At 34.4% G+C, this 144,179-nt stretch overlaps 6 protein-coding genes across 13 annotated transcripts in view; all 6 read right to left on the bottom strand.

Annotated features, from left to right (window-relative positions):
- rfx4 (regulatory factor X, 4) overlaps positions 1-20,906 on the bottom strand; it is a 24,664-nt gene extending 3,758 nt beyond the window's left edge. Inside the window, exons 1-17 of one of the 2 annotated variants that reach the window (XM_073850682.1) lie at positions 20,624-20,906; positions 17,114-17,200; positions 16,361-16,421; positions 15,002-15,125; positions 14,118-14,179; positions 11,968-12,181; positions 11,372-11,449; positions 11,120-11,283; positions 9,692-9,792; positions 9,545-9,603; positions 8,934-9,078; positions 8,311-8,405; positions 6,596-6,713; positions 5,808-5,927; positions 4,168-4,329; positions 3,827-3,953; positions 3,595-3,733 (exon numbers count right to left, since the gene is read on the bottom strand). In XM_073850682.1, coding sequence (XP_073706783.1) covers positions 3,595-3,733; positions 3,827-3,953; positions 4,168-4,329; positions 5,808-5,927; positions 6,596-6,713; positions 8,311-8,405; positions 8,934-9,078; positions 9,545-9,603; positions 9,692-9,792; positions 11,120-11,283; positions 11,372-11,449; positions 11,968-12,181; positions 14,118-14,179; positions 15,002-15,125; positions 16,361-16,421; positions 17,114-17,200; positions 20,624-20,666 — 1,899 coding nt within the window. In that variant the 5' untranslated portion in view covers positions 20,667-20,906. Of the gene's footprint in view, positions 1-3,594; positions 3,734-3,826; positions 3,993-4,167; positions 4,330-5,807; positions 5,928-6,595; positions 6,714-8,310; positions 8,406-8,933; positions 9,079-9,544; positions 9,604-9,691; positions 9,793-11,119; positions 11,284-11,371; positions 11,450-11,967; positions 12,182-14,117; positions 14,180-15,001; positions 15,126-16,360; positions 16,422-17,113; positions 17,201-20,623 lie in introns of both variants that reach the window. The other variant, XM_073850681.1, reaches the window with a different exon arrangement.
- Positions 20,907-27,863: 6,957 nt separating this feature from the next.
- On the bottom strand, positions 27,864-57,683 carry polr3b (polymerase (RNA) III (DNA directed) polypeptide B). The gene is made up of 28 exons (XM_073850276.1): positions 57,516-57,683; positions 57,368-57,400; positions 56,806-56,862; positions 56,629-56,693; positions 55,410-55,485; positions 55,201-55,301; positions 55,010-55,101; positions 54,762-54,879; positions 54,542-54,650; positions 52,356-52,478; positions 49,446-49,562; positions 49,166-49,300; positions 46,755-46,916; positions 45,519-45,719; positions 44,004-44,166; positions 42,328-42,481; positions 42,117-42,191; positions 41,897-41,995; positions 40,267-40,394; positions 38,027-38,236; positions 37,710-37,868; positions 37,506-37,623; positions 34,873-35,015; positions 31,874-31,977; positions 30,515-30,681; positions 29,561-29,674; positions 28,433-28,606; positions 27,864-28,320 (listed from the first exon to the last, which is right to left on the bottom strand). Exons 1-28 carry the CDS (start codon positions 57,579-57,581, stop codon positions 28,191-28,193), a joined length of 3,393 nt encoding a protein of 1,130 aa, XP_073706377.1. The 5' UTR covers positions 57,582-57,683; the 3' UTR covers positions 27,864-28,190.
- Positions 57,684-59,182: 1,499 nt separating this feature from the next.
- endouc (endonuclease, polyU-specific C) lies at positions 59,183-64,634 on the bottom strand. The gene is made up of 8 exons (XM_073850632.1): positions 64,480-64,634; positions 64,043-64,102; positions 63,566-63,665; positions 63,375-63,486; positions 61,443-61,564; positions 60,707-60,819; positions 60,455-60,605; positions 59,183-59,700 (listed from the first exon to the last, which is right to left on the bottom strand). Exons 1-8 carry the CDS (start codon positions 64,488-64,490, stop codon positions 59,440-59,442), a joined length of 930 nt encoding a protein of 309 aa, XP_073706733.1. The 5' UTR covers positions 64,491-64,634; the 3' UTR covers positions 59,183-59,439.
- A 1,715-nt stretch (positions 64,635-66,349) lies between these two features.
- On the bottom strand, positions 66,350-109,412 carry ppfibp1b (PPFIA binding protein 1b). Of its 7 annotated transcripts, none has more exons than XM_073850354.1 (29): positions 109,294-109,412; positions 96,571-96,654; positions 94,389-94,594; positions 93,660-93,746; positions 92,152-92,265; positions 91,853-91,984; positions 84,735-84,827; positions 84,487-84,579; positions 83,519-83,636; positions 81,886-81,930; positions 81,168-81,229; positions 80,989-81,073; positions 80,030-80,169; positions 77,782-77,882; positions 77,286-77,345; positions 77,041-77,101; positions 76,358-76,390; positions 75,151-75,322; positions 73,867-74,008; positions 71,935-72,066; positions 71,591-71,741; positions 71,354-71,465; positions 71,164-71,252; positions 70,416-70,538; positions 70,203-70,328; positions 69,938-70,126; positions 69,675-69,842; positions 67,518-67,583; positions 66,350-67,426 (listed from the first exon to the last, which is right to left on the bottom strand). In XM_073850354.1, exons 2-29 carry the CDS (start codon positions 96,632-96,634, stop codon positions 67,340-67,342), a joined length of 3,051 nt encoding a protein of 1,016 aa, XP_073706455.1. In that variant the 5' UTR covers positions 96,635-96,654; positions 109,294-109,412; the 3' UTR covers positions 66,350-67,339. The 7 variants fall into 7 exon arrangements, with proteins under 7 accessions (XP_073706455.1, XP_073706456.1, XP_073706458.1 ...); XM_073850355.1 differs by having other exon boundaries at positions 76,358-76,387; XM_073850357.1 differs by lacking the exon at positions 77,286-77,345.
- A 2,956-nt stretch (positions 109,413-112,368) lies between these two features.
- LOC141346180 (guanylyl cyclase inhibitory protein) lies at positions 112,369-117,246 on the bottom strand. Its single transcript, XM_073851091.1, has 5 exons — positions 117,125-117,246; positions 115,618-115,750; positions 113,674-113,823; positions 113,416-113,521; positions 112,369-113,272 (listed from the first exon to the last, which is right to left on the bottom strand). Exons 1-5 carry the CDS (start codon positions 117,199-117,201, stop codon positions 113,148-113,150), a joined length of 591 nt encoding a protein of 196 aa, XP_073707192.1. The 5' UTR covers positions 117,202-117,246; the 3' UTR covers positions 112,369-113,147.
- Positions 117,247-127,176: 9,930 nt separating this feature from the next.
- The window catches only part of bmal2 (basic helix-loop-helix ARNT like 2), a 34,395-nt gene continuing 17,392 nt past the window's right edge, over positions 127,177-144,179 (bottom strand). Inside the window, exons 3-17 of the mRNA XM_073850189.1 lie at positions 144,143-144,179; positions 144,009-144,050; positions 141,408-141,565; positions 141,162-141,241; positions 140,891-140,983; positions 138,797-138,914; positions 136,754-136,900; positions 135,687-135,927; positions 131,661-131,767; positions 131,089-131,239; positions 130,874-130,941; positions 128,289-128,406; positions 127,769-127,859; positions 127,570-127,669; positions 127,177-127,328 (exon numbers count right to left, since the gene is read on the bottom strand). The exon at positions 144,143-144,179 is cut by the window's right edge and continues 17 nt beyond it. Coding sequence (XP_073706290.1) covers positions 127,177-127,328; positions 127,570-127,669; positions 127,769-127,859; positions 128,289-128,406; positions 130,874-130,941; positions 131,089-131,239; positions 131,661-131,767; positions 135,687-135,927; positions 136,754-136,900; positions 138,797-138,914; positions 140,891-140,983; positions 141,162-141,241; positions 141,408-141,565; positions 144,009-144,050; positions 144,143-144,179 — 1,703 coding nt within the window. The remainder of the gene's footprint in view (positions 127,329-127,569; positions 127,670-127,768; positions 127,860-128,288; positions 128,407-130,873; positions 130,942-131,088; positions 131,240-131,660; positions 131,768-135,686; positions 135,928-136,753; positions 136,901-138,796; positions 138,915-140,890; positions 140,984-141,161; positions 141,242-141,407; positions 141,566-144,008; positions 144,051-144,142) is intronic.

Genomic DNA, 144,179 nt, shown 5'->3' with positions numbered 1-144,179 from the left:
GCAACCTGTTCTTTCCTAACTGATCAGACTAATGGTTTTCCTGTACCTGATAATCGAATAGCCATAAACATGTCATTTTTTTCTAGCGACCACAACTTTAAAACTTAAGTTCTTTTGAACTACATACTACATTGTGGTAATCCCATGAGTGTGCATTGAAGACACAGAAGAGAAGAAATTGTTGAATAAAGTTGTTTTTGTTTTGGTCAAAAGTTCACATCCCTCTTTCAGAGTCTGCAAAATGTGAATTATTTTACCAAATTAAGAGGGATCATACAAAATGCATGTTATTTTTATTTAGTACTGACCTGAATAATAATATTTCACATAAAAGATGTTTACATATAGTCCACAAGAGAAAATAATAGTTGAATTCATAAAAATGACCCCGTTAAATTTAGTACTGCCCTTCAGAAGGTCCAGAAGATACTTACATGTTTCCCAGAAGACAAAATAAGTTAAATTTACCCTGATCTGAAAAAAACACAGCTATGGATCACTCAGGTAACAACACAATATTAAGAATCAAGTGTATGTAAACTTTTGAACAGGGTCATTTTTAACTATTATTTCTTATGTGGACTCTATGTAAACATACTTTATGTGAAATATCTTTTTCAGGTCAATACTAAAACAATAGCATGCATTCTGTACAGTGTTGTTTTCGTCAACGATGACGATGGCGAAATCATTTCGTTGACGCAACTTTTTTTCATGACGATAACGAGACGATGACGAGATAAAAATGGCTCGTTGATGACTAAAACATGACGAGACGTGTGTGAGTTTTCGTTGACGAGACGAGAATAGACGAAAATGTTAGTGGGTGGTCCATCAGACGTTTAAAATGCACGACATTTCTGCTTATTGTGCATGCCGATTAAAACCTAAAAAGTATCTGCCGCTATGGCAAGCCGTTTTAGCATTAAATACTCTTTGCCATACTAGTAGGCTATGGCAAGTCGTTTTAGCATTCTATCCTTGTTTGGTTACGCCCACCACCTGGTGTGCAGTGCACAACGTGCTCAACATGTCACATTGTTGTCACTCAGACAGACAGACGATTAACCATGATGGCGGCAGTTTGCACATTATTTCAAATATATGTCTTTTATGTCTAAAACCATTCCTTCATTATTGTAATTATTGGTGAAAATTAGTCGATCCGGAAGCTCACATTGTGTTGAACTATAGATCTGCTATTTTCACAACTTATAAGTGACACTACCCAACAGCAAAATACTTACTGACCTTTTTTTGACTAAAACTAGACTAAAACCTTTATGACTTTTCGTCGACTAAAATTGGACTAAAACTATCACATATAGAAGTGACTAAAATTTGACTAAAACTAATAAGCATTTTAGTCCAAAAGACTAAGACTAAATCTAAGATGGTTGTCAAAAACAACACTGATTCTTTATGATCCCTCTTATTTTGGTCAAATAATTAACATTTTGCATATTCTGAAACTTTTGAACTCAACTGTCTTCTTGTAGCTTTATAACATTACGCTGGAACCACTGATGTCACATGGACTATTTTAACGATTTTCTTACTACCTTTCCAGGTCTTAAACATGTCTATGCAGGGTCTGAAAGCTCTCAGATTTCAACAAACATATGGGTTCCAAAGATAAACAAAGGCATTACGGGTTTAAAAACAACACAAGAGTCAGTAATTAATGACAGAATTTTCATTTTTGGGTGAACTATCCTTTTAACACGGCTTTTACAGACCAGCATTCAACAATTTTTTTTTAAATCTGCATGGAAAATGTTGCTTTGGCTGATCCATGCTAAAGTAATGGCAGCATTTTGAGATTTACCAAGGGCTTTTACAATAAACTTTAACCCCAGGGTTATCTAGAGGTTTAACAAAGACAATTAACTGAGCTTTTTCAACTTTTGTTCTCATTCAGAAGTGAATACACTTTAAATACATATGCTAAATGACCTGTATTTCTGATCAGGAGTTCAGCCTATTGGCCTAGTTGTGTGTGCTGAGGTAAGCAAGCATTCTCTATCCATAAACCTCTGTGGATAACAGTTACTAGGACATTTCAGATGCTAATGACTGTAATACATCAAGCCACCATTCACATTCACACAAGTATTCTTCTCTCAGTTACAAACCCTGTAAAAGAGACAAGGATGGAATACACTTCCAGTCTAAATATTGGGGAATACACACCCATGTCCATCTGTTATTAGGTTTACTTTCTTAATGCATATAGAATCTTATTTCTGCCACACAGGACAAAAATCATGCTTTGATAAATCAAAACTATGACATAAAAACAGTCAAAATAATTAGATACTTAGATAAGTCAAAATCAAAATATAAACTTGACAAATGTGACAGTACTATAATAATTATGATAATTTAAAATAATGAAAATAATTAGTCATAATGTTGACTTCACATAATGGCTTAATTTCTCATTATTTTGACTTCATATCACATAATTGTGCCTTAGTATGTCAGTTGCATGTATGACAGTCAATTGACAAAAAGTCAATTATTTTGACTTAATCTCATAATTATGGCAGTTTCTGACTTGTCATAATTATGATTTCTCATAAATGTGACACCTTTTTCAGACCAAGTGTTGTGAAATTGAAGGTGTTGTCTGAGAAAAGTTTGAAACTACACTACCAGTCAAAAGGCTTTAAATAGCACGATTTTTAAAAGTTTTTTACGTTTTTTTTAAAGAAGTCTCTTCTGCTCACCAAGCCTGCATTTATTTGATCCAAACTGAAGTACAGCATTATTTAAAAAAATATTTTAACTATTTAAAATAATTGCATTCTATTAGGATATATTTTAAAATGTTAATTATTCCTCTGATTTCAAAGCTCAATTTTAGCATCATTACTCCAGTCACATGGTCCTTCAGAAATCATTCTAATATTCTGATTTGCTGCTCAAAAGACATTTTTTATTATTATTATTATGTTGAAAACAGCTGTAGAACTTTTTCAGGTTTCTTGAAGAACAGCATGTATCTGAAATAGAAATCTTTTGTAACATTATAAATGTCTTTATCATCACTTTTGATCAATTTAAAGCACCCTTGCTAAATAAAAGTATTCATTTCTATAATTTATTTAAATATTATACTGACTCCAAGATTTTGAATGGTATAGTGTATAATGTTACAAAGATCTTTGGATCTTTCTATTCATGAAAGAATCCTGAAAAAAGTACTGTTTTAAATATTGATAGTATTAATAATAAAAAATGTTTCTTGAACAGCAAATCAGCATATTAAAGTGATTAGCATATTGAACAGAATGATTTCTGAAGAATCATGTGACACTGAAGACTGGAGTAATGATGCTGATCACAGGAATAAATTACATTTGAAAATATATTCAAATTAGAAAACAGTTATTTTAAATAGTAAAAATATTTCAAAATTTTACAGTTTTTGCTGTACTTTGGATCCAATAAATGCAGACTTGGAGAGCAGAAGAGACTTCTTTAAAAAACATTAAAAATCGTACTGTTCAAAACCTTTTGACTGGTAGTGTTTTATTAATAGTATCATATTATAATTAAAATAATACTGTTTGATGGGAGGATCCTAACCTGTGCGGAGGTCCGGTGGTATGAGGAATAGTGCAGAGGGGTGGGCAGCCCTGGTTCGTGGGTTAAACTGGAGTACTGACTCTGGATAGCATGATGATGCTGGTTTGCGTAGCTGCTGTAATTATAGCTGCCAGTATACCTAGACAAAAAACATTAAAACGTTTCAAAATCCACATTGTAATGCCATATTTAGCACATCATGTAATGTCTTATTATTTATTTGGGGGCTCACCCATGCTCGTCCCGATGTGGGTAAACTGGCATCCTGTGGGTGGATGAGGAGCCGTGTAAAGGGGGTCCGCCTCTCATGCAGGAAAGCTGGGATCCGGGCTCGGGTGGGCTGCCACCTGAGGTTGTCACTGTGTATGTAAGGGACCAGGTATATGACTGAACAGCTCCTGGCACATACACAGACATACATATACAAAGAAACGTGTTTGGCTTGTTAATTAAATGATCTTACTGTGAGATGTATTTTTAATGGGTGCATGGAATGGAGCCGTGCTAAAAGTGATACTGTGATGTGATATTTAAGTTTAAGAATAAGTTTAGAGTCAGTTTTACAGCATTTACCTGTGGTAGCTGATACGCTGGTGTACTCCGGAGACTGGGCAGAATTGGGGGAACCTACTGCTGGTACACCCACTGAGTGAACAGACTTGGCAGGAGAGTAAGGTCCAGGTGACGTAGATGTGGGGGTGGAGCCCATGAGCATCAGCTCTTCCCCAGAATCTGCTATAGTAGTACAAAACAAAGGTCAAAGTTAAGACATTTTTGAGATTATTTGCTGCAATCACCACATGTTTTGCATGCTGGAGTGCTGGTGTAAGATTTCCCAGAAAATTAGACATTCCTGGTCAACCAGCATAGCCAGAAAGACAATGCTGAACAACCACATTAGCAAAAACATGCAATTTAGTCACATGGCCAAAAATGCTAAAATTCTGAAAATTTGTAATGTAAAAAAAAAAAAATAAGACCACAAAACAAGTCATAAGGGTCAGTTGTTTAAAATTGCAATTTATACATCATCTGAAAGCTGAATAAAAAAGCTTTCCATTGATGAATGGTTTAGGATAGGATGATATTTATCCAATATTTTCAACTATTTAAGAAATCTGGAATTTAGGGTGCAAGAAAAAAAAAATCAAAATATTGAGAAAACTGCCTTTACAGTTGTCCAAATAAAGTTCTTATCAATGCATATTACTAATCAAAAATTAAGTTTTGATACATTTATGGTAGGAAATTGACAAAATATCTACATGGAACATGATCTTTATTTAATATCCTAACTTTTGTTATAACTCGATCATTTTGACGCAGGACTATTGCTACAAAGATAATTGTGCTACTTAAGACTGGTTTTGTTGTCCAGGGTCACATATAAATAGTGGTTGTCACTCCATATCTTTCATTAATTTGTCTTAAGACTATTTCACACTGCACCGACAGACACAGACCAATGCTGACAGCTGGCTGAGTACAGTACGTCACTTCTCAGATGTTTTAAGACCCAACAAACGCTGATTCAACAAGTTCAATTGGCAAAAACAAGCACAAATTTATCAGACAAAACCTGTCTGTTGTTGTTTGTCTGCATCTGTTGGTGTGGTGTTAAACTGATCTTCAGAAAGATAAGTGTTGGGAAGTTGTTTTCTTCTGAACAGTTAAACTGGCCACTGTTCTTCAGAAAAATCCTTCAGGTCCAAATTCTTTGGTTTTTCAGCATTTTTTTGTATTTGAACACTTTCCAACAATGACTGTCTGATTATGAGATCCATCTTTTCACACGGAGAACAACTAAGAGACTCTTACAGAAGGTTCGAATGCTCACTGATGCTTCAGAATGAAAACACAATGCATTAAGAGCCGGGGGGTTAAAACTTTTGAATTTAAAGATCAGGGTAAAATTAACTTGTATTGTCTTCTGGGAAACATGTAAGTATCTTCTGTAGCTTCTGAAGGGCCGTACTAAATGAAAAAAATATGATGTTTAGGCAAAATAAGAAAAATGTACACATCTTTATTCTGTTCAAAAGTTTTCACCCCTGTCTCTTAAAGCATCAGTGAGCATTTAAACCTTCTGAAACAGTTATATATTAGGACAAACAAGGGCCTCATATTAATGACAAATTAGCTTTCTGTGTTCGTCTCTAGATTGATGGCATGAGTGATCATTTTCTCTATTTCTTGTATCAAACGGATCTCACCTGGTGTTCCCTCTCCTTTCATAGCCCTCATCAGTTCATTGGCTCTCTCTTGGCAGTGCAGAGACTCAAGTAGGTATAGTACGTAGTCATCAAACATCAGGTGGATCAGATGGAATGAGCCTATAATACAAAAAAATCCCATTTATACCATGAAAAGTTAATGTATTCTACTAATTCAAGTCTCCTGTCATCAAATGCAATTCAATGCGAATCTAATTGATTTAACACTGAAGCACATTTAAATGGTAAAAGCTTAAATCCAAGTCAGAACCAAACTTGCGGTCCAGCCATAAACACTACAGAGTTACTGAAGCATATGATGCTTTGAGTCCATGTTCTGAATGAGATGCGGGAAAGAATTCATAAGGAGCATGGCACAATCCTCGCATTGTGTTAGCAACTCCAGCCACTATGTGCATAATAAACATTGCGGCTATTCAGCGGACTGGGCGCAATACTGCCCGGTCATAAAATGGGAAGAAGGGGGAAAGACTTGGTGGGGGTTAGCCTTTGTTAATTAGCTGTTTTGTACAGAGAGCTGCATTATCAAAACACTGCAACCAGCTGTGCCTTTGATATTCACAGACAGAGCTGACGAGGAGGGGGCCTTTACCTCTTTTATGGCCCTTCTTTCAGTTACTTTGCCATGGACAGCTAGGTGGTGTAAGCCAAGAGTTAGCAAAGCTGCCATCTTAGTTAAAGTTGAAACTTCAGAAACTTTGTTAACTTGACAAACCAAATCAGTTATAAGACGATTCATGTACATTTTCATTGACAGTCTGACTCACCGAAGCTGGGTGCACTGTGTAGCGTCATATCCCGGATGACTCTGGTCCCGAAGCACGACCACATGAGCAGGAACTGCTGAGCTACCCTCTTAAGGCATCCGGGTCTCTTCCCTGCCACCTAAATAGAGTATTACCATGAGAAAAGCCTGGGGGAGAGCACAGGGGCCTTAACCTTTGGGTCCACACTGGGGTCTAACCCCCAAGAACGAAAAACATGTCAACAAGTCAACTATTTGATTTGCCCCTAAGGAAACACCCTCCCATTGAACTATTGTCTGGTAGGTAGTCAAAGTTCCCATGGAAACCAGATTTACAAGCCCATATCTGGACTATAATGGGCACGAAAAGGGGCCATGAAGACATTATTAAGTTGGGGAATTGCATCACGAAAGGTCTTAAGTATGTTGTGACGGCATTTAGAGTCACGTGGGTTGGACACCTGCAGTTTGGTTTGGATTGGAAAACATATAAACATTGCTTGATAAGGGCTGTGAAAATTCCTGATTTTCCAGTTTAAGTATATTTATAATGAATAAATAAATAACATTTGGTAACACTTTACAATATGGCTCATTAATTAACATTAGTTAACTACTTTAGTTAACATGAACTAAGAATGAGCAAAACTTCTACTGCATTTAATGTTTCAACATTTACTAACGCATTGATAAAATTAAAAATTGTGCTTGTTAACATTAGTTAATGCACTGTGAATTAACAAACTAACAAAGAATGACTCTATTTTCATTAACTAGCGTTAACGAAGATTAATAAATACTGTTATAAATGTATTGTTCATAGTTCATATCTAATACATGAACTAACACTAATGGAACCTTATAAAGTGTTACCAATATTTTAATAATAAAATGTGTAAAATATAGAAAATATAGAAATAATAATAATAATTTAGCAATATAATTCATACATTTATTTAGCAAAACAATTAATTCTATTAATTAATATATTAAAGAAATGAAAATGCTTTTATTCAGCAAAGGCTCAATCAAAAATGTCAGTAAAGACATATATTTTGTTCTGTTTTTATTAATCAAAGAATTAAAAAAAAATAGTTTTCACAAAAAATATAAAATTGCACAACTTTTTGCAACATAGTGACATGATAATGAAGAATCTTGTGACACTGAAGACTGGAGTAATGATGCTGAAAATTCAGCTTTGCCTTCGTAGAAATATTACATTTTAAAATGTATTAAAATAGAAATAAATTACTTTCAATTGTAATAATATTTCCATAATGTTACTGTTTTTACTATTTTATTTTTTCAAATAAACACAGTCTCATCTACATAATGAAATATCTAGTTATCATTCTGCAAATTAAGTGTAAATTAAGCAAAATATCTTATCCTGGACCACAAAATCAATCAAAAGAGTAAATTTTTTTGTTAGGATAGAACAATATTTGGCGGAATCTAAAATCCGGAATCTAAGGGTGCAAAAAAAAAAAAAAAAATCTAAATATTGAGATGCATATTACTAATCAAAAATTGAGTTTTGATATATTTACGGTAGGTAATTTACAAAATATCTTCATGGAACATGATCTTTACTTAATATCCTAATGATTTTTGCCATAAAAGAAAATTTAGACCCATACAATGTATTTTTGGCTATTGCTACAAATATACCTGTGCTACTAACTGGTTTTGTGGTCCAGGGTCACATATGAATTTTATTATCTGTACACTTACCCTCATGACACATCTCTCCACCATAGAGTCCAACCATTCGATGTAGGCTTCAATGGGTGACTGATCCTCCAACAGTCTGTCAAATTCTTGATACACTTTGAAAAACAACAGAAAACAGATAGACAGAAATATTAACAATATATCTGAATAGGTAAAAGAAATCAAAAGCATCCAAAATTAATAAAGTTCATGTTTAAAGAATTCATTTCACAAAAACGTTGCTTATACATAACTGCAAAAATACTTCTGGCACAGAATATGGATCTCTGTATGAAATGCAGAGAGAGAGGAGCCCAGAATCCTCTTTTGAGGATGACATGACAGAATCTTTGAACTTTGACCTGATCAGTCATGTGAGGAGTTAACGCTGAAATGAATTTGAAATGCTCCTCGGGGTGTCAAACTGTGAGGGTTAACCTCTCAGTGTCTGTGGTTAAAGCTTGACTCTCATGGTCGTGGGAATGATTCAGCGCTGGTTGACAGCTACTGTGTGAAATCCCGAACATAAACCAGCAGGGCTTTTAACACTGCGCTGCATGTGATTCTGCTGCAATAACACTAGTGAGGCATTCTAAATAATACCGGCTAGGTCTTAATCTATAACTTTCACATTTAAATCTTACAATGAATGATAAGTCTCCTCTGGTCCTCTCTGGAGTCTTCCATTGTATAAAGAGTCTGTTTAGTGATGCTGTTAAGGTCTACGTTTCTCCAGTCCTCGAGCATTTGAAAGGTAATGTCTGCACTGTGGATCACGGTCCGTGAGGCCTGCAAGAGAAAGGGTATAATTTAAATTTGTGACCCTGGTCTAAAAAAACAGACATAAGTAGAACGGGTATATTTGTGGCAATAGCCAACAATACATTGTATGGGTCAAAATTATTGATTTTTTTTTATGCCAAAAATCATTAGGATATTAGGTAAAGATCATGTTCCATGAAGATACTTTGTAAATTTACTACCGCAAATATATCAAAACTTAATTTTTGATTAGTAATATGCATTGCCAAGGACTTCATTTGGACAACTTTAAGGCGGTTTTCTCAATATTTAGATTTTTTTTGCACTCTCAGATTCCAGATTAGCAAATACTTGTTTCTCGGCCCATTGACCCAAAATTGACCCATATGAATGGTTTTGTGGTCCAGGGTCACATTTAACCCTCATATACATTTGTGTAAACATGATGCAAACATAATGAAGAATAGTAGACGAAGAGAAAATTGCTGTATACCTGACAGAGATGGTTTAATGATGTTTGTCGTTTCAGTATCTGGGAAAATCTTCTTGACACTGAGAAAAAAACATATGTGTTCAGCATTAGAATACCAGCAAAATTTTGTTTTGTGTTTTTAAGAGTACTGAATATATTGACACATACATTCAAATTTTATGTTGCGCAAGTTCTCAGGCAGGTCATGTAAGGCCACCTTCAGCCACTCGTCCAGCTGTTTGGCAAACTTCCTGATCACCTGAGTGAGGCTGCATTATGCAAAAGACATAAACAAGTATATAGTGTAATATAAGTACATTACACAGTACAAAGGATGATCTGACGCACTGAAATATTTGCTCTTTTGTCTGGGGCAATACAAACAGGAGTCATGCGTCACTGACAGGAAAACTTCTGCTAAGTTAATTACACTGACGCAAACGTTGATATGCAGATAATTCTAGCAATGGTCCCTTTTGCAATAGTGTTTAAGATATATATTTAGCCTGAAGAGAAAAGTCTGTTTGACCAAAGTTGGTTCGTTGGTGTTTTAACGCAATGCCAGCTTCCTTGTCTATTTTCATAGTGAATAACAAGTTAAAATACTTTAATTGGACTGTAAGTCCAATTAAAAAGACTATTTGCAGACTAATGGCATGAGGTAACTGATCTGATCCTGGCTATTCCTGAAAATAAAGATGCTGCTTTTTACCAAGAGTAGGGTTAATTTCATGCAAAATACAACATTATAAAGTGTATAAATCACTTGTTTTTTTTAAAGAAACAGTAAAGTTACAGCAGGAGTCCGAGTTTGGTGGGGGGTAACTGAGAATGAATGGGGAAAAGTCAAGTGAGAAGAGGCAATGCCTCCATTGCAATAGGATTGGATATGACTGGTTATGTTCGGCTGTGATTGGTTCACACGATAAAATCTGCCTCTTGTGCGTGTTCCGCTTTTGCAAATCAGTCTGAATAACCAATATAATGGCATTAATGGGAAGACTACTTTCTACCCACTTCATATACAGTCAAACCAAAATTTATTCAGATACCTTTAACATTTCTCACATTATCACAGTTTATTCACTATAGTTTAGAAAACTGTAATAAAATATGACAAGAACTAGAGTTAAACTGTGTCAGAACAAATTCATCTTCATAATATCAGATCACTTTGATAGAAAGGTATGTAACAAAACAAAGTGTCAAAGTGTCAAATCAAATTTTTGGTCCCAAATTTCAGTTTTACTGGTAGTCCACTGTATGAAATATTTTTATAATATGTCACAGTTTACTTTATTTTGCTATCCTCACTTAAATAAATGAACTATAGTGACCTGCTCCCACTAGTAAAGTATCAAAAATCTTAAAAATTATATCTGGTGTCTGAACAATTTTTGGTTTGACTGTAGCTACAGTTCTCAATCCACCCAATTTCAATGAATAGCCCGAAATAAAACCCTTTTATTCTTTTTCTCATTAAATATCCCAATAAAATGGGTTGCATTTACTTCTGAAGATACTGCAGGACTTTTGTAAACTGAAAGTGTATAAATTATGTTAAAAAAAATCAAAATAGGTGGGAATGGGACTCACCTATCAGGCAGAGCCTGTAGGACGGTGGGCATTAGGACTCCGGAGATGGCCTTGTACAATATGGAGTCACACACACCGACTATGTTCACCACTGTTGAAGAGCCCAGGACAGGGAGCATGTGGGGTGGCATGCCCTGCCAAAAGTGCAACAGGAAGCTCTGGACCTAAACATAAATTAACATTACGATAACATTACGGAATTGCCTCATCACAATTAATGCCACCAGATGAAAAAGCTTGATAAACGCAGACCTCATCAAAGTTGGCTCGTATGACCGTATCCAGTATCCTCTGGCAGTGAGTTCTGTACATCATGATAAAGGTTGAGACCTTGTAGAAGAAGGAAAAAAAAACTCATTTAAATGACTTTTCCCACATTCACTTAGTGGTAATGATGTCATACCAGATTCATTCCTGACTCATGGTCATGCATTAATAAGACACCAAAAGACTCAAACACTAAAGAAAGAGGATACAAATACCAAACAACAAAAAGGCTGCTTTCATGAACAATGCCTATTTACAAGGCCTCGCCAAAACCAGTGTATAAAAAGAGGCTTTAAAGATCAGAAACTCACAAACCATTTAAAATTACAGGCGCCTTTTAAAAGCGAGACAGCTAGTGCCCATCCTTTGTCCAATGCGAGATCTTATTATCTACTCGAAAGATTAAGAGTTCGCTAGGAACCAACACGTAAATCCTCCAGGTCCTCATCTAAATCCAGGCCCAGGGAAGGTCCGTCTGACACATGAAAGCAGGATCTAGCAGGGGCGGGTAGTGGGCGGGAGGAGGCAGAGGGGGGTTGGTGTTGGAGGTTAGCAGTTAGAGGTTTTAGTGATCTGTTTACCTTCTCCTCTGGCAGACTGGCGGGCAGATTTAAGTCTTTGACATTTGGAAAGTCTGGCAGGAGAGTGCCCAGCTTGGAGCGCGGTGAATACGCCACTGTCTGTTTGGTGACCTCTTTCTTGCCCGTCTCGTTCACCCACGCAGCGCCCTTTTTAGAGTACATCACATCGTAGTACTGAGAGCTCTCTTTCACAGCGATGCCATAGTAGTGATACCTAAGAGGGACGAGGGAGCGGCAGGTTGAAAGCTATACATAGGTTGTAGTTTGTTTGCTAACTAAAGCAGTTTTCTAAAGCAGTCATCATTAGAAGGTGTTCGTAATCTCTGCACTGGTACTTTTTATACACATGAACAACTTTTTTCATATGTGACCCTGGACCACAAGTAAGTAGTCTTAAGTAGCATGGGTATATTGGTAGCAATAGCCAAAAATACAGTGTATGGGTCAAAATTATCGATTTTTCAATTATGCCAAAAATCATTACGATATTAAGTAAAGTTCATGTTCCATGAAGATATTTTGTTAATTTTTCTATATCAAAACTTAATTTTTGATTTTTGATTTTGATGCATTGCTAAGAACTTCATATGGACAACTTTAAAGATGATTTTCTCAATATTTAGGATTTTTTGCACCCTCAGATTCCAGTTTTTCAAATAGTTGTATCTCGGCCAGATAGATAATGGGGGGAAAAAAAAGAATAATTGTGCAAATTGTTTACCTATATTTAAATTTTTTTTTTTTTTTTTTTTGAAGTAATATCCACTCTTCTTGTGGGCAGTGTTAAGGAAGTTACTTTTAAAAGTAATGGATTACAATATTGCATTACTCCCTAAAAAAGTAACTAATTGCATTACCTAGTTACTCTTTATGCAAAGTAATGCAAGCTGGGCTTAAAAATAAATAAATAACACTCTTATTTCTGCAAAATGTGCCAAGTATTTCAAAGTCAAAGTCAAATTGAATCATAAAAGGTCAGCAATGAGATTAAATACATAATATATTATTAATTAATAATTATTTAACATATTTAATTATCGCAGGTTTGTGGAAAAAGAATTTCATAGTTTTTATTCATTTCTAGGAATACCGAATCTGTTTTAGAGCAAGTGAGATGAGTAAATTTAGTCTTGAACTGCAGTAACCATCGTGTTTACAAAGCACACACAATTTTTCTCAACACAGAAACAAGAAGTCTCAAATAAATAATTGGAAAAGTAAATAGCGTTACTTATTTGAAAAAGTAACTTGGATATTTTGCTGTGAATTTAAAAGTAGTGAGTTACTTTACTAGTTACTTGACAAACGTAATCTGATTATGTAACTCGAGTTACTTGTAATCAGTGTTGGGAAAAGTTACTTTTAAAAGTAACGCATTACAATTTTTATAGCAAGTAACGTGTTTTGTTATTTTTGCTTTACTTTTTTAAATCTGGGCAGGGCTTGCTTCTTTCTTTTTCATTTTAAAAAGTTATATTATTGGCAAATGTAAAAGCCCTTTCACACCAAAAGCCTGAAGGAAAAGTAAAGTCGTGCTTGTAGAGTAGAACACAGAAGAAAGTTTAACACTTTTCAGAAATACAAAAAAGAATGTTAGTTTATCTTAAGTAATTTTTGCTTATTAGTATGGTTGAATTGGATCATCAAAGGTCAACAGCAAAGATACTGGCTACTGAAATGGGATTAAATACATGAAGGATATTTGTATTATTTAACATTCAATTATTGCAGGTTTGCGTCATATTCTGAGTTGCATTTCACAGTTTTTATTCATTTTAAGGAATACTGAAACTTTTTTTGTGGGTGGGATTAATTAATACATGTTCACATTTATTCTAGAACTAAAGTAACATCTTACAGTTTCTTTTAACATGGGGACAGGAGTGCTTTCAATCAATGAATTGGACAAAAAATAACCGGGGTGTTACTTATTTGAAAAAGTAACTCAGATATTTTATTGTAAATTTAAAAGTAATGTGTTACTTGTACTAGTTACTTGAAAAATGTAATCTGATTACGTAACTTGAGTTCCTTGTAATGCGTTACCCCAACATTACTAGCGACCTACTTGACAAAACATACTGTATTTAAAGTGACGTGACAAATATTAACAGTTACAAATGTTCTTGAACACCTAACAAGGGACTTACTTTGACTGGCCTCTTGTTCCTAGTCTCCGTGTTGTTAACTGAGGAAACTGTTGTCTTATTATCTGTCAGGTAAAAAGAAAAAAAAAACATAAATTGAGCATATCTGGGCACATCTTTTGTGACGTCAGTGTGTTATCTGTTACAACTATGACAAAAAAATCTTCTCAATCATCTTGTTAGATTCATACACGTCCAATGACATTTCTTTTCTCGCCAATTCTCTCTGTGCTTTTTGTCCATGAGCTCCTTGGTCCAGCTCCCGGTGCAGAAAACTTTGCAAACAGTGAAGCTCTCTATTGTGTGGGATGAAAAAAGAGGCCAAGCTGTGAAGTTTCTGTCAGGCTTGGCTTGATAAATGAGCAGACAGGGAGGCAGGTCCAGCTCTCTCTCTCTTTTTTGTCCTGAATCAATGAAGCCTTCCTAAAGGACACCCCACGCTGCTCCAGCCACTGATCTAACATTCCGCAACATCTCACCCTTCCAAATTTCCTTTAATTACACATTAATCCAGGCCCCCTCTCTTTTTCAATATCCTCCGACAGGACCCGGGGGAGCGGGATAAGGGTGTCGGGGGCCGGCTATATGAGTAGGTGGGTTGAGGGGTTGTGGGAACAAGGGTGAACATGTTCATTGTTTATATTGTCCAGCTATGAGTTTGCAGAAGAGGTGTAAGAAAAGACCACTGGCTGTGGCTCTTCATAATACCCAGTATTATGTCATGCTTTTTTTTTTTGGAACAGATGTTTTCCTTCCTCTTTCACGTGAACATGCATGTTTACAGGATCTTTGACGAGCGAAAACTCCATGATTACCTCATCAAAACGACTATTGCAAAAGACGGGATATTTGACTTCATCACTGAAGAGTTGAATACAAGTTATTACCTTCCCGAAGCTTGCAGCGTTGACTGGCTGAGAGTCAAGTTTCTCGCAGAAGTCCAAATAATGCATGTACAGTGCACTGCGAGGAATACAAACACCCTCTGCGATCTCATAGTTCTCCTCCAACCTGATAAAAACACAGTTCAGTCAGTGCACATGGAAAGCTAATGTCTAGAAAACACTTGTTAAGTCATAAGTCAGTATTAAACAGTGCAACAGTACTGGAATGATCTTCAAGTGCTGACCATCATGAAATTTTAGTTTATTTTAGAGATATACTTTTAAGTTGTGCTTTCAAAATCATATGCATATCCACTTACTGTTTATGTTTTGGCATATTTATTGTATATTCTTGTGTACAAATTAGTCCTTTTTTTATAAAATAAATTTTAAACAATGTGAATAGCTTCTAAGGCCAATTATAAGTTTAGTTTAAATAATTTTGATAAAAATTTTCAGGGCTTGAAAAAAATCATATAGTTTTAATATAGTTGTTTGCCGGAATACTAGATATAAAAGCAAGATTTTGTATCATTCACTGATATTTTAAGAAGATATTTGTAACCCTGGACCACAAAACCAGTCTTAAGTAGCACGGGTATATTTGTAGCAATAGCTAAAAATACATTGTATGGGTCAAACTGATCAATTTTTCTTTTATGCCAAAAATCATTAGGATATTAAATAAAGACAACTATGTTCCATTAAGATATTTTGTAAATTTACTACTGTAAATATATCAAAACTTCATTTTTGATTAGTAATATGCATTGCTAAAAACTTAATTTGGTGATTTTCTCAATGTTTAGATTTTTTTGCACCCTTAGAATCCAGATTTTCAAATAGTTGTTTCTTGATCAAATATTGTCCTATCCTAACAAACCATACATCAATGGAAAGCTTATTTATTCTGCATTTCAAAACATTCTGACTGGTTTTGTGGTCTAGTGTCACATTTCTCTGTGAGGTTGTAAGTCTGTTTTCCTTTCTTATACTTAAATTGTGACCAGTTACAAGCTACATGACAGCAAACACATATTTAGGAAATTCAACAGCTGTTTTATGATGTAGAATTATCCTAGACAAAAAAGTAATGTGTTAATGTGACATTTTACAAAACTGATCCCTGAAATCGTATGCAGATGGTTATATTGTACAAACACACATTAGAATTCACAAATGGAAGCTTTTTTTGTTTTGTTTTTGGATGTCAGTTAAAACATCAAAGCTAATTATAAATATTATACTATCATTACACTATTGTTTAAAACCTTTCAAGATTTCAACAGAATTGTGTCAGGTGATGGTAAGGAAAAAAAAAAAAGATTTCTAAGGGACATTTCTGGTGTCGATTAAACTCACCATTGTAATGTGGCAGGTGTCGAATGTGGCTTAGATGCTCGGTTGTTTTCCTTCTCCTCGTCTTTTGTAAAAAGAAAAAACACAACAGTCAGATCAGTAATTTCCCTTAAATATAAACAACATATAGAGTGAAACTAAACATTAGTCAAACACCAAATTAAAGTTTTATATTTTATAGTGGGTGCAGAACACTAGTTAATTTACGTACGTGAGAATAGCAAAATAAATTAAACTGGATTACCAGTAAAACTGATAAAAATTTAGGACTAAAATTATTTTTGACCTGACCATGTTTTGCTTACTTGTTTTTACTTTAATTGCTAAAGCTTCCTTTTTACACCACAGACTGAACAAATTAAGCACTGCTTGGTAATTGGTCAACAAAGTACTGATAGTTGTGTAAATATTGTATACTAACAGTTGTCTGAATTTTAGGTTGATTGTAAGCCACTATATACATTTCTATCAAAGTTATCTGTCATTATCAACATGAATTTATTCTGACAGGGTTTAACTCTGAGTTCTTTATTACATTTTTAAACTTGTAGTGAATAAACTGTGATAATGTAAGAAATGTTGAATTTGGGTTTGACTGTAAATAAGCTTATATAGAGATTATTATAAAGGTGTCTTCTCACTTTTTAAAGACATGTTCTGTCATAACACTCACTAGATTCCCTTTCAAATAAAAGTTCATGTTTCATGCAGTTTATAATTGAGTTTAATTTATTCATAAATATTCGTTAGACTTACTTTCGTCGTTGGACATATTTCCAATAGAAGAGTGGCTGGAGAAGCGCTTGCTCTCGCTTTCGTTCAGACATCTTTCAATCCAGCTCTCTGCAAAAGCAAAAAAAAAAAAAAAAAAAAAAAAAAAAAAAAAAAAAAATTATATATATATGGATATATATTTACATTACGCTTTTTCATCGTAGGCATATCTGTCTGTCTCCACAATAAAATGAATGTTTTTCCCCTGTTGACAACCACAATCGTTTCATTTAGCTATCCATTTACTATTTTCTGTGCCATTCTATTTGTATTTATTTAAACATTGGCTAAATTTCAGCATCGTATGATTTATCTTATTCATCCCCATCAGCAGAAGCAACAGGTGCATCACCGCGCTGCGGTTTCTAAACTTTGCTATTCTTTTTTTTTTTTTTTCCCCTTTAGACAGCTTCACAAATGTGTTGAAATGTAATTGTGGATTTGTAAATTCCACATAATTATTCTTGTTCACACGAACTGTCAGTTTGTGGTCGAGTGCAATAAACATCCGTAAATGTGGCTGTGTGTTATTGCAGCCCCTTGTCTATAGAGTTGAGAGGCATAATAATGACGGTGCAATTCAATTACAATCGATTGTGCGGATCTTTGGGCAGCTGGGATTCTATTTGAAATGTTTTCAGCAGAACTGCAGGAATCCCGCATTGTTCCCGAGGCGAATTACAAGCGCGCGCACGCTCAATTGATTCCGCGCGCTCCTTCATGGCGGTGTCGTCATAATAGAACCTTTTTAGCGCCATTCTCGTTTCTGCTATGTAAGTAAGCCGGCTGGTGTCCCTACATCACAAAACAGATACACTTATAATATAATTCGATTCGAACTTATGTCAATCAATTTTTTTTCCCCGCACGGACCATGGCGACGGTCACTATAGCATCGGTTGCCAGGGCTGTGCAAGTAGACTGGGAAACGAACAGCCTGTGCTGATGCATCAGATGGCGGCTGAAAGTTATGAGACTCAAAACTTTTGTTGGATAAGGTATATGAGAGCCATCACAGAACTAGCTACTCATACGGCAGGTGTGAGGTGAGAAACAGTTTCGATTTAATTCAAATATACTCTTGGGAGGGATTTGATGAAATTATTAAGAATGAAATCTACATTTCTCAAGGGATTGCAGGTCATAGTTTGGAAGATAAAACTACAGGCCAAACTTTAAGGCAGCATCATAATCAAATCCTTATCAGTTTCAAAAGGAAACAATCAAGCAGAATTTGTATATATATATATATATATATATATATATATATAGGCTATATATATATAGGCTATATATATATATATATATATATATATATATATATATATATATATATATATATATATATATATATATATATAAAAATCCTCACAGTAGCCTATTAAAAAAAATTATGTCTCACAACTGGGTTAACCATCAAAGAAACAGAACATAACTGGCCAGTTATTAATATTATTTTTCTTAAAGTTCTTAACATTTAATTATTTTACAAAGTAGAAAAATATTTTTTCTTATAGTAAACCTGAAGTGAGATGGAGAAAAAGATAAACAACTTAATATTTTTAAAAAGGTAGCCTAATTTTAAAAAGCTCAATATCAGTAATAACACCGAATAATAACAGGCTGTCTGAACTATTTATTTGACTTTTTCAAATAGTCATAATACTTTTTTTTGGAACACCAACAATTTGTTATTTTTTATTTTACATTATTTATTTTTTTATTTAGTCAAATAAAATGTTTGCTGACTTTTTTTTTTTTTAAGTAAAACTATTATTTTTATTATGCAGCTGGTATTTTGAATTTTGAGTATTTTTTCTCATAAACTAATTTATCTCCGTCAGCATTGGCTTAGTCAATTGAGATCAGATTTTCAGTCTGTAATTGAATTATTTGCTCTGTGAACAGTTTAAGTAGTGCTCTAAATAATTGGATTAAATCCAATCTAAAGGCGAGACTGATCTGAGATCATTTATAACCATGCACTGAATATCTTAGAGAAAAAAGCTTTATCCAAATATGGCAAATATTCAACAATTTACTTCTTTTTTTTATTTAAAACAATTGTATTGAACACACTGAACTACGAGTAACTGCTTTCTGAAACCACATGGAACGTGTTTTAAAAACAAAATTAGTAAATATTTTTTTTAAATAAACCACTACAGCAAGACATCTACTTTTTAAATATTATGAATATACTGAATTTCAGACCCAAATAGCATCAAATATGTCAAATATTAAATAATTACATTTTTTTTTTACAAAACACATTGAACTATGAGAAACTGTGCCACATGGAACATACTTTTTAAAAATACAATTATTATTTTTTTGTCTTTTTTTTTGGATAAACCACTACAGCAAGACATCTGCTATTTAAATATCATCACCATGCAGTAAATATCAGAGTGAAAAGCATCATCCAAATATGGCAAATATTCAATAATTTACTTCAATTTTTTTTATGAAACACATTGAACTAAGAGTGACTGTGTTTTCTGAAGCCACATAGAATTTGTGTTTTAAAAATAAAATTAGTAAATCATTTATTTATTTTATGATAAAACACTACAGCAAGACATCTGCTATTTAAATATTATAACCATGCATTTAATATCAGAGTGAAAAAGCACCATCCAAATATGGCAAATATTCAATAACTTACTTGTGTTTTTTTTTTTTTTTTTTTACAAAAAAATTATATTGAACACATTGAATTATGAGAAACTATGCTTTTTTTAAACAAAATTAGCAAATACTTTTTTGTTTTTTGATAAAACACTACAGCAAGACATCTGCTATTTAAATATAATAACAATGCATTGAATATCAGAGTGAAAAAGCACCATCCAAATATGGCAAATATTCAATAATTTACTTCTATTTTTTTTTAAAACAATTGCATTGAATGTATTTAACTATGAGTAACTGTGCTTTTTAAAGCCACATGGAATTCATGTTTTAAAAACAAAATTAGTAAATCTTTTTTTTTTGAAAACATTACAGCAAGACATCTGTTGATGATATTCTGTCCAAATTATAATGTTGTCTTCAGCGTTTACAGCTTCAGAAGAAGCAATTTTATATTTACCAATAGTACCGAGTGCAGTTCCACTCAAGTCAAAACTTGGCTTGAGCAGGTGCATCATTTTCTTAAAACTTTTAAACTGGACGACAAACTCAAAACGGATGACCTCGTGGGTTTAGTCTAAATTTAAGGTCACATTGCTACTCCGTAAAAGCACCGTCCACTTTACGTAATCCCAAAACTGTGTAAAACAATAATCTCGGCAAAAGAACACCCATCCTGAGCCATTGAAAACGAGGCCAAAAAGCATGCCAACTTATCTCTTGGTGAACTAGATTCAAGGTTAAATAACTTTTTCTGATGCCAATCTCAGGTCACACAATCCCATGGCCCATTTGGCGTTCCAAAAAAGCCCAGATCCCCAAGCGTCCCGATGTCAAGGCGGTGCAGCAGGAACCAACCTGTGGAATCCATGTCAGGCTCTTCCAGCAGCCCACAATGCATCCTCTTCCCATGCACGTTCCAGGGGCTCCTCTGAGAAAATGGCTCCGTGCAGGACTCCCCCTCCTCAGCTCCCTCCGTTTCTCCGAGAGAACTGCCCGGCGCTGAGATGCATAAGATGTGAGGTCCGTGGAGAGGGTGGCGGTGGTGATGGAGGTGGGGGTGTGGGTTGTAGGAGCGGGTGGGGTGGAGGTGGAGGGGGGTCACAGACTCCAGAGATCCAGCGGGGGAAAAGCCAGAGCCGTCAAAATGTTTGCTGATGTTTCATGGGAAAGGGGCTGATTTTATAGGAGCCCTGATGGGGGACATGTCATTGATAGGCTCGGCAGGCTGATGAATGGCTTCGAGTCAGATGGGGATGTGGCAAGGCTCACTGGAAGTCTTTTGTGGGGCTGTTTTGAATAAGAAAAGCTCCCTTCCCAGAAAAAAAAGAGGCTTAGATCTACGCAATCCCAGCACTGTGGCCTCCCCATCTCCCATTATAGCATTTAATACGTTTTCGTACCCTCTCCTCACACGCACATACACACTCTGCCCCCACTGCCTTCGTTTGAAACTTCTCCATCCAAGGGCCATTTTTTGGCCTGTTCCAGAACTTTTTCGGACCGCTAACAGAAAACGGAAGCGTTAAAGTTGCGTTCATTCAAAATAAATGCTTAAAATGTTCAACATTTTGGATGCTTTTGACACCAAACTTCCATTAAGGCCGTTGGCAAAACTGGAAAGAGAAAGTTTGGTGGACCCCCTCCCCTTTTCGCTCTCTCCTTGAAGAAACCTTATTTTAGTGTGCTGGGAGGAGAGCGCGGCCACAAAAGGGGGAAGTAAAAGTGTAGAGCCTGAGGCAGGGAGGGCTCTGATGGAGTGCCTACAAACTGCAGAAGGGAAAGCTGTGATTAGAATATGAATGGAACCACGGGGGAAAGAGAGAGTGAGTAGGAGAAAGGGGGATTATGGTGGAACTGCTCCCCACTTGCTGGATGGCAGAGGAACACTCGCTCCTACACCTACCGACTGCGCAGGCGTGAGGATGCCACGACGGGCTCCTCGCTGCGAGGCGGCAGGACTTCAGCTGGAGATATTAGTCATTTGAGGTTTAGATGGGACAAACTGCTGTACGGTGGCCCCCCAAAATGTGTTTGAACACTTAATTTATGATTAAGGTCATTGTGTTAGACACAAAATATCACTCAAACTGCCAAATGTTTTAAAGAAAGAACATTTGAGCAATAAATTGCTAAGTGATAAAAGTGATTTATATGTTTTCAAATGTTAGTGTAAAATGCACACGATAATTAAAATGATTAATTGCTTTGCTAAGACACCTGTGTGAACTTGAGAATTGACAACTTAAATTGCTATAGAGTGTTTTCATGACGCGTTATCAATCGGCCATATTGGTGGCACCAAACATAAACTTAACCAAACGAAATTTTGCTGATTATTGCTGCTGAAAATGGTTAATTATTGTCATGTTTAGGGGGTCTTTACTATTCGGTCGGGAAAAAAACATTTGGAGTAATAGACTGCCAAAAGTTATAACAAATCAAGGAGAAGAGTGCAAAAAACTGTCTGAGGAACAGTCATTTGTGGTTGGACAACTGGTGGGTTGTGACAATAAAATGGGTCACAGGTTTGCTCGGATGGGTTATGAATGAGAGGATGAAAAAATAATACAAAGCATATAGCCATGCATAACTGGGATATCTTAAAAAGGGATTTTAACATGTGATGAGGAAACATAATCCATAAGTTTTAGAACCTAGACAATTTCTAGAAAGGCCAGTTTTCTGAGGAACATACAAAATGATTGACAGCTAAATATTAATTGATAATTAATAAACTTGCATATTTAGCTGATTATTGCTGCTGAAAATGGTCAATTATTGTAATGTTTTGGGCTGTACTAATCAGTCGGACCAGGAAAAACATTTGGAGTAGCCTACTATAGACTGCCAAAGGTTATAACAAATCAAGAAGAATCGTGCAAAAAAATCTTGACAACATTCGTGTTTGTTCTTATCATTTTCAAAATATTGCGCCCTTCCAGCTTACCAAGTCCTTCTCTATATGATTTAGCAGCTTCCAGACGTTTTTCCGTGGTATAGATAGAATAGAATAGAACGTCACGAGTGACTTTTTTTACGGACGCAGTGGTACACGGCACGATTTTAAAACCTGCCGATTTCCGAGGCAATCACATTCTTAGAGGAAGGCTGTGTATAACATACTGTGTATAGGCAACTGTTAAATACAACTGCTCTCTGTCTATCTCATTACTGCATATAAAAAATATGAGCCGTGACACTTTGCTACACATGCAGGAACCGTCTGATCACCCTTGCATTTGTACACTCGTTGCAAACTTGACAAAATTTCACCTTTACAGCAGTGCTAACCAGCATTAAAGACATTGGAACTGCAATGCTACACCACTGAACAGCACTGTAATGTATGTTTTAACGTAGTATTACGCACGTCGAGGGGGCTAGTTGGCCACCAGTGATGCGCGGGTCAATGTAAAAACAACCCGAACCCGACCAACGTTTTCAACTAACCCGCCCGCAACTTGGACCGCAAAAAAAAAAAAATATTAATAAAAAAAAATAATAATAATAATAAAAAAAAAGAAGAAGAAGAAAATATTGTACCCGACCCGCTTCCTGACCCGCATATTTAATATTTGCGACTGACAGCAGCGATTATATGCGGCTATGCGGTGGAGATGCGTTCAGTCAAACTTCATTCGGCATTAATTAGGTAATTTTGTCAAAAGAAATGTTCTTGATTACAAGAAAAATACAGATTGTTCTTGTTGTGATTTATTTTGTCTTTCCTTTATACAGATTTAAATAGTTTCGTTTTCGAAGTACTCAAATGATGTCAGTGATTCTCCGATGTTAAATATGATCAAGAATTATTTTATTTCGATCTACAGTGTAATAAAAGTTAAGAAAAAGATTAGCCTATAGCCCTAAATATATAGACTACAAGCTAATTCTTTTTTTCTTAACTTTTAACTTCTTCTAAAAATTATCAAGAATATTAAATCAACTTAATAGGCTAGGTTAATGAATTTTCCTGTACAAACATAACGAATGCACTTCAAAACGAAGTTTTCATATATAAATTCAGGAATCACGAATATGACTAAATAATATTATTTTATATATATTAATTGTATAGCTATAATAGTTGTATCAAATGAATAAGGAAATTATAGTGCCTTGAATTTATTAAGTAATGTTTAATTTCGTTCATTTCGCTCTCTGGAAATGTAAGGAAAAAATACAGTTTTTACTTGGAATTGTTTTTAATCCCTGGTTTTAAACAAGCATATACAAGAGATAATTTATATATTATTGCTTGAATAAACGTTTAAAAATAGTGCTAGAAATTTTATAATTAAGAAAATTAAACAGACCTGATCACACCGAACGCATCTTTTAGTTCTAAAAACGCGAGGCGCACAGCACTGCCTTGTTTGGTGACTTTTAATAAAAGAGCAGTGTGCTGTGGTTTTTTTATGTTGCTAAGCAACGACCAAAACTGCTGTCCTGTCAGTCAAATCAAAGGATTATAGCGCGAGCCCTCTAAAATCTTTGTTTTTTTCTGTTAAGTAAACTGTCATTTTAGCAGAAACCCACGATAGACACCAAAGGTTTCTCCTCCTTTTCTGCAGTCTCCGGACTTTTTAAACAACGGTAAACTTTCGTCACCACAACAGAAGGCCCGCCTCTCCATTCATTCGATTGGACAATGGAAAAGAACGCGAATGACGTTGGGCGTTTTTCCGCTCAGAGTTGATTTTTTTTCAACTTCAGGCGCTCAGAGCGCTGCTGCAAAAACGCGAGGCGCAGCAGGCGGCGAAAACGCGAGGCGCCCGGGGCGCATAAGCAGCGCGGAGAACGCTCACTGCCAACAGAAAACCATTCAAAAGAGGCGCCTCCAACTGCAAAAACGCGTTCGGTGTGATCGCGGCCCTAGGCATTTGAAAAGACAGTGAAATGTGTCTAAAAATTCCAAAAAGAAAGAGAAGCATTGGACATAATCAAAATATTCGAGACATTTATTAGGAATACCATTTTCTTAACAATTAAGATGCTGCATGTGTTTATCCAGTCTAATCGAAGTGTGCGTCTCTCTTCCGACTTTCCCAACAAAAATCCCACCCCCTCTCAGAAAATACATAAAACTGACATTACTGAGCTATATGCGTTTAAATGTAGCCTATTAAAATGGTACAATGGCATTGCTCAGTTCAACGTGTTGTGAAATCGGGCATTTTGTCCCGTGTCAGCATTTATTCAACAGTTAATAACGCTCAACATTCAAAAGGTAAATATCATTCAGCAAATAAAGTGTAGGTCTATGTATTTCATAGAAAATTGTGTCTAGTACTATATAAATGACAAAGGTTTAATTGGCATCTTTATTTCAAACGACCCGACCGACCGCGACCCGAATATCATTAAAAATATTTTTGGATGACGTAACCGCTCATTTTGGATCAACCCGCGCATCACTGTTGGCCACCACTATAGCTAGCAATAGCTGTAGCAAACAATAGGTGATCGATCACCTATCTATACATCATATAGCGCTCGCTGTTCTTGCCAAAGTTCAGCGAGTTTATCCTCTTTCTTGATAGTCCAAGTCGCCGTGGCGCTGTCATGTTCATCTTGTTCTGTGGCTTTCTTTTCTTTAGCTTCTGATTGGTCATTTCCAGTTTGGTCAATAAATCGGCTCGTTCAACAGCACACGTCACGTTTTCAATCCGACAGCTCCCGAAGTTTTTTGACATGTTTAAAAATGATCGTGAGGTTGGGAAGTGCTGGTAAGGCACTCTGCTCGTCTCGTAATTTCTCACACACCATACCAGCCCCGACCATATGAGAAGAGACGATTTCCTCCGATAACCAAAAAATAGCATGCGAGCTCGTACGACCTCAAAAATCGCACCGTGTACACCCGCCTTAAGTGCAAATCGTCTATACATTGCAGAAACTGACAGTACGCCCACAAAAAAGACAAAGCAGGTTACTTTAGGTATGAAATAAAACCTCAGCTTTCAAATTTAATCATTTTTGTAAGAAATTCAAACTCTGCCTCTTTACTAGTTATAGCGTAAAAAATTAACATAAATTAACATCAGAAGGTATCGATTCAACTGCGGAATGATGTCAATACACACTGTTTTACAAAGTTCAAGTCCACCGACATTATTCTACTCCCCGTCTGGTCTGTTTGACGGACAAAATGGTGGATTAAGGGTTGTGATTGATCAGATCGCCTGTCAATCAAACTCCCTGCAAAGGTCCACACACAGCTGCTAAACCATGGCTCAGTATTCCAGTTTGCTGTCTAGACGCACACTATCTTTCGAAGGTTAAGAAATAAGCACTTTTATTCAGCAAGAATGCATTAAAGACATTAAGAGTAAGTACATTAAGACATTTCTGTTTCAAATAAATGCTGTTCTTTCGAACTTTCTATTAATCTAAGTATCAAGAAAAAAATGTCAGTTTCCACAAAATACGAAGCAGCACAAGTATTTTCAACTTTGTTAATAACAAATATTTCTTGAGCAGCACATCAGCATATTAGAATGATTTCCGAATGATAATCTGACACTGAAGAATTAAGCAATGCTTAAAATTCAGCTTAAAATAAAATAAAATTAATTTTAAAATATATTAAGTTATATACTTGTGATATTATTATAGACTTATTTTAAAATATTAAAAGATTTCTCCACTTTAACAATACAAATTTCCTGATAATTTACTCATCCTTCTATTCAAGATATTCATATATCTTTCTTTCTTCAGTCTCACAGAAAGTAATTTTTTTTGAGGAAAACATTCCAGGATTTTTCTCTATAGTGGACATAAATGGTGCTCAACAGATTGAAGGTTAAAAATGCAGTTTCAATGCAGCTTTAAAGGGCTCTACATGATCCCAACTAGCAAAACGAATGGCCATTTCCCTAAAAAAAAAAATCATTTTTATTCCTTTTAACCACAAATGCTCATCTTGTTCTTCTCTGCAATGCGCATGGGTACTCTGTGCACTCCGGTTTAAGACAGTTAGGGTATGTCAAATTAAAGGTTAAAAGGAATATATAAATTGTGTTTTTTTTAATAACCAATTGTTTCACTAGATAAGACCCTTATTCCTCGGCTGGGATCGTGTAGAGCCCTTTGAAGCTGCACTGAAACTGCATTTTTAACCTTCAATCCATTGAAGTCCACTATATGGAGAAAAATCCTGTAATGTATTCCTCAAAAAACGTAATTTCTTTGCAACTGAAGAAAGAAAGACATGAACATCTTGGATGACATGGGGGTGAGTAAATTATCAGGAAATTTTTAATTTGGAAGTGGAGTAATCCTTTAAAAATCATAATCCCGAATGGTTGAATGGTAGTGAACATCTCATAATAAAAACAGGTAAACAATAAATAAATAAATAAATAAACCAGAACTAACACTACAAACCATCAAAGAAACAGAACAAAACAACAAATTGAAAGCATCATCCAAAGGCCAATATCCCTGCATTCATTTGAAACTGTATGGATTAACCAGCACCTTTAACAAGCTGGGAAGTGGATGGCGAGAGAGAGCCAAACATCAATGAAAATTTCCTTAATTACAGTTTTAAAGATGGAGACTGAGAAGGAAAGGAGAGAGGGAGGAGGAGGAAGGGAATCTTTGCGTCCTCTCCTCAGAAGACTTCCTTTTTCTGTTCGTCTACTCTCAGTCTCATTAGCCCCTCATTAGCTAGTACAGGTGCAGCCGGCCAAAAGAGACACCCCCAGACCCTTATACCCCCCCCCAACCAGCGAGCGAGCCACACTGTCAGTGCCCATTCTACCGATGTGAGATGCATTCTTCCAATCAAAGCCTTCCACGGCTGCTTGGTGGGTGGGAGCAATCTCTGAATAGTGGATGATTTAGTGTAAAAAAAAAAAAAAGCAGCAAAGTGGGAAGGTGGTCAATGTAACAACAAGCTCTTTTCTGCTGTCAGCGTTGTCACATTAACACTTCATCAGGATTGCTCAAGACTTCCACCCCCAATACTTTCTGATCATTGCTCTCAAGAAAAAAAAAAAAGAAAAAGAAAGAAATGTCATGGGATGCAACAAAAACAAAACAAACACATGATTCAATATATACATTTCCAATTTATTACTTTATTGTAAAGCAAACCTATTCTGATGGCAAACTGCAACAAATAAATCTCCATATTTCAGACAGCAAACATTCAAACTGTAAACTCAAGGAAATGCCAATTTTCAGTTCAAAATTAGAAAAAAAAACCTACATTCAAGCAGGCACTTCTTTTATATATATATATATATATATATATATATAAAAAAATTATCTTAGTGATAAGACATGCTGCTCAACAAAAATGAAATGAACATGTTTCAAGTGAGGCTTTAACATTGTTTTTATAGTTCATAATAATACTGTATCGCTCCTCTCTGTGTAAAGCTTTGGCGAGTTGCTGTAATCACTCGCTTCAATCATTGTATCGAGCCAGTTTGAGGCGAGGGATGATGTTCATGGATTGCAGTTCTTGGAAGAGCAATTTGCAAGCATATGGAATTCGTAGAGATGACACATGGCATGAAGACTTGCAGTAATGACACCTGGAATAAAATTGAAAACAGGAAATTCTTTCTAATAAATCACTTAGATGCATTTATGACTATATTATTGCTACATAAATAACATTAGACTTTAGTAATGGATTATACTGACCATCCTGAATATCCCAGCAAGCCACACTGGCCACACACGTCTACCTCAAAAGCATCACTGGAGATCATCAGCCGCTCAAGCAAGAGCATGCTGGCTCCGTAGCCAATGAGACAGTCACGTTCCATCTCTCCCAGACGGAGACCACCATCTCTGGAACGACCCTCTGTAGGCTGCCTGCATCACCATAAAATAAAAATTACATTTTGAATTTAATTACAATCAGATTAAAAGCCAGAATAATACACAATTTATTACCTCGATGAATAAATATTACAAATCAAATTTCAGACAACGTGTACTACCAGTCAAAAGTTTTTGAACAGTAGGATTTAGTCTCTTCTACTCACCATAACTGCATTTATTTAAGCCTTAAGTATAGCAAAAACAGTACAATTTTGTAATATTTTTACTATTTAAAACCACTGTTTTTAAAATTTAAAAATGTACTTTATTCCTGTGATCAAAGCTAAATTTTCAGCATCATTACTCCAATACACTGATTTGCTGTTTAAGAAACATTTTTTTTTAAATTATTAATATTTAAAAGAGTTGAGTAAAAAAAAATTCAAGATTCTTTAATGAATAGAAAGATCAGCATTTATCTGAAATAAAAGCTTTTGTAACAATATACACCATTCAAAAGCTTGGAGTCAGTATACATTTTTTTGGAGGAAAGAAATGATTAGCAAGTATGCTTTAAATTGATAAAAAGTGATGATAAAGACATAATGTTACAAAAGATTCATATATCAGATAAATGCTGTTCTTCTGAACTTTTTATTCATCAAAGAAACCTGAAAAAAAATCTACTAAGCTGTTTTTAACATCATAATACAATTTTTGGGCAGCAAATCAGAATATTAGAATGTTTTGTAAAGAATCATGTGACTGGATTAATGATGATAAAAATTCAGCTTTGAAATCACAGCAATAAATTACATTTTAAAATATATTCAAATAGAAAACAGTTATTTTAAATAGTAAACATATTTCAAAATTGTACTGGTTTTACTGTACTTTGGGTCAAATAAATCAAGGCTTGGTGAGCAGAAGAGACTTCTTTCAAAACCATTACAAATCTTACTGTTCAAAAACTTTTGACTGGTAGCCTAAGTTCGCATTTCTTACCTAGTGAGTACCGCTCTCGGACCACGTGCTCTGGCATGCATTTTATCCAGCACCATGTGCTTCAGTTTCTGATAATAAACTGGACCGAAGTAGATGTAGGCTTCCAGAGGTTCCCTAAGAGCAAATTAATTAATTACAGTAATGTCCAATAGAGAAAACACTCTAGTGGTTCTTTAGATTTTTGCAATATACAGATATAAAACATAACTGATTATTTTAAAATTATTCATATTGAAATTAAATTAAGCATGGTAATGGCTTTACAATAAGGTTCCTTTAATAAACATGAGTTAATGCATTAACCAACATTAAAGGAATAGTTCACCAAAAAATAAAAATTCTGTCATTAATTACTCACCCTCATGTCGTTCCAAACCTGTAAGACTTTTGTTCATCTTCTGAACACAAATTAAGATATTTTTGATGAAATTCGACCTTTTCTGACCTTTCATAGACAGCAATGCAACTGACACGTTCAAGGCCCAGAAAGGTAGTAAGGACATCGATAAAATAGTCCATGTGACATCAGTGGTTCAACAGTAATGTTATGAAGCAATAAAAATACTTTTTGTGTGCAAAGAAAAGAAAAATAACTACTTCAACAATTTCTTCTCTTCTGTGTCAGTCTCCATAGATGGACCATTTTAACAATGTCCTTACTACCTTTCTAAACCTTGAACATGGTAGTTGTGTTGCTGTCTATCGAGGGTCAGAAAGCTCTCGGATTTCATCAAAAACATCTTAACTTGAGTTCAGATGAACGAAGGTCTTACAGGTTTGGAACGACATGAGAGTGAGTAATTAAAGACAAAATTTAAATTTTTGGGTCAAATATCCCTTTATTGTAAAGAGAAACCTGAAGCACTCATTAATAACCGAACTGTGAGGCAAACTTGTATTGGTGAAATATAAATATGTAATTGAACAAGAGTGCTGCCAAAGAACCGTTTTTACCCTGTAATCCCTGAAGTGACATAATCTTTGCCCTGGTAATTGTATCCATAGCGGATAAGATCCTCACACACGTCCTTCACTTTACTGCCTCCGAAGGCAGTGCCATAGTGAAAACGTCCATCCAGCACCCCTGCTTTACCAGCCAGCAGCTCAATCAGCTTTCCAACCTGAAATAAAACAAAGCAGAGCTTATTTAATGCATTTGACTGCTTGTTTTCCAAGATAGATGTCAATTGCTCCTTGAAGGCAACTAATAACTTTTCCCCCCGCAGCAGTGTAGATGCCCCAGTTTTTCCTTCCTGACACTGCAGCTGCTGAATGTGAGTGTGACATCATGTCGAGGTCGCGCACCGCTGTACGACAGTAGCCTTTACTGAGGTCATTCACAGAAAGAGCCGGAAGATCTTTGACCCCGCTCTGTCACTGAGAGGAATCTTTTCCTCAGTTCAAACAATTTCCTATATGACGGCCTGCTGTGTGCACCCAAACACAGAGTTCAAAATTAGAAAGCGTGGGGGCGTTAATGTCTCTAAAAACTGATATATGGAGATTTGCATAAACTGCACTGTATATGTGACCCTAAACCACAAAACCTGGCTGAATAAATAAGCTTTCCATTGATGCATGTTTTTAAGCCGAGATACAACTATTTAAAAAATCTGGAATCTGAGGGTGCAAAAAAATCTAAATATTAAGAAAATCACCTTTAAAGTTGTCCAAATGAAGTTCTTAGCAATGCATATTACTAATCAAAAATTAAGTTTTAATATATTTACGGTAGGAAAATAACTTCATGGAACATGATTTTTACTATACTAATGATTTTTGGCATTAAAGAAAAATCAATAATTTTGACCCATACAATGTATTGTAATGTATATGCTACTTATGACAAGATTACAACTTGTTTAGGGTCAGTTTCTTTTTATTACAAGAAATGAATACTTCTATTTAGCAAGGATGCATTAAATTGATCAAAAGTGATAGCAAAGACATTTATAATGCTATAAATAATTTTCATTTCCAATACATGGTGTTCTTTTGAACTTTCCATTCATCCTTAAACTGTTTTCAAAATTGATAATAATAAATGATAATAAGCAGCAAATCAGCATATTATGATATAGATTTCAGCATATTAGAATGATTTCTGAAGGATCATGTGACACTGAAGACTGGAGTAATGATGCTGAAAATTCAGCTTTGCCATCACAGGAATAAAATGCATTTTAAATGATATTAAAATAGAAAACAGTTCTTTTAAATGGTAATATATACAACCCCAAAAGTGTGATCTTTGGAACAAGAAAATTCATTCAAATATAAACATCATAATTTCAATGATGGGAAAGGACGTACAGTCATTCTGGAGGGATAACCATGAGGGTTCATGATGATGTCAGGACAGATTCCCGAGTCACAGAAGGGCATGTCCTCTTGAGGAACGATCAGTCCACACACACCTGTTACAGAGACAATGTAATGCATGTAATTACTAAACCTAGAATCACAGACATCCCTAGATTCAAATGGTCTGCAAGACATGTTAACTCCATCCTGTCAGAGCTGACCTTTCCCATAAAGCTTAATTGATTTTTGAGTGATTTTAGTCACAAACGCTTGATGAGAAAGTGTGAGGTTTGTGTAACTTTCATCTAGCCCAAAGGCCTACAAAGCAGATGTATTCAGGTCTGCTGAAGTGGAACCATTGGAAATTCAGACTGCAGGACAGAGTGAAAGTGGTCCAAAGCAGTCAGTGAGAGTGTAAATGTTTGCAGAGGAGCTCCTCACTCTTCCTGCAGCCAGAGCAAACACATTATTGGGCCATTTGCAAGTGATAAAAGAGAGAAGAACAGGGGCAGGAAGTGAGGAGAGGTGCTTAGCTGGACAGTGAGAAGGGGATTATACACCCATAGTTTCCCCTTTACCATAGAGCGGACAAAGAAAAGTTCAACTGAGGAGAGCGATAAATTCATATGCAAAAGAAAAATGGGCTCTTGAGAAGAATTTGCGTAGTTATTATCAATGTTTGAAACAGTTGTGCTGCTTAATATTTTTTTGAAACCTGTGATTTTTTTTCAGGATTTTATGATGAATAAAAAGTTAAAAAGAACAGAAAATCTTTTTTACCAATACAAGTCTTTACTATTACTTTTTATTAATTTAACACATCCTTGCTGAATAAAAGTATTCATTATCTTTCAAACAAAGAAATAAAAAAATACTGACCCCAAACTTTTGAAAAATAGTGTATATTGTTACAAAAGATTTCAATTTTAAATGTGGTTCTTTTTAATGTTTTATTCATCAAAGAGTCCTGAAAAAAAGTATTACAGGTTAATAAAAATATTAGGCAGCACAACTGTTTCCAACATTGATAATTAATTAGCATTTTAGAATTATATCTGAAGGATTATGTGACCCTAAAGGATGCTGAAAATTCAGCTTTTGCATTACAGAAATAAATTCTATTTTAAAGTATATTAAAATAGAAAAACACCATTTTAAATTGCAATAATATTTACAATATTATTTGCAAAAATGTACAATATTAATTGCAATAATACTTCACAATATTACTGTATTACAATATTTTCCCCTGTATTTGTAATAAAATAAATGCAGCCTTAATGAGCATAAAATACTTCTACAAAAACAAAAAATCTATACTTAAAATCTATATAAATCTATAGTTATATGTAATTTAATTACATACATATATACATACATGTATATATATAATAAAAAAAATAACCAGGTCAATGTCTTTACTGTAACTTTTAATAAATAAAATGCCTCTTTGCTGATTTAATCTTACAAACTTTTCAACAGTAGTGTATGTTTAACATTTTTTGCATATTTTTATAATTTAAAACTGAGCAAGTAGTCATTTTAAGTTCAGAAATAATGGTTAGTCCAATAAATCTAGGCAATAAATCAATTACCAACACAGTTGTTAGTAGCAGCCCTAGTAGGTAAAAGGATTTCCTGCTCCAAGAAGAGAGTAAGCGAGCAAGACCAAGAGCGCAACAGAAGCAGAGAGGTAAGTGAGAGCGGTTCCCATAGCACACATCCTCTGTGTTGTTTGTTTTGTGTGAGAGTGAATGATAAAAGAGGCATGAAATCAGCAAAGAAAAGCAGGACAGCAGTAAGAGTCCATGGCCCTCCATCACCGACTATACAGCCCCACTGTGGCGGCTCGCACAATGGACCCTGCCAAGACAGCTGTGTGAGTATCAGAGTGAGAGTGTGTGTGTCCGTATATGTGTGTGTGCGTGCTTCGGTGTGTGTTTGGGTCACCGGTAAATAATTAACTTATCGTTCTCCGGTGACCGGATCTTATGAGGGTGGTAGAGGCTGGTCAGAATGGGGGTGCAGGACGAGGGAGGGGTTTAAAATGAGTAAGACAAAACTCCCGTGAAACTTGCTGAAAGCCAATGGCTCCAAACCACGGTGGGACGTCTTTAATGGGCTTTCTTTTGACCCAAAAGGTAGCCAAATCTCTTTCTTTGAAGTACAGCGTTCTCTCAAACTAAGTTTTTGAACAAAAAGCACCTGTTTAGTGCGACCACAGGCGACGCATTAATTAAACACCGCGAAGAAATATAAAAACGTAAATTAATTCCCGCTGAATGTTATTGTGTGGTTGGCAGCGCAGTCACGCACCTCTGGAAAACACAGCTCAACTTCTCTGAGTGGGTCCGTTCAATAAAAGCCCGCCTCTAAACGCACAAAAGACATTCAAGAGAACGGCACTATCCTTCACAACAACAATTAGCTGCCCTGTGTTATCCTGGTCCGCCGACACTTGCCTGCTCCTTTAAATACCAAAAGCTCCTTTAAAAAGAGCAGTAAATAGCATCTCGGGCGGTTTGCGGCTAACCCCTCCCTGACCCCTCCTCACTGTCACGTCCCGTGATGAGTGCCAGTGGACGACCTCCGCTAATGAAATGAGTGAATTATGCATGGCGCCAGTTAACACTCTGATTAAAACATCATACTGACCAGCTCTCTCAGCGGAGGTGCTCAGAAACAATGGGGGCTGTAAACACTTTCCCAGGACTGCGCTGCTGTAATAAATTTGCATAGTCTGGCATGGGACAAAAAGCTAATTAATTGAAAAACGGGCAGCGGAGAAAACGTTGAAGAGAATGGGAGGGCCAGCTGAGACGATATAACTTGGGCGTTGAAAATAAAATGGACATCAAGTTTAGTAACACCTCTCCCCACTTGTTAATCAGACAAGTTTATTGTCTTCATTTTGGCACGGTGCTGGAATTTTGTTTTGTATGTTGGTATCTACTGAAGCTGAGGAAAAGATGCGGGACTGGAAAAGGACAGGAAGGATGTTACTGTACCTTTCTGTCCATGTCGACTGCTGAACTTGTCTCCGATCTCTGGTCTACGGGTTTGCCTGAGCAGGATCTTGACCAAGAAAGCATCCTCAGCATTGGAGGAGATCATCACCTTCTCAATGTAGGAGTCTGTCGATCCTTTGTACCTATACAATGTACAAAGTGGGCATTTGGGTTGCTATTGGGCAAATAAAACAACCTCTTTATAACTACAGAATGAAGAAAGCAAGCATTTTTGTCCCTACTGAACAAAAAACTGTTACTTTGTACCTACAAAATGAAAGTACACATTTTGGTTGCTATTGGGCAAATAAAACCACTCTGTACCTACAAAATGAAAAAAAAGTAAGCATTGTGGTTGCTATTGGGCAAATAAAACAACATCTTTGTACCTACAAAATGAAGAAAGTGGGCATTTTGGTTGCTATTGGGCAAAAACAACAACTTTGTACCTACAGAATGAAGAAGGTAGGCATTTTGGTCTCTATTGGACAAAAAAAACTACTTTGTACCTACACAACAAAAGTATGCATTTTGCTTGCTACTGGGCAAATAAAACAACATATTTGTAGCTACAGAATTTAAAAAAAAGTAGGCATTTTGGTTGCTATTGGAAAATAAAACATGTTTGTAGCTACAGAATAAAAGAGTAGGCATTTTGGTTGCTATTGGGCAAATAAACAACATCTTTGTAGCTACAGAATGAAAAAAAGTAGGCATTTTGGTTGCTATTGGGCAAATAAAACAACATCTTTGTAGCTACAGAATGAAAAAAAGTAGGCATTTTGTTTGCTAGTGGGCAAATAAAACAACATCGTTGTACCTACAAAATGAAGAAAGTGGGCAATTTGGTATTGGGCAAATAAAACAACATGTTTGTAGCTACAGAATGAAAAAAGTAGGCATTTTGGTTGCTATTGGGCAAATAAAACAACATATTTGTAGCTACAGAATGAAAAAAGTAGGCATTTTGGTTGGTATTGGGCAAATAAAACAACATATTTGTAGCTACAGAATTTAAAAAAAGTATGCATTTTGGTTGCTATTGGAAAATAAAACATGTTTGTAGCTACAGAATAAAAAAAGTAGGCATTTTGGTTGCTATTGGGCAAATAAAACAACATCTTTGTAGCTACAGAATGAAAAAAGTAGGCATTTTGGTTGCTATTGGGCAAATAAAACAACATCTTTGTAGCTACAGAATGAAAAAAGTAGGCATTTTGGTTGCTACTGGGCAAATAAAACAACATCGTTGTACCTACAAAATGAAGAAAGTGGGCAATTTGGTATTGGGCAAATAAAACAACATCTTTGTAGCTACAGAATGAAAAAAGTAGGCATTTTGGTTGCTATTGGGAAAATAAAACAACATCTTTGTAGCTACAAAATGAAGAAAATGGGCAATTTGGTATTGGGCAAATAAAACAACATCTTTGTAGCTACAGAATGAAAAAAGTAGGCATTTTGGTTGCTATTGGGCAAATAAAACAACATATTTGTAGCTACAGAATGAAAAAAGTAGGCATTTTGGTTGCTATTGGGCAAATAAAACAACATCTTTGTAGCTACAGAATGAAAAAAGTAGGCATTTTGGTTGCTATTGGGCAAATAAAACAACATCTTTGTAGCTACAGAATGAAAAAAGTAGGCATTTTGGTTGCTACTGGGCAAATAAAACAACATCGTTGTACCTACAAAATGAAGAAAGTGGGCAATTTGGTATTGGGCAAATAAAACAACATCTTTGTAGCTACAGAATGAAAAAAGTAGGCATTTTGGTTGCTATTGGGAAAATAAAACAACATCTTTGTAGCTACAAAATGAAGAAAATGGGCAATTTGGTATTGGGCAAATAAAACAACATCTTTGTAGCTACAGAATGAAAAAAGTAGGCATTTTGGTTGCTATTGGGCAAATAAAACAACATATTTGTAGCTACAGAATGAAAAAAGTAGGCATTTTGGTTGCTATTGGGCAAATAAAACAACATCTTTGTAGCTACAGAATGAAAAAAGTAGGCATTTTGGTTGCTATTGGGCAAATAAAACAACATCTTTGTAGCTACAGAATGAAAAAAGTAGGCATTTTGGTTGCTATTGGGCAAATAAAGCAATGTCTTTGTACCTATAGAATGAAGAAAGTAGGCATTTTGGTTGCTATTGGGCAGACAGCAGACAGTATGCAATGTGGTTGCTATTGGGCAAAACAAAAAACAACACACGTACAGAATGAAGGAAGTAGGCATTTGTGGTTGCTACTGGGCATAAAACATTTTTTTTTTTTGCACCTACAAAACTAAGAAATTAGGCATTTTGGTTCTATTGGGCGAATAAAACAACTTTGTACCTACAGAATGAAAAAAGTAGGCACTGTGGTTGCTATTGGGCAAAACAACTTTGCACCTACAGAATGAAGAAAGTAGGTGTTTGTGGTTTCTTTTGTGCAAAACAAAAAACAACATTGTACCTACAGAATGAGGAAAGTAGGTTTTTGTGGTTGCTTTTGCGCAAAGCAACCCAAAAAAAAAAGTTGTACATACAGAATTAAGAGAGCTGGCGCTGTGGTTTCTGTTGGACAAAACAAAAAGCAACTTTGTACCTATAGAAATTCATTTAATCAGACAAATGGTTTCTTACGTGACTGGCACATCTCTGTATTGTGGTTGGCCTGACTGGGCACTGCCCTCCAGTGGTGTTTGGGTGACGGTTGGCATTGACTTATTCACCAGCACCTGCTTGTTCTCAACCTTCTCACCTGCATGAGATGTGACATATAAAACATCAATACATATCCTTAGGTCAATATAGTCAAGATTATTTAGCTGAAATATGGAGTCTTACCAGGCGAGCAGATGCCGTCAGCATCCAGGATACTGTGTCTCCAAATCGGCTTGCGTGTTTCTGCATCCAGCATTGGACCCATCACCTTGTCGAAGGTCTGGTTAGTGTATCGCCTCAAAGTACACTTAGCGTTCTTGTACACCAGACATCTACCAAAGCCTAATGCAAGACAAAAGAACAGCAGAAGACGTGAAGTGAACACAACGGAAATTTACATTATTTTTGCAGCTTTCATTCTTAATTAAATTTGCAAAATGAACATAGTCACTTCAGAATTGAGCAAGTTAAGCATTTCGCATTAGTTGTTTAGCTCTTACCTCTGTCAAGAGACGCCTTGTTGAGCACCAGGGCATCTTCAATATCATACCCGCTGTAACTCATTACAGCCACAGTGGCGTTCTGGCCTGCGGGCAGCTTCTCAAAGTCAATTAGCTCGATGGTCTTCGTCTTCACCATAGGCCTCTGTGGGTACGCCAGCAGGTACATCAGGGTGTCTATTCGGTTTCTCTGGTTATAGCCAATAGTACCTGATCAGAATCAATGATGAAATGAGGCAACAGTCAAAAGGTTTGCACAAGATACAGAAGAGGAAAAATACATTTTTATATAATAGAATTTATTTTGGGCTTTTGCCACTTTTTATTGGTTAATATATGTCTTTATATATAGTTCAAGTCAAAAGTTCTTAATTCTTAATACTGTGTTGTTACCTGAATGATCCACAGCTTTTTTTTGTCCCTTGTTTGTCCTGAAGAGTTAAACTGCCCGCTGTTTATCAGAAAAGTCCTTCAAGTCCCATAGATTCTTTGGGTTTTTAGCATTTTTGAGTATTTGAAACCATTTTAACAATGACTGTAGGATTTTGAGATCCATCTTTTCACACTGAGAACAACTGAGGGACCACTATTACAGAAGGTTCAAATGCTCACTGATGCACCAGAAGGAAAAACAATGCATCAAGAGCCAGGGGTGTAAACTTTTGAACGGAATGAGGATGTGTACATTTTTCTTATTTTGCTATCCTTCGGAAGCTACAGAGGATACTTACATGTTACAAAGTTAAATTTACCCTGATCTTTACATTTCAAAAGTTTTCACCCTCGCTTCTTAATGCATCTTTTTACCTTCTGGAGCATCAGTGAGTGTTTGAACCTTCTGTAATAGTTGCATATGAGTCCTTCAGTTGTCCTCAGTGTGAAAAGATGGATCTCAAAATCATACAGTCATTGTTGGAAAGGGTTCAAATACATAATGCTGAAAAACCAAAGAATTTGTGGGACCTTGAAGGACTTTTCTGAAGAACAGCCTGCAGTTTAACTGTTCAGGACAAACAAGGGACTCATGAACAACTATCATTAAATAAAAAAACAGCTGTGGATCATTCAGGTAACAATACAGTTTTAAGAATCAAGCGCATGAAAACTTTTGAACGAGTCATTTTTATAAATTCAGTTATTATTTCTTGTGGACTACATGTCTTTAATGTGAAACATCTTCAGGTCAGAACAAAATAAAAAAATAACATGCATTATGATCCCTCTTATTTTGGGTTAAAATAGTTAACATTTTTCAAATTCTGCAAGGTGTATGCAAACTTTTGACTTCAACTGTATTATGTATTATGAAGTGTTTAAAGGGAGACATAGTTGACCCAAAAATGAAAATTCTGTTATTAATTGCTCACCCTCATGCTGTTCCAAATCCATAAGATATTATTTTAATATATATTACAAAACTATCTTAATGTGTGTTCAGAAAATGAACAAGGGTCTTACAGTTTTTGGAATGACAAGAGGGTGAGTAATTAATGACAGATTTGGGTTTGTTGCAACTCAATTAAATGCTTTTCAGACAATATGAAACAGTTAATGCGCATCTGATCACGTTCAACCGACTATCTGAGGGGTGTTTATGTGACGGCTGGTGTCGGCAGTGTTAAAATCTCTGGGGTGAAGGTTTAGCATGGCAGAGATGGAGCGGGGGGGTAAGGTTAAAGTATAATAGCCGCCGTCCCTTGAGGCCTTGACATTTGTCAGATGCTATTACTCTACAATCAGGGTACAAGCACACAGTGTGTGATAATAGGGCTGGGGCCACACAACTGGATTTGCACATGTATGGGGCTGTCCGTCCAGAAAAAAGAAGACAAGGCCTAGGATATTGGGCCAAATATAGTCGCAGTCTCAGTGGTTTTGTAATGGGGGTGGTGGCCAGGAGAGGTTTAAGTAGTTTTGGTAACCAGGGCAGCGGAGTGTGTGTGCTCTCTTTCCCCTCTTGCGCAGCTGAGCACACTAACCCTGCTCCGCTCACTGAGCTCAGGACACAATGAATGCCTAATGACACTCAGAGACACTGGCAGGGAAAGGCCTCCATGCACACACACTTACAAAAGCAGGACTACGCAAGCAGGCGATGTTTGATGTCCACATACATACAGAATGTGGTGTGTGTGTCAAAGGTTTTGAATGCCGGTGTGAAAGTGAGTGTGTCTGTGAGTGAATAGGAGTGTGTGTGTTTGGAAGTGGATGTTTGGAGATGGAGACTGTAGTAGTCTTACCCATCGCCTGCTTGCCCATAGCACACTGGTAGGTGTTTCTGGGGGACTGGTTATGATGAGGGTAAGGAATCAAACCAGCGCAGACCCCCAGCAGCGTGAACGGTTCAATCTCCAAATGGGTCGTGTCCCTGAATAAAACACAGATAGCTCAGCCTTTATATACAGAACAACTTTATGATTTTTATATATAATCTATATTTGGATCTATATGGATGCCATTTATATTTATAATGGCTTTAACAGTATTTGGACTGTTTGAATGTATAAAGGTCTAAATTTAATGTTAGAAAGGCACCAATATTATTTATTGCAAATACTGATAATAAACCAATAATTACTATAATATAATACAATATAATACAACATAATATAACATAATATAATATAATATAATATAATATAATATAATATAATATAATATAATATAATATAATAGTTTCCTAAAAAAAAAAATTTTTGGCCAACACTAAAAATAAGCAAATTATTATTGTCATGTTTTGCTGATGATAAAATTACTTAATTATTTCTAAAAAATAAATTAAAATTTAAAAATAAAATAACTTAAAAGGAAACAAATAAATTTAGGCATCATAGCTGTATGACATAAAATTTATAAAACACATTTGTTTTGGAATGTGCTAATTCACATTTAATCATTATTAATCAAATTATTATATATTTTCCTAAAAAATAAATACAAATTTTCTGGCTCATACTAAAATAATTACTGTGATGTTATTGCTAATGATACAATTATTTAATATATATATATAAAAAAAAAAACATTAAATAATTTAAATAATTTTAAATCAAACAAGTTATTTTAGGCATCAGAGCTTTATAACATAAATATGAAAACACATTTGTTTTGGAATTTGCTAATTTGTATTAGTCAGCATTATTAATTTAATTATGTTTTTTTTTTCTCCTAAAAACATAAATATAACATTTCTGGCCAATACAAAAAAAAAAAAGCAAATAATGATTGTCATGTTATTGCTGATGATGAAATTACTTAATATATTTCTAAAAAATAAATTAAAAATCATAAAATAAATAAAATCATTTAAATTAAAGAGAATTTAGGCATCATAGCTTTATAACATAAAATATAAAAAACACATTTGTTTTGGGATTTGCAAATTTATATTAAACAGCATTAGTGATTAAATTATTATATTTTCCCTAAAAAAAAAAAAAAAAAAAAAAAAAAAAATTCTGGCGAATACTAAAAAAAATAAGCAAATAATGATTGTCTCATTACTGCTGATGATATAATTACTTAATATATTTCTAAAAATAAAATTACAAATGAAAAATCATAAAATAAATCAAATAATTTAAAATGAAAGAAGTGAATTCAAGCATTATAGCTTTATAACATAAAATATTTAAAAACACATTTGTTTTGGGATTTGCTAATTCACATTTATCAGTGTTATTAATTAAATAATTTTATTTTTCCTGAAAAAAAAAAAAAAATTCTAGGCCAATACTAAAAATAAGCAAATAATTATTATTATAATCACATTAATGCTGATGATAAAATTACTACATATATTTCTATTTGTATATGTCCAAATACATTTATATTAATTACAGATAAGTTATGTGGCTTACAAATACTCACTTGCTGATCATGTGCTCATATAAAGCAATGTTACAGTCATTTTCCTCATTTACATCCAAATACTCCACCAGACTCTCATGAAGGAAGTCCTCAAACGTTCTGTATGGAAAAGAGGGTGGTAAGAACACAATGAAAATGCACGCATAAGACAGCCTCAAATCCACATTCTATACTCTCCATTCAAATGTAATTTTCAAATATTGATCGGCTTCAAACGCACCTGTAGCCCTGAGACAATTCCTCAATGTGTTTGTTCTTTACAGCTGGCTGTCCATTCTTCACAATGATGTAGGGTCTGCCAGGAGCACAGAGAATGCAACTCAAATGTGTCTGGTCTGAGCAATATAAGGCAACTAACTGGGTACAGGTTTTAAAACAGTGTAAATTTCAAAGGATTTTAATTTTGTGATATAAAAAAAACAGTGTAGTACCTGCACAAACGGCCCCCATCAGAAGAAATATACACACAGCGGTCGGTCAAGTTGGTTGAAATGGACACAAACTCATTTATAAAACCAGCTCTACGCATCAGTCTGAAGGTGTAGACCAACTTCTGATGGTCTCTGATCACCCCAAGAATATTACCTATAAAGGAACACGTACTTTAATGACTATTATACACTACCAGTCAAAAGTTTTTGAGTAAGATTTTTAATGGTGTTTAAAGAAGTCTGCTTTTATTCAATCCAAAATATAGCAAAAACAGTAAATATTTTTACTATTTAAAAATATCTGCCATCTATTTGAATACCTTTTAAACTGTAATTTATTCCTGTGATCAAATCTATATTTTCAGCCTCATTATTCCATTCTTCAGTGTCACATGATCCTTCAGAAATCATTTTAATATGCTAATTTGCTGTTTAAGAATTATTTTTATTATTCTTATTATTATTATCAATAAAATGATAGAAATTCATACATTTAGCAAGGATGCTTAAAATTGATTAAAAGAGATGATAAAGACATTTATAATGTTACAAAAGATTTCTATTGCAGATAAATGCTGTTCTTCTGAACTTTCTATTCCTCAAAGAAATTTGAAAAAAAAAAAAAAAAAAAAAAAAATTCTACTCAGCTGTCTTCAACATAATAAATCATTTTTTGAGCAGCAAATCAGAATATTAGAATGATTTCTGAAAGATCCTGTGACTGGAGTAATAACGCTTAAAATTCAGCTTTGAAATCACAGAAATAAAATACATTTTAAAATACATTTAATTAGTAAAACAGGCATTTCAAATAGTACAGATATTTCAAATCTTTACTGTTTTTCCTGTACTTTGGATCAAATAAATGCAGACTTGGTGAGCAAAAGAGACTTCTTTAAATGTATATTTTTACCATGGTTTACAAAAGGCATCTACTAGATTTTCATTCAATTTAACAAAAGACTAAAAATATCCTATTTGAGGATTACATTTTATTTTCACAAAAGTTATTTTAAACATTAAAAGGAGAGATTTGCTTGCATTTAATATGTATATAAAACAACTTTTTTTAATTTAATTTGATGCGGTCACCAAAATTGGTCTTGTCTTTGACCTTTTGATGTTTCACAGTATTTATTTTATATGTTCAAAGATAAATTAAATTTTTTAACATTTTGAAGTATATTTATGGACACAAAAAAGTACAGAAAAGAAAATATGCTGTACCATAAACTAATTAAGATTACTAATGCACTTTCAAAGAAAAAGTTTTGGCTTGTTTGAGCAATATGAGAGACCCACTATGGTGCCACCCAGATGCATACCCAGCCTCAATGCTGTTTGAGTCACTTTGTGGGCAGGCATGTTTGTGGATTAACTTGTATTTATTTATGCATTGACACCTGCTGTGTTTGCTAATTAATTAGCCGCAGTGGCTGCCTGTGTAATTTGTAACTTATCAGCGCTGTGAAAAACATATACATGAATTAATTAGCGGGGTGAGTTTTCTGTGACATGACATTAAAAGGTAATCAATGGCACACCCTTTTGTAGTCGTGGAACAGCAGAAGTTCATTTGAATATTATTCAAATGCCTGTAGCCTGTCTGCGTGCTTGAAAAATAAAAGGGGAAGAACATGCTGCTTGGCTTTTGTTCTGTCTGTGTGTGCAGATACCGTTGAGGAAGACGAGGAAAACGGTGGGGTAGGACAACTCCTCTCCACACAGAAGGTTGACGTCCTCCACTCCCAGGTTGAAGGCCAGCTTGATGATGGGGCCGTCCTCCATGTCAGTAGTGATGTGGGTCATCAGAGCAAGATTTTTAACCAAACCACAAGCCTAGACAACAAACATACGGCTGTGAGAATCTATATGACTTATAGGTAAACCAGTATGAGTTTTCCAGTGCCCATTGCACTTTCACTGCATAAAAATACAGCTGACATCAAAAGTTTTTAATAGATCTTGCAGAATCTGCAAAATGTTAATTATTTTACCAAAATAAGAGGGATCATATAAAACGCATGTTATTTTTTGTTTAGTACTGACCTGAACACAATATTTCACATAAAAGACATTTACATATAGCCCACAAGAGAAAACAGTTGAATTTATAAAAATGACCCTGTTCAAAAGTTTACATACACTTGATTCTTAATACTGTGTTGTTACCTGAATGATCCACTGTGTTTTTTTGTTTAGTGATAGTTGTTCATAAGTCCCTTGCTTGTCCTGAACAGTTAAACTGCTCGCTGTTCTTCTGAAAAATCCTTCAGGTCCAACAAATTCTTTGATTTTTCAGTATTTTTGTGTATTTGAATCCTTTCCAACAATGACTGTATGATTTTGAGATCCATCTTTTCAAACTGAGGACAACTGAGGGACTCATATGCAACCAGTATAGAAGGTTCAAACGCTCACTAATGCTTCAGAAGGAAAAACCATGCATTAAGAGCCAGGGGTGAAAACTTTTGAACAGAATGAAGATGTGTACATTTTTCTTATTTTGCCTAAATACCAGATTATTTTTTTTTCATTTAGTATTGCCCTTCAGAAGCTATAGAAGATACCTAAATGTTCATCAGAAGACAAATTAAGTTAAATGTACCCATATCTTCAAATTCTCTTAATGCATTATGTTTCCTTCTGGGGCATCAGTGAGCGTTTGAACCTTTTGCAATAGTTGCATATGAGTCCCTCAGTTGTCCTCAGTGTGAAAAGGTGAATCTCAAAATCATACAGTCTTTTTTGGAAAGGGTTCAAATACACAAAAATGTTGAAAAAGCAAAGAATTTGTAGGGCAGCAGGCAGTTTAACTGTTCAAGACAAACAAGGTACTCATGAACAACTATCACTAAACAAAAAAACAGTATTAAGAAACAAGTGTATGTAAACTTTTGAACTGGGTCATTTTTATAAATTTAATTATTATTTTCTCTTGTGAACTATATGTAAACATTTTTCATGTTAAATATCTTATTCAGGTCAGTACTAAATAAAAAAAATAACTTGCATTTTGTATGATCTCTCTTACTTTTGGGTAAAATAATTAACATTTTGCAGATTCTGCAAGGTGTATGTAAACTTTTGACCTCAACTGTAAGCAGTGCAAACACACTTCAAAATTTCAATTGAGCATCCATTGTTGATGCTGACAAGATGATGGTGTTTTCTAAATGAGGAACACTGACCTCTCCTTCAGGTGTGTCTGAGGGGCACAGCATGCCCCACTGCGAGGGCTGGAGGGATCGGGGACCGCTAACCTTCCTGGTTTTCTCAAACTGAGAGGAGATCCTGGTCATCATGCCCAGGGCTGAGATGAAGGAGAGGCGGGAGAGAACCTGAGTCACACCCTGCCTGTCCATCTTAAACCTCTTAAGCGACCAGTTCCCCTGGAAGACACATTACATAATTACATAAAAAAAAAAAAAAAAAAAAAAAAAAAACTCACCATCAAGCCATCCTAGGTGCATATGACTTTCTTCTTTTAGACAAATACAATCATACATTATATTAAAATGTCCTGGCTCTTCCATGTATTATTATGGCAGTGAATGGGTGTGAAGTCCAATAAAGTGCATCCATCCATTATAAAAGTACTCCAACATAACTTCAAGGGATTAATAAAGGCCTTCTGATGCAAATCGATGCATTTGTGTGAGAAAAATATCCATATTTCAAACTTTATAAACCGTAATTCTCTTACTTCCGCTAACATACTGTTGTATGTGACAAACACAGAAGGGCAGCGAGAGCAAAACAAAACACTGGTCATAAATTAGAAGTACAAAACGTAGATTTACAAAGAAAAAAGTTGGAGGATTTCGATATAAGCCAAGAGGACACTGGTTTTCCTTTAGTGCGTGTACAACAGCGGAAGCTAGAGATTACAGTTTATAAAGTTATAAATATGGATATTTTACACACAAATGCATCGATTCATTTCAGAAGGCTGTTACTAACCCCCCAGAGCCATGTGGAGTATTTTTTAGGATAGATGGATGTACTGTATTGGACTTCAAAATCTCAACAGCCATTCACTGCCATTATAAAGCTTGGAAGAGCCAGGACATTTTTTTTTATTACCTCTAAATCTGTATGAATCTGAAAGAAGAAAGCCATATACATCTAGGATGCCTTGAGGGTGAGTAAATCATGGGGTAATTTTCATTTTTGGGCGAACTATCCCTTTAAGTAAAACTAAAATGAAATAAAAATTTAAAATCTGCAATAAAGCTGAAAAAAAAAAAAATTAAATGAAAAACTTTACATTTAATTTCATTAAAAGTTCTATGTTTTTTAGACAAACATAACTGTCACCTATATGACATTTTATTTCAATTAAATTGATTTAAAATAAACTTTCTGATGTGTCTAGCCCTGTGAAATGGTTACAGATTAAATGCTGAGTCTGGGTCTGGACTCACAGTAGAGATAGCGTTAACCATGCCGTTAGTGATCTGGTCTTGTCTCATGTGCTTCACCACATCAAACTGAGCTGCTCTCTGCTTGGGGATGATCTGGTCAGCGATCTTCTTCAGCTCTGAGTTAAACTTCTTAAACAGATCTTCAAACAGCAGGGACAAGAGCTTAAAGAACACAGAAACAAAGTGTGACTCACTGAAATGGGTGCAAAACTCAATATAACTATAGCAAAACCTGCGTATTATCTAGCAAACACAACACTGCATCATATGTTATTTATAATCCAAGTCATTAACAACAGAAATTATCACATCAACAGAAAATAGATGAATTAATCTCCAGTCCTTTGAAGCAGAAGTGCCGCCTTTTCCAGATAACTTGTTTTTATTAACTTTATCTGCCTCTAACCCTCGCTCTCTCCATCGTCTTATCCCAGATTTAATAAACAGGTGTTTCCACGCTCTGATAAATTTGACCCGGCCTCTCGTTCTCCGATTTTCTTCAATAGAAGCCCCTCCCCCTTCTGCTCCACAAATAAACATCCTCACTGAAAATTAATAAAGAAATTATGCTTCCCCAGCCTAGCCAGGCCAATTAGTTGAATGTCAGGGAATTGTAAATGAGGAGAAAGGAGATTGGAGGTGCTGGAAAGCGTGCATGTGCGTGTAAAGCTCCGCTGAAAGGGTTCCTGTCACTCACTAACTCCAAATCGCTCACACACTAACGTAAGCAAGCGCGTACACACATAAACACACCCCACCTCGGTGCAGGCGGGGGGAAATTAAAGGACTTAAGACAGCGGTAATTACATTATCACAGTCGGGCTGGTGGATTAGCTCAATCGCTCCAGTCAAGGCGGCTACTCTTTTGTCATAGCCAGGCTAAATTATAATAAAGAGGAGAAATCCCTGAGTTTGGCTGGGCTGCAGTTGGGCGTCGCTTCCACATATCTCACCAGCAACAAAAGCGGGCCGGCTGGGAATGGAGGGGAAGGCAGAAGCACGGCGGTGCGGATGAAACAAAGCATTGGGAAAATAATGACGGTATTATAATGACAAGCAGAGTAGAAACAAAAGGGAAGGTGAGGGATTGGGCACTAGCCAAGCCTGTATCTGCTGGTTCTGGCTTCTGATCAGTTTCATAAGAGGCCAACAGTGTGTCTAATGAGAGAAAAAGAGATCAGTTATGTTAGACAAGAGCATAAAAAATGTTGGAGACGGTGCCCGTCTGCAAGATGTAATATGAAATCTGTCGTACAGGAGCGACAATCTCAAAAGAGATGGTAACAAACATTATGCGCACTAATCTTTATTTCAGCTCACAAATACATGGCTGTGCCACGCAGGATAAAAACAGATAAATAAACACTAGCATTATCATAATTAACGGCCTGGGCTTGAAGGGGCTGTCAGTCATTCTTAATAGAATTAGAGGGGGTTTGAATGGAAAAGGCAGACAGAGATGGATGGATGGAGCAAGTTGTGGAGCGATGGATGGATGGAAAGAGGCGCTGCACATTGTACTTTCCTCTAAAGTGAATATTTCATGAGCCTTAGATTCATCTGTGCAGATGCCAAGCGGTTAGAAACATTAGTGCAGCTGAGGATACACAACACTGAGCACCACATTTTTCACCTTTTATTAATAGTAATGGAAGGGGCAAGATAATATGGCTGTGATACAGATCAAATTCGAACCTACTTCTCTCATATGTGACCCTGGACCACAAAACCAGTCATAAGGGTCAATTTTTTGAAATTGAGATTTATACTGAATAAATAAGCTTTCCATTGATGGTTTGTTTAGGATAGGATAATATTTGGCCGAGAGTCAACTATTTGAAAATCTGAAATCTGAGGGTGCAAAAAAAAAAAAATCTAAATATAAAGAAAATCGCGTTTAAAGTTGTCAAAATAACATTCTTAGTTATTAGCAATGCATGTTACTAATAAAAAATTAAGCTTTGAAATATTTACTGTAGGAAATTAACAAAATATCTTAATGGACCTTTCCTTAATATCCTAATGATTTTGGCATAAAAGAAAAATCAATAATTTGTCGAAATTTTTGAAATCATAAAGTCCTTTACTTTATAACTGCATAATTATAAATAACTTTATTTTATTTTTTATTCTCAATGTTTAATGTTTTTTTTTTATAAAAACTGTTATGCATTTTTTTAGGATACATAGAAAGTTCAAAATAACTGCAATTATTTGAAAAAAAAAAAAAAAGTCTTACAACAATGATAAAAAAGTCTTTACAGTAACTTTCATGCAGGCTGCTGTAGAACATCTTATGCATGTGTTGGTGTAACTGTATTAAAGAACGCTAATTATTTATGCATAATAATGAATGATTAAGTGCAGAGATTATAGAAGACCTGTTATTAAACCCTGTAAGAAGCGGATACCTGGCCAGCCAACTCCAGACGTTTGTTTCCATAGTAATCGCGATCATCCACTTTGTTGTCCCCTTGAGCGAGAATCACTCTACGCACCATCACAGCGAGGTAGATACACTTAGCTCGAAAGTTAAACTCTTTTACCTGGGAGACAAACACATGACAAGTCCAAAAAAACAGCAAACAAACTTTATACTCTGATTTGCATCTCAATTAGGGAATAAAAACAATGCAAGAATGATGGAAGATTTGGAAGATTAAAGTTTGATTTAATTTTAAAACTACGTACAGGTACATGGGTGAGAATAGTAGAGGCTAACAGCTCTCTGGCCTCTTCCATCTTGGTTTTCTTTGGGCCGCCCCACATGCGCTGACGCCTTACTTTATTACCAATGTATTTTAGTGCCTGAAAGGAAACAAAAAGTACACAGACATTTACAAATATTTTCACTAGTGCTACTATTCTCTAGACTTAATTGGCAGTTTTGCATTTTAAAAGATGTTATGATGAATTAAGTTATGAAGAAAGAAAAGCATAATGTTTCCGATCCTCAATTAATAAGATTAAACGCATCAAATCAAAGCGTTTAATCTGGAGTGACTGAGCTGGTGCAGGGTTCACTGGCTCTCTAAAGGGGTATCAGAAGAAAACCGGACCCCTCCATTCTCCGCAGACACATGCATACACACACACCTGAGCCAGCAACTTGTTCTACTCCAGAGGTCAAAGGTCACACAGACTAGGCTTCTTCTTTAGACCACCCACTTTGAGCCATGGAATGATGTGCAATTGACAAGTACCACTTCTCAAAGTTAGGCTAAACTACTTAAAACCTTTCCAGTTTATACTGGGAGAAATGCATTAGCTGCTATGATATCATATCAATGTCACAACAATGTCATGCATTTGAGACCCATCTTATCGGACTGAGGGACTTTAAAGGGTAAAATGCAACTATTACAGAAGGTTCAAATGCTCACTGATGCATTAAAGGCTGGGGGGGAAAACTTTTGAACAGAACGAAGATGTGTACATTTTTCTTATTTTGCCTAAATATCACACTTTTTTAATTTATTACTGCATTTCAAAAGCGACAGAAGATACTAGGGCTGGGCCGATAAACGATATCATATCGAATCGCGATAAAATTTATGTTAATAACGATGATAAGCTCTAGACATTTTTTGCTCGATATGGATTATTCTAAGAGCCAATCACACAGCAGAAATATGCGACAGCGGCCAATCAGCATGCAGCGTGCGTGTGCACGTCAAAGTACAAAGTTCATTTCCTACAGCACTTTGCGAAGCAACCCTACACCAGGACGACAAAAAAAGAGAGTGAAAGCAGCGACGAAAGAGAAACTAACCTCGAGTTATTATCCAAAGATGTTGAAGTTGTCGACAAAACAGGTAGCACGAATTCCGTAAGTGGTTTGACTATCTGAAAAGTGACTCTCAGCTCAGCTGAGAGTTTGGCGCGATTGTTAAAACTGAAACCGAAAGCAAAAAACACGTGCATTCAAAAGCAATTTTAATCCCCCTTGTTTAGAGAGTGACTCCGCAATGCGCGCAAATTAGGCTAAATGACATATCTAGGCTGTTATCAGAATGTAGACTAAAAATAGGTTGTGTATGTCTATAGCTCTGTATCATGCTTGAAATATTCCGTCTTTATTTGCACTTTGAATAATGAGAGAGTAGCCTACTTTGATTATGGCTGAATTGTCAGCACTTAATACGATTAAGAAAGAGCTGTGTCGTAATTTTTTGATATTTATACTGTAGATTGTTTCAAAATGCAGTGGTTGCCTCTAATTTAAATAGCTCAACCTATAATAGAGAAAATAAACAATTGTGTTTATAATAATAAATAATAAATAAAAAAATATGTTACAAATTATGTTTTTACAATAATTTTATGTTTACATTTTTTACATTTACTCTCATTTACCATACTCTGTCACAACTTTTTTTTTTTTTTTTTTTCATTTATTTTAGTAAGTTATTTTAATTTTTAAGGCCAAATCTGTAATCTGCTTGTGTTAATAAACTATACTTAAAAGTGTCATTTAATGAATCCTTTGATTTTTGTGGCTTTAGTCATTGTTGGGATACTTTTTTAAAGCTGGCAACATCAACAGCTTACATCGAAATATATATCGTCATCGTTCAATATGGGAAAAAAATTATCGAGATTACATTTTTGCCATATCGCCCAGCCCTAGAAGATACTTACATGTTTCCCAGAAGACAAAAGTTAAATTTACCCTGATTAAATGCTCTTAAATCATTGTTACTTTCTGGAGCATCAATGAGTGTTTGAACCTTATAACAACCTTATAGTCCCTCAGTGTAAAAAGATGAATCTCAAAATCATACAGTCATTATTGGAAATGGTTCAAATACACAAAAATACTGAAAAACCAAAGAATTTGTGGGACCTGAAGGTTTTTCCAGAGAATAGTGGGCAGTTTAACTGTTCAGGACAAACAAGAGACTCATGAACAATTATCACATAACAAACAAAAAAAAAAAAAACACAGCTGTGGATCATTCAGGTAACAACACAGTAAGAATCAAGCGTATGCAAACTTTTGAACAGGCTCAGTTTTATAAATACAACTATTATTTTCTTTTGTGAACTATATGTAAATGTATTTTATGTGAAATATCTTATTCAGGTCAGTACTAAAAAAAAAAAAAAAAAAAAATTAGTAAAATAAAATCAAGTAAAATAATCAACATTTTGCAGATTCTGCAGGGTGTATGTAAACTTTTGACTTTACTGGTACATTTAATAAGCAAAGCTGTCCTTAGTAGTCACAAATCCTTCATTTTCAATCTAGCTTCACACTCTTGACCGATTCTCAGTCCTAATAACACATCTTATCTAACTGAGGTCTGCTCTGGTCAATTGGTGCACACATGTAGGCTCATTAGCAGACCTTTGATGAGGGCTCACACAATGTCACAACCACGTAAACAGGCATTCACATCCGCTCAGACACAGGTTGCTAGGATGCAGATATGGTCCTTGCTGACCCATTGTAGGGTCTTGCAATGAATAATACATCTCAGATTCTGCAAACTGTGCCTCAGCATGTGATAATAAACCTCAAAGGTGGGTAACTTGGTTTTTGAAAGCTTTAAAGTTTTAAACATCATTCATTGGTCTGATCTTTATTCTCAGATGTACCTGAGTTTGGGTGAATATTTGAGCCTTCTGACACTCCTCCAAACTGGGACCGAAAGCAGCCATGACATGTTCCTCCGTGCCAATCATCTGAACTATCTCCTGATCACTCTCCACTCCCATGGCCTGGTTAATGAAAGAGAATTTAATAGTGAATAAGATATATGGTCAAGTAAAATAAAAACTACAAAGTATACACTTGTATATTTACAGCACATCCAACGCAAAAAATAGAGAATGTAGGACTCCGCTCTGATGCAAAGGTGAACAAGGTGCCACAGGCCTCGATGACATTTATTTATGCTAACAGGGGACTGTGGGAACAGGACTGGGTGGATCACGGTGCTTAAAGGTCTCCACCGTTTGGCACGGCTGCTGTGTTGCAAGGAAATCCTAGTGGAATGTGCTGTGGACGGACAAGTGCAAAGCAAACACGCTCGACAGCCGATTTACTCTGTGCCCTGTCCCTAACCAATCAGACCCATATGTTTAGAGAGAGCCTGGGGTGAGGGAATTAGGAAAAACATCTGTCATAGTACGCGTCGGCTCTCTGATCTGAGCTCTAATTAAATATCTGTTTCAACTGTCAGGTGATATTTAACAGTGTCAATGAACTAAAGAAACATTATTAAAAATACATGGAAAAGAAGTGTAAATACAATAATCTATTTAAAACAATTAAAATATGATTAAATGCTTTAAGAAAGACCTTGTACAAACAGATTAGAATATCATGTGACTCTGGACCACAAAACCAGTCTTAAGCAGGGGTGTATTTGTAGCAATAGCCAACACATACATGTTACCAATACCAATAATGGGTTAAAATAATTGATGTTTCTTTTATGCCAAAAATCATTAGGATATTAAGTAAAGATCATGTTCCATGAAGACATTTTGTAAATTTCCTACCATATATATAAAAAATAATTTTTGATTAGTAATATCCATCATTAAGAACTTCATTTGGATAACTTTAAAGGCAATTTTCATAATTTAGATTTTTTTTTGCACTCTCAGATTCCAGATTTTCAAAAAGTTTTATCCCTGTCAAATATTGTCCTTGACCCTTACTTCTGGTTTTGTGGTCCAAGGTCACATATGCTTAGAATATCATAATAGAAAGTAATAGTAAAGTATTGGAGTACAATATCACCGGTGAGTTAAATATTCATGATTATACAGATGCTGATTGGTCCATAAAGCGGTTCAAATTACATCCTACATTATGAATACAGTCACAGCTAAGGCTGTGAATTTGAAGCAATTTCATTAAATAAAGATAGAGTACCATTTTAAAGGTAAGGTCTTATGCTGAATTCATTTATCAAAATTACAGTAAGAACAGTAATAGTGAAATATCATTACAGTTTATATTTAAATATATTTTCCTGTGACAGAAATATTACACTTAATTTAATAATAGTACTACTTCTAAAGTATAAATTATTATTAAAATTTTTAAAGGAATATTGAGCAAAAAATGATTTACCAGAATTTATTTAGCAGAAAAATGTAAATACACAACACAGTATTTATGAGAGAAATAAACACATAATAATAATATTATTATACATATATATATATATAATAGATGCTTAATTTATAATATATATAATATATAATTTTAGAAAATTAATGGAAAACAGAATTTGGTAAAAAACAAAAAGTCTGAGAAAAATCTAAAACATTAAATGGGGCTTTAAAATGTAACTTTGTTAAACTTTTAAGAAATTGCTGTTAAATATTGTAAGAACTGTGAAAAATTTAAATGGAAAAAAATAAATAACGTAATCCAGAAAAATGTACACAGAAAAAAAATGCAATATGGAAAAAAATTTAACATATTTTATAGGGGCCTACATTAAAAATGTCTTTACTGTTATTTGGTTTATCAATTTAACGCACACATGATGAAAAAGTATTAATTTCTTTAAAAATAAATTACCTATAATTATTGAATGGTACTGATAAAATATATCTTAGCAATACATTTACATTTGTGTAACTAATTTTCAGTCAAGTTATACTGTATTCTTGGTCAATGTATGCCATCTGCTGGTTGGACACAGCATCCTCTTAGCTAAACACCATTAGAAATGCAAATAGCATACGGTTAATATGCCTTGTTAGCTGACAAAGATAAACAACCCTCATGCTCTAAATCACCATTTTACCCACATTCTCACCTTAAAGATAATAGCAATAGGAGCGTCTTCAGAGAGGGTGTTGTGCTTTAGGTAAAAGCGGCCCTGTTTGACAATCATGTTGGTTCTGCTCTTTTTCTCATGAGTAGAACTACAAATCAGAGACAAAAGATAGATATATAAGCACACAACTAAAACTTTAAGGGTGCATTTTAAATAAAGTTAATTAATATTACTTAAACAGAAGAGCAATTTTCAGCACCTGGTGACCGAGGCTCCCACAGCACCTTTGCGATCTTGCTCTACAATGATACGGTTCTTGGATAACTGTTCCTGAATGAGAATGACCTTTTCTTGCCCTTTCACAATGAAATAACCACCTGCACACAGACAAATCCTATATCATGCCTGTGCACCATGATCTGCTCCCACACACATGAGGTTTCAGATGGGATTATCTGCATCATACTACGGCATACAAACAAATATCACAGTCTGAAGATGATCTACCTGGATCCAGAGGACATTCATTAAGCTTAGAAAACTCCATCGGCGTCTTGCCTGTCAACACACAGTTGGAGCTTCGCAGCATTATTGGCATCCTATTAAAACAAGAAGAAGAAGAAAAGTGCATTTAAACTTGCTAGGCAAAAGAAAACATATGAAGGTGTTTGCAATGCGTTTAGTCCACACATGGGTACCTTCCAATAGGGAGAGCATTGCGAATGATTCTCTGGCTGCCTCGGGTGTACTCTATATCCACAGTGATGGGGGCTGAATACGTCATATCTCTCAGACGACACTAGTGGTTAAAACACAATCATCATTAACTCTTTTTTTTCTTTGAAAAGCTTTTAAGCTTGATTTAAATATGAATATTTTTCAGGCCACAGAGAAACAAAATTGTTACCTCATGTGGGGACACTGGTCGGGTTACATTAAAGCTTTCTTCTACATCAGGCATGCCAACGTAGATATTGAGGTATCTATAAATGGATGAGGTATAACATGCAGTGTTGTTATTGATAACCAGAATTTTACCAAAATAAGAGAGATCGTTAAAAAACACGTTATTTTTTATTCAATACTGACCTAAAGAGAGACATTCACATTTAGTCCACAAGAGAAATAGTTGAATTTATAAAAATGACCCCGTTCAAAGGTTTACATACGCTTAATTCTTAAGACTGTGTTGTTACCTGAATGATCCACAGCTGTGTTTTTTTGTGACACTGAGGACGACTGAGGGACTCATGTGCAACTATTACAAAAGGTTCAAACAGTCACTGATGCTTCAAAATGAAACTGCATTAAGACCCAGGGGGTGAAAACTTTTGGAATTTGAAGATCAGGGTACATTTAACTTATTTTGTCTTCTGGGAAACATCTAAGTATCTTCTGTAGCTTCTGAAGGGCAGTACTAAATGAAAAAAATATGATATTTAGGCAAAATGAGAAAAACGTACACATCTTTCTGTTCAAAAGTTTACACCCCTGGCTCTTAGTGCATTATGTTTCCTTCTGAAGTGTTTTAACCTTCTCTAATAGTTGCATATGAGTCACTCAGTTGTCCTCGGTGTGAAAAGATGATCTCAAAATCATACAGTCGTTGTTGGAAAGGGTTCAAATAGACAAAAATGCTGAACAACCAAAATATTTGTGGGACCTGAAGGATTTTTCTGTTTAACTGTTCAGGACAAACATGGAACTCATAAACAACTATCACTAAATTTAAGAAAGAAAAAAAAAAACAGCTGTGGATCATTCAGGTAACAACACTATAAAGAAACAATGGGGTGTAAACTTTTGAATATTTTGAACATTTTTATTAATTCAACTACTATTTTCTTTTGTGGACTACATCTTAGACGTCTTTTATGTGAAACATCTTATTATTTTGGTAAAATAACACTTTTACAGATTCTGCAAGGTGTATGTAAACTTCTGACCTCAACTGTAAAATAAAATATAAACATTAGATAAAAAGTTACTAACTGAATAAAAATAAGTATATTATTTAAATGCTATCAATAAAACATTACTAATAAATATAATGGTATATAAATAACACTAACTTGACATACTAAATTAATAACGTGCAAATATGTCTAACCGAATAATATACTTACTTCAGATACCACATTGGGTCAGCATCACTTGTGATCTTCTCGTTCGCCTTCATGATCTTTTTTATCTGGAGAGATTAGTAATAGTAATAGTCATTAATAGTTACTGCTACTAAAGCTTTTTGCAAATGTCAAATTGTTTTGCTGGTACAAAATATGTATAGTAATCATTCAACAAACCTCAACATTGATGAAGTAATTGAAGGAGTCGATGTGCTGCTTGACTAAGCCTTTAACCTAAAAAATAAAAATAATGACATGAACATAACATTAGAAGCTGTAAATTGAATATAATTTCACATAATTCTTGCTGGATGATAAGAATGTATGATATTTGATAGTTGACAAATAAAACTTAAACGTTACTTTCCAATTCAACATCAAGATTCAAGAAAGATTCATATTTTTCATCATTTTTATCAACTTCTTTATATAACAACCAAACAAGTTTTTAATTTTTAAGTTCTCTATTCCTGTGGTATGACAAAATAAGTCCAAATGTAGTCCTTTAATTATTATGACATCATATAATCGCCTGAATAATAATTCTATAATAAGTATAATATACAACCAGAAAATTATATATATATATATATATATATATATATATATATATATATATATATATATATATATATAATTTTTTTTAAACGGTTGACATATTAACTATCCATATGCTGCTGTCAGTTAATGTGTTGCATTTATCATGAGACTGTCATTGACGTTAGCAACTTGATTTTACCTTCAGAAAGGCTGGAAGCAGCTTCCACTTTTCCTGCAATACAAAAGGAGACACGGGAACTGTATATCTATTAAACTAATAAACATAATATCGTTTGCTATATTGATAGTGCATTATGACAGTTGCACTCTTGCCACTATTCACTCACCTCCACAGTGTCGACTGGAGCAGCGAGCTGCTGGGGAGTCATTTCCCCAAACTCCTCCTGCAGCATTTCTTTTATTAGTTGTGATGCCGATAAACCGCAAATGTGAATAATATCATATAAGTTAGGAAACCATCATACACGCCGTAACCAGGTGAAATACACTCTGAACGGAAGTTTGCGCTACACGTGAAAGTGTGAGGTGTAACATGAAAATCAGACCGGGGAGGAACGAATGAGCGCAAATGTATTCCAACCAATGTCCACGTTTTTTCTTCAATAATCTCATACATGCGACCTACAATATGTACTATACAATATAACAATAGAAAAGCGCACCACACTGGAAATTCGGTATTCAAAATGTAACTGAAACCAGAATTAAACTAAAAAATGCAAAGTAGAAGCATTTCCACTAGTGTTCATTGACGTTTTAAAGTGAACAACTGTAGATGTTGTAACTAGTCACCAACGTTTTTTTATAATTGTAAATTACATTCTTTAATATTTTAATGTATGAATTAATTAATTCATTTATTTATTTATTTCTGTTAACGTAATTCTGTGGCATGACAAATTAATTAGCCATAAGTTTTTGAAGAGTAAGATCTTTTATGTATTTTAAAGAATTCTCTCCTGTTCACCAAGCCTGCATTTATTTGATCCAAAATACAACAAAAGCGGCAATGTTGTGAAATATTTTTTTTTTTACCATTTTAAATAACTGTTTTCTATTTGAATATATTTTAAAATGTAATTTATTTCTGTGAAAGCTAAATTTTCAGAATCATTACTCCAGTCTTGATCCTGGTCTTGATCACATGATCCTTCATTCTAATATACTGATTTGCTGTTCAAGAAAACATTTTTTTATTCTTATCATTATCATATATTTAAAACAGCTGAGTAATTTTTTTCAGGATACTTTGTTGAATATAAAAATCCAAAGATCAGCATTAATCTGAAATAAAAGGCTTTTGTAACATTATACACTATACCATTCAAAAGCTATATATTATATAAATTACAGAAATTAATACTTTTAATTGATCAAAAGTGATGATAAAGACATTTATAATGTTACAAAAGAAAAAAAGAAAGCAGTTCTTCTGAACTTTCTATTCATCAAAGAAACCTAAAAAAAATCTACTCAGCTGTTTTCAACATAATAATGATAAATGTTTTTTGAGCAGCAAAACAGAAATTTTAAAATGATTTCTGAAGGATCATGTGACTGGAGTAATGATTCTAAAATTTCAGCTTTAAAATCACAGGAATAAATTACATTTTAAAATATATTCAAATAGAAAACAGTTATTTTAAATAGTTAAACTATTTCAGAATATTGGTGTTTTTGCTGTATTTTGGATCAAATAAATGCAGGCTTGATGAGCAAGAGACTTCTAAATCTTACTGTTCAAAAACTTTTGACTGGTGGTGTACAAATATTCCCCATTGTTTTTCATAAGTATGATGCCATTAATCTGTATGTGTAACAACAATTACACAATAATAGTTTTTTATTTACATTTTTTTATAGTAAGAGTTTTTTACTAAGTATATCATAAGTGTTTATAGTAACTCTATATGAAGTAAAGCATGTCACATTGAAAGACAATGCTTTATATGTCTCAAAAAAGAAATGTAACCAATATAATCACACAAGTGGATCAAAAAAAATCTTTTTAATGTAAAACATATTTTCCCATTACCAACTATGCATATAACAGCAGTCATAGTCAAAATAGGCAGCCAGATATAAAAGATATAAGAAATTACCATGAGCATACTGTAGTATGTTAAACATATTAGCACAGTAAACAAGCATTTTCTCCAATACAAAACAAATGTCTACTCATCTAAAATTACCATATGCCCTTTAAAACTATAAAAAAAGCTACTGTCAGAATAGTACAGTATGTGATATCTATATGTGTCTGTTGTTGCTGCTCAGCATTTTGGGATAAGCCGTCCCGATGGAGCGGCCGTGTCTATGCACCACCATCTCCAGCTGGTACTCATCCAGATTGACCACGGCTGTGGTGGTCTTCTCAGTGGACGTGAGGAACAGGATGGTAAAGATGGCCATCTCAAACTCAGGACTCACACCAACAAAAGCACTGGCCACCGGCTTGACCAACCCATGCCAGCTGAACTGCACATTCAAGACGTGGTCATCGTCATCAGGCTGCATGAAAGAAAAAACAAAAACAGATTCAGAAAAGTCTGTACACAGAACAACAACTTCTTACATATACTATCAGTCAAAAGTTTTTGAACAGTAATATTTTTGTTTTTTAAAGAATTCTGCTCAGCAAGCCTGCATTTATTTGATCCAAAGTACAGCAGAAACAGTAAAATATTTTTACTATTTAAATAAGTTTTTTTATTTGCATTTATTTTAAAATGTAATTTATTCCTGTGAATTCAAAGCTGAATTTTTAGCATCATTACTCCAGTCATGTGATCCTTCAGAAATTCCAATATTCTGATTTGCTGCTCAAAAACACGTATTAATATTATTATTATGTTGAAAACAGCTAAGTAGATTTTTTTTTCAGGTTTCTTTGATGAATAGAAAGTTCAGAACAGCATTTATAATATAAAATATAAATCTTTTAAAACATTATAAATGTCTTTTTCATCACTTTTGATCAATTTAAAGCAATCATGTTAATTTCTAAAATTTCTTCTGAAGGATCATGTGACACTAAAGTCTGGAGTAATGATGCTGAAAATGTAGCTTTGATCACAGGAATAAATTACATTTTAAAATAGATTCAAATAGAAATCTGTTATTTTAAGCAGTAAAAATATTTCACATTATTACTGCTTTTGTTTTATTTTGGATCAAATAAATTCTTTAAAATACATTAAAAATCTTTTGACTGGTAGTGTGTATTTAACATTCTTCAGATTTATTGATAAAAAAAAAAAAGTACCACATCATTGTCTCTGGCTTTATAGCCCTTGTAATCAAGAAGCTCCTGCTTCTCTTGCAGGTAAAACTGGACCCAGTTGTGAAGACCCATGATTTCTCTACCAAACTTGGTTTCCCCAACAAACACATGCTCAAATCCACTGGAGTCCTCCCTTTTTGAAAAAAAAAAAAAAATAAGATGTATTTTTTAATTAGAGCAGATAAGAAATAAAATATATATTTATTTTATGTTGCTCTGGTGTAAGTCGCTTACCCTCCGTTTCTGTCTCTATGATAAAGGCGGAACCACATGTAGTACAACTGACTCTTGAACTGTCTCAGATCCGAGCGTGATTTTCCCTTTCCAATCAGGTACCGGTGGGCACGCTGAGGGAGTAAAACTATTTTTTGAGATTAAAAACAAATTTAAAGGAATAGCTCGCCCTCAGGGCATCCAAGATGTACATAATACATTTTATTATTACAAACATGCAGCTTTTCGATCCCAAGAGCTGTGTGAACTACTTGTGGATTATTGTAAGGTTTTTAGTAGCTGTTTGGACTCTCATTCTGACGGCACCCATTCACTACAAAGGACCCATTGGTGAGCAAGTTATGTAATGCTAAAGTTCTCCAAATCTGTTCCGATCAAGAAACTCATCTACATCTTGGATGGCCTGAGGGTGAGTAAATGTTCTGCAAATGTTCATGTTTCGGGTTAACTATTTCTTTAATGCTCTAAACGAATGACCCCAGAATCATCATCATCATACGCCCTTTCACATTTTTTCCTCTTGTCATAATATGTAGCTTCCAAGAACAGGGTGTGGCAGGGAACAACCACAATATTTTGGTTAGCAACAGGAAAAAGGTGAACTTCTCTTGTAGAGAATCTTCTCACTAAATTTGTACTAACTTTTCATTTAGCCATTGCATCTAGAAACAAGAGAAAATATGCATTTCTATGTGGTAAAAAATATGATTTGAGTTATTAGAGGGTGAATTCATACCTTCATGACTGCTGTCTCTAAGATGGCATCCAGAAAGGAGTTATTTTCAGTCACCTCCTCAGCGGTCACCCTCTCTGCCACACCAGTGGACCTCTCATAGTTGTCTAAAAGCTTCATGAAGCCTGTTGAGAGGTAAGCAAAATTGCCATTTAAAATCACAGATGATCATTTTTGGTTGCTGGTTATTTTGATGGGTAAATATCATATTTACACATTTAAAAGAACAGATGTAAACCTTCCTTTACTTAATTTTTCTGTCAGTCAAAAGTTTGAACAGTACGATTTTTAATGTTTTTTAAAGACTTCTCTTCTGCTTACCAAGTCTGCGTTAATTTGATCCAAAGTACAGCAAAAGCAGTAATATTGTGAAATATTTTTACTATTTGAAATAACTGCTTTCTATTTAAATATATTTTAAAATGCAATTTATTCCTGTGATCAAAGCTAGATTTTCAGCATCATTACTCCAGTCTTCAGTGTCACACGATCCTTTAGAAATCATTCTAATATGCTGATTTGCTGTTCAAGAAACATATATGTGACCCTGGACCACAAAACCAGTCTTAAGTCGCTGGGGTACATTTGTAACAATAGCCAAAAATACATTGTATGGGTCAAAATTATTGATTTTTCTTTAATGCCAAAAATCATTAGGAAATTAAGTAAAGATCATGTTCCATGAAGATTTACTATAAATATATTAAAATGTAATTTTTGATTAGTTATATGCATTGTTAAGAACTTAATTTGGAGAATTTTAAAGGTGATTTTCTCAGTATTTTGATTTTTTTGCACCCTCAGATTCCAGATTTTCAAATAGATGTATCTCGGCCAAATATTGTCCTATCCTAACAAACCAAATATCAATAGAAAGCTTATTTATTGAGCTTTTATGTGATGTATACATCTCTAATGAATAGAAAGATCCAAAGATCAGCATTTATCTGAATTAAAAAGCTTTTGTAACATTATATACTATACCATTCAAAAGTTTTTGGGGGGTGGAAAGAAATTATAGAAAGTAATACTTTTATTTAGCAAGGATGCTTTAAATTGTTTCAAAGTGTTGATAAATATTTCTATTTCAGAAAAATACTGTTCTTCTGAACTTTCTATTCTGAAAAACCTGAAAAGTTATACTCCGCTGTTTTCAACATAATAATAATAAATGTTTTTTTAAGCAGCAAATCCCAATATTAGAATGATTTCTGAAGGATCGTGTGACTGCAGTAATGATGCTAAAAATTCAGCTTTGAAATCACAGGAATAAATTACATTTTAAAATATATTCAAATATAAAAGCATTTTTTTAATATATATTATAAATTTAAACATTTCAAATTTATACTTGTTTTTCTGTACTTTGGATCAAATAAATGCAGGCTTGGTGAGCAAAAAAAAAATTTGACTGGTAGTGTACTTTTTTTTAATGCTATCCTGATTTACATTAATGTTTATGTAAAGTCTATTCAATCAATGTCAAAACTTCCTCATTTTTTGTATATCAATAAGTGTGCTATACAATGTTTGTATGTTCCCTGTCTTGTAAGTGCGCAATAAAATATTTTATGCCTATTTCATGATTCTATTCAACTCATATATCCAAAACATGATGTGATTTAAGTTCATATGCAGGAGGTTTCAGATTTGCATTTCAGATTCGCATATTTCTAGTAACATGTTGCATCACGCAACCATGTGGTTTCTTTCATAAATCAAAAGGAGAGACTGAAAGCAACATGAAACAGCATTCAGAATCCCACCAGTCAACTTTAAGATTAACTGCCTCCCCAAACACAATTACATTTCATAAAAAATCTTGGTGTGTCCCTTTTAAGGGCATGTTTCAGCACAGCTTGATGGATAAATAAGCTTTTGTACAAACTGACAGAGTAATTAAAGGGGTTAGAGGTTTTTACAAAAGAAACCTACGAGCGTAAGTGGTGATGGAGTTCAGTTTGGCCTCATCGACACTGGAAAACAGTGGGGATGAGGCGTGGTCTACTGCTCTGGTGCTTCCCTGAGGTATGTAACCAGCTTTGCCCTAAAAATTGTGAGAAATTATAGTTATACATGATTTGTCACTATACTTAATACTGTGGAACATTAGAAACTATTGACACCTGTAGTGAAATATTGTAATGAGTCCCAGGCTTCAGGCGATTCACATCCAGCTTCCAGAGCTCATTGAAAATATTCGAAAGCTCCTGGTTGACCGTTTGACTGAGAGTGTAGAGAATAAAAGTGAATTGTAGAAAACATTTTCATATCATATCAGATTTAGTGACCCTGGACCACAAAACCAGTCATAAGGGTCAATTTTTTAAAATTTAGAATATACATAATGCATAATGCAATGCATATTACTAATCAAAAATTAAGTTTTGATACATTTAAAGTAGGAAACTTACAAAATATCTTCATGGAACATGATCTTTACTTAATATCCTAATGATTTTTGGCATAAAAGAAGAATCGACTATTTTGACCCATGCAATGTATTTTTGGCTTTTGCTACAAATATATCCATGCTACTTATGACTGGTTTTGTGGTCCAGGGTCACATATATTATAAATATACAATTAGAAAATAAATTTACCTAGATGCATCACTGAAAGAAAACAGTGCAGGCAGCAGAAGGATCCATCCAAAATCATACCTGCAACATACAAAAATAAGCAACACTTTTCAATATCTGGAATTTATTTATCACTTTTTCATTAACCATTTAGAGTTTGAGTATATGCAGTACATTTCATGCTATTTTAACTACTTAAATGAACATATTTATGCAATTATGTAAGAGTAAAGAGTAATGAAAAAATCTATGCAAAAAAGGTTAAAAAGCATTGAGAATTTTTCTGAAAAACACTAAACACATGGACTTACAAACCAAAAAAGCAACTTAAGAGGCACTAAAAATACGATATTAAAGATTACCACGTTAACTCGATGACTTTTTGCAAAACAATTCTGCTTTCTAAACAGATTAAACATAGACAAAAGTTTACAAGCGTAAAAAAGTTTTACACATACCCCTTACGCATGGTTTTGTTTTAATGCGCGTCCACAGATGAACGCGAGTGCCGTTTTCTTCTTTTGCTAAAAGTCTTACAAGAGCTCGACCAGTTGAGTTGCCTTTGGGGATGCTCTCATGCCTAAATACACCCAAATACCTTCACTATGTCGATTCAGAAATGGAACAAGGGGGTAGAATGAAATTTTACATCAAACGGGAACATAAGTGGGCGGGTCTTAGCAGAAGTTGTTTATGTTTGGTCAAAATATTATTAAACCTAAAAAGCGGTTACCTATATTAACTTTTAATTGTTTATTTTTACACATTTTTTCACATACTAATAGAATTTCAGTGTAGAAATTAAAGTGTAAACTATGAACTTTGCAGCTGAACGAAGTAGCACACGGAAGGCTTAATCGTCACAAGGTAATCGTTACTTTTCTCCGCGCTGGTTAGAGTGGACCAATCACAGTAAAGCGTGGTTACTACATAATAATTTTATATGATAGCTTTCATAGAGACGACAGATGAGGATTCTCGTGTGTATATTAGATAGTTATAATTTGTATGAAAACGATAAGAAATTTCGGCGCACAAATATATTCAATACGCCAAAGGATTTGCTGAGATTTGAATGCGGTTTAATAGCATATTTGGCTCTCTGGGCTCTCAAGCGCCACCTTTTGGAAGCCAACAGGACAAGGATTGAACCATTTCATTAGTTTATTTCTAAAAACTGAAAGCAAAAACTGGACATAATGTATAACCTGGAAGCATGGAAGCCACTTATATCAATATATAATTGCCAGTAAAATGTAAAAAATACAATATGGACTTTATTATACAATACTGACAAGCAGATATATATAGAATGCCCAAGAGATGGCGTTGTTGATTAATTTATGTACGGTCCCTTCCCTTAGCATAGTACAAAATACCATTTTTTAAATATCAATAATAATAATAATAATAATAATAATAATAATAATAATAATAATAATAATAATAATAATAATAGACACCATCACAAAACGTGTAATGGTTTTACTGTTTATACTGAGACTTGTATTGGTTTTAATGGAAACCGTAATAGGTCCTGTGGGTTTCCAACTGCTAATTGTTCGCCTTCTATTGGTGGCTTGTTAAAACCACTAAATCGTAATGGAATATGTCTCAAAACACATTAAAAGATAACTCTTTTTAATGGTTTTAATGCTTAAAAGTTGGTTTGTAATGGTATTTTTAGAGAAAACCACCAGAACTTGTGATGTTTCTGTTGTTTTTCAGCAAGATTCCCACAAAATGCACTTACTATAACTTTAATGTAAGTATTTTAAATTTTTTGTTTATGACGGCATTGTGGAAACAATCGCTATGAAGTACAGTATCTATTTTTCCAAAAAGGTTACTAAAATATTTAAAACATTTCATTTACTCTTTCTTCTTTTATCAAGTCATACACATTGGTTATAGACAGTGTTGGGGTAACGCGAGTTACGTAAACAGATTACTTTTTAAAGTAACGCATTACTTTTAGATTTACAATAAAATATCCGAGTTACTTTTTCAAATAACATAAGTAACGCCACTTCCTTCAGCTTAAAGCTTATTAATTTCACTTTTTGTGTGAACGGGTCTTTACAGTTGCTAGAAATATAATTTTTGGGCTTTTTGTTATTAACACATAAGCAAGACCAACTCAGGTGATAAACGTAACGCATTACTTTCTACAAACAGTAACTAAGTAACGCAATTAGCTACTTTGTTAAATCGATTAGCTCAATATTCTAATGCATTACTTTTAAAAGTAACTTATCCCAACACTGGTAAGAGAATTTACTAATTGTGTAACTAATTGAAATGAGTGCAAGAAATTATTAAAACCTGCATGCTTTCAGTATTTTATTCACCTTTAAAAATGAGTAAAAGTCAACAAAGTACAAACAAGTAACTCTGAAAAGGTTATGAGTGGCACTATATTTTCAATATATTTTTCAGCTGCTTACAATTTTGTGGACATGCTGGTATTGCATTAAAAAATTCATGCTACATGATAGCGTTTCCATAAACGAGAACATTATTGCTATCCATTTAAGTACTGCAGCAGAAGAGAAAAATAATTCACATGTACTTTCATTAATTGCTAATATTTATCCAAATACGACTTAAATAACATGCAAACCTTTACAAACCAGGTGTAAAATATATTGTACAGAGTTCTGCAAGCCAATGCACAAAGCATATGCAGATTCATTGCATGTATTGGCTTGATAAACCAAAATGTACAAGTCAAAAAAATACAACTTAAAAAACCCTCAAACATCTAGGCGTTTATGTTTAAGACTGCACCTGGATCGATCATTCAGAAATATGTTTGATTATTGCTAATGTAATTATTGGTAGTGTACAACTTTAATTTATCAATAAAATATATCCTTGATTTTGACTGAAAGTGTCCTTGTGCTCTTCTGCCACCATAACAACTGGCACAAACATTTAATCGGTCACAGATTTAGGCAGACAGATGATAAAGAATGCATACTGTATCTTTCCAATGACCAGCAAATTACAGTAGGACTGCTATTCATTTTAGAAATAAATCATATCACATCGATCCACAAAAAAAAAAAAAAAAAAAAAGACACACAGGGCAGACATTCTTCCATCTACCTTTGAGACATTAATTATTTAAAAAATGTTCTTAAAAGGCAATTGAAATACTTTAAAATGGTGTTTTAATGAGTTGAAACGTGGTTGTGATTGATATATTTGGCATTCAGATGGAGGTGCGTGTGTGGAGGTGTTGGCATAGGGGTTGGCACAGTCACTTCCGATTAAAGCAGCAGCACTGGGGCCGAGAGTGTCCCTGCAGTGCCCTCACACGTTGGAGTCATCATCCTTCACACTGTCGTTGGGGAACGACGTGGAGATCTCCTTGAAGAACTCGTCCTCCTTCAGCATACTCTGAGCAAAGGATGCACAGTTTAGACTCACGCACACTATTGTGTATATATAAAGCAATACAAGTGAGAACAGATGTGCAGCTGCTTGTTACCGTTAAGTTGTTGATGCCTTCAGAGAAAGCGCCAATCTGCCTTACTGTGCCTTCAGAGTCCTCCATCTAGGGATTGCAAAGGAGAACAAAGTCATATTACGATGGTATTTTAGTGCCACGTAAAAAACAAACAAACAAAAAAAAAAAAACACGAAGATTACGAGATTAAGGTTGAAATATTAAGAGAATAAACTCAAAATTATGAGAATAATGTCAAAAAGTTTTGAGAATAAAGTCGAAATTACAAGAACAAAGTCGAAATTACGAGAACAAAGTTGAAATTACGAGTATAATGTCAAACTGTTTCGAGAATCAATGTTTTGAGAATAATGTTGAAAAGTTTTGAGAATAAAACTGAAATGTTGAGAATAAAATCTAAATGTTTCGAGAATAATTGTTGAAATGTTTCGAAAATGAAGACGAAATTCCGAGAATAAAGTCAAACTGTTTTGAGAATAACGTCGAAATGTTTTGAGAATAATGTTGAAATGTTGAGAATAAAATCTAAATGTTTCGGGAATAAATGTCGAAATGTTGAGAAAATGAAGTCGAAATTACGAGAATAAGGTCGAAATGTTTCGAGAATGAAGTCGAAATGTTTTAAGAAAGTCGAAATTACGAGAATAAAGTCGAAATTATGAGAATAAAGTCAAAATTACAAGAATAATGTTGTAAAGTCAAAATGTTTTGAAAAAGTCGAAATTACGAAAATAGTCAAAATTCTAAGAATTAAGTCGGAACGTTTTGAGAATAAAGTTGAAATTACAAGAATAATGCCAAATTATTTGAGAATAAAATCAAAATTTAAAGAATAAATGTTGAAATGTTTCGAGAATGAAGTCGAAATTATGAGAATAAAGTCAAAATGTTTTGAGAATAAAGACGAAATGTTTTGAGAATGAAAGCAACATGTTTTGAGAAAGTAAGAGAATAAAAATATAAAAAAATGTAAATTATGAGAATAAAGTCAAAATTGCGAGAATAAATGTCGAAATGTTTCGAGAATAAAGTTAAAATTGTGAGAACATTGTCTTAATGTTTTGAGAATGAAGTCAGAATGTTTTAAGAAAGTCGAAATTACGAGAATAAAGTCAAAATTACAAGAATAATGTCGAAATGTTTGAGAATAAAGTTAAAAATTACAAGAATATTGTCGAAATTCCGAGAATAAAGTTGAAATATTTCAAGCACAAAGTCGCAATGTTTGAGAATAAAGTCTAAATGAAAGGAATAAAATCTAAATGTTTCAAGAATAAAATTTAAATTATGAAGATTAAGTCGTTTATTCTCAAAACCCTTTGACTTTATTCTCAAAACACTTCGACTTTATTCTTGTAACTTGTAACTATTCTTGTGACTTTATTGTTGAAATATTTCCACTTTATTCTTGTAATTTCGACCTTATTCTCAAAATATTTGATTATTGCAGTTCATTCAGTAATACAGCTGTATGTGAATGCAAACTATCCGAAAAGTAAGCTGAAAGCACTCCCCAAAAAAAAAGAATCACCTCTGAACAGCATGAACAAGTCATTAGTAACTCGAATCCCACTTCCTCACAGGGTAACATATTTGCATAATGGCCGCCTATGTTCTACGTTGGCTGGCCACGAACAACTTAACCTGCACTCAAACAAATAATTTTACAGACAACTGCTTCTTTAATTCCGGGGATTCACAAAATGCTTGCTCTTGAAAGACCAGCTAGTTCCACTGAATCAAAGTGTTGTTTGACCTTGCATGCATGTAAACCTGTTATAGGAGACTCCCAAAACAATATTAGACACCTTAAAAATGGCATAATGGGGCACTTTAAGGTTATCGACTATTGGATAATCAGCTGAACATTTGGAATAATAAAGGTTTTTTCATATTTTTGAAAGATGTCTCTTATGCACACCAAGGCTGCAGTTATATTATCAAAAATACACATTGCTAAATATTATTACAATTCAAAAGAATGATTTCCTATTGCAATAAATTTTAAAATGTAAATTATTCCTGTGATGGCAAAGCTGATTTTTCAGCTGTCACTACTCTTGTCTTCAGTGTCACATGGTCATTTAGAAATCAAAATTACTCTTTGCCATCACAGGAATAAATTATATTTTAAAATGTATTATAATAGAATATTTCCATGACCATTTCTATCACTACCTGGTCGAATCGATCTAGGTCATCATCATAGATCTGAAGCTCCATGCCTCTGTAGCCTTTCTGGAAGCTGCGTCCTTTGGGCATCTCCACATCCATGGGACACACATACTCTTCATTGTCCTCTTGTTTCTTCTTCCGACCAAATCCTCCAAACGCCAACTTGTGCGGCTACATTTGACACAGACACACAAATATGACTCCAAAATGAAAAAAATCACATGCCAGTTCTCCAATAGATGGACTGGAGGTGTTCTGCATCATACCTTGACTTTAGCTGTAGCGGTGAGTAAGGTGTAGTCTGGGTTTTCTAGACACTCCTGTTTGTGTTGCTGAGCCTCTGAACCCACCAGCAGGTTGAAGTGAGTAGCCAGATGCCTCCGCAGAAGAGTCTTGTTAGGGGGAATATTTAGCAGCAAAGCCATCGTCTCTACATTAAAGCGAGGTTCCAGCACCTGAAAGTACAAAAGAAAAAACCTAAGACAACCATTCCAAACAAAAGCATTAAACTAGTACAAAGTGGTTTCTCACCATCAGTCCTCCATGTACTCCACTGCCCCTCAGGTTGGGTGCGTATTCAGCCAGGTCAACGGACCGCAGCCACTCCATCACACGGTGGTTGGTCCATTGAGAAATCTCAGCAGGACTTATGTTGTTCTGAAATGATGGTGCGTATACGGATGGGTAGTTTAAAGTACAAAAATAACAAGACAGCAAAGATTAGAGTTTGGACTCTCTTCAAACCTCATCTGAAGGTCTTCGCCGCAGACAGTTGGGGTCGTAGTTGTTGAGCCGGAGCACCTGGATGGCTCTCTTAATACTGAGGTGATGAAGAACACTGCCCACTTTCAGAGATAACAGGTCGTCCTGTTTAGAAACAGACAGGAAAGAGTGGATTAGAACAACTTGTTTTTAATTACACTGTCGTTCAGGGATTTTAGGTCGGTAATTATTATTTAAATATATATATATTTTTTTATTAATACTTTTGAGCAAGAACACATTAAATTAATCAAAAGTGACAGAATGATTTATGTTTTAAATAAATGCTGCTCGTTTGAACTTTCTAATTACAAAAGATTCCTTAAAGGGGTCATCGGATGCCCATTTTCCATAAAGTTCATATTAATCTTTAGGGTCTTAATAAAAAGTCTGCAATATACTTTGGTTCAAAATTTTCAATAGTAGTGTAAAAAAACACCCTTTTACCTTGTCAAAATCAGCTCTGCGAAATATAAGCTCATTTTATTGCATGGGCCTTTAAATGCAAATGAGTTCTGCTTGTTTACGTGCTACAACGATCTGTCACTCTACATTAAACAGCGCCAAAACGCTGTTTGAAATCTGAGACTTTGTTTCATATCAAAAGTAACAAAGCACAAGCTTATTGCAATTTATTGGATAAATCTAAATTTTTTACCCAGCCCTACTTGGGTCTTTTATTTAGTGATTAAAACTTCAATGTATATGTCAAAATGTGATATTTACTAACCACAGTCATATAGTGGAGCATTCTTCCATCCACACGTCCCTCATCAAACTGAGTCTTGTACTGTGGGAGGCCAATATCATCAAGCCACCCTTGAATAGAAGGAAAGAGGTAAGAAAAACAATTTAATCTGATACTATCAGCGTTAATTTTATCCTAATTTAACACCTATTCTGATACATCCATTCCTTACTTGTCACCCAGTGGTAGTCTAGTTTGCTTCTGTTGTCATCTTCTTCTGAGCCCAATGCCTGCAGGGCTAGCTGGAGTTTCTTCCTGTGTAGAGGGTGTTTTATTCCCAGCTCCTGCATACAGAGGGCAGAACAGTGTTTAAACATGAATTTCAGAGGGAAAACTGATTATTACCAGGTTCTCCACATTTGGACTCCCCTATATGCTTTCATCCTGATTGTAAATAATAAAAACTCACTCTTTCCAGATCCTGCTGGGATGCCTGTAGGAGCGTCTGGCCAGAGGCGACCCACTGCCTTGCCAAACTCACATACAACCCCAGTCCCTGCTCCTGCATCCAATCGCACACCTGTTCCCGGGACCAGCGTGCAAACGGAGCATCCAACTCACTGGAAAACACAAACAAGCAGAACTTAAGCAGGAGGTACAAAGACAGTGACAGTAATAAATAAGTTTTTAACGAGGAACTGAAACTCTGAATCAATAAGCTACAAGTTTGTCAACAGGGTGTTTACCAAGAGCAGATTGTTTAATTTTGAGAAGGAGCTCTATCATGTGTCACTGTGATTACTGACTGATTACCTGTTAGCGTTCTGCAGGTCACGTGACCAACCCAGCCTGGGCCCAGCTGTGGCTCTGACTCCACCCCGTTTAAACTCATTCTCTGACAGGTTATCATCCAGGTTGAATGTGGTTGATTGACTTCTTTTGAGCCTTCAAAGAAAATGAGAAAGTTATCAGTTCAACTGAGACGAGTTAACTAAACAAATAAAGCAAATTAGTTAATGAAAAAAATGTAATTTGATCTAAATTTGTTGTAATCTGGCATTTGAAAATTGTGAGATTTTTTTTTACAAAATAAATAAATAAATGATTAACAATTTTAAAATAAATAAATAAATACATAAAATATACAATTTGCAATTGCCAGATTGCAGCATTAAGGTGATTTTTAAATGGTGTTAAAAAAAAAGAGTTAATGATGCAAAAAAAGGATTTAAATGATACTGCATGTTTTGAATGACTGACAAATTCAAGTAATATTAGATAGTCCAAAAAAAAAAAAAAAAAAAAAAAAAATTATATATATATATATATATATATATATATATATATATATATATATATATATATATATATATATATACACACACACACACACACACACACACACTTGTAAGTGGTGTTTATGTAAAAAAAAAAGTAAAATGCAATCTAGCATTTGAAAATTGTTAGATATTTTTTAGAAAATAAATAAATACGTATAAATAAATATACAATTTTCAAATGCCAATTTGAAACATTTAGGGTGATTTTTAAATGGTGTTTATGTAAAAAAACTAGGGGTGGGCATAGATTAATTTTTTTAATCTAGATTAATCTAGATTAAATCTTGGAATTAATCTAGATTAAAATGGCTAATTTGAATTCTGCTGAAGGCATTCAGAATATGTGTGCTACCCAAATAATGACTTAAAGTCTTTGAGAATGGATCATAAAAGCTCATAAAGCTGTTCTATGATAATTTGTTGATGAAAATAAATTATGTTCAATTAGATGTACTTGTGTTTACTAACTAACTAACAATGAAATTATTTTTTCTACCTATTAGATTGTGTGTTTTTAACGTCAACACCTACCCAACCCATTACATGTTACACCGTACTTTTATTTTGACAGGTTGCCGTGAAGTTTCTGTGTATACAGTATGATATGATGCTAGTTTTCTCAAATGAAACGGTATAAGTGACACTCACAGCAGTTTGGGAGATTGAGTTTATCTGTTCATGTGAGATGAAAATGCCAAAAATTACCGGGAGCGTCACGTGTGTTTCAGTATGCGTGTAGTAAAAGCTCGTCTCCATCATTCATACATACAGCTAGGCAAACGGAACATATCAGATTCATATTAAAACGGTCTTTTTGCATTTCAGGTTTCACATACACTAGTCCACATCGCGATTTGAATTAAGTGACTGACCAACATTTGATTTATGAATCCAAAAAACGACGAATTTACGTGGCATTTCGCGCTATAGTAGATTCGGTTTTTATGAATGGAGGACGACGCGATCCCGTCTGTGTTTTGGCGGAGGAGACGTAAACGCGCGACCATATTCTACAGTCTTCGGTATACATCCGCGTTAAACTATCAAGGTGAAAGTCATCATAGCTTGCGTAGTTTAGACCCAGCTCCCAACCCAAATTTGAGGATAGATTAACGGCGATATTTTTTTTATCGCGCGATAAGAGTTGCACGTTAACGTGCTGATAACGGCCCACCACTAAAAAAAACATAGAATTATTAAAATGATTAGAAATTAAATTAACTATTGTTTTTCATCTAATATGTATATATTTTTTAAGCTTTTTCAATTAACACACCAAATTGTTAATTAGGTGACAATTTGTTAGCTAAAAATAACAACACTGCCACAATATGAAATATTCTAGATAAGGAAAGACCCCAAATGTCCAAAACGTTCCAACCCTGCAGCTCTGTTTCAGACTCACTTTCCAAAGAGTGCTTTGATTCCTTTCGACTTTTTCTTGCCCTCCGGTGAAATGGGGAGAGTGTGTGTGCTGTCACTGTTAGCTGACCTCTGCGGCATGCCTGCCAGATCCAGATGGTCAGTGCCGTCCCTCTCTGTCTCAGCTGTGCAAACAAACACATACACAAGAAAAGGAAAAGTCCTGTTGTTGCCACAGCAAACTACGTTACCCACAATTCCATGGTCAGTCAAGCATCATATAAACTAAAGCTTATGGGAAGGAAAAAATATAAGGCAGTTGTTCAGTTGGGAGACCAAAGCAGTAAAAATGTCACGAATAACAGGAAGTTTAAAAGAAATAAAGCCCAAAAATGACAGCGTCTTCCTTGAACTACTGGATTCAGCATCATGAGGCAAGACTGCGGATGACTTCTCGTCTGGACTGAAGAACAACTAGATTGGGTTTATTTTAGGAGTGGAACCATGGAACAAAGTCACATGTTGACATTCAAGTTAACACAATGGAAGTAATAACATCTTTGTTATTAAATGGCATGAAATCCAGCCTGAGCATACATTCTTATGCTAGTTTGGATGTGAGGGGAACATATAGAGCTGTGAGAATGTGGTCAGGATATATTTTGCGGTCACAAAATAACATGCGATGAGGACAGAACCTCTATATTCTTCATCTCCAAGGATTGACGCTGGTTACCACATGAGCTCAATGTTTAAACACATCTATTTAAACTATTATTTTGACAAGAGGACTTCAAAACACCCATAATCACCATTACTTAATTTAATTTCACCTCCTGCTATGAAGAATAGAAATGAAAATAAACCAACTCCAGACCTAAATTTCTTACTTTTAAAACATAGACCTTTTTTGAATCAAGCTTGAAGCTAAAATAAACAATGTAGTCCCTCCTAATTTATGTAATAAATCACAATAATTTGGGCAACATCAATTAAATACTTGTTGCATCTGTGTGTTTATATAGCAAATGAACTCTTTAAAGAGTTTTTTGAAATGGTACAACATAGTCAGAGAGCCAGTTAATTATGGGTGGAAAATGCATCAAGGTGAGGGATTATTCCTTGAAGGAAAGAAAGAAATGAAGACACATTCAGGTTCTTCTTTGTTTTTCTCCAGAGAGTCCATACAGCAGATCCGATTCATAAATGGCTGTCTGCACTAACTTTAGAAACTTTTTCATCTAAAAGACAGCTCTCTGCTTTTTTTTTAAATCACTATATATCACCTGACCATGGGTGTATTGATCTAGAGGTAAGATAGTCATACCCAAATTAGGGGCACTAGCAGTCCTCTTCCCTCCCTTGAGCTTGAAGAATCCTCGTCCGAAGGAAGATCTCATCTTTCTGGTGCCGAAGCTGTCATCCTCAGATGTACGAGAAGAGCTTGGAGATTTGGGTGGCAGAGTAGTGATCTTGTTGAACTCATCAAATGCTTTGCTCTGAAAGTTCAGGAAAAGAACATTTCAGAAACCACAAATAACCTTAAATATGTAATATAAGAAAAGCATTCTGATAATATAATATACACTACAGGTCAAAAGTAAGATTTTTAATGTTTTTATTTTTAAAGAAGTGTCTTCTGCTCAACAAGCAGCATTGATTTGATCCAAAGTACAGCAAAAATAGCTACATTTTGAAATATTTTTAGTATTTAAAATAACTGTTTTCTATTTGAATATATTTTAAAATGTAATTTATTCCTGTGATTTTAAAGCTGAATTTTTAGTATCATTACTCAGTCACAAAATCCTTCAGAAATAATTTTAATATTCTGATTTGCTGCTCAAAAACAATTAATTATTATTATGTAGAAAACAGCTGAGTGGAATCTTTTCGGGTTTCTTTGATGAATAAAAGTTCAGACGAACAGCATTTATCTGAAATAGAAATCTTTTGTAACATTATAAATGTCTTTATAATCACTTTTGATCAATTTAAAGCATCCTTGACAAATCGAAGTATTAATTTCTAAAAAAATTTCCCAAAAGAAAAAAAATATACTGACTCCACGCTTTTCAAATGTATAGTATATAATGTTACAAAACCTTTTTATTTCAGATAAATGCTGTTCTTTTTTCTAATAATCAAAGAATCCTGAACAAAAACTACTCAACTGTTTTAAATATTGATAAATATTATAATAAAAATAAATGTTTCTTAACAGCAAATCAGCATATTAGAATGATTTCTAAGAGTAATGATGATGATTTAGCCTTGATCACAGTAAAAAATTACATTTTAAAATGTATTCATATATAAAGAAGTTATCACAAATATTAAAAATATTAAATGTTTACCGTTTTTGCTGTACTTTGGATCAAATAAATACAGGCTTGGTGAGACTTCTTTAAAAAATATGAAAAACTTTTGACTGGTAGTATAAATAACATTAATCAATATAATAAATTCTAATTAATAATAATAATATAGTTAATAATAGTTATAAAATCCTAACAAAAAAAAATAATAATTACCTCTGCTGGCCTCTGATCTACTGTTAACGGCTTCTGAAATAAAATAAAATAAAATAAAATAAATGCACAAAAGGCTTTTTTTTCTCTCACTTTAAATATTCAATATATTGCTTAACCCTAATAAAAACCCTAAAAAAAAAAAAAAATTATATACATATATATTTTTTTAACACAAGTTAAAGGGATAGTTCACCCCACCCCAAAATAAAAATTGTGTCATTAATTTCTCACCCTCATGTTGTTTCAAACTTGTAAGACAAATTATTATTATTTTTTTTATTATTATTATTAAAACTGAGAGCTTTCTGACCCTGCATAGATAGCGTCGCACATCGAAGACTGACATGGAAGAGAAATTTTTTTTGAAAAAATGTGTTACTTGTTTTCTTGTATTTGTATTTTGTTTTCACAAAAATTCTATTATCTTCATAAAATTATGGTTGAACCACTGATGTCACATGGACTATTTTAACAATGTCCTTACTACCTTTCTGGGCCTTGAACGTGTCAGTTGCGTTGCTGTCTATGCAGGGTCAGAAAGCTGTTGGATTTCATCAAAAATATCTTAATTTGTGTTATGAAGATAAAAAAGGTCTAACAGGTTTGGAACAACATGAGGGTGAGTAATTAATGACAAAATTTTCTTTTTCAATCTTGAGGCTTAAGACTGAGCTGAAATTCACCTTTTCACTGGCTCTTCCATCAAGGTTGTTCTGGCTTGCTGATTTTGAGACCTCTGTAATTCTAAAACATAAAAAGACATTGTTACAATCACCCTTTCCGATATACAGACAGATGAAACCACTATGTTTAAGGTGTTCGACACACACTTTGATTTACAATAGTTGCATTTCAGGTTACTCAAAAACTGGCAAATCAAAATGTGCCATTTTTGTAACCGAACTCCACCTGTGACACACATACTCACTCGGGACTCTCATCTAATGGGGTCTCCTGTGATTGAATTGGCTCCTGACACTCTGTCTCACTACAAAGGACAAACACACAAGCATTGGGATGCAGAGGTGGTGGCAAAGCATGATGGGTAAGCAGTGGGGTTTATAGAAATACATGCATTGATATGCTAATGGTGAGAAAATACACCATAGAATGATAGGATAGCATGAATAGGGTGACATGGTCATGAACTAGACAATAGGCATTTCAAAGACTGGAAAGGATGGAAAGAGGATGCTAACATAAAGCACAAGATAGGAAAAGCCTTCAGAGGTGCTAACACTTAGGATGGGATGCTTAGATGCTATAACATAGGTGGGATGCCTTGGGACATAAATCTACAGCCAGAGTTAGGATATAAAAGAATGTTTGCTTCTCCAGATTTTATCAGATGATGATTCTGCGTGAAAAAACGACCTCGGCAGACAAAAAGGCGTGTTTTTTAATGTACTGAAGTGATTCTGTACCTTGATGGCTGCATGTGTTCCAGGACTGAATCGCTGTCTGCTTTGTCTGGGGATGAGACTGCGAGCGATGACACTTGGAGTGTACTGACAAATGTAGTTTCCTACAGATGAAGAGAACATGCAAAGGTAAATCCACACCAGTGAATTCTTTACACAAGCTTTCAAAAAAAAAAAAATCAAAACCCTGTAGTTCCCAAACTACTTAAAAAAAAACATATACATATATATATATATATATATATATATATATATATATTATGAGAAAAGATAAGATAATAAAGGCTTTTTTGCATTTTTTATGATAATTAAGTACATTTTCCCCTTATATTCTAATTTCATTGTTCACAAACTATTAAAAATAATTTTCGTTAAGTGAAATAAAGCCGTTGTATAATATAATATAATATAATATAATATAATAATATAAAGCCTTTTTTTAATGACAATTAAGTACATTTCACCTTATATTATAATTAATTTCTGCAATTTTCTACGGTTTCTTAATACAGTAAAAAAAAAAAAGCAACTATTTTATATCAGCATATATTAAATATTTACAATTTAAATAATCCAGTTTTTGTGTTACAGGTAGTGTTATTATTCACAAACTATTACAAATAATTTTCGTTAAGTGAAATAAAGTTGTAATATAATATAATCTAAGCTTTTTTTTGCTTTTTTATGATAAGTATATTTTCCCCTCTAATTTTTTTTTGGAATCTTCTAGTGTTTTTGAATACAGTAAAAATTATTTTTATGACAATCAAGTACATTTTCCCTTTATATTCTAATTAATTTCTGCAATTTTCTAGTGTTTCTGAATACATATACTGCACTTTCATCTTTACATTAGCATGCATGCCTTTCACAAATAGAAATATTTACAATTTAAATAATCCAGTTTGTGTGTTACAGGTAGTGTTATTATTCATAAACTATTAAAAATAATTTTCATAAAGTTGTAATAAAATAAAATATAATATAACATAATATAATATAATATAATATAATATAATAAAGCCTTTTTATGCTTTTTAAATGATAATTAAGTACATTTTTCTCTTAATTTTTTCTCGCAATTTTCTAGTGTTTCTAAATATAGTAAAAATACTGTACCTTTTATCTTTACATCTGCATGTATGCCTTTCACAAAATAGAAATATTTACAATTTAAATAATCCAGTTTTTGTTACAGGTAGTGTTATTATTCACAAACTATTAAAAAATAATTTTCGTTAGTAAAATAAAGCTGTAATAAAAAAAAGAATAAAATATAAATCTTAGACAAAAAACTTTAACTTAAAAAAACAAAAATTAAATAAACTGTTGCCTTGGTTGAAACACTAAAATTACTCAAACTGAAATAAATAAATTGAAGCTAAATGGAAATTTAAAATAATAATTATAATAATGACAAAACATAAAATTACTAAAACTTAAAAAAAGAAAATAATTTATTCTAAAACATAAAAAAGCTTATTCAAAACTTTAAAATACCATAATAATTATATCAACAATATGGTAACACTTTACAATAAGGTTCATTAGTTAACATTAGTCAACTAAATTAGTTATCATGTACTAAGAATGATACTTCTACAGCATTTATTAATTTTAGTTCATGTTAATTTCAGCATTTACTAATACATTATTAAAATCAAAAGTTGTACTTGTTAACATTAGTTACTGTGAACTAACTTGAAGAAAGAATGAACAATAGTATTTTCATTAACTAACTAATATTAAGATCAATAAATACTGTAATAAATGTATTCATTGTTTATTCATGTTAGTTAATACATTAACTAACATTAACTAATGTAACCTTATTTTAAAGTGTCACTAAGAATACTAAAAAAGCAGTTTTGGGAGTCCTAGGCTGCATACATAATATTCCAAGGATCCATGACTTCTAAACAGTAATATCTGAAGACATTCAGTCACTCCCTGACAAGTGCATATCGATGTCTTGGATCGTCTGTGACAGTATGAGTCACAGGTTGACATGTTGTGTGTTTCTGCAAGTGTTCAATTTTGCCTTTAGCTTGAAAAAACACCATCAACACAACTTTGCTGAACTGTCAATCAGCTTGTGTTGCTCTAAATTAAGAATAATTCTAGGCTGCAGTGCTGTGATTTCGGATTAGGCATGCCAAAACAAAATATAGTTCTTTCACAAGGATGCAAACTAACCACAAACAGTGAATGGCATTATATGAATTCTGTTGGTCTAAAAAGAAAATTGTACCTCATTTTGACCCCTCGCAGCAACTTCCTCTGTGTAAGAGAGCAGAGACTTCTCCGTGTCCATGGAAACAGAGAGGGCGGTGGACATGGAGAGGGAGCTGTCGCTATTGCTCCCATCACTGTCTCCTTCTTTGACCTTATCTGATGAGAAAGACAGGAGAGGAGAGAGATTTGATCATTAGCTCGGCCAAACGTCACTTATCAGCAGCACATTACGGGATTATATATATATAATATAATATAATATAATATAATATAATATAATATAATATAATATAATATAATATAATATAATATAATATAATATAATATAATATAATATAAACATTAATAATTCCTTTATTTAATTTTTATTTTTAAATAATTAAAAAATATCCAGGTCACATTTCACCCCAAACTCATAATATAATATATTATAACATAACAATATAATATAATTAATATAATATAACATAAAATAAACATTAATAATACATTTTATTTTTTAAATAATCCAAACAATATCCAGGTCACGTTTCACCCCAAAATCATATTATATTATATTATAAACATTTATACATTTTATTTTATTTTTTAAATAATTCAAATAATATCCAGGTCACATTTCACCCCAAAATCATAATACAACATAATATGAAAATTATTAATACATTTTATTTTATTTGCTAAATAATTCAAACAATTCAAGAAAATATCAAGGTCACATTTCTGGAATAAATAAAAATAAATTAAAGCCAAATAAGAAATGTTTACAAATATAAACAAATAAAAATAAAAATGCATACAATTTATTTATTTATTAAAATGAATTTATTAAACAATACAAATTAAATTTAAAATCAATATAAAAATTAAGGCTAATTCTAATTATCAATAAATACTAATAATATATAAATAGTACTAAAATACTAATTTCATTGACACCACTTTGGAATTTTTATTAAAAGCAAAATAAATCACCTTTTCTCCCTTGTGCTGACATGACCATTTCTTGCACTTTCTTGTAACGCAGGAGTGACTGACGCAACTCTTCGATCTTGCGATCCTACACAAAGCATCATTAACAGAATTAAATGCCAAGTTCCTTTATGGTTTTCAAAAGCAATGGAAAAGGAAACTTATCAAACTTATAAAACTACCTTCTCCTCATTTGCTGCCATCAACGACTCCATTGCTTTCTTCATTTTCTGCACTTCCATATCTGCAAAGCACAGGCTTAGTAAACTAAAGATCATTTTATAAACACTAAAGGGTAAAGAAACACTAGGCCTCAGGCCCGACATTTAGCATCACATAAACTGTAGACAGACACATTGAACTGAAATACAACAGTGACCTTCTGTGACAAATGTGAGAAATGTACACAACGGAAGTGAGGAGGAGCTTGTCGGGATTAAATGTGAGCGTATGCAGCCACAGATAAGAGTGGACGTCTAGCCTGTGAGATCATGAGGACGGGCAATGCACTATGATGGAGGGAAGAGGGGAAGTGAGGTGAAGAAACTAGCTTTGGGGAACAGAGGATGTTACAGTACGAGGTGACAGGCAAGAAACAAACAGACAATAATGTGACATGCCAGAAGGCAACAACTCTGATTCTTGTCAGGGCTATGACATTGTTATTTATTACTCACTTTACTTTCCTATATGTAATATCACACAGTTTTAAATCCATTAACTTCTTGTAAGACTGTAATTTCCACTGCTTTGTATTGTAGAAAAGCAAGCTTTATGAGTACCATGCCCAAACATGCAGGCACAGGAAATGGAGGACTAAGAGGACAAAAAAAATAGTACAAAGATTAAAAAACTGAAAGAGCGATATATGTGTAGAAGGTAGACATGGAGCCTCCTTACGTTTCTCTTTGAGCCTCTTTTTTAATGTTTCCTCAGTATGGAAAACTGTTTAAGACAGAGTAATGATATTAAACGTATTCTGTTATTAAATATGCTGGACCAATAAAGGGCTAAGAGTAAAATGTTACATAGTAGGAGACTTAAAAACAATAAAATAAAGCAAACAATTATAATAAAATGTAATATAACATAATATAAATAAAACATAATTGTAATATAAAAAATGCTAAAACTATTAAAAAATAAAACTATAATGAAAAACAAATCAAAATAAACAACAACATTGACAAATGGTAAAAAAAAAACAATCAAAACAAACAATAAATAAATATAAATGCAATACAAAGCAAAAAGCAACAATAAATAAAAACAAATAAAAAAACAAAAACAAAGCAAAACAACAACAAAAAGCAAAGTAACCAGGGAAAACAATGCACAAAAAATAAAAACAAACAATAAATAAGACCTAAAATAAAAACAAATGAAATAAACAAAAACAAAGCAAAAAAACAAAAGAAAACAATGTTTAAAAATTAAAACAAACAAACAAAAAATAAATAAAGCATAAATGAAGCAAAAACTCAAATAAAAATCCAAATAAACAAACAAAAATTAGCCAAAATAATAAAGGAAAATATAAAAATCTAAACAAACAAACATCATAAGCAAAACAAAGCAAATAACTAAAGTAAACAAAAACAAAAAGCAAAAACTAAAACAAAACAAATAAAATAATCAAAAACAATGTTTAAAAATTAAAACAAACAATCAATAAAAAACAAAGCAAAAAAAAAACTGACAACAAACACTAACCAAAATAACAAACGAAAAATCTAAACAAACAAAATAAAAGCACTAAAAAATTAAACAAACAAATAAATATCAATGCAAAAACTACAACAAATAAAAACTAATCAAAATAAACAAAAACAAACAACAACAACAGCAACAAAGGAACAAAATAACAAGGGAAAACTATGGACAAAATAAAAACAAAAATAAACAATAAATATCAATACAACACAAAGAAAACTACAATGAATTAAAACAAAACAAAAATAAACATCAAAAGCAAAACAAACAATAAATAAATAAATAAATAAATAAATATCAATGCAATACAAAGCAAAAAACTACAATAAAAACAAAATAAGGGAAAACAATGCACAAAAAAATCTAAACAAACACAAAAAAATCAATAAAAAGCAAAAATTAAAATAAAAACAAAATAAACAAAAACAAAACAAAAAACTAAATAAGGGAAAACAATGTTTAAAAACAAAAACTAAAATAAAAAAATCCAAATAAACAAACAAAAATGAACCAAAATAACAAAATAAAATAATTTAAAAATCTAAACAAATACCAAAAGCAAAAACAAAGCAAATAACTAAAGTAAACAAAAACAAATAAAAATAAAAATAAAGAACAGCAAAAAATTACTATAAAAATTTTTATATGAACTAATACAATAATCTTGATCTACTCCAGCTATTTTTTTTAAATTAATTAGTCAGTACAGCATCACAGATACAGCATAATGACAAGACAAAACTAGACCAATTTAGGGCATGCTGGGACAGGCAATACTGTGATTACTAAGTGTGAATAACAGCTATTATGCGTGACCCACCTCTCTCCGTGCCGTCTAGGCCTGCAGGCGTAGGGGATCTGGACCCCGTCTCATCCTGCAGCCTCCTCAGATCGCCATCTCTGCCATCCAGCTGCCTTCTCAACGTAACCAGCTCCTCCTGAACATGAAACACACACATCTCACAACTCTGAATCTGAACCACCGCTGAAGTTCACAGGTTAAACACCCAGTAATACCAAACCATGCAGTTACTAATAATTATCAGAGAGTTCAGTACAGGACATGTTTTTGTTAACTGGCCAAGCATGCAAAGTTATTAGATTGTCTCACAAATAGCCAAATATTAAATTAATCAATTATATATGCTTCTACCACTAAACAAGATCACACTCAACAATGTCATTCAAGAGTTAAATACATTTCCAGGGTGGAAGAGATGTTTATAAGACTTGTTATAAGAAAAAATAAAAATAAACTTGAGTAACACAATCATGCAAACCTCACACTGAGCTTTTTGAAGCGTGTGGCTTAACAGTATGCAACAGTAGGATGTAGCGATAGAAATAGCTTTTCCTGCATTATAAAGCAGTCTGAAATTTAGCCCTCTCAGCTTAAACATTATGTAGAACCTCACACTAACGCATACTTGTGGTTAATTAAACATGCTGAGATCTTATACTGGTGCCACTGCCTACAGAGGAGGGCAGATTTAATGAGCAGCTTTCGAATCATGAAATGAGAACTTTGTCTGTACAAAATGGTCCAAAATGGAGGGCTATGGAGCTCTGAGTCAAACTGAGACCGTTAAAAGTTCACAAAACTCATTAACAGTAGCCTCAGAATGTATTTAGACTCTAAAGCAACATTTAAAGTCACTGGATTGTTAATAGAATATAAAATATGGCCACTGTATATGTGAAATGTTTCAACTTTAAACTGCCAGTGTCAGAAAGCAAAGTTACACTGCAAAAAAACCACAAGCAGTAACCACCCTGAGGTATGCCGACCTTGAGTGCCTGGATTTTTTGTTCCTTCCTCTGTTTCTCATACTGCATCTGGCCCATTTTGAGTTTCAGGCTAGAGAGTTTGGCCATTAGCGACTAGCGGCGGAGAGGTTAGCCAAGGAGGAAAAGGAAAATAGACACTTGATAACAAGAAAGATGACAGGTTATGTAAGAAAGACAAAAGAAGAAGAAAAAACGCTATGCAAGCTTAAAGATGGAAACGTCAATGGTTGTTTTCACTAGTAACTCACCTTAGTGGATTTCAATTTCTTTTCATACTGTAACCGTTCACTCTCCATCTCCGAAATACGATATCTCAGTTCGTTAATCTCCAAAATCAAACCCTAAAAAAAGAAAAAGAAAACATTTTAGGAACAACAACTTATTTTATTATTAATATAACTTATTAATATTGTTGTAATACTGTTAAATGAATTATGACTGCAAAATGATTAGTCGCGATTAATCAATTCAAAATAAAATGTTTAAAAACTATGTGTGTGTACTGTGTATATTTATTAGGTATATATAAATACACAAATATATGCATACATTTTTTAAATATTTGTATGTACTGTATGTATTTGTATGTAAACTGTATATAATTTATATTATATATATAAAATAATAAATATTTTACATATAAATCTAGCATATTTTTCCTTAATATATACATATATGTGTTTTATTTATACTTAATATATGGGTCAAATACAAAAAAGGTTTAAGCATAAAAACAAAAAGTGTAATACTGCTTTAAATTGTTGTTTTGTGTTTAATTTAATTGCATTTTTGTTTTTCTGAGCAAAAAGATATTAAAAGACAAATTACTTTCACCTCAAATACTAATTAGTTGTAATTCTCTCTCCAAATCTTTAAAATTTGCCACTATCATAGGTTTTGACCGTTTGCCAGTAAGATTTTTTACTCATTTAAAACTGAATAAAATTTTATATGCTCCTTTATTCTTTTATATATTTAAATATGTAGAAGTCAGAATAAGCATGCTGTTTGAATTTTTACATAAATATTGTGTTACACTGAATGACAATGTAACATTTCGAACAAATTGTATTCAACAAAACCTTAAAAGTAGACACTTTACTTACATTCTATGGACATAAAATCACTTTTGTAAATTTATTTTGATGTGGACATCTTTGACCCATATACACAGTACACACAGATACAGGGCTCGAAATTGCGACCATTTTGGTCGCATATGCGACCAAAAATTAACCTGTGCGACCTCAAATTATATTTGGAAGCATTTGTGCGAGTGAGAGAAATGATTGTGGTGCGACTCGATTTCAAAACTGTCGCTATCCTTACTGCACAGACTGCTGTGAGCTGATACAGTGACGGTTTCGCCGATTTCTCCAACATTACATAACTATTTAAGTTAATCTTCACATTATTACCTTAAATGCAGATTTGAGATATTAGCCGGCAGGGCTCGTAAAATCGCTAGCCCGACGTCCCTGGGCTCTTGTGTTTCCAGTAAGGCTACCAGAATGTTTCACCGGACTGTCAGACGTACTTATCGTGAAGTAGAGGACTTCTGCAGGTCCTTAAAACTCCTCAATTTATTTGTATCAAATGCAAGGCCATAAAAAGTTATAAACATGTAAAATGGTGTAAGAAAAGTCTTGATTAACGTAAAAGTTTAAGAGACGGAAAGTCGATCGCGATAGGGCTGGATAAATCTTCAAAAATGCAATGATGTCATTGAATAAATATGCAAGATGTACGTTTCAAAGTCAAAACGCGGCACGGATGTCTTTATATGAATGTATCTGAAGGGAACCGACTGTCCTCAGAAACGTGTCGTTTGCATTGTCAATTCATGTCTGATAAAACTGCGTTAAGGCTGGTTTGTGTACAGCTGTTACCATGGAAACCGTATTATTTCAGCGCTCCTAAAGCGCCCCCTCGTGACAAACATTAATTTTTATTTCTAATACATTTTTTCAACTGTTTATGGTCAAATTATTGCAATTATCGATCCATGTGTAAATGTGAAAGAATTTAATGTGCCTTTTAAAAATCTAAACAATTAAGTTATACTAATGTTATATATCTTATATAAATATAAGAAATTATAAACTTGATTTATCCCTTTTAATGGTAAAAAGGTTGAAATGCCATTTTATTAGATATTTTTTTTTGTGTCTGTATCTGAATTATAAATCATGTCATTTTATGGCTTAATATTCTACCGTACATTGTCCAACCCCAGCTCTTTTAAAAAAAAGGGGGTCATAAATTGCCTTAAATTGATATTTTAAAATGCTGCAGCGACACTAAATGGTGAAATAAAATTCCTTCCTTGATATTTGTTTATATTTGTGTATTGAAAACATTTTTGATTGACATTTAGACTCCTATCTGATTTTCTATATTTAAAAAAAAGTGTCTTTTTTAATTTGGGCTAGTTAAATTAATTTTTGGGCAATCAAAATCTGTTAATCAGAATCGCCCATGAAGAATCAAGATCGGCGCATAACTAAAAAGAAATTGGGTGCTCCTAAATTTTTTGGGATGCTCCTAACTTTTTAAAGTTGGGAGCACCAGTGCTACCAAGTAAAAAAGTTAATTTCGAGCCCTGAGATAGTATGTAAACCTTTATTCTGAATCGATTAATCGCGACTAATCATTTTGTAGCCCTAAAATGAATGCTAAATGGGTTTAAGTTAAACTGCCGACTGCATATGCATGCTACCGATTACCACAAAAATAAAATATTAAAAAAAAAACTGAGGGATCTAATAATATTAATAAATCGTTTCTAAACACTCACAGATTATCATGGCCATATTCCTAAATAATTTTGCTTCAAAGGGCTTTAAAGAGAAGCCTACTCTAAGTTTAAAATGGTTTGTTTAACAAACAGGCTAAGTATTCGATCTTTACAAATGCTTTATGAGCAAAAACACAAGAATCTAGTGACAAGCTTCCATTCAGCATTCAGGCTTTTCAGGGCCAAGCTCTTTGTCAGAATGTCTAGCATTCAGCCACGGATTTATGATTCAATAAACAACAGAGCAGCCTCTAGTCATAAACACTCTGCGCAGCAAAAAAAAAAAACCGCAACCTACAGAGGCATCCACTTGGAGCAGTGATCCAGAAAGCTTAAGGACAATCGGAAAACACTACAGTTCAAAAGTTTGGGGTCAGTATAATACTTTTCAACTGTGATAAGAAATGTTATAATAACAATAATAAGAAGGGTTTCTTGAGCACAAAATCAGCATATTAGAATGATTTCTGAAGGATCATTTGCCATCACAGGAATGAAACAGATTTTAAAATACATTAAAATAAAAATAGTTCTATCATGACACCTAAAAAATGTTAGCATTTAATGTATTTGGTCTTAGACATCCTAAAACTTAACTTAAACTGCTGCTGCACAAATAACATAACCCATAGCAGGTCTATACAGGTGGAGCTGGGGAGGTGGAGGGTTTCAATCTCAATTCATCTCAATATGTGACCCTGGACCACAAAACCAGTCATAAGGTTAAATTTTTACAAAACTGAGATATATACATCATATGAAAGTTCAATAAATAAGCTTTCTATTGATGTATGGTTTGTTAGGACAATATTTGGCCGAGATACATCTATTTGAAAATCTGAAATCTAAGGGTGCAAAAAATCAAAATATTGAGAAAAACACCTTTAAAGTTGTCCAAATTAAGTTCTTAGCAATGCATATTACTAATCAAAAATGACATTTTGATAGGTTTACAGTAGGAATTTAACAAAAAATCTTCATGGAACATGATCTTTACTTAATTTCCTAATGATTTTTGACATAAAAGAAAAATCAATAATTTTGACCCATACAATGTATTTTTGGCTATTGCTACAAATAAACCCCAGCGACTTAAGACTGGTTTTGTGGTCCAGGGTCACATATAAGTTTTGAGTGTCCCCAGAATCTATCTGTAAAGTTTCAGCTCAAAATACCCCACAGATCATTTATTATATATTTTTGAAAATGTCTATTTTGAGTGGAAGCAGAAACACGCTGTTTTCATGCATGTGAGCTGCTGCTCCCCGCCCCCTTTTCCAGAATAGGACTGTGCCTTTACAGCTCGTATCTCAGATACTCTGCCAAAACACATCTGTTTGGTTTTGATTATCATGTCTATCGCACTTTAATGATGCGGTTTGAATCATGTTAGTTTAAACTTCTGATATAAGGTTTTCCGAGCGCACACATCCCAAGCACACAAACGGAAAGCGTCTGTCACATGACATGTGAGTACTAAACTCTTCTCTTTCATGTCTTATTGCACTTAAACTGTCAAATATACACAAATTTATGTTAAAAAACACACATGCGTTACAAAAACAGTTGGTTGTGTTTGTGAAGGTGAACAGCTGGGTAAGAAATCAAATGTTTATATTAGACCTGTGTGGCAAGGCATAATAAGCATAATATACAGTAGATAGACCAATAAATCCACTGCTCTTTTGTCTCCTCTGAGGCAGAGACTCTAAAAAGTGTTCTGTGCTCGTCTGTGCAGCCAATGACAGAACAGTTAGCATGCTTTGCTTAAACTTTCGCCATGGCGTTAGAACTGGTTCTCTGTTTTTGCTTGCGAAAACACAATGGCGGTGCTGTGGGTGAAAACGTGCAGATTAAGGGGTGGTAATATTATAAGATCCCCTTTTTACGTTACAATGAGAGTGAAATCTGAGCGGCTTGTTTTTTCACAAGCTTGCAGAGAAAGGCTTACCAAAATAAAGTTACTTTTATGATATGTCACCTTTAAATGCAGGCTCGGTAAACAACATTTTAAAAGTCTTACCGGCCACAAACTTTTGAAGAGTAGTGTAATTTAAGTATTTCCAGGCTACAGTAGTTCTGATAGTTCTTCTTCTAAAATGACATATCATAGTCAGGATAAATAAAGGACATTTAGGGAAACAAACTGGAGTCTTGCTGAGACAGCAAATTATGTAGGAGGAAAATAACAGGAAACAGCAGAAATAATTTATATCTTTGATGAATGTGTTGACCAACCTAGACCAACCTTACCAATTTAGTGCACAGCTTAAACAATACTTTGTATCTCTGTTCTAAAATACTCTAATAACAAGAAAGACAAACACATAAAAACGTATGTCAACAACAAAAATACAAAACCTTATTTATGTGTGAGACTGTGAAAACACAGGTTAAGAAACTGAAATCATCCTGTTGCTTTTCTTGTTTAAAGAAAATAGTTTCAAGTGATAACAGCATTTCCCAAGACTAAATAAAACATGTTATGCACAAAGACTGAAGGCAGCCCTGAACAACAAGGCCAGCTGGTCTGGAGTTTGTAAGATAAAAGTCTGCTTTACACCTAGTCTCAAGTTGCTAGACTTATAAATGTTATTATTGGGTCACCGGTGCATCTACCAACCCAGAAAAACAAGCTGCTCAAATTTTCACAAACGACAACGGTGTACAAGTTCTAACGTCATGTCAAAAATTAGAGCAAAGCATGCTAACTGTTCTGTCATTGGCTGCACAGATGAGCATAGAACACTATTTAGAGTCCCAGCCTCAGAGGAGACAAGAGAAGTGGATTTATTGATTTATTTACTGTATATTACACTACTGCCACACAGATCTAATATAAACATGTGATTTCTTTCCCAGCTGTTTCCCTTCACAGACTCAACTGTCTTTTTTTGTAAATCATGTGTGTTTTTAACAGTTTAAGCGCAAAAAGACATGAAAGAGGACTTAGTTTAGTACTCAGGTGCTGTGTGACAGCCTTCGAATGTGCGCTCAGAAAATTTCAGGTTTCTATTTCAGATATTTAAACTAATATGGTTTAAAACGCATGATTTAAGCACGATAGACATGATAATCAAAAACAAACAGTATCTGAGTATCTGAAGTATGAGTTGTATAGGGACAGCACTATTCTGGAAAAGGAATAGGGGGCAAGGAGCAGCGGCTCATTTGCATTTAAAGAGACAGACACGAAAACAGCGTGTTTCTGCTTCTAATAATCTGTAGGGTATTTTGAGCTGCAATTTTAAGACACATTCTGCAGACACTTGAGACTTATATTACTTATTGTAAAATGTCTCCATAACAGGCCTCCTTTAACAAACAACCTAAACAAACGTACTATTTTGCTGCTTATTTGGGCCAAGAAACGCCCACTTTGACAGGAAGTGTATTTGTGAACTACATATATGTGGTCAAACATGGTTTAGGGCAGGTTTAGTCTCGCGTAGCCAGACCTTCAGATTGACGTCTGAAGGTCTGGAATTCATGGCAGCTTTAATTGGCCAAGGCCCGCCTATAAGGCCGTTTGACCGACATGTCAAACAACCAATCACAGTTCGTTTCGTTCAGCGTCACGTTTCAGGGCGTAGAAATGTCCCCACAACAACAGACTGGCATGCAACAAGTCAGTCATTGAAATAACCAGCATTGAAAGTTAACGAAGAAGAGGGAGAACACGCAGTAAGTCAGTAATTTGTTCGCGAACGTCGCAAATGTGTTTAACAACAACGGCGTCTGCATAAGCACCTTTTAGCAAAACGCTGAGTAAACCAGTCTGCGCTCTGTTTCCCGGCGGACCGAAAATAAACGCGGCACTCGCGTGTTCCGGAAATCCGGTCAAATTCAACTAATCAGAGGACGACTTCGACATTCCTGAAGTGTTTCCAGTTAAGTGTACCATATGCATCAGACGTTTAGCCAACGTTCCGTGGGCGTGACGTCTGAGGCTGAGACTAGGGCAGGTTTATCTGAAATAGTTGAAACCACCAATGTGGAAAACCATTCCAATGGATCCCAACACCCTGTCGCTGAGGACCCTTCCTATACACCCACACTGGGGCATACTCCTACTTAGTGGTAATGACTACTTTCTAGAGAGAAGAGAGGCCACCCAAACCATGTTTTGGAGAGGAAATGGTATCTGGCTGTTTAAAGGTTGTTTTTGCATTTGCCATTTTGCCCAGACAGCAAACAAAGCAGAGAATAGTTAAAAGCCTAACATTCCAGTGCATTGGAACAGACTTCTGTACCACAACATGACGTGATTGGTAAATGTCTGAGCGCTAACAGATCGCATTGTTGAATGCATGTCTTTCTGCTACAGGCTTGACCAGAAACAAAAGGTTGGCTATACTGCAGAATCATGATTCCAAACAAACACTTAAGTCATTTTCCAGCAAACTGCAACACGTTAAAGCAGTCACAACAAAAGGGCTCTGTGCACCAATGACGAAATCACAAATTAACCAATGACTATCATTAGAATTAAAGCACAGCCACTGACATTTTCAAACGAAGACATCAATACACAATTATTTCCCTCATACATGTGTGGATGCTTCGTACCTCGCTATCTCCGAATCTGTCGTCAAAATCGAGTCTCTCTTTCTCCATGGATGTTAACTTCAGTTTCAAGTTGGAAATCTCTGCCATAAGATCCAGCTTCTGAGTCTCAAGGGCTGATCTGCACAAGAGTTCCTAGGAAGAAGAGTTCACAAATAGAGCATGAACAAAAAAAATCTTATGAATCAATTTTATGGGCATTTGCTTGTGATTAGAGGCTGTGCCCTGTCTACTGTGTAAAATGCACTTGACGCAACTGCCAGACCATGTGTCCAATATACAAGGAACATCTTTAAACCCACCTGTTGTAACATTTCTTCAGTGGCATTTAGTTTCTCACGGTGTTCATCAAGGCACAGGTCTAGGTCCCTTATTTTTTCACCCTGTGCATCCACTTGATCCGTCAAAACACTCACCTGCAAAGAATGATGAGCTTATTTCATTAAGAAATTATTTCATTTAGCAAGGGTGCATTAAATTGATCAAAGTGACAGTAAACATATTTATAATGTTTTGAAGACAAAATATAGCTGCAAGCAGCAATTACCGGGGTTCAAGCACTTAAGCACATATGAAAAAAGACATTATTTAGCAAGCCTGTAACCACCAAATCAATTATTTAAAAAAGCATTTTTGGCAAATCCAGGTCTCCTCTGAGGCAGTTTACCATAAAAATATTATGTTTTTTTTTTTTTTTTACTGTTATAGCGCCAGCTGTGATCCGATCTGCATCACCTGTCGCATGTGCTCAGCAGGGTTTCGTGAAGTTTTAAGTTCTCCTTTAGGCTTTATAAGATTTTGGGTTTTTTGATAATTATTGACCTACAGAGTCCAGAGAATTGTACCGCAGTGTTTTTTTCCAGATCAAGAGAAAACCTAGGACCAGTTCCCAAAAGTTGTTTTATCATCTTCTCGATAATTTAACAAACAATTTGATTGACAGCAATAGTTCTAGAGGCAAAGTTGTCCACAATGAGGAGTACTGTCATGTGATATGAATATCATGTGTATGTGGGAAAAAATGTGCAATGCACAATCATTTACATCTTTGAAAAATGTCATTCCGTTCAGGAGTACTAGGTATTTTACTAAAAGTGGCCCTGCTCCTTTCTAAAGTTTTGACATCCCTTTGATTTACGAGTGAGTTTCTGCACTGGTTTGGTTCCGATCGGGCGGAAAACCTAAGACTAGTTTGCAGTAGGTTTTTCAAAAAAATCCAAAAAACCCCAAAATTTTGAGGCTCATGATCGAATCTGAGACAAGACACTTGAGCCTGCGACTAACGGTTTAGGAGCTATGAGCAATTTCGTACTTTTGAACACTGTAGTGCCCCCGTTAGGCCGATTGGGGCGAGCCTTGGTGACGTTGTTGGCAGTGTGAGTACTATCATCCCTCCAAGTTTCAAGTCTCTACGACTTACGGTTTGGTCTGCCCGATCAGTTTTATGTGGAGTTTATCTCCACAATAGGTTTTCAGTGTTACACGCTTGAACCCCTAATAAATGCTGTTCTTTTGAACTTTCTATTTACCAAAAAATCCTGAAAAAAATGTATCAGGGTTTATACAAAAATATTAAGCAGTTTTCAACATTGATAATTGTAAGAAATGCTTCTTAAGCAGCAAATAAGCATACTAGAATGATTTCTGAAGGGTCATATAAGCTGAAAATTCAGCTTTGAAAACAGTTATTTTAAATTTTAATAATATTTTACAATTTTACTGTATTATGACTGAATAAATGCAGCCTGGGTGAGCATGACAGACTTCTTTCAAAAACATTAAAAGTATGTGCTTGTGTATACAAAGTTACCTGAAGCACAAGGGATTCTTTATCACTTTCAAGACGATTAAGTCTTTCCTGGTAAACATCACCGGTGATTGCAATGTGTCCATTTGACTGTCCGAAAAACACAGAAAAACTATTTATTATAAAAGAATTATGAAATCCAACACAATATGTCTTGAAACAGTTAATTATATGCTTTACAAGCAAGTAATACTGAGAAAAAGATGGTCACTTGAGATTCAGGGTTTTCATGCACCATTTATTGTGCCAACAAAATGTTAACACTGGGTCAACGAACACAATAATCCATATAAACTGACTAAATATGGTACTATGTGTCGACTTTCCCTTGGCAGTTATTCAATCTGTCTCGAGACACACAAGAATAATGTTTCTTGGATCTGCTGTAACATATATCTTGAGGCAATCATAAAACTAAACTGCAGTCTTAACTACAAATAGAATTAGCGCACATGATGCTATAATACCTCAATGAAAATAGTGAGCACAGACCTAGCAATCCCAGAATTAAACCAAAAATACTTCTAGTAGGCATAAACCAACACATAACATACTTTTGACTATCACTGAAAATAGACTACGAGCTAACAGGAAAATAGACTTCCTATAAATAAACGAAGTATAAATAACCATGTACTTCCTTACAACATGGCAACACATAGTATGTTAGCTCATGTTCGTATCTAGAGTAGACACCGTGAATTCCAGACTTCTGGAATGTGGTGTACGTACCAGGTGACCGTGCAGCCACTCCACCAGACTGTCTGCGGTAGAGTCTGGGATCTGACAACGTAAGCTCTCTCTCTCCTCAGTGTCCATGAGCTCCAGAACACCCCTGAGGTCCTCCAGTAAGTTCAGGGCTCGCAAGCTACCCATGAAGGGCGATGTTGGGGACTGACATTCAAAGATGCCATTGGAGTAGTCCAGAGCCTTGGAGCCTGCGTGCCAAAGACAAAAACAAATAAAAGCAGCGTGCAAGAAAATTGGTGGAGCTACACATTATACATTAAAAGCTCATGAAAGGCAGGCAATATTTTAGAATAGCTTACATTTAGCACAATTTACAGTTGCAATCAAAATTATTCAACCCCCTTGACCTGCAAGGGACTTTGCTGCAGAGAACAAGATTTTGTGAAAACAGTTCAACAAAGGCATCAGTAAACTATTAGAGAAAGTTTGAGTGTGAGAACACATTTTAGTAATTCTGAGAACGTAAGTCAATGAATAAAAAAATAAATAAAAACTGAATTGGCTCTAAACGATCATGCTCAAAATTATTCAACCCCCAAAAGTTAACTTTGGTGCAGAATCTTTTATTCTTTAAAACCACCAATAAATGCTGCTTGGAAGTGCTGGTAAGCTTCTGTCACCTCTCTACTGCAATCTTGGCCTATTCCTCGCATGAAAAAGCTTTCAGATCATAGATTATCTTTGGTTTTCACTTTGCCACTGCTTTCTTAAAATTCATTGAAATATTTTCAATGAGAATTAAATCTGGAGACTGAACAGGCCACTCAAGAACATTCTATGACTGATCCCTGAACCAAGCATAAGTAGATTTGGATGTGTACTTTGGGATGATTGTTTATTGATCATTAGCTTCAGTCTTTGCACCAAAGGCATCACAATTCTTGCCAAAATGGCCTGATGCTTCAAATAATCCATGATGTCCTTCACACAGTCATGATTTCCACTCCCTGCAACAGTAAAACTCCCCCATAACAGGACTGATCCACCTCCAAATTCAACGATGGAGTTGGGTTTCTTCGGCTCATAAGTTCCAGTTTGGTCACATGACTCCATAAAACATTCTTGCAGAACTCCACAGGTCTATCCAAATGAATTTTAGAATGTTCAAGTCTGCCTTTTTGTTCTTCTTGGTCAAGAGTAGTATTCGGCAAGATGCCTCAACATTGAAGCCATACTTGTCTTGTGCTATATTCTGCATTGAAATGTTTAATTTGCTTTCGTCAGGTCATCTTTCAGGTCTTTGGCTGTACATTGCAGGTTTTTCTCAGCTGCTCTGATCAAACATTTTATGATATTGTGCTTTTTTGTACAAAATATTTAAAGTTCTGGTACAACACATTTTAAACTAAGGAATAAGGCTGTTAGCTGTGTCTCTAGGAACGTTTGAACTTTAAATCTTCTAATACAAAAAAAAGCTTTTGTGAGAGCTCTGTTGACTTTGCCATATTTGCTACTCAACTTCAGCACATGCAGAGACTAACTGTATGTATGTGTAACAGCCCAAGCTAATTCTGTTTTTTAAATAGTTTCTAAAGGCTTACTTGTGTTAAGACAATTTTGTTCCCTACCATAAAAATAAGAGACTTATACAGCAATGTTGAATAGGGGTTGAATAATTTTGACTTAGCTATGTTTTTAAAATATCCTATAACTTAAAAAACATTATATTATATACTGATATGATCACTTTTATTATGCCAGTAAACTGTTGTAGATGCAACTTTAATAAAGTCCTGGGTTAGAAAAGCTTGTATTTGTAAAGTACTGCAATCTCTGGGGGGTTGAATAATTTTGATTGCAACTGTACGGCATTTATGAATTGAGCAATCATAATAAAAAACACAATTATCATGGGATAAAAGATACTATGACCTTATAATAAAGCATTCTGTGGGCAAAATAACCACTCAAATTCTGAAGTCAGAACCAAGGAAAGGGTAAATGCTTTAATTGCTCAAACTTCAGGAAATCATGTGATCTGAAAGATGACTCCAACTTGAAATGTCAGTCTTATAATAAGCCAGTGATGAAATACTTCATATGCCAGACCGTTTGGTCAGAGAGTTAACATTTTGCTAAGATCGCCTATCTTACTCTCTGTAAACCGCACCGTGACATTTTGGCTGAAAAGAAAATTCTACATGAGTCACAGGTAACAATTTACCTGCTATAATACCATCCATTTGCTCCAAGGCCGCTGCCAACATGTCACTGGCGTCAGACATCATCTTGTTCAGCTCTGTTAATCCTGAATAAAGAGGAGACAACAAAATACATATTACAGTAAACAGCACAAAATGCATGTAGGCAATCTCTAAATACAGGCATTTTGAAGGCTTAGGCACTGAATAAATCAAAACTACAAAACTGAATGAAGAATAAATGCCAATATGCTGCGTGTTTGATACATGACTAATGTAATTCAGGAAAGTATTACACGGAAACCAAAGATTTGGGTAGAATTTTACAGGAAATGTGATTTACTGTTATTTTCCTATTATTTATATACCATTATAGTATTTATTATATACATTTCAAATTAGTTTATTTTTTTATTTTCAGTTTTGATTTTAATTTCAGTATACATACCAGTCAAACGTTTTTGAACAGTAAGATTTTTTATGTTTTTTTTTTAAATAATTCTATTCTGCTCAGCAAGCCTGCATTTATTTGATCCAAAGTATAGCAAAAACAGTAAAATTCTGAAATATTTGTACTACTTAAATATATAACTGTTTTCTATTAGAATCTATTTTAAAACGTAATTTATTCCTGTGATCAAAGCTACATTTTTAGTATCATCACTCCAGTCTTCAGTGTCACATGATCCTTCAGAAATCATTCTAGTATGCAGATTTGCTGTTCAATTTTTTTCTTTTATTATGATAATAATCAATATTTAAAACAGTTGAGTATTTCTTTTTTCAGGATTCTTTGATGAATAGAAAGACCCAAAGATTAGCATTTATCTGAAACAAAAGGCTTGTGTAACATTATACACTATACCATTCGAAAAAAATATATATAAATATTCAAATATAAATAGTACAATTTAAATACTAAAAATATTTCCAAATTGTACTGTTTTTGCTGTACTTTGGATCAAGTAAATGCAGGCTTGGTAAGCAGAAGAAAAAAACATTAAAAAACTTACTGTCAAAAAACTGTTTGAATAGTATTCTTATTCTTTCTATTTAGCTTTATTTCAATTAAGGTTTTTGAGGAAAACATTCCAAGGTTTTTCTTCATAATGAACTTCAAGGTCCAAATTGCAGATTCACTGCAGCTTCAAAAGGCTTTACACAATCCCAGCCGAGGAATATGGGTCTAATCTACTGAAACGATCTGTCATTTTCTATGAAAAAAAAAAAAATTATATACTTTTTAACCACAAATTATCGTCTTGCACTAGCTTGACTTCATGCATTATGCAGTGAGAACTACCAACCCAGTGTTTACAAAGTGAAGAACATTTGAATCGGCAGAAAAGCGTATCATCCCAGCCCTAATAACAATTTCGAATCGCAAATGCTTGTAGAATCGAAATAGAATCTAAATATAAATAAATAAAATTGCAATACATATCGTATCGGCACCCAAGTATCGTGATATTACTGAATCGGGAGGTAGGTGTATTGTCCCATCCCTATTAAAAAGTATATACTTTTTTTTTTTTTAAATGGCCGATTGTTTTGCTAGATAAGACCCTTATTCCTCAGCTGGGATTTGTGTAGAGCCACTATATGGAGAAAAATCCTAGAATGTTGTCCTCAAAAACCTTATTTCTTTTTGACCGAAGAAAGAAAGACATGAACATATTGGATGACATGGGGGTGAGTAAAATATCAGGAAATTTTTTATTCAGGAGTGAACTAATCCTTTAATTTTTAAGTTATTTTCATTTTAGTTTTAATTTTTCGATTTTTACTACTTTATCCTAAACTTGTTTATCTTGCGCAACAGTATATTTCCCAAACCTTTCCATTCATCTTTATATCTAACTGTGTATTCATCTGGACGGGGTGTCCCTGTGATGGATCCAGAGAGCAGAGCACATCCTTTGGGTGAAAGGTTGGCTGGTTCTCAGCTCTCTGCTGTTCCCTGGGTAACGCAGTCAAGCTCCAACCATTAGCCACAGATTTTAAAGAATAACTGAGCCATTTATTTCAATTATTGGCACAGTGCTTGTGCTGCTGCTGCTGGGGACACTGGGTACTTTGTTGGGGGACTAGCGGGGACACATTGTTAGGCTCTTTTGGCTTGTGGCCCGAGAACACAGCAGCGGCATTCTCTCAGTTTTAATCCTCAAAACAAGGAGGTGAAGAGACACCCTGTCATGTTCTGATACCCCATCCACCAGTGTTTCAAATTTCTCGTAATGCACAAGCACAACAGGCCAAAGGTTAACTTACACATCCGAAAGAAGGGAAAGTGTGCTATGCTAAATGGAAAATCAGTTTTTCTGCATAGAAATGGCTTGTGATCCAAGAACGAGGACCTATTTAACCATTTGAAGTCATTCAAAGAAACATGTGAAGCTAAAAGCTGTACACAGTGAATTAGCGGTTAATAATCCTTTAAAACGGGTAAACACAAATTTTGCGTAAGAAGTACACACGGATTATCAGAAAAACTTGGTTTGACAGCAAGCCTTTTTAAGGGTCTTATACCATAAAAATCCCCTTAGTTTCTAATAACTAGCTCTGTACAGTGTACAAGCAAGTTACAATTAATACACAGCACTTCATTTTGTAACTGAAATGTCAGTGTCACTTTTGATCAATTCAATGCGTTATTGTTATCCTGTCACTAGACAATACACAAGGCAACTGAGACTTGAAATATCTCAATGCACAGTCTGATTTGAGTCACCTGTTAGTAAGTAGGCTTGTCAATCAACACTGACGGTGTGATTATAGCCATTCTGCTCGAAGAAAAGTGGATCAAACACTTCCTTTCAAAGACTTTTCAAAAGATGGTATGAAACCTCAAAAGATTGTTTTCAACCTCTGCCGCCTCAATATATGAGTACATAAATGCATAAACAATCTGCAGAACTGCTCTGAAAGTCACTTCATGAGCATTTGAGAAAAAGTATCATCATATTATATACAAACAGCAACCTAAAGGTCTTCCAAGCAACCCGTCAAAATGAAAATTTGTTTTAACTTGAAGAAACTGTGACAGAAATATTACTATATTACTACTGATAATACTACTACTAATAAAATTGTTATTAAATCATTGTTTTTTTTAAAGAAAAAGTTCACTTCCAGAACAAAAATTTACAGATAATTTACTTACCCACTTCCAAGATCTTTCTTTCTTCTGTCGTAAAGAAATTATGTTTCTTAAAGGAAAACATTTTAGGAATGTTCTCCATTTAGTGGACTTCTATGGTGCCCGCAACCTCAAATGCTCATCTTGTCTAGCTCTGATAAGACCCTTTTACCTCAGCTGGGATCATTTAGAGCCCTTTGAAGCTGCATTTAAACTGTATTTTGGAAGTTCAAAATCACGGGCACCATAGAAGTCTATTATATGGAGAACATTCCTAAAATGTTTTCCTCAAAAAACATTTACAACTGAAGAAAGAAAGGCATGAATATGTTGGATGACAAGGGGGTCAGTAAATTATCTGTAAATTTTTGTTCTGGAAGTTCTGGAACTTCTCCTTTAAGAAAAATTATTTACCAGAAGGTATTTACCAGAAAAATGTAAATACACAATACAGTATTTCAGGGGGGAAAAAAGAAGAAAGAAATTAAACAACAACAATTTTTTTTTTAATCAAATGAATTAATTAGAAATGCTTTTGATTATGAAAACTGAATGAATGCAATAACATGGAATCCAGAAAATGAGTGGAAAGCACAGAGGTAAAAATAAAACTAAATTTGACAAAAAAAAGTAAAAAATAGTTTTTATAGACTCTTCAAATTTATTTTTTCTGAAACTTTCAACAAAATGCTGTTAGATTGTGTAAGTTTTATGATTTCAATTAATAAGTTAATTAATTAATCATTATTTTTTATTAATATTTTTAATTTAACTATTAAAACAGAGTCTAGAGAAATTAAAAACAAACACGGAATCCAGAAAAATTAAAGCAGAAAAAAAAAGGACTTCGGGAAAAAATAAAACAGATTTCATAGGGCTCTAATAAACTAATGGAAGCCCATTTCCACCACTGAATAAATGTTTTTTTTTAAAGTTATTGTGACAATTCTGACTTTTTTCCCAGAATTGCTTAACACAAACTCGCAATATTGAGAATTAAGTCAGAATTGCGTGATATAAACTCGCAATTCTGAGAAATGAACTCGCAACTGTGTGGTATAAACTCGCAATTGCGAGTTAAGTCAGAATTGTGAGATATAAACTCGCAATTCTGTGAACATATCAGTCTTTTTTTTCTCCTCAGAACTGGAATTGCATGTTTATATCTCACAATTCTGACTTTATTTCTCTCAATTGTGAGTTTATACCCCGCAATTCTGACTTTATAACTCGCAATGTGCACTTACATCTCACAGTTCTAAAAAAAAAAAAAAAGTCAGAATTGCGAGATGTAAACTCGAAATTGTGAGAAAAAGATTAAAAAGATGTCACAAATACCTTTTTTTATTTTTTATTCAGTGGCGGAAATGCGCTTCCATATAAACTAATGCACTTCCTCAGGAGAAAAAAAAGTGCACTTCCATAAATGTACTTAAAGTGATCTATTTTCATGTAATTTTAAACTTAAAATACTAAAAATAATTCTTTAGTACTTCTTAAGATAATTGTAAGAATGTCTACGTCTAAGAAGTGTACTCAAATGTGCTATTTTGGGACACAATGAATATGAACTAAAATGCGCTTTTAATATTCTATCTCTATATTTAAAAAAAAGTAATTTAGATACTACTTGTAGTACACTTAAACTCTCTAGTGTTTGAAAGACAGGGTTCAAGTGTACTACAAGTGGTAACTAAATATACTTTTTAATACAAGGATAGTATGTTTAAAGTACAAAAGTACAAGTTCATATTCATGGTGCTCTAAAATAGCACATTTGTGTACACTAAGATGTTCTTAAAATTATCTTAAGAAGTACTAAAGAATCATTTTTAGTATTTAAGTACAAAATTAGTGCGTGTAAATGGAGCACTTTACTGCTGCCTTCATGTGCTATCGTAATTATGGTAAATACCAAAATCCGACATCGAAATTGCACATGAACACCCACTCACGTTGTAATTTCCACTGGAAAGCTCGAAATTTTTTATGATACCCGAGTTGCCGAGATGGGATAAACTTTGACCTTTCAACATGGCGGACAGCAACGAAACTATACTGAATGATAAGCATCGCATGATGTTAAAAGTTCTCTGCTGTTTAGTTGGTTAGTTTGTAGCCCCCATAATGCTGGGGCATAAAGGATTTTAATAACGTCGCTATTTAAACGTAGTGTTGTCTTTAAAAATACCGTTAAGAGAAGATGCTAGCTTGTGCGGTACAGTGTTCTGAAGGAGGCAATTTTCTCATGTTATTTTATTTGGTCTGTTTTACCAAAGTAGCATGTGAGGACAAATTGCGAGTCCGCCATGTTTCTTCACTACGACAACAAAAGCACCTGAACACGACACACTGGTAATTTCCACTTCACAAGTGGAAAGCATCATCTTTCCCATATCACATGAAGGCAGCATAAGTACATTATGGAAATGCACTTTGTGAATAGTTACGTTTTTTTTTTAAATGACAATTGTCAGATCTAGAACTTTTATGGAATGTTTTAATCTGGTACCTTAAATGTAAATAAATCAAAACCTTGTGTGGAAACTCATGTTATTTCTAGAAAAGTGTGTTTTTGGTCAAACATTGGACACATGTTCACAATTTGCCTCATTTTTGTTCCTGCACGTTCTGTTGATCCACATTAATATCACTGTTTAACACAAACAAAGCAGCAAACAACTCACTGGAGGTTCTCTCTCTGTCTGGAAAGCCTTTTATTATGAGCTAACAACCATGTAGCGTAGATTCAAGCTACGCTCAGGATGCTTTGCATTGCAGATTTTTGCAGGGCTGGAATTTCCTCTCATGGCGGGAACATGGTGGCTTCCAGTCTGCGAAAAGCGATAACACGTTCTTTATGAAGCTCATATTTCCTCTCTGAATCGTGTGAAGTCAAACAGAGGAATCAACTCTGGTTTAGATCCACCAACATCAAAATACTTTAAGCACATGTAAAAACATCATGCTGTCAAACAGCAAAGAATTACAGAGCAAGTATTTTTCTAAGACCACAGACAAAGGAAAATCCTGAAGTATGTGTTTCAACAATCCTCCTATGAGAAAACATGCCAATAATGACATTAAGTGGGAGGAAATTGAACGTGAGACATGAAGGCTGTCCTTTGTGTGGAAATATTTTCCGGGACTCACAGAACAAGCCAGTAAGATAAACTGCTAAAAAGAAACTGTGTTTCTGAATGTAAATAAATATTACTATTTTTACGGTCCCCTCAAAATGGCTCAAGACGGCATAAAAGGTTGTGAGCATGAGATTGAAAATAGGGGGGGAAAGCCTAATGGCCTTTCAAATCCATCAGACGGGCACCTAAGGGCATCATGTGTATGAACTTTATCCACTACACACTCTGTTTGAGCCGTATTAGCTACTCTCCCTCTCTGAACCGCTCTGACTGACTGACAGAAAAACCTCTGCTGGCACATGTTGGGGAAAAATAGCAGCCTTCGGGTCATTCATCTCAACAGAAATAAAAGCATTTATGGCAGGCGAGCCATGTAAGCCAGCAACTTTGCCTTAGGTCAAGCTAAAGCAAGCAGGGAAGCATGCCGGAGAGTCACGGGAAAGACATTTTTAATGGACCTGTAAGCACATGTTCATCTGATAAATAAATATGTATACCAAGCTTTCGAGTAAATGCTGATAGTAATATTTGGATGAAGAGTGAAGCCTTAAAAAAATCTTCAAAAGGAATAAAAAAAAAGAGATTTGTATCAACCAATAAATTAAAAGGTAAAATCCTATATGATTTCATTTATACTAAATTAATTCAAAATAAAAATAGAAATGAAAAACAATTGTTGTAAATGTACACTACCAGTCAAAAGTTTTTAACAGTAAGATTTTTTAATGTCTCTTCTGCTCACCAAGCCTGCATTTATTTGATCCAAAGTACAGCAAAAACAGTAAAATTGTGAAAATCTTTACTACTTAAACTTACTGTTTTCTATTGGAGCAAATTTTTAAATATAATTTATTCCTGTGATCAAAGCTACATTTTCAGCATCATTACTCCAGTCGGACTCGTCAGTGTCACGTGCTCCTTCCGAAATCCTTCTAATATGCTGATTTGAAACATTTCTGATTATTATTATTATCAATATTTCAAACAGTTGAGTAAATTCTTTGATGAATAGAAAGATCAGCATTTATCTAAAATAAAAAGCTTTTGTAACATTATACACTATACCATTTAAAAGCTTGGAGTCATTAGAAATTATAGAAATTAATACTTTTATTTAGCAAGGATGCTTTAAATTGTTTAAAAGTGATAATGAAGACATTTATAATGTTACAAAAGATTTCCATTTCAGATACAGTTCTTCTGAATTTTCCAGATGCAAAACGATTAGTCGCTATTAATCGATTCAAAATAAAAGTTTATGTTTGCATACTATATATGTGTGTAACGGTGTATATTTATTATGTATATATAAATAAATATATGAATATATAAAAAAAATACTTGTGTGTATTGTATGTATTTGTATGTAAACACTTGACTTGTAATTAATTTATATTATATATAAATCTAAATATTTTACATATAAATCTAACACAATTTTCCTTAATATATACGTGTGTGTATTTATATATACATAATAAATATGCACAGATACACACATACAGTATGCAAACATAAACTTTTGAATCAACTAATCGTGACTAATTGTTTTGCATCTACTTTCTATTCATCAAAGAAATCTGAAAAAAATTCTCCTCAGCTGTTTTTTTTAACATAATAATAATAATAATAAATGCAAATCAGAATATTAGAATGATTTCTGAAGGATCATGTGACTGTAGTATGCTAAAAATTCAGCTTTGAAATCACATTAATGAATTACATTTTAAAATATATTAAAGGTCCCATATTGTACACATTTCTGGAGGTTTATTTTAGTTGTTGATGTCCTTAAGAATATATTTTTCCGGTATAAGTGCCAAAATCCATCTCAATATATTTTTACAGCTCCTTTTTTAGGAGCTCTGTCAAAAACAGGTCGATTTTGGCCCATCTAATTAATATTCATATGCCTCTCTTCTGATTGGCCTGTTGTTTTCTGAGTGACGCACAGTCAGGCCAATCACAGGTAACTACGGTCATGTATGCTTTAGCCGAGCCCAGAGCCATAGAGAGAGCCTAGCCTGCTGATACTCAACAGAATATTTCAGAATGATCATTAATGGTTTATCTTTTTCAAACACCGAATGCAGTAGCTACATAACTGTTGCTTTAGTAAAGCACCTTTCACAATGCGTGCTGATTCTGGAAAATTACGGGAACGAGCGCTGTGTGAACAAAAGCCAGAACCATAAAGGCAGTGTTGTAGTGATGATGCACGTTATCATGCGACTCTTCACAACGAAAAAATACGTGCAAAGTGGAATGAAGCGGCGATCGGGCAGAGCCAGCTCCTCACTATCAGCGCTGAAGCACAGTTTGTTCAGGTTAGTTTCAGTTTAGTGAAACGTACGCGTCGCATTACATCTCACATCCAAACGTCACATGTCTTTATGGGTTGTGTGTAAAGCACGCACAGATTCCAGAAAACAACTGTGAATGAACCAAATCAAACAACTCCGGAAAAAATCATGGGACACATTATCCGTGTATTTACCGGAATCGCTGTGTGAAAGAGGCTGAAGTTGACGTGCCGCTGGTCTCTTATATTCACGTTGTTCTGAAGCCTGTGCAATGATGTAGTTTCGACATATGTCGACTGAACAGGGTTTTCTCGACTTGTTTTCGTGTTGTTGTTGTTGCTTAGCAATGTTATGGACACGATATTGTCTGGGTTTGACAAAAGGAGGGTGGGAAGGTGGTTGGTGACTGAAGGCGGTGACTGAGTAGATCGGACGTCACATCTTTGCGGAAGTCACAGTGGCTCGTGAAAATGAACAGCTACTTTAAGCAGGCTGTTTGCAGTTTACTGTGGATTGACTGTTTTGAAACTCATATGGTAGTTACATAGCCCCTAGACCTCAGTTATCATGAAAAAAGCCAGGAAATTTCGATTTTGACAATATGGGACCTTTAAAATAGAAAAATAGTAAATATATTTAAAAATGTTATGGTTTTGCTGTACTTTGGATTAAATAAATGCAGGCTTGGCGATCAAATGTTTTAATTGTTAAAGAAATTCATGCTTGTTTTTAGCAAGGACATGCTAAATATAAATTGATCAAAAGTGACAGTAAAGATGTTTATTTATTTTTGTACTTTCTATTAAAAAGAATCATTAAAAAAATGTATCATGGTTTTCACAAATAATAATTACCTTAATTACGTTGATAATAATGAATGTTTCTCAGCCAATCAGCATATTTCAATGATTTTTGCATGATCATGTGACACTAAAGACTGGAGTTATGGCTGCTAAAAATTCTGCTTCGCATCACAGTAATAAATTACATTTTAAAATACATTAAAACAGAAAGCAGTTATTTTAAATTGTAATAATATTTCACAATATTACTGCTTTTACTGTATGTTTAATCAAATAAATGCAGCCTTGCTGAGCATATGAGGCATTTTCCAAAAACATCACAATTTCCAATGACTACAAACTTTTGAACAGTAGTATCATTCACCAATCCAAAGAATACCATGCTATTACCATGGTACATGTTCAACACTTGAAAACCCTTACTGCCATGTTATATCCCTTTTCCTCCAATTGTAATATGTTTTGATCAGATTGCTTTGTGCCAGTAGTGTTTATACAGCATCTTTAACACTGAGAAATGCTATGCCTGGTTTCACGTGGATGAAAAAAGCAGTCAGACGTGTTCACAGCGTCTGAGCCAAGCAGAGAGTTATAAAAGATGTTTGAGTCTCATGCAAGTACTAGAGGAACACAGATGTGCACTAGCCTTCAGTCAGCCTGTGCATGTGGGAGGAGGACAGCCCCAGCTTACAACAGGCTCTTTTTCTTACATGTCAGAAATAGAAAGAGAATGGAACATTATTTTTTTTTTTAAACTTAACTCTTACATATTTGTGGCTATATTGGGACGTCACTAAGCAGAATTTTATACATAAGCAGCCAATGAAACACCATGGCTGACTGTTTTCATAAAGGGACACCCATCTGAAATATCCTGTCACTATACCAAGCCAAGGCGTCGTCGTCGTAGAATATGATGCATCATACTTCACATAACCACATGGAGTAGAGAAGGGATGTCTGCCTGTATTTAGGGGCGTTACATATGCTATCAATAGCTAACTGTAAAAATAAAACAAATTCCAAACTGCTTAGGTAAATGCACAGATGTGTTATATCAAACACAAATATCAAAGCGGATAAAGGAAAAACACATGTGTGTTTTGGCCCTTCAAGATGGTAACAGAATGTTACATAACAAATAAAGATGGCTGATGAAACCTGCAGGCTTTCTTTAGGCTGCAAACACAAGAATCAAACAGCGAATGATGCTCTTTGAAGTTTTCAATAGAGGCAGTTACTGTAAACATCACACCATTTACACAATATCACAGATGACAGTGTGACAGTCACAGACATGGACTTAAATTACACATTTAGAAGTTACAAGGTAGCTTAAAATTACAAAAACTTCAAAAAGTAAAGAAACGGCACGTAACACATTGAATTAAATGTTAAACGTTAACGAAAAGTTGAAATAGTATTTTCTTGTACACTAGTCAAAAGTTTTTGAACAGTAAGATTTTAAATGTTTTTTAATGAATCTTCTTCTGCTCACTAAGCCTGCATTTATTTGATCCAAAGTACAGCAAAAGCGGTAATATTATTGCGAAATATTTTTACTATTTAAAATAACTGCTTTCTATTTGAATTTGTTTTAAAATCTATTTTATTCCTGTGATTTCAAAGCTGAATTTTTAGCATCATTACTCCAGTCTTCAGTGTCATGATCCTTCAGAAATCATTCTAATATGCTGATTTTACTATTAATATCAACATTTAAAAAATAAAGATATCAATATTTATTTTTTTCAGGATACTTTGATGAATAGAAAGATCCAAAGATCAGCATTTGTCTGAATTAAAAAGCTTTTGTAACGTTATACACTATACCATTCAAAAGCTTGGAGTCAGTATAATTTTTTTTTTGGGGTGGGGGATCAAAAGTGGATCAAAAGTGATAATAAAAACATTTATAATGTTACAAAAGATTTCTATTTCAGATAAATGCTGTTCGTCTGAACTTTCTATTCATCAAAGTAACGTAAAAAATTATGTTTTTATGTTTTTGGGCAGCAAAATCAGAATATTAGAATGATTTCTGAAGGATCACGTGACTGGAGTAATGTTCAGCTTTGAAATCACAAGAATAAATTACATTTTAATATATATTAGAAAGTACAAATATTTCAAAATTGTTTCGTTTTTTGCTGTACTTTGGATCAAATAAATGCAGACTTAGTGAGCAGAAGAGACTATTTAAAAAATATTATAAATCTTACCGTTCAAAAACTTTTGACTGTGACTAAGTCACACTTGTTTTATTTTCAACTTTTTTTTTTACAGTGTAGGTGAAAACCAGGGTTAACTGTCACACTCTTGACTACAAAATTATATCTGAGAGGCAGTTTATTTTTCTAAGTCAAGTTCTGTATAGACACAGACCTTAAAATGTTGGCTACAAAAATAAACTCCTTTATTCCCAGGAAAAAAAAAAGCTGATGAAAATCCTCACACATTGAAGTTTTTCAGCTAATTTTAGCATTAAAACAATCACATAAGACCTAACAATTCAAGAAAAACAATCATGTAATGTTAATTTCTCACATGATTGCACATAAATTGCCATTACATGGTTTTAACTATTACAAATTATGACAATATTAGGAATTTTTGGAGGATTCACAAAAGTCATGTAAAACTATCATGTAAAGTAACCATACAGTTACTGATGTATTGAGTTTTTGACAACTTCCAAGTGACAACATGCCACCCTATGCCCATCCAAAAACGTACTTGCTTCTGCACACTACAAACTATAAGTAACTCCAAACATAAGTCTGTACTCTGTACAGCTGAAAAGTAACAATTACGTTCTGTAATCTTGGTCTCAGTCCAGATCTCAGGTGAGGATGCGGTAAAGGAAACTCATGTAAGAGCAGCTCTTGTTCTTCTGTGGCTACGTGGAATGTGTGAATCACTTCTTCGCAAACACAGCTGTGCTTCAAATACCTAGTTCTGCTCTTCAAATCACACCTCATGTTTTTATTTTGCTTTTAAATAGTTTAAAACAGACCTTGCGCTTTGTTTTATTGCACAATACCTACAAACATCACTTTGTTGATCCTGGTTTCTGAATATAACCTCATACACATGTACGTAAACGTTGTAATCAATCCCTTAGGCTATGAAAATATACTACGTGTGAAGTGATGATAATATAATATACTAAAATATACAATCATAAATACACTTTTATACACTTCTGTCATATACTTTTAACAAAAAAAATATTTTTACACAAATTACAAGCAAGTTTCCCACTCTGAGGCAAGTTTGGAAAGCCACGCAAATTCACAAAGAGCTAATAATTAACGTTATCCGTTATTCTGACAAGAAGTAAGCTGCGGTTTCTTACCGAATCTGGACCGCCGTCTAAAGTGTGAAAAAATAAATCCGTGGAATCTTTTCCTAGTCTTTACGAGATTTGCTCTTTCCGTAGTTGGTGTTCCCACCTCGCCAGCGCCATGTCGACAATGAGAGTGGGAATGTGGGACGTCAGAGGAGGGAACGTCCTAGTACGGAGAAGGCTTGCTGTTTAATATTCATGAGCCGTGTCTTCACCATTGGATGGCCACGGAGCTATCTAATTAATATTCAATCACACGGGTTTCGCCATAGGCAGAGCCATATAAAAAGAGAGTTGCGACACTCCCATAGGCTTCCATAGGAACTGAGGAATGCGGAAGTAAAGCGTGTCATGGAGCGGTCAATAGTTCCAAACAACCAATAGCTCCTCCATTGAAGCCCATTCATTTCAGCGCTTCTCAAGCACAGTCGCAAGTATATTGAAGAAATTACTGCATTTCTTAAAATTTTAACGCATCAGTTGACCTCTCGAAAAACTGGCCAATAGTGGTGTTTTATGAAGCGTGTTATAGTTAATGTTTGTCGTTAAAAAATAAACAGTTAAACTGTAAATGCAGCTGGATAACATGAGAAACACCGTAATAGCGACCATAACCAGATACTAGTTGTCATATTTTTATGTTTTTAGTCTTTCTGCAATCTTTCTCTCTCTGTAGGAGGTTGAATGAGTTTCAGTAAAGACTGCATTCAAGAAACACGATAAAAATGTATGCTGAATGCAATTCGTTGCCTTGTGTTTTTTTAAACATTATTTTCATCTTTTCTATTATGTTAAATGCCATTTTTGCTTGCCTTTTATATTCACTTATGTTGTATATTTGAATATCATAAAACGAGAGTAAATTACTTTTTTTTTTATTTAACATTAAATCGTTAAATCGAAACATACTGTATAAAAAAGAGTGTTTGATCATGTCCAAATACACATGCAGATGTATTTAACCTTAAATCTTACACGAACTGTAATCTAAATACTATATTAGAAAATTTTATCTTTTAAATGGTCAGGATCATTATTGCACATATTAAGTACAAAAAAACCTCCCCAAAATATTTACTAAATAGAACTTAACTATATATATTACAGTTATTTAATTGAATAAAAGTTACACTTAAGGTGTTTTGGTCACATTTGACTGCCAAAGAGTATGAGAACATATTAATTATGTCTCTTTATCACTCCCCTGAATAAAAAGCGATTGTAAAGCGTATTCAGAGAAGTTATCAATACACAATCAATGCACATTATGTGTTAATAATTACTCGAAATTGCTGCAAATATAGTAAAACTGCTGTCTATCCTATTTAACTCCATTCAAACACATTGACAGCGCGGAGCTGTTTGGAACTATTGAGAGCTCCATGAACCACGTGACCGTGCGGCGGCGAGATCAAAGCGTGTCGCAACTCTCTTTTTATATGGCTCTGGCCATAGGAAGCGTATCAAACTGCGTCACGGCTATCTAATTACTATTCACAAATGAGCCTTCGCCATAGTAGAATCATTAACGTATAAATGGTGTTTGGTTGAGTTTGGTTATATTTGTGAAGCAATATTTCACTCATAAATATAATGAAACGTGGAAAAACAACTTTTGACCACTTTAGAAGTGTTCGTCATGAATTAGCCAAATCGTAAATTAACTAGATTATTGTATTGAACCATTTTTGTCTGTGACATTAAAACTAATATAGCGACACCAACATGAGTTTTTGCTCGAATCTATTTTATTAGCCAGTCATTTAGTCTTTTATTTTAATCTAGCACACTACTAACTATTTTTTGTCAGTAAACAGCTGCTGGAATAGTGCAAATACCAAATGCAATTTGACAAGACGAGACAAAAAATATTTCAGATTTTGTGTATCAAAACCTTCTGAGAAATGCAGAACAATTGAAGACCACAATTGTACAATTGTTCATTGTAGAATACAGACAATAAGGAACTGAAGATGAGATATCAAGTCAGAATACATTTGTTTCTGTATAATAAGTAGCTTAATATGTCAAAAAAAAAAAAAAAAAAAAGATTGTATGTGCTTGTACTCTACCAGTCAAAAGTTTTTGGACAGTAAGATTTTTAATGTTTTTTATGGATGTCTCTTCTGCTCACCAAGCATTTATTTGATCCAAAGTACAGCAAAACAGTACAATTTTGAAATATTTGTATTATTTAAAATGACTGTTTTCTGTTTGAATATATTTTAAAATGTATTTTATTCCTGTAATCAAAGCTACATTTTCAGCATCATTACTTCAGTCGTCAGTGTCACCCTTCAGAAATCATTCTAATATGCTGATTTGCTGTTCAAGAAACATTTTTTTATTAATATTACCAATATTTAAAACAGCTGAGTACATTTTGTTCAGTGTTCAGTATTATTTGATGAATAGAAGATCCAAAGATCAGCATTTATCTGAAATAAAAAGCTTTTGTAACATTATACTATACTAACACTATACTATTCAAAAGCTCAGAGTCAGTATAACCTATTTTATTTTTTATAAATAATACTTTTAGTTAGCAAGGATGATTTAAATTGATCAAAAGTGGTGATAATGACATTTATAATGTTACAAAAGATTTATATTATAGATAAATGCTGTTTTTCTGAACTTTTAATTCATTAAAGAAACCTGAAAAAATTCTACTTAGCTGTTTTCAACAATAATAATAAATGTTTCTTGAACATCAAATCAGAATATTAGAATGATTTCTGAAGGATCATGTGACTGGAGTAATGATGTTAAAAAAAATCAACTTTGAAATCACAAGAATAACTTACATTTTAAAATATATTCAAATAGAAAACAGCTATTTTAAATAGTAAAAATATTTCAGTTTTACTGTTTTTGATGTACTTCAGATCAAATAAATGCAGGCTTGGTGAGCAGAAGAAACTTAAAAAAAAAAACATGAAAAAACTTACTGTTCAAAAACTTGACTGATAAAATGAATTTGACTCCAAATGAAAGTTATGAGATGGCACAAGAATCGGATCATTATTTCAGTATTTTGTATTTAACAGGCTAATCAAATTCAAAAGAATATTATCACAATTTTTGATTATACAAATACATTACACAACTTCAGAAGGTGGGACTTAGACTAATATTTAAGCAATAATTGGTTTCTCAGTAGAAGTTCTTGTGCTTGGCAGTGAAGTACATTCTGATATAACACTCTGAAAACAGCCTCATAAGAACCTAATTAACCAATTATTTACAGTAGCTATTTAGGTTAACTTTGTAAAAGTTCTATAATGATTTAATAAAGAAAAGAAAAGAAATAATGATTCAAAGTGTGGTAGGACATTATTTCAGTACAATCAATCAATCAATCAATATAAATAAACATATATTTTACATCTAACATCAGGAGAATTAGAATCAATTTAAATGTCATTGATTGTCCATTTATAGTTCTACATTACAGCAATATTTCACCCAAAAATTACATTTGCATTTAAATGTATTCCTCTCTCAGACTAAGATACAGATAAGTTTCTTCTTCAACAAAACCAATGGATCCTCTGCAGTTTGTTTCTTACAAACACGCAGCTTTTTGCTGCACAAAGTGTAAATTAATAGACTGAAGTCAGTGGATTATTTGTGGATTATTGTTTTTATCAGACATTTGAACTCTCATTCTCTACATCTTGGATGGTCTGAGGGTGAGTAAATATTCGCAAATATTCACTTTGTGGTAAACTATTCCTTTAATTCAAAATAATCACACTGACAAATGCATGAACTTCTCAACTGTAAGTCATTCATAACAGCCAATCAATGCTGTAACAGCCATGACCTCATTTATGCTGAATGTAAACAGACCCACAGCTTTACAGTACTGTATGGCCTTTGAGAGGCCTCTCCATCTTCACTGTGTTTGGATCACACTCCAACATCTCTCTGATCCACTCATCATTCAGCGCACCTTCAATGAATTCCTCTTGACTGATGACAGCTATAGAGAAAAAAGAAAAAGAATTACAAGGAGACTGAAACTTCTAAACTGCCATTTTCTAGCGCTTTGGATTTCTAGAGTGGTTGAGATAACTTCAGTACTTCAGATAGCAATGTAGCTTGTATTGATAGCACATAGCTTACCGTTATTATCTTTGTCCAGGCGTACAAATATCCTATTGGTGCATTCTTCAGCAGTCAGTGGATCAGGTTTGGTCAGAGAAGCTGCAACGCTCATCTTGTACACAGCCTGAGTGAGAACAGGCATTAAATTGTGATTATATAATGCCCCCTAGTGGAGGATTTGCAGAAGCGCGTAAACAAACTGCATTTATAACTCATATTAACGATTATACGATCAGATTATAACCGCAGATCTTCAGCTATAGTTAGGCTACTTACCTGCATGATTTCAAGCATCTCTGAACGTGTGATGGCTCCATCTTTATCTTTATCATAGAGTTTGAATGACCAGCGCAGCTTCTCCACCGTCGTTCCCTCAATCAACATGCTGATAGCTGTCACATATTCTCTGAAGTCCACAACTCCGTCCTGTTAAGTGGTAATCATATCACACTTTATTTATATTTATATAACACCAATTATGATTTGGAACAAGAGTTATTGTAGAATGAAGAGAAGAACTTGTTGAATGAAGTCGTTATTTTTGTTTTCTTTGCGCACGAAAAGTATTCTGGTAGCTTCGTAAAATTAAGTTTGAACCAAATAGTCACATAAACTATTTTAACGAGGTTCTTACTACTTTTCTGGGCATCGAACGTGTCAGTTGTGATACTGTCTATGCAGGGACAGAAAGCTCTTAGATTTCATCAAAAATATCTTAATTTGTGTTTCGAAGATAAACGAAGGTCTTCAGGTTTGAAACACAGAATGTAAACAATGCCACTGACTGAACCGAACGAAACTCGTGTATTTTGCTGATTATTGCTGCTAAAAATGGTTAATTGTTGTCATGTTTTGTGTTTTACTAATCAGTCAGACCGGGAAAAACATTTGGAGTAGGCTACTGTAGACAGTGTTGCCAGATCAGGTTGACGAAAACCCGCCCACTTCAACAAAAACCAGCCCAAATGTTAACTGCCAAAATAATGAGAAATTTTTGCCATGTCAAGGTTGATAAGGACCATTTTTATCTCTTTAAAAAAAGAATAATGACAAAATAAAATAAAGATAAATCAATTTCACAGGAATATGGATCAAAACAGTCCGAAAATATGTGTAAAATGTTCAGAAATCTTTTCAAAGTGGAAATTGACCAATGACTTTAACCCTTGGAAAAACGCATGCATCATTTTCAATGTCCACAGTAAAAAATATGCTAATTTCTGTGCAAAAAGTGCACAAATAAAGTGATGAGAAACTAATGTAATGTAAAACCCCGTCACTCACAAGTCATCACGTCTCACTTACGTAAAAGACGTAAATTGATTGACAGGTCTCTGTTAAACTAAACCAGTAAGGGTTACGTTAAGCGAAAATGAGTTGATGACTGCGCTACACATTATATTACTGTGATACTTTGAGCTCGAACATACTAAAATAACATGACTTATGATAAAAGTGAAGAAAAAAAAAAAACTGATTGGGCGTCTTTTAATTTTTTAAAGCAGCCCAAATTTTGTCTACCCGCCCAATGCGTTATTCTCCGGTCCAAGCCGATCAAAAGAAGCCCAATTGGGCGGAAACCCGCCCAATATGGCAACACTGACTGTAGACTGCCAAAAGGTATAACACATCAAGGAGAAGAGTGCAAAAACTGTCTGAGGAACAAAAGGCGTTTGTGGTTGGCCAAACTAAACCAGGATTTCCAGGGGAAGAATCTTGACAAGATTTGTTTGTTCTTATCATTTCTAGTCAGGTAGGTGAAAGATTAGGCTAATATCTTGCATCTTGACCACTTATTAACATTAGTTTGTCAAAATAGTGTGCCCTTTCCTGCTTACTAAGTCCTTCTCTATATGATTTAGCAGCTTACACACATTTTTTAAGCGGTTTAGACAGCAAAACAACATATTCAGAATAGTACATTAACCCTCTATAACCAGTTTAAGTAAATTAGATTGTAATTATAACAAAAACAAAGTGTGACCATGTAATTTTAAGATACAATATATTAGTATTTTTTCTCATCTTGAACCATTGATAAACATTCATTGAGTTTGAGGTTAGTGTAATGTTTCTGCATTTGCAACATGTTTCCCACAGTATAGTGTCTTTTGTTACGCCTCCGCCTTTTACAAGTATTTTTGTAAGAGCAGGTTTAAAACATGACAACATGACATGTGTCAGGCCTCAAAGCTTTGTTGGTTTGGAGCTGTTTAATACCCCATTGTTATCTAGCGTGCGGAATATCTGCTCTGCGTACTCCGCTGACTCTTTTCCCACAGTTCCGTTGCAGAAGTGACGTCTGAACTCATGGAGGGTGATCAGTCCACTGGGACACTCATTCAGGAACTTCCTGTCAGGCATAAGCACATAAGTGGACATAATTGATAAAATATTGATTTATTTCATCAATCTGAAGAGGTACACTATCAGTCAAACGTTTTTTAAACAGTAAGATTTTTAATGTTTTTTTAAAGAAGTCTGTTCTGCTCACCAAGCCTGCAATTATTTGATTCAAAGTACAGCAAAAACGGTCAAATTCTGAAATATTTTGACTATTTAAAAGAACTGTTTTCTATTTGAATATTTGTAAAATGCAGTTTATTCCTGTGATTTCAAAGCTGAATTTTTAGCATCATTACTCAAGTCACATGATCCTTCAGAAATCATTCTAATATTCTGATTTGCTGCTCAAAAACATTTATTTTGATGTTGAAAACACCTGAGTAAATTTATTTTAGGGTTTTTTGCTGAATAGGAAGAAAATAGAACTTGTTTGAAACATTGTAAATGTCTTTATAATCACTTTTAATCAATTTAAAGCATCCTTGCTAAATAAAAGTATTAATTTCTATAATTTATTTCCCAAAAAACAAAGCATTACTGATTAGCTTTCGAATGCTTGTGTATAATGTTACAAAAGCTTTTTATTTCAGATGAATGCTAATCTTTGGACCATTCTATTGATCAAAGTATCCTGAAAAAATCTTGTTGTTTTCAACATAGTAATAAGCAAATCAGAATATTAGAATGATTTCTGAACGATCATGTGACTGGAATACTCATGCTAAAATTTAGCTTTTAAAGTACAGGAATAAATTCATTTTAAAATAAATTCAAATAGAAAAGAGTTGTTTTAAATAGTAAAAATATTTCAAAATTGTACTGTTTTTTGCTGTACTTTTAATCAAATAAATGCAGACTCTGTGAGCAGAAGAGACTTCTTAAAAATCATCTGTTCAAAAACTTTTGACTGGTAGTGTATAATATTAATGCTGACAGTTAAGACTTTGTCAGCATTATAGCATGATTTCTAGAGCACAGTTACATTCTGAATGCTTACTAAAAAGGCATTTGTCTTATCATGCACATCATGAAATCAAACGTTCCAGGAACAAGACAGCAGTAAAAGGTCAAATAAAAAAGGACTCAAATAAGCAGATGACCTACTTATGCTGTGATAGAGCTTATATGGTTTTACAGTCATGGTTGGCATTATATGGTCTACAATAAAAATCTTCAGTATGGAATGACGCATTCTTGACACATTTTATGGCTATAATTACTCTTCAATAATAAAGACAAGGAATAAGGAGGTTTGCTGTGGATAAAAAGCATCTAGCAGATGAAATGCAACCATGCTTATGCATCCGATTTTTACTACCTCCATCTCTTAAAGCCCAGCTGTAGCCATAGTAATCACCTAGTTAATATTTTGCAAACTTACCTGAACCATTCATAAAGCTCGGTGACGTAGGTACCACCTTTTCTGCAGGGTAAGGTTGCGGCCTGTCCCATCTTCATCGGTGCAACAAAATCAACAACGGCAGAGATGCATATATAGCAAAGCCCAGCTTACTTCTCTCTCACTTAATCATTCTTACCCAGACCCTTCTGCATCTGTGAAATTAAACTACAGTAATCTCCCTGCAGGAGGCCGATAGGCAGGTGAATGACACAAATTAATTACCTCAAAGACACACGAGTGACACTTGAAATCCTCCAGCTTTTCCAGTCCTAGCAGCAGTCACAACTCCGCATAATAGTATAAAAAATGAACAGTTGCAGCTCCATATTTTCCAATTGAAGTATCAAAAATGTGTGTCAGTTGCTTGTGAGCGGAGTTGTTCTGGTGACCTAGTTAACAAACAGTGAAAACCGATTTGCGCACACAGCTAAGGAAGCTTGTGAATATTCTCAGAAATGTGAATGGGGACATAAAAGCCATCAAAGATGTTCACGGAAGGTTGCGGTTTAGCTAGACTCGATATTTGAGTCAGCATTGTTCTCATTTCTGATTTAACCACTGATGCACTCAGCAGCTTAAACTAGTAGCATTAAGGTTAAAGGTCAAATAGAAATGACAGGTAGAGGAATTTACTGAAAATGTAATTGAAAGAAATTGGAGGAAATCAGCTAAAAAGCTCAATAAAGAGCGCTACAGCTTATGCAAAATTATTTTACATTAAAGCATGTTTTGTTCATTTTGTTTTAGTATTTGTCCATTTTTTGTTGGTCATTCAGCTGTATTTCTGAGTATTTGATATATTATTTGAATGGTGTTTGAAAAACAGAACCGCTAAATTCAATATTTTTAGACATATAAATACATTTTTATATATTTTTATATCTGAAGGCTCATTTGAAAAATGTTAATTTTTGTCTTGGTCGTTTTGAACTTTATATTTAGAAAAATATTTTTGCATAAGCTGTAGCGCTCTTTATTGAGCTTTTTAGCTGATTTTTGCAGACCAAAAACTGCATTTAAAAAAAACCTAAATGCATTTATTCGACCAAAAATGCATACAAAAACTGTAATATTGCAAAATATTGTTGCAATTTAAAATAACTGTTTTCTATTTGAATATATTAGAAAATGTAATTTATTGTTGTGATGGACAAGCCACATTTTCAGCAATAGTTTTTTTACATATTATGTATATGTATTAAAATGTTTAATATGTATCAGAAATACATATAAAAATGTAATATTGCAAAATATTATTGCAATTTTAAATAACTTGTATATTTTAATACATTATAAAATGCAATTTATTCTTGTGATAAGAAAACTACATTTTCAGAAAGTTTTTATGCATTACAGTTTTTTGTATATGCACCAAAATACATATAAAACTATATTATTGCAAAATATTGCAATTTAAAAATAACTTTTTTCTATTTGAATATATTATAAAATGACATTTATTCTTGTAATGGGAAAGTTACATTTTCAGCAACATTTTTAATGTCTTACGTTTTTTTTTTTGTATGTTTTTATATGTATTAGTTGATCAAAAATACATAAAAACTGATATTAAAAAATAAAGTTGTGATTTAAAAATTACTGTTCTATTTGAATATATTATAAAATGTAATTTATCCTTGTGATGTGATCGGAAAGCTAAATTTTCAGCAACAGTTTTTATATGTATTACAGCATCAAAAATACATTGTTTTCTATCAGGGTTTCTACAGATATGAACAAGTAAAACGTAAGACATTTTAAGTCCTTTTTAATACCACCTTGTATGAAATTTAAGACCTAAACCTGTAATGGAAATACACATTACAGTACATACATACATGTAACATTTAATGTAAAAAGAAAACTACATTTCACCGCTGTCATAAATCATATTTATTACTACGATATATAGAGAACTTTTCATACCAGCAGACAATATTCACAAAATATCCTCACAAAATTACACATCACCAAGATATTTAGTGGTGTAAACTATTTATTCTGAAGCAATATTTTCATCAGTGTTCTATCAGATTTACATACTTAAATATGCATATTTGTATTTACCTTTAAAAAGCCTATTTTTAAAACTTTAATTGTATGCATCACCTTTCATGTCAAATTATTGCAATTTATAAAAAAAAAATCTATACGGCTGTTACCAGTCGGATTAAATAATCTACACTGCACAAAATTACAACCGCAATAAGTAATTTTATGAGATTCATATTTTAATATATTATGAATATTCAAATAAGAAATGTTGGGGGGGAAATGCACACTTTTAAACATACTAAACTACCAGTAGGTGGCAGTAAGTCACTTAATAAATGAGTCACTGAGTCGTTCATTCAACTGATTTGCTCAAAACACTGAATCATTCAGTAACAAAACACCACCTAGTGTTGCTTGGAAAATGTGCTACATCTGCTGTGATCCTTGTTCGGAACTACTTTCATTTGTGAAACAGAACAACAGTAAATATTTTGTCTAAAATGTAAGTAACTTAACTACTTGACAAACGTTACTTGTTTATTGAACTAAAACATTTGCAATTGTGAGAATATTAAGCAAAATAGCTCCCTTTGGTATGTTACTATATCACGTTAAAAAATTTTTCACATTTTGAATTTTTACTTTAGTGAGTTTCTTTATGTGTGCTGTTACGCTCATTTGTTTTGAAGTCTTTCACAGAGAATCCATTATAAGTTGAATGTATTAAAATCAGAAGAATCATTCTTGCGGTTCAATGCTTTGCTGGTTGTTTTTTTGTCACTTAAGTTTGTCTGGTCATTTTAAGACTTTTTAAGGACTTCATTCCATTTCCTTGCATTCAAATTACAGTTTCCTAATTGCTACCTCCAGCATTCTCAACATCTTTTAACAGTTGTACGTTGACACATGACAGACCAACATATTTGTACAGGAAACTAATGTTGTTTATTTAAGAATCTTTTTACATGTCAGCCTGGAGAGACAGATTCTCTGCTACTAACCAGACCTGTTGACAGCAGCAGCGATGGCGTCATACAAATGCTTGATAACAAACAGAGGAGGAAAAGAAAGCAAAAGACAAAAAAGGGGCCTGCCTAGACAAGACCCCCCGTTCCATAAGAGCCTCGATCAAAGGCCCAGACAGAGCGACGAGGAGGTGCACGCATGCGGATCTGGAGGCTCGACCCACCGTCTGCTCCCCGACCGAGATATTCACGGAAATGATGAACAGTCTTCAGAATATCCAAACCACTTTCATCACACAACTCAAGACAGACAGAAACAAAGGGAAATAGAACAACAAACAGTCTTTGTCTGTCTTATAAGGCAAAAACCTTTATCCAATACCCTTACATAGCTAACAGAACAACAACAAAATAGTAAAGAAAAGCAAAGGGTACACAAAAAGGCATGCATGAATGAATATTACTGGAACAATATAAAAATCAAGAGAGAGCTGAAATTAGGACAAAAGCGACAGAAGAAAAGGTCTGTGGTTCTAACCTACGTACAGTACTTGATTTCTGCCAAGTGCAACTGCAGAACGACACTCCAAACAGAACATAGTCAAGGTTGTCAAAAGGAATAGGTCACCCGAAAAAATTTGAATTTGCTGTATGTACTCGCCCTTAGGATATCCAGGATATCGGAGTTTGTTTTTTCATAGACACAGATTTAGAGAAATTTAGCATTACAGTACTTACTTACTAATGGATCCACTGTAGTGAATGGGTGCCATCAGGAGTCCAAACAGCTGATAAAATAATCACAATAATCCACAAGTAATCTTCAGTCTATCAATAACCCATGTAAAAATACCTATAAATAACATTGACGCTTTCACTGGAGAAAACTCTCATCTAAATCAGGAAAGATCTCATGACAAAAACAGACCTGTGGGAAAGTCCCACAGGAACGTTTTCATCATGAGACCAAGCTGGAATTACTTGTAGATTATTTTGATGCTTTTATCAGCTGTTTGGACTCCTATTCTGATGGCACCCATTCACTACAGTGGATCCATTAGTAAGTACTGTAATTTTGATGGCACCCATTCACTGAGGATCCATTGGTGAGCAAGTGATGTAGGGGGTCGACCAATGTGTTTTAATCCCGATTCAAAAGTTTACATACACTTGATTCTTAATACTGTGTTGTTATCTGAATGATACACAACTGTGTTGTTAGTTTAGTGACAGTTGTTCATGAGTCCCTTGTTTGTCCTGAACAGTTAAACTGCCCGCTGTTCTTTTGAAAAGTCCTTCAGGTCCCACAAATTCTTTGGTTTTTCTGAAAAACTAAAAATCTGTGGGACCTGAAGGACTTTTATGAAGAACAGCGGGCAGTTTAACTGTTCAGGACAAACAAGGGACTTAGGTAAAATCTCTTATTCAGGTCAGTACTAAATAAAAAAACAACAACATGCATTTTGTATGACTTCTCTTATTTTGGTGAAATAATTACCATTTTGCAGATTCTGCAAGGTGCGCAACTTTTGTCTGAGAGTGAGTAAGTTAAGCAAATTTTAATTTTGGGGTAAACTATTCCTTTAAGAAAAACAGTGAAACTATGTGGGGGAGTGGGAAACAGAATCAGAAGTCTTTTTACATCTTTTAGGACCAGCCTGCAGTTATGGCATAGCGCAACGCTTGTACACTGGGGCAAACAAAGCAGCTGTTCCTGTGCTTAAGGCTACAACTGCCCAATCAAAATCTTTAAAACTGGCAATCTTACCAGAACCGTGATTGGCTAACACATCTAACCACCTGTGTGACAAGCACTTACAGTTGATCCCATGAAATTTCAGTCAGGTTTAAGAAAACGCCCCATCTATATTTCTGGGTAATACGTTATGTTATGTTAGCAAAGCCAAGCGTCGGGTGAACAATGGATCGTGGCAAGATAATGTGCACATCACCTAGCAGTATTTCATTTCAGTGGGATTGGGTGGGTGGCTTCCTCCCTTCAAGTAAGCTCTTGGCAGCATGTGAAAATGATATGAAGACATTTTTTTTTTTTTCCTCAAAAGCAGCTCACACTATAGTCACAGAATTACAGAACATCTGACAGCATAGGGCAGCTGAGCGTTTAGGGTACTTGAAATATGTCTGCGGTCAAATTGCTTTGGTATTATCGGTCAGAATCGGCCGTTTCCATCACGCAAGGCCATGAGACTCCTGTGGCACATGTGCACCGTCACAGTAAAGCAGTTCAATACACTGATCATCTGAATGAAAACACGAAGGGAAGCGAAGTTATGGAAGAAAATGTGCAAAATCAGATACAAAGCCATGCTGAAATATAAATTCACTGAGGTGAACTATTACCCAGGGGAGTCAGATGACTTTTTTTTTTTTTTTTTTAGAAAATTTGAGAAGTTTAGAAAGAGAATAACAGAAAGAATCAGTATCATAAGGATGTGCACAAGCAATAAGACCTCAATTATAATATACAAAACAGGGAATTATTACAAGAAATGGCATCAGATAGATCATCTGCCCAAAAAAGAGGTGTTATGTTTTTCAGATTGTAGCCCTTCGAAAATTTAGGCTTCAAACTACTGTGGACATTGTTTTTTAATTTATCTATTCAAAGATTTAACACTATTTAAAAATGTTAACAACGTGCTCTAAGGTCTCTTCTCTTCAGTTTAAGAAGTACAGCCTCTCATGTTGTTCAAACCCTGTATGATTTTCTTTCTTCCTCATGACTGGAATGCACTACATGAATTAAAATTAGATTTTAAAACACCAGGCATCATAACACTTGCCAACTTTTTTTTTTTCCTCATTAAGTTCTATGACAAATGAAAACAACGTGTGTTCTAAAATCAGCTCAATATATCAAAAAAGGTTTGATCTTCTCTGACTGAATGGAATCATAGTCTGAAGCTAGGATGGATTTGACTTTCGGAACCTAGCATCGACTCCTCCAGACTTTAAACCAGGGCAAATGTCTTGTAGTGTATTCTAGTCTTAAGATAACATGCAATACTAAAATAAGTAAGCTCGAAAATAGTATAAATTAAATTGGAGATGTATGAAGGGGGAAATTAGACTTAAAATAGAGTGTTTTCACGACACGTCATCAATCGCCATATTGGCAGCTCTTAACGTAAACAATGCCACTGAATCATACAAAATGTGCATATTTTGCTGATTATTTCTGATGGAAATGCTCAATTATAGTCATATTTTGGATTGTACTAATCAGTTGAGAAAAAGAAAAGTTCTAACAAATTAAGAAGGAGAGTGCAAAAAACCGTCTGAGGAACAAAATGCGTTTGTGGTTGGCCAAACTGAACCAGGATTTCCAGAGCAAGAATCTCAACACTCATGTTTGTTCTTATTTCCAGTCAGATAGGTGAAATATTAAGCTAATATCTTAAAGGTTGTATCAGCGATTTCAAGCCTGAAACATAAGTGTCAAATTCAGCTGACCTTTCTTCATGATCCGCTCGCTGCCTGCCCCATAAATTGGCTGTAAAAAAAACGCGTCTCTGTGGTCAGCCTAAGGTCCGAGATATGCAAAAAAAACAAAAAAAACAATCGGTGCTACCAACCATTCCACAGCAAAACAAACAGTGTTCCAACCAATCAGCGTCAGGGGGTTGGTGTTGTGGACTTTCGCTCTGCCTCCCTCACATCCCTGCACCAGTAGGAAAGTCCACAACACCAACCCCCTGACGCTGATTGGTTGGAACACTGTTTGTTTTGCTGTGGAATGGTTGGTAGCACCGTTTTTTTTTTTTTTTTGGCATATCTCGGACCCTAGGCTGACCACAGAGACGCGTTTTTTTTTTACAGCCAATTTATGGGGCAGGCAGCGAGCGGATCATGAAGAAAGGTCAGCTGAATTTGACACTTTATGTTTCAGCCTAGAATCGCTGATACAACCTTTAATAGTGCTCATACATATGTTTACCACCTATTAACTTTAGTTTGTCAAAATATGCACTTTCCGGGTAACTAAGTCCTTCTCTATATGATTTAGCAGCTTCCACACATTTTATCCATGGTTTAGACAGCATAAATTAGCAGAACAATGTATTCAGTAGTACATTAACCATGCAATCCATGCTGTTGTTTACATCCAAGTATCGCCAATATGGCATTCAGGTAACTGACCAAATCGTGATGTAAGTGACTTCCATTACATGGAAAAAAGCAGTGCATTTAAATATCTCCATTTGTGTTTAATAGAACAGTCACACAGGTTTGGAAAAACATGAGGGTGAGAGATTTCGTTTTAGGGTAGCCTGGAAAAATCCAGACCCTAATCTATTAAGATTAAGGGTCTGGCATCGAGCAATGAAAAGTGTCTAACTGGAGGGGTGGCACCAAGCATGCATTTGAAACTCTCAATGCACGCAATTGGATAACAACACGACCAATCACTAAGCCCCATATGCTTAGCTACCAGCGGAGCTAACTGATGGATTAAATTCTTGCCGTATCCAGTCGGCAAAACAGCAAAAAAGTCCTTCTCACAAAGAAACGATTCGAGCGCGGTTTTCTGTTCCTCTTTTATATGAAAAGCCAAGTCTAACTTGTTTATTGTAGCGGCCAAAGCCGTTTCAAACAACTGGTGTTCAACTGTTTACTAATGATTCCGGACGTCGAAGCGCTGTCGTCATCAGCTTAGCTCGCCTCTGGCCCGCCTACATCAGATACACCGATTTGATTGGTTCCCAGAACTGCTTACGTAATGCAGTAATGTGGATCATTGCTCGATGCCAGAGTGTCTTGCAGAGACAATTCAAATTGTGCTCTCGCGAGACCTCTGGATTTCCAGGGTAGTTTTAGGGTGCATTATACCTTTAAAAGTGGGTTACCATCATGGTTGGATTTGTATTAAATACCTCCTTGAATCAGGAAGAATGTTTAGATTCATCTCCCCAAACCTCTGTTGTTGTTGTTTTACCCTTTCCACCTTTTTTCCTGAATAACCGATGAGCGCCACCATTTTAGATCCCAACTTTCGTTTTTCGTTTGGGTGCTCTGCTGTTCTGGTCTCCATAGAAATACATTTAAAAAAAAGATCGACTGAATTAATTAAACCGAAACTTTTTTCCAATATAACTTAAACAAATAAAAAAACGTGCACGGGGCTAAGCTGTGCTGCTGGTGGCTTCCACATTAACGTCAATAAGCTTCATGAATTCCTGTTAGTACATGTTTTGCGAACCAGTACTAGTTTTAAATCGGCCCTACTTGTCCGGCGCTGTATGGCTTGCATAAACGATGACCAAAGAAAAGTAGCAGCTTGAAGCGTTTAAGCAAAGTACTGTGTGAAATAATAAGATAATGTGTTAAACTAGTATGTGCTCTTATCATTTTCTGAAAGAAATACCGCGACCGTCATCTCATAACCTCGCGTCACGTCTTGTCATATTTCCACTCATTAAACTACGACGAGTTACTGCAAAAAGACGACACTGTAAAGTGATGAAACTATGGCGCTGTGTGCTTTTTAAAACCACTTTCATAGGTTTAACGTTACATTATTGACTCAGAAAATAAGCCAATTTGACTAGAAACACCAGAGACCAGAAATTTAAAGCATCGTTCCTGTCAGGCGAGACTTACACGCAGGGGCGTCGCTAAGGGGGGGTAAGTTAGGACGATTCTAAGGGCCCATACCCTTTAGGGGCCCCCAGAGATCTGCTATGGTGTGGTGGGGGGGCCCAAACTTATATTTTGTCATAGGGCCCAAAATTGCGAGCGGCGCCCCTGCTTACACGTTCAGGAAAAAGGTGTATAGAAAGTGATTTTGTTAATATTTTGAAGTTATGTATAGATTAAGTTATTAATTATGGGATATACTTCCAAAATACAGAGTTTAAACAACAAACCACCATCTAAATGTTAATCACATAAGCACGCTATAACGTTACCTCTTTGCACATATTTAGGCAAGAAGAACTAACGTTAATGAAATAGTGAAGCCCTGAACAATGTAGAAGTCTGATCCGCTAAAGGATTTTGAGAAGGGGTTTCCATAAATTGTTCCCTGAGAGACCCGGCCCTTATTAGTTTCCACTCACCATTTTTACCTGTTGCTGATCTCCATCCAGACAGTCTTTCAGAACAGCAGATTTAATACATCTAACTAAGGGGGCAACCACCAAGAACATTGTCCCAGGTCTTCTATATAATACAGCTTAATGTGCCCATCAGTAAAAATGTTGTCCCAGGGCCTGTAAATTTTAGTGACGGCCCTGTTTCAAGAGAAGCATAGCCCTGGCAGGACAGGCGAAGGTCTGAGGGAAAAGTACACATTCACACACAGGTTTATAGACTAGAGAGGAAAAAACAAATGTCAGGCCTAACGGTGATCCTCAATTTTCTGATTTTTCCACAGTCTTTTCAAGTAGTTCTGTTTGACAAATGACCATAAGAGCTTACCAGTACCCCTCCCCGTTGTTCCACTCTTGTTCATCAAAAAAAAAAAATTCAAGATGATTTCTGCTCTAAAAGGGTAAAATAACTACCAGGCTTCCCTTGCCAAAGGAATCCCATGATGTTTTTATAAAAAAAATTCAGTCCAGCTTTGCCTCAAAGCATCAGTTCAAGTGTTGATTGACTAAGGAAACCGTTTCGAAATCCTTACGCCACTGGATCACAGTGGACTATTTGGGTTCTTGCCTTATGGCTTGGCTGAGGCATGTGTTTCTCAACATGGCAAAACAGGCCAAGAACGTCTCTCCGTTCTGATCCATGCCAAGGGGCCAATGTGACCTCAGAGCTGAAGTGAAGAAATGCACACTAGACCACATAAAACCTGGTCCTGTTGCTTAAGGTACTCAGCTTGAGGTACTCTGAGAGATCCCCGTCCCCTTCGGGTTCTCCTTCCCGAGCCATCAGATTACCTGCCGTGCAGCTTGTCCAGACGCATTAAAAAACACTAATAAATTAAAAACTTAAAAGTCATAGAATTGTCAAAGGCTTGCTGCCCTATGAATGGTTCATTTTAAAAAGCTCCAGATAAGGTGGGTCTTTAACAAAAAAAAAAAAAGAAAAAAAAAGGAGCTGTGTTCACAGAGACCAGTGCATCTCGTCAAAGTCCACGGCATCACCCAGGTTGGCATCTGTCTCCAGTAAGCTCATAATGACTGCCATGGCTGCCTCGTCAGTGCTCAGAGCGCTCAACCCAGGAACCCCCTCAAGATCCAACTGAGAGCTCCCCTCTGGAGGACAGGAACAGAGGCAGAGAAATGAACAAAAAAAAAGTGAGTGGCTTATTTGGGGAAAAAAAAAAATAATAATTGTAAAATAATTTTGTAGTGAAAAAGTCTTGAATGTTCCAAAAGCAGGCTTAATATTCATTATACAAAACTTTTTTTCCAGGAACATCCCAGACATGTTCTTGACAAGCTATTGTATCTTTAGTACAACATGGCCAATGTAACATAATGCTGTAACATCTACCCATCAGATTGTCACCCGCTGTGAAGGCTCCACCCCTTGCTTCCTCCTCTGAGTTTGATTTGCCAGGCATCTCCACATCTGTCGCTTCCCCATTTGGCACCTTTAAGCATGAGAAGTACTGTTGTGTTAGAATACAAGAAACCACCAAACTCGTAAAGTGACTTCTTAACACATAGACACAGTTGTTCGACAGACTCACGTTGTTGCTGGCCTGTGCAAGGGCCAGTGGAGACTTGTCATGCAGTAAACTGAATGGACTTGTATTGCCGCTGGATGGTGAGGAGTTCATCCTTAAGAAAGCAGTACGACATCAGAATACGAAGAACTTTTTTTTAGGGATGTTTAGAACTGCATATTTTCAAAATCAACCAATTGAATGTTTCCAAGAATCTTTTGCACTGCTGCTAACAATATCAAATAATATTTGGAAAAAAAAAAAAAAAAAAAAATTAATTATTGATGATTATTGAAAAGTTAATTATTGATGTTTTTACGAAATAAAATGAATACATACATATACATATATACACACACACACACACACACACACACATACACATATATGTATTTTATTTCGTAAAAACATCAATAATTAACTAGTTGTTTGTTGGATTAGTTTACCAACCTGTCCCAAATTTCCTTAATTTTCATTGCTTGTAATACTTTACTGTAAATTACACACAATTCAATAATAAAAGGAAGCTATGTAATTGGTTTACCTATTATAGTCCATTATCTCATTAGCAATTTGGGTCCCTATGCACCCGGCGTAAATCATTCCTGATGCACTGGAGATCCCTGGGATGATTGGAACTTGTTGGGACTTCTTGGCATCATCTATTAAAATAAAACATACAAAAATTACTACCGGACCCTAAAAGAGTTGGAAATATTTAGAATTAATAATAACAGAAGGCTTGCTAAACACAGGGGAAAAATTATTTGTTTAATATCATTAGCAAGTGGACTCTGCGGCCAACTTGAGTATGTATGCAAATAAAAAAAATCTGACAATGATAAAATATTTTGCATATTTTATCATTTTTAGGGGAATCATGCATAGAAAATTTATGCAGTTCCAGCTAATGCACAAAAAAAGAAAAACAAAACTCAAAAAAAAAAAAACCCTAACCAAAAAAAAAACAACAACAACAACAACAACAACAACAACAACTCACACACACACACACACACACACACACACACACCAAAACCTCAAGCAAACAAAAAACAAACAAACAAAACACAAAAACAAATCAAACCAAAACCAAACAAACAAAACACAGAAAACAAACTAAAAACAAATCAAAGCCCAAACAAAACTAAAAAAAAAATAAAAAAATCAAACCCAAAACAAAAAACAAACTAAAGAAAACAAAAACACCAAAACAAAATCAAACCTCAAACAAAACAGAAAAAAAACCTAAAAACAAAACACCTAAACTAAACAACCCCCATACAAAACAAAAAACAAACAGAAAAAACCCCCAAAACAAATCAAACCTCAAACAAAACAAACAAAAGAATCTAGTACAAACCCCCAAGCAAACAAACAAAACACAGAAAACAAACAAAAACACCAAAAAAATCTAACCCCAAACAAAACAGAAAAAAAACCTAAAAACAAAACACCTAAACTAAACAACCCCCATACAAAACAAAAAACAAACAGAAAAAACCCCCAAAACAAATCAAACCTCAAACAAAACAAACAAAAGAATCTAGTACAAACCCCCAAGCAAACAAACAAAACACAGAAAACAAACAAAAACACCAAAAAAATCTAACCCCAAACAAAACAGAAAAAAAAAACAAAAAAAACAAACAAAAGAATCTAGTACAAACCCCCAAGCAAACAAACAAAACACAGAAAACAAACAAAAACACCAAAAAAAAATCTAACCCCAAACAAAACAGAAAAAAAACCTAAAAACAAAACACCTAAACTAAACAACCCCCATACAAAACAAAAAACAAACAGAAAAAAAACCCAAAACAAATCAAACCTCAAACAAAACAAACAAAAGAATCTAGTACAAACACCCAAGCAAACAAACAAAACACAGAAAACAAACAAAAACACCAAAAAAATCTAACCCCAAACAAAACAGAAAAAAAAACCTAAAAACAAAACACCTAAACTAAACAACCCCCATACAAAACAAAAAACAAACAGAAAAAAACCCCAAAACAAATCAAACCTCAAACAAAACAAAAGAATCTAGTACAAACCCCCAAGCAAACAAACAAAACACAGAAAACAAACAAAAACACCAAAAAAATCTAACCCCAAACAAAACAGAAAAAAAAACCTAAAAACAAAACACCTAAACTAAACAACCCCCATACAAAACAAAAAACAAACAGAAAAAAACCCCAAAACAAATCAAACCTCAAACAAAACAAACAAAAGAATCTAGTACAAACACCCAAGCAAACAAACAAAACACAGAAAACAAACAAAAACACCAAAAAAATCTAACCCCAAACAAAACAGAAAAAAAACCTAAAAACAAAACACCTAAACTAAACAACCCCCATACAAAACAAAAAACAAACAGAAAAAAACCCCAAAACAAATCAAACCTCAAACAAAACAAAAGAATCTAGTACAAACCCCCAAGCAAACAAACAAAACACAGAAAACAAACAAACACCAAAAAAATCTAACCCCAAACAAAACAGAAAAAAAACCTAAAAACAAAACACCTAAACTAAACAACCCCCATACAAAACAAAAAACAAACAGAAAAAACCCCCAAAACAAATCAAACCTCAAACAAAACAAACAAAAGAATCTAGTACAAACACCCAAGCAAACAAACAAAACACAGAAAACAAACAAAAACACCAAAAAAATCTAACCCCAAACAAAACAGAAAAACAAACAAAAGAGCATCAAACCAAATCCCAAACAAAACCAAAAAGACACACACAAAAAACCCAAGCAAACAAAACAAAGAAAGAAAAAAAACAACAACACCAAAACAAACCAAAAACATCAAAACAATTCAAACCCCAAACAAGACAATCCAAAACACAGAAAACAAAACAAAAACACCAAAACTAACCCCAGACACAACAAACCAAACCAAAAAACAAAACAAAAAAAAGAGTGATTCCTCTATTATAAAGGTGACTGGCTTTTTTTACTGGAAGGGTAGACTTAAATTGACAGTTGTCAACAATGAACAAAGTGTTTCTCCTGCTGTCTTTTGCTTTATACATGGCTTCAATATGCAAATTATAGGTACACGCCTAGAAACAAAACATATTTACAACATTCACAGATCTCAGTACTCACCCTCCGAGGCCTTGGAACTGCTAGGCTGCTCGGCTTTATCCCCTGATCCACCTGGATTACTTTTACCGCTGAGTCAGGCGGAAAAAGAGTCGAGAAATAATCTGTTATCTCCTCGATCACAGAATTTGGGTGCGACAGGTTGAATCATGACACTGATATGCAGTTATAGGAAAAACGGCTTGTTAGAAGAACAAGACGAAAACGCTGGTACTTACGATATAACTGTGTTGGTTGACACTATGTACTCTACTTCTTTGGTCCAGGGATTTATAAAACTAAACCACTGACTTTGTAAGGTGACGAAGGAGCCATATTTCGTTTTAAACTTATAGCAGTTTGTCTCAATTTTCTCTTTACTTCGCAGCACTGTGAAAAGAGACAACCAAAATAACATAAAGGAGTGTTGTGCTTTCATTTTTTAAATCCAAAATATAGCCTTGTTTTTGACAGAACACAAAATTGTTTAATTAGAGGATTGGAATGAGTAAACAAAGAGTTTTCAGTTTGACACTCAGAAAAGGTATTAAATGTCACATTTATTTGTATATGCATGTAATCCAATAAAACTCTCTCCGAGGCACTGGCCTCATGTATCTGCCATTGAAAGCTGTTCTAATGTTCTTTAGAAGTAAGACTAATGATTAATGATGGATGATGAGGATTTGGCTACTCGTGTCCTTCTTTGTACAAATGTCTTAGGCAATCTGCCCAGTTTCTTGGAAGCTACTTTCAGGAAAACGTTTAGAGCTCCAGTGCTCCTAATAGTAAGAATCTGGATGCACCGTACCTTTTCGGTGTCTATCTGCCAAATGAGGCAGGTCGTCCAGATGGAAGTATTCATAGCAAGATGTGCCTAGCAGCTCCTGGGGTAAGTAACCCAGAATGGTGGTGGCTCTGCGTGCACAATATAAACAGAAAGCAGTTTTTAAATCACATTTCTCACTATGAAACCTTAAAGGAGAAGCAAGTCTTTTTTTTATTTGAGACTAATCTCAGAGAAAGTGCCACCCAATGTCATCCAAGATGTTCATGTCTTTCTTTCTTTAGTTGAAAAGAAATTAAGATTTTGAGGAAAACATTTCAGGATTTTTCTCTATATAGTGGACTTTAAGGGGGATCAGTGGGTGGAAGGTCCAAAATTGCAGATTCAATGCAGCTTCAAAGGGCTCTACACGATCCCAGCCGAAGAATAAGGGTCTTATCTAGAGTAAAACAACGACGTCGGGTGATTTTGAAGTTGAGGAAAATTAGTTCTTCGCTCTATACTACCCTTTTTAAAACGGAGTACACAGACGAAGAACATCACGTTTGACCTTTCCAGGGTTTCTGCAGATATGAACAAGTGAAATTTAAGACTTTTTAAGACCTTTTTAATACCACCTTATATGAAATTTAAGACCGAACCTGTAATGGGAATAGAAATTATATTACATGCATACATGTAATATTTAATGTGTTTAATGTAAAAAGTAGACACAATTTCATGGCTGTCATAAATTAAATTTATTACTACGATATACAGTGAACCTTTCATATCAGCAGATACTATTCCACACAAAATATCCCCATAAAAGTACCACTAGAAATAGCTGATGTAAAAGAAATTTGATTTACCTTTATAAAGGCCTTTTTTTTTACTTTTGAAATGTATGCATTACCTTTGAAATTTATTTTACGAATTTATCAATAAATTCTAAATGGCTGTTAGCAGTGAGATTACATAATTTACACTGCAAAATTTAAAGTGAGATTAATGTTTTAAATACATTTATTGATTTATAAATATATACATTAGAAATGTTGGGTGTGGAGGCAAACTTTTAAACACACTAAACTACCAGCAGGTGGCGGTAAGACACTTCATGAGCGAGTTATTTCAACTGATTCGATCAAAACGCTGAATCATAGCAAAACGTAGCTAGGAGAATGCTTCTGTTAATGTTGCATATTGTCTAATATGTAAGTAACTACTTGACTAGCTACTTTTTTGTTGAGCTAAAACCAAATGTAACATTTGTAATTGTGAGAATTTTCAGCAAAAAGCTCACTTGGTATATTACTGAACTATATCATGTTATAACTAAACTATACATTTGAAATTTTTACCTCAGTGTGTTTCTTGAGTGCTGTTACGCTCATTTGTTTTAAAGTATGTCACAAATAGACCAGAAATACACTATCCATTATCAATTTCTGTTTACGTTGAATGTATTAAAATATGAATCTTGCCTTTAGATGCTTCACTAGTTGTTTTTGTCACTTCAGTTTTAATCAGGCGGTTTGTTCGGTCGGGCAAGTAAAAAAAATAAACATTTTAAAAGTATTCTGCTACTGCGACTCTGAAGACGCAGTAACTTCCACAGAGGGAGAAAAAAATCTAGTTGTTAGCAACTGGCCTTAGCCAAGCCCTATATTCAGTTTTTTCGAGCTAAGAATCGCTAAACTTGCACTTCCTCACAGCTAAAAAGTTAAATCCATTTTACTTCTGCGGTACAATCCGAGAGAGACTCGCGCCAAAAGCAGAAAGCTGATTGGCTATTGCATGCTGGTCTCATTTGTAGTTTAAATACAGCATATTATATTTGGAATTGTGAAATAAAGAACTACAACACCACGGAAACAACTAAAAGAGAATTTAAATTAGCATTAGAGGTAGCGTTACATGGACATCGGAAAAATAAGACCTGTGTAAAATTATTTAAGACCTAGAACAGCGAATTTAAGACTTTTTAAGGCCTAAAATTTAGATTTTTAAATTTTAGACTTTTTAAGACCCCGCGGAAACCCTGCCTTTCCAACTTGATTATGTAATGCGTGAAGTCGAGCTAGTGCAAGACAAGCATTTGTGGTTAAAAATTAATTAATTTAAGAAAATGGCTGATCGTTTTGCTAGATAACACCATTATTTGTCAGCTAGGATCGTGTAGAGCCCTTTGAAGCTGCATTGAAATTGCAATTTGGAGAAAAATCCCAAATGTTTTACTCTAAAACCTTAATTTCTTTATGACTGAAGAAAAAGACATGAATATGATGGGTGACATGGAGGTGAGTAAATTATCAAGAAATTTTAATTCAGGAGTGAATTAATCCTTTAACAATTGGTAAACAAACAAGCTCTGAACAGAACATTTGATAATTAAATAATTATATTCATTATATCATTATATAATTATATCATTTTGTATATAACTACTTATTAATTCATATTTGACAGATATTTTTTAAATAATTTATATAGACTACTAAAGAAACGCTTTTTAAGTGAATTACTCACCAACAGTATAGTTAGTTAGTTAAAACTTAAAAATAGTTCATCTCACATCAAATTTATCTCACAAATACCTAAAAGTTGTCTCCCCTCAGTAGGTGGGAAACTAAATCCAAGTTTTGAAAAGAAAATGCATGCCGCCCTCTAGTGAGAATGAGGTGTTCATGTACAGTTACTACGGAATGGTACTGAATGAGGGAAAGTTACAGTCAAACCCAAATTTATTCAGACACCTTCAACATTTCTCACATTATCACAGTTTATTCGCTATAGTTTAGAAAATGATAATAAAATATGACAAGAACTTAAGAGTTAAACTGCGTCAGAACAAATTCATCTTTCAGACTGTTACTATAACAATATTTACACAACTATCAGTGTTAAGGGAAGTTACTTTTAAAAGTAATGCATTACAATATTGAGTTACTCCCTAAAAAATTAACTAATTACGTTGGCCTTTTCACACCAAAAGCCTCAGGCTTAGAGAAAAGTAAATTCACGTCTGTACAGTAGACCGCAGAAGAAAAAACGTCAACTCTTTAGCAGTAAAAAAAAAAAAAGGAAAGCAAATGTTAGATTATCTTGAGTAATTTTTGCTTATTAGTATAGATAAATCTGCAGCAAAGACATTGGATAATAAAATGGGATTAAATACATAAAGGATATTTGTATTATTTAACATATTTAATTGTTGCAGGTTTGAGGAATTTTGAGGAATACTGTATCAGTTTTTTTTTTAGTGAGTGAGATTAATGCATGTTCACATTTATTCTAGAACTAAAGTAACATCTTACTCACGATTTCTCTTAACATGGGGACAGCAGAGCTTTTAATCAATAAATGGGGGGAAAAAATTATTTGAAAAAGTAACTCCAATATTTTCTTGCCAATTAAAAAATAATGCGTTACTTTACTAGTTACTTGGAAAAAGTAATATTATCACGTAACTTGCATTACTTGTAATGCGTTACCCCCAACACTGACAACTATCAATACTTTTTAGCAAGCAATGCTTAATTTTGTTCAGTCTATGGTGGAAAAAGGTCACATTTGCAAGTAAAGAAAATTTTTTTGAAGTTCAAAGTGGGGGGGCACCATAGAAGTCCATTATATGGAGAGAAACCCTGAAACGTTTTCCTCAAAAAACAATTTCTTTACGCCTGAGGAAAGAAAGACATGAACATCTTGAATAACAAGGGGGTGAGTACATTATCTGTAAATTTTTGTTCTAAAAGTGAACTACTCCTTTAAGCAAAACTATTTTTGGTTCCAAATTTTTATAAAATTTACTGGTAGTCCACTGTATGAAGAATTTTGGGTATAATATGTCAGTTTACTTTAGCTTGCTATCCTCACTTACATTAACTATAGTGTTCTACACCCACTAGTAAAACAATATCAAAAATTATATCTGATGTTCAAAAACTTTTGGTTTGACTGTATGTGGTAATAATTACAAACTGTGGAGCTTGTTTGCACAAATGATTATGATTATGCATGCAAACAATTCACATTAAGTCATCCCCAAAATGAGAGTCAACTTACCGTTGATCCACAAAGGTGAATTTGCCATCCATGGCGTAGCGGGTGACAAATTCGGTGGGCTTGACCTTGATCTCTCCGTTGGCCTGCGGGAGGGTGTGGGGGTGCACACGACCCACTGCTACCAGGCAGCTGAAGTGGGAGCTCTCTTTATCCGACTCGGCCTCCCCCTCCGTGCCCAGCTGGCGCGTGGGCCAGGTGCGCATGTAGCCCGTGCAGTGAACGGTGCAGTACCGCTGTGACTCTGTCGGGGCAGTTAATCAAAACAGAGTCAATTTACAGGTGAGCTGTGAGCAAAATGTTCCACCATATGTTGTTATAGAGGAACACAAAGGTGCACGTTTCATTCCCTTTTTGATTTGCTTGATTTAATCTAAAACGTGCAGAGACAAACAATTGATTATTTTTTGCATTGTGCCAAAAGCTTAAATATAAGCTTTTGCTCAACATGTCGAACATATTGCCATTTTGAAAAAACTAGCTTATAGTGCATGTTCAAGGCATAAAAATAAATGCATAATAATGCATGGCTTGCCTGAACAACTCGTCAACTAACTGCTCTGGGCAGTTTGGAAAAGGCCATGCTCACCAAGGACAGAAACATCAATGCTATCCAAGTCCAGACAGCACAGCACAACACTTTCCAAAGTGGAGTTTGTAGGAATACAGCTGTCAGAATAAAATCCCACAAGCTGTGCTCACACCACTGCATGTGGCGAGAAAAAAAGAAGAAGAGATGACGTGTGTAATGGAGTAAATATGCAGACCACGTCATGAAAACGTCACATATGACATCTTGGACCTTTAGTTCGCAGCAGGACTAACGAGACATAGCCGGTCTGAAGCCAAGGAAATAAAAACTTTATTTAATTTCAATTTGTTTGTTTTTTTTCTACTGAGCAATCATAAGATTTTAGTAATGGGTTTCATCACAGCGGGTTTGACTGCATAACCACAAGTCACTTCTGATTCACTTAATGTCATCTTTGGAATTTGGAAAAAACCCATCTTTAACAATTTAATTGTAAAACTGGATGAGCTCCTGATATCCTAAATGTAATGCTACTGACCTTTCTTTTTTGAGGCCCCAGCCTGGAAGCCCTTCTCCTCTTTGATTGTAACTTTGTTGTACTTCATTCGGCAGAAGAACGAGCGCCGGGCTCCAGAGCAAAGCCGAGCCGCTCCGACGGGGAGCTCGGCCTGCACCTGTAATCCCGCTGCACATAAACACACGAAAGAGTCAGAGTGGTTGAAGGAATTCCCAAAAACGCATATTTTCTTATTTACTCAACCAAATTTATACCAGCTTTAGGAAAACTTCAAATACAGCACATGAGTCATATGGACTACTTTTATTGTGCTTTACGCCAGGAAAGAGGTTTGAAACATGTGGGGTAAATAATCAACTGCGAATGAATAATGGGAAAGGGAAAAAAAAAAAAAAAAAAAGTCTTGGGTTGGTAAGACTATTGTTAAGAAATTAATACTTGTATTAAAATTAAACAAGGACACATTAAATTGATCAATTGTGATAGGATACATGCTGTTCTTTTGAACATTCTATTAATCAAAAATGTATCATGGTTTAAAGAAATATTAAGTAGAAACAGTTTTCAACATTGTTAATAATAACATGTTATTTGAACACCAAATCAGCATATTAGAATGATTAGAATCCGTGACTGAAGACGTTTCAGTAATTGCTGCTGAAAATTCATTGCTTCCATCACAGAAATGAATTGTATTTTAAAATACATTAAAATGCAAATCAGTCTATTGTAATTGTAATAATACTATAGGAATATTACTGTTTTTACTGTATTTTTAAATCAAATAAATGCAGCCTTGGTGATCGTAAGAGACTTCCCAAAATGAGACCCACCCAAAAATGACAATTCTGTCATTAATTACTCACCTTCATGTCGTTCCAAAGCCGAAAGACCTTTGTTCATCTTCATAATTCAAGTAAAGGAAGAAGTTCACTTCCAGAACAAAAATGTACAGATAATTTACTCACTTCCTTGTCATCCAAGATGTTCATGTCTTTCTTTCTTCAGTTGTAAAGAAACTGTTTGAGGAAAACATTTCAGGATTTCTCTCCATATAGTGGACTTCTATGGTGCCCCCCAGTTTGAACTTCCAAAATGCAGTTTAAAAGCAGCTTCAAAGGGCAATTTATATACTTTTTAACCTCAAATCCCGGTCTTGTCTAGCTCTGCGTGTACTCCAGTTCAAGACAGTTAGGGTATGTCGAAAAACTCCCATCTCATTTTCTCCTCCAACTTCAAAATCATCCTACATGGCTGCAAAAGTACCGACCCAGTGTTTACAAAGACCGTGCAAAGATCAAACGCCCTTTACAAAAAAAGGTGATGTAGGGCGATTTTGAAGTTGGAGCAGAAAATGTTTGACATACAATAATTCGCATGAACAGGAATACACACAGAACACACAATGCTAGACAAGACAAGTATTTTATGGTTAAAAAGTATATAAATTGTAATTCTTTTTAGAAAATAACCAATTGTTTGGCTAGATAAGACATTTCTTCCTTGGGTGGGATCGTTTAGAGCCCTTTGAAGCTGTATTTAAACTGCATTTTGTTAGTTCAAACTGGGGGGCATCATATAAGTCCACTATATGGAGAGAAATCCTGTAATGTTTTCCTCAAAAAACTATTTCTTTACGACTGAAGAAAGACATGAACATCTAGGATGACAAGAGGGTGAATAAATTATCTGTCAATTTTTGTTCTGAAATTGAACTTGTCCTTTAAGATATTTCCATGAAATCAGTTTTCTTACTTTCCCTAAACAGCAACGGAACGTAACTATTTTTGTTTGTCTTTGCACACAAGAAAAAAAAACCTCTTGGAAAATTCATGGATTTAATCAAAAATATCTTCATTTGTGTTCCGAAGATGAACGAAAGTCACGAGGGTGAGTAATTAATGACAGAATTTTCATTTTTGGGTCAACTATCCCTTAAAGCAGACAGAGTACAAAGCATGCAACAGACATAAAACTGTATAAGCATTTAAGAAAAGCATTCAGGAAACACACACACAAAGTTAACACAGAGAACACCGTTTATTATGGCCTAAGTATGTTTACTTTTGGCGTCGATGAGGCGCTCCCGCGGGTAGAGTTCAGAGGCAGACAGCTGTTCCTTCACTTTACCAATGTCCTTTGGATGAACATAATCAAACAGGCTCTGTCCAATTAACTCCGTCTGGGGAGAAAAACATTCAAATGAGCCATGATTTAGCTAATACGTTTTGCCAACAAGTCATAAACCTAATCGTTTATCACCAGGTAAACAAATGCTGTTTTTAAAACAGCCCTTAAAATACAAAATCAGCAAAATGTTTAGACATACAAGACAGATTAACGTTTCTTGTGATCTCATAAAACCTAGTATTATAAATATTATGCTTAAATGCTTGACATTAGTTTTGTAGACATGTTTCCAAACAGCTGAAACCTGAAAGATGCAAAAACGTCTACAATATATATATAGACCGGAAATGACACAAGCTTCCCCCAAAAGATAATAAGACAATGTACACAAGGCATCATTGTGGAAAAAAAATATTTCTCAGCTTTTATTTACATTTGAACAAAAAGTGGAATGTCCAAAATTATTCATACCCTTTGCAAACTGTCACAGTCTAGGGAAAATCCAAAGTTTTATACCATTCCAAATAGTCCAAGCTGTTCTAAGCATCCTAATTACCCTGATTCATTGGGAACAGCTGATTTAATCTACTCAACAGGTGAAAAACAGAAGCTCTCTGCTGTTGGTTTGTGGACAGTCATGGCTAAGACAAAGGAGCTCACTGAGGACCTGCGGCTGCGCATTGTGGCTGCTCACAAGTCAAGAAAGGGCTATAAGACCATATCTAAATGTTTTGAAGTTCCAGTGACTACAGTGCAAAGTATTATTAATAAATACAAGAGGTTCCGCGCTGTAAAAAATCTCAGAGGACGTGGTCAGAAACCAAAAGTGACACCTGTGCTGGCCAGGGGGATAGAGATAGAGGTAAAAAAAGAATCAACACCAAGGCCATCCTGATGAATCCGGGCTCTGCTGGTGGCAACATCTCAAGGCAGACAGTCCAACAGACATTGCACACCGCTGGGTTCCATGGACACAGAACAAGGAGGACACCACTTCTCCAGATTAGGCACACAAAAGCCCACTTGGCCTTTGCAAATGCTCATCTGGACAAAGAAGACAACTTCTGGTCTTCTGTTTTATGGTCAGACGAACCAAAAATGTAATTGTTTGGCCACAATGATGTAGCCTTCATTTGGCAGTGAAGCCTTCAAGCCTAAGAACACCATCCTCACTGTCAAACATGGTGGTGGGAACCTAATGTTTCTTTTTTTTGGCCGGTGGACCAGGGAACCTAATCACAGTAAACAGCACCATGAAAAAGGAGCAATACATCAAAATTCTCAACAACAACATCAGGCAGTCTGCAGAGAATCTTGGCCTTGGGCACCAGTGGACATTTCAGCACGATAATGACCCAAAACACACAGCAAAAGTGGTGAACAAATGGTTAGCAGACAAAAACATTAACATTTTGCAGTGGCTCAGCCAGAGTCCTGACTTAAATCCAATTGAGAATCTGTGGAGGGAGCTAAAGATCAGGGTAATGGCAAAGAGACCCTCCAACCTGAACAAGTTAGAGCTCATCGCTAAAGACGAATCAGCAAAGATACCAGTGGAGACATGCAAAAAGCTGGTCAGCAATTATAGGAAGCGTTTGATTGCTGTAATAGCCAATAAAGGCTTTTTCATTGATTGAGAAGGGTAAGAATAAGTTTGGACAGGCCACTTTTTGTTCAAATGTACATAAAAGCTGCGAAATATTTTTTTCCACAATGATGCCTCTTGTACATCGTCTTATTATTTTTTGGGAGAAGCCTGTGTCATTTCTGGTCAAAAAAAAATTGCTGGCTGAATATAAGTAACTCTAAGTCAGAATTTGTCAGGGGTATGAATAATTTTGGGCTTGACTGCAAGTAGTACACTTGCTTTTTAAGTCATGATGACTTTACTATGAATCTACAATATAAAAAACGGCATTCATACAGAATGAGTATCTGTGACTCATCTTCTGTCTGGTAGTGTACTTCTGTTCATAATTACAGCACTTGAGATAAAACATTCTTTTTTTTATGATCAAACTGTCCTACCCGACTGTAGTTCAGGATTTTTGAAACCGATTCTGAGACGAAGACTATTTTCCCACGGTCACAGCCAACCACAAAGAGAAATCCATCCGCAGCCTGGATAAGAGATAGAGATAGAAGGAGAGGTTGATGTTGGAATTTCCCAATCACAAACAGTCAAAACCCTCTGTTTAAACAAACTCTATTTTTGGAGCCTTTTCCACCCACATAATCAATAATTTGCACTGATAGATAAATAGGTTTAAGACATGGCTCTATAAATTGTAGGATTTACCCTTAGAACAAGGTGTTTGAGCTCGTCATCTGGGAGGAATGCAGGTTTGTAATTGGCTTCTGCGAAAGAGCTGGTCGCTCCTGAAAAACAGGCACTTCATTAGCCCACATACGTTCAAGAACATTCATCACTGATTGCTTTAAGTATTCATGAAGAAAAATTATTTTTTTAAGCTCAGTATTAGTCTTTGTGCATACATGGCTACAAAAAGCTAATTGTAAAGGCATTTGAGAGGTTTCTAGGCACCTTTGAGTGATTTGAGGTGCTGGACAGCCATTCGTAACACAGTGAGTTTGTCAAGCTTGCGGGACATGGGGTTACAGGTGGGAATCATTGCTGCCAACTCGTCAATCAAGTTATTCATCTTATCTCGCCGTCGTTTCTCGATCTGACTATGAGGTTCTCTACAAAATGAATTGTATGTTGTAAGTACAGCTGAATATAACATAACATCACTTAATGACTTTTTTTGTTTGAGTTTAAATGACAGGGAAAACTTCTATGGAAGCCTGTTTTCGCCACTGAATAATAAATAAAAAAGGTAACTGTGGTAATTGTGTTGTGTGATGTAAACTCCCAATTGTGAGAAAAAGCTCAGAATTACAATATTTAAAACTTGCAATCCTGAGAAATAAAGTTACGATTGGGATATAAACTCACAATTGTGACATTTTCTCAGAATTGCAGAATAAGACACAACTGCGACTTAATTTTGAGATAAACTCACAATTGGCCTTATGCACGGAGCGTTCTTTAGAACTTCCGCATAAAGATAAGCCAGATTGTAAACTTCCTTTGAAGCTCATTTTATATGTGCTATATATTAGGTGACCACTCTAATCTACTGCCTCGTTCTTATCAGAAACTGAGAAAAATTATAATTGCAGCATTATAAACAATGTTAGCGGCATGAACATTCAGTTTCATATTATTTAACAACATTTAATTTAAATGCGGAGCCTGGTAATCCCGTACTCTCCGTATCTGCATAGTTGTACATTTAAATGCTGACCGCTAAACACTATCATAACGCGTTTAGGCTAACGTTAGCTAGCTAGCAATACTTCTCTTCAAGGACATCTTAATCGTATTGTTGATAATCACTAACTTGCCTTTATAGTCATGAACACATTTTTAAAATCTTGCAATATTTCAAAGTCTTTATTATTTTCTAACTATACAGCTGTGAAATAAAATGTACTTCAAGGACTCACTTTTCATTCATAAAAAAGGCATCGGAAAAAATGACTTTTCACGGAAAACGTCTATTTTTGGCTAAAATAATATGGAATTACCCATATAACCAATAGATAGCAGCAGAGGATTATTATGCAGCTGCCTCTCCCTATATTTTTCAAGACGTCTTGCTTTTCGATACAATTACTAGTATAATAAATTGTAGTAATAAATACCGCCCTTAAGTATATAGTATAGCAAGTGCAGAAAGTCATTAAGCTCACACACAAACAGCCTATAAGGGTGAATTATTTAAATAGTAATATATAGTTCACAACAAATACGTTAAATATTTATGGTATAACAATTAAATAATGCACTCAATATGAATCGATAGGAACTTGAAATATTTTATAAAATTGAATAACTACTTTTAAGTTTTATCTTGAACTGTAAAATCTATTAAATAGCCTATATTTAACCAACACATTCTTACTGCTGTAGTTTTGTTACTCTGAATTTAGTTTGAATCATTTAAGCTCTTTTTTATTTACATCAGCTTGTCATTTGTTTGGTCCGGTTATTACTGTCAATCAGAGCAATGACTCGCGCATATTTAGCCGATTTACTCGTAAATTTTTTTAAACTGGCGTTTGTCATTCTTGAAACGGTATACATGGACGTTTGGTCCAGACAAACAACCCTTTTCTTCGATTGTGAATGGATTATGTAGAGAAAACGAACAAAGTACGCTCATATTACGGCACAGTACAGTTGACCGGAAATGACTTAGCTGGCTTGTCTAAACAAGGAAGTATTTCGTGCATATGGTCAATTGCAAGAAAAATTCTCAGAATTGCGTGAAAAAGTCAGAATTGCAAGATAAAAAACTCACAATTGTAAGAAAAATTGTCAGAATTGCAAGAAAAAGTCAGAATTACGAAATACAAACGCGTTCGCAAAAAAAAAGACAAAATTGCTAGATATAGAAACACAATTGCAAGAAAAATTCTCAAAATTGCAGGAACAAGTCAGAATCGTAAGATATTAGCTCTCAATTGTACTAAAAATTCTCAAAATTGTGAGATAAACAACTCACAATTGTAAGAAAAATAGAATTGCAAGAAAGTCAGAATAGCGAGATACAAACTCATATTTGCACTAAAAATTGTCAGAATTGTGAGCCAAAATTGCAAGATATAAACTCACAATTGTTAGAAAAATAGTCAGAATTGCAAGAAAGTCAGAATACTGAGATACAAACTCATTTGCACCAAATATTTTCAGAATTGCGAAAAAAAATTCAACTGCGAGATACAAACTCGTATTTGCAAGAAAAAAGTTATCATCTCACAATTCTGACTTACTCTCAATTCTGACTTTATATATCGCAATTCTACGTTTATCTCACAAATTGCGAGAATAAACTTGCAATTACTTTTTTTTTTATTTAGTGGCAGAACTAGACTTCCATAAACTGCAAATTTAACAACAAAATAAAATGAAACAATAATAATAATAATAATAATAATAATAAATTAATTTTAAAAATAGGGAAATAAAGAAGGCAAAGTGGATGGATGGAAAAATAAATAAAGACATTTTGACTATACAGACATAGACTATAGTGACTATACTATACTATAGTAAAGACATTGTGACTATACGTACCTGATACACTTAATTTTTAAGTGCTGGTCGTCTCCTTCCAATCTAAGAAAAACAAAGGCACAAAGGTATTGAAAACAATGGATTAAATCGTAGCTCAAGGTGAGCCATATTGAGTATCGTAACGGGCTTAGTACCTTCCCTGATCGTCCTCCATATCCTCCTCTAGATTTG

Source organism: Garra rufa, chromosome 11, assembly GCF_049309525.1.
Source record: "Garra rufa chromosome 11, GarRuf1.0, whole genome shotgun sequence".
Lineage (NCBI taxonomy): Eukaryota > Metazoa > Chordata > Actinopteri > Cypriniformes > Cyprinidae > Garra > Garra rufa.
The sequence above is the reverse complement of the archived record's forward strand: the minus strand, read 5'-3'. Positions and strand labels throughout refer to the sequence as shown.

Excerpts from the sequence above, each read along its gene's own strand:
- polr3b (XM_073850276.1), bottom strand. The coding sequence starts at position 57,581 with ATGCTGCAGGAGGAGTTTGGGGAAATGACTCCCCAGCAGCTCGCTGCT. Across the intron at positions 54,880-55,009 it reads TGAATGTCCTCTGGATCCAG|GTGGTTATTTCATTGTGAAA; the intron begins GTAGATCATCTT and ends GTCTGTGTGCAG. Across the intron at positions 46,917-49,165 it reads GTCTGGAGTTGGCTGGCCAG|CTCTTGTCCCTGCTGTTTGA; the intron begins GTATCCGCTTCT and ends GTGTTCTTTAAG.
- endouc (XM_073850632.1), bottom strand. Across the intron at positions 63,666-64,042 it reads TCTTTCAGTGATGCATCTAG|TCAAACGGTCAACCAGGAGC; the intron begins GTAAATTTATTT and ends CTACACTCTCAG. Across the intron at positions 59,701-60,454 it reads AAGCCAGAGACAATGATGTG|CCTGATGACGATGACCACGT; the intron begins GTACTTTTTTTT and ends TCTTTCATGCAG.
- ppfibp1b (XM_073850354.1), bottom strand. The coding sequence starts at position 96,634 with ATGATGTCTGACGCCAGTGACATGTTGGCAGCGGCCTTGGAGCAAATG. Across the intron at positions 71,466-71,590 it reads CCCAGCAGGATCTGGAAAGA|GAGCTGGGAATAAAACACCC; the intron begins GTGAGTTTTTAT and ends CTCTGTATGCAG. Across the intron at positions 67,584-69,674 it reads ACCTAGATCGATTCGACCAG|ATGGAGGACTCTGAAGGCAC; the intron begins GTAGTGATAGAA and ends TGCAATCCCTAG.
- LOC141346180 (XM_073851091.1), bottom strand. The coding sequence starts at position 117,201 with ATGAAGATGGGACAGGCCGCAACCTTACCCTGCAGAAAAGGTGGTACC. Across the intron at positions 115,751-117,124 it reads GAGCTTTATGAATGGTTCAG|GAAGTTCCTGAATGAGTGTC; the intron begins GTAAGTTTGCAA and ends TATGCCTGACAG. Across the intron at positions 113,273-113,415 it reads CCTGGACAAAGATAATAACG|CTGTCATCAGTCAAGAGGAA; the intron begins GTAAGCTATGTG and ends TTTTCTCTATAG.